The sequence below is a fragment of the Salmo salar genome, chromosome 17 (genome assembly GCF_965601325.2).
Source record: "Salmo salar chromosome 17, fSalSal1, whole genome shotgun sequence".
In the NCBI taxonomy this organism is placed as follows: Eukaryota; Metazoa; Chordata; class Actinopteri; order Salmoniformes; family Salmonidae; genus Salmo; species Salmo salar.
In genome coordinates, this window is record NC_138307.1 from 5,004,637 (window position 1) to 5,148,815 (window position 144,179).

A 144,179-nucleotide genomic window follows, 5' to 3' on the forward strand; every position below is an offset into this window, starting at 1 on the left:
TTAATTCAGCTGAGCTGTAATTCCAGTTATCGCTAAGAGGAGTCTATGCAATTCCTAGCCTTGGATACATGGGTTTTTCAGTTTGTGTAGGACTTCTGATGAAGTGGTACTGTATAGTCTCTCAAGATCAAAATACCCACAGTGACTACATAGTCCTCTCCATTCCATGACCAGATCTGACTAGATGACTAGAGGCAATGGCCTCTCAGGGATGGTGTATGTGATTTCATTGGCTCTTTTGGGCTAGAGTGTCAGTGCTCTATGCATGTGCTACAAGCCTCTACCATTGACTCTCTCTTTTCCCATGCCTGGCCAAAATACAACATCTCTAGCCCAATGTTTCCATTTCTCCATGCCCATGTGCTCTGTGTCTATGCGTTTGAGCATGTCTTGTCTGAGTGTGTGCGTCAAAATGATTTTCTCACCTTTGAACAGGGTACCATCCAGCTCAGATCTCGTCTCTGTGGTTTCAGTACTCAACAGTGGTTGGGTTTTTCTTTTTCTTGATTCAGGCCAACCTGCCTGAATAGTCTGTTTCAGTGTGGAAAGTTGCTTGTCTTGAGCTGTAGCTTTTCTGATTTCAGTTAGTTTGCTGTCACTCACCGGCACATTGTTGATAACTGTGTGTACTTGTGTATCCATGCCCTCACTGTGTGTTGTTGTATGTGAATGACTTTCTGGACAGCGTGGATAGCGTTCTCTCGATTTGGGCATAGTTTTCCTCTGTCTGGTTTGATAATTATAAAGCATACGCGATTGGCTTTTCTTCTTGTAGGAGGACTGCTCTTAATCCACTTTTGGATGCATCAACTTGGAGCTGCAACTCATTGTGGGGATCAAAGTAGGTGAGTGCAGGGCCTTGTGACAAGCTCTTTCATCTGCTGTTACGCAACGTAAGAGTTGTCTCATACAAACTCACTGCTCTGTTTCAGGAGCTGACGTAGCGGTGTGTTGACCTCACAGTCTGGGAGCAAACCTGGTGAGGTAGATGATCATCCCCAGAATGGTCTCCAGCTCAGCCTTGTTCCTCTGACTCCATCTCCTTGATCACTTTCACCTTCTCCAGATCAGGTTTCATGTCATCTTGTGTCCAAAATACCTCACCTCTGGTACACAGATGATGCTTTTCTCTGGGTTGAGCTTCACCCCTCTCTCTCTGGTTTTCTCCAGCATGGCTCTTAGGTTGGCATCGTATTCAGCCTTGGTATGGCCATACACCAGGATGTCGTTGACAGTTACTGAAACTCCATTGAGGCCTTCGTATGTCTTATCGTTCATTCTCTGAAACTAATCTTGCACTGAAATATGGCCAAAGGGGAGCCTCAGGAACCTGTATCGGCCAACTACAGTGTTGAATGTGGTTAACTTGGGAAGATTCTTCTGTTAGCTTAATCGCCCAGTAACCTGACCTTGCATTGAGGACGCTGAAGTACTGTGCTCCAGTCAGCTTTGGGGTGACGTCATCTAACGTCTGGAGTGGGTAGTGTGGTCTCTGGATTGCCTTGTTCAGGTCTTGTGGGTCAAGGCATACCCTCAGTTCTCCAGTGCATGGCTTTTCCACTTCGACCAGTGCATTGACCCTGTCTCCTTTACAATGATTTTGCCCTTCTCCATGACGTTCAGGCGAGCTTGGAGCGTGAATGGGATCCTCCGTGGTGGTTACACAACTGGTGTTGCCTTGGGGTCGATGTGGTGGTTGCATTCTCCTGGGAACTCTGATACCTTGGAACATGTCAGAGAACTCCTCAATAATGTTAGTTACATCCTGTGTTGCATTTGTATTGACAGGCAACACCAGTTTGATTAAACCCATGTCTAGGCAATCTTTCAGCCCTAAGATGGGTGGTGCTTGTGTGCTGAAAATGTAGAACCCTAACATGACTGCAGTGTCCTTATGTCTACATTTGAAGTTACATGTCCCAACTGGACTCAATAGCATTTCTTTAGACTTGTGGGATGGTTTGCATGCACAAAGTGACTTCTGTGACATGTATAAATTGTTCTTAATAGTTAGTTGTTATTGTTGCATTATGTATGCTGTTTCTGTATAGCTTGTAACCTGTAAACATATGCCATTTATATCAACCGTTACTACCGTTATTACAGCTCTCGTGATATTGTATGTATAGTCATTTCCTTCTACAGAACCACCACCATTCCACTACCTTTCTGCGTCCATTTCATCCGTGTGTGTGTGTCAGTAAAGTATCTTTGTGTGTAACTCTGAAGTTGCCTTATTCCCTTCTAACCCGGGGGCGGTGCTAGCAGGTCACAGATCAGCAAACACGGAGAGCCGGTGTCGTGACGTTGTATTAGTTAATGTGACGACTGTTGCTCATCGAATGATTAACTGTTTATAATTGCGTGCTTAAATGAATCAAGCAATGAATCAAGCAATTATTAACTCATTAACCTGGGGCACCATGGGAAAATTTGTTTTATTGAGTTTCTATTTCCCAAATTAACTCAAAGAATATCAGAATATCGATTTTATAACAGTCGCTAAATTAATCAACCTCTAGTCTCATGTCTGAACGTCGCATAATCCGGGAATCTGCACGAACCCGGGCTTCACCAATGAGTTTACCACACCAATCTTAGTTTATTATTTATTTACTAGCAAGGTAAAATGATGATAAAAATACACATACACAAAACACAGTCTAGGCTATTGATTAGGACTTAGTATAACGGGCCAACACACTATGGCACGTGTTAACCAAAATGTGGATTTAAAAGAGAGAGAAACAAAGAAAGTACACGAGAGAAATATACATTTGGGTTCATTTGTCAGCTATGCTTATTTAAACCTAGCCTTGCCCCGAACTGCCGCTCTTATGGGTCAGAATATAATGATGTAATTACGTGTTGGAGATCTCAGAGGGGCGTCCCGCGTGGCTCGTTTAGGCTTCTCAAGGGCGCATTGCTGCGAAGCAACTCTCTGATTGTCCTCACGATGTCAGTGTCCTTCTTGGCTTGGTGGTCTGATTTCTTCCCTTTTCTCTGTGGTGTCGTCTGAGGACAGACAGCTCTGTAGCTCAGAGCTCACAGCGTATGAATGAAATAGCGTAGATACCACGATTTGATGAAGAGTGGAGGCTAGGTGGTTCGGCTTGAATTCACCTGCTTAGACACAGCTACTCATCCGTAGCTTGGGTAGAAAAATATTTCTTTGTCTTCAAACTTTGTGTTGCGTTTTGGGGTTCGTTGACCATTTAGACCTTCGCTGCAGCTTGGGGTCTCTTTTAGTCTACAGTTCATTCTTCAGTCACATGTTTTATACCCTCGGGTCAGAAGTGGGCGTGACCGCCTTTAGGGCAGTTCTCTGGGTGTACCAAGTTAAGGGACAAGGCCTAGATTTTACTCAAATCCAATTTTAGACACTAACTTCACATCTCATCTTTACCAAAACATTCTCTTTGATTTGGATATTTTCCACACAACGTACAATGTATAAACATCAGGCATATACTCGGAAAACTCTTAAAGGTACAATATTTTCATAATAACATCATCTGTTAACCTTTAATAATAAAACAAAAATTACATACATTTTCATATTCCATCTCTCGTCATGACCACCATTGTGGCTGACGGAAACCATTGTTCCAAAGTCCCTTTATTGCATGTTTAATGTTCTGAGGCCAGTTCTCCATAGCGAGGACAAAGGAATCTCTCTGTGTCCTAGGATTTATCATGGGCGTGAGGGGTCATAAAACCCCCACATCCTCATACCCCTAGATCTCTCCTTTCTTTCATGGTCCTTCTGTCACCAGATTTGTGACTTGCTAGCACCACTATGGCAGCCTCTTGGAGACACACAGTGTACCTGACATACTGTACAGCCCACCTGCAGTCCAGGAAAGGACCGGACAGGTGATCAGTGGACCTATTGCGGGATGTATCACCTCCTCGGCCCAGCAACGTTGCTGAGTGCATCCGGTGGAGGGACTGAGCATGGACGTACCTCCTTTGCCACTTTGCTAGGGATGTCTGCAACGAGAACTGGGCCCACACCTACGGAAGTGCCATCCCACCGTGGTCCTGCAGCATCGCCGCAACATAGCCAGCACGGGACGTCTCCGGTCAGATATATCGCCTACCATCACCCCGTCTCCTCCCCATTGCCACGTGGTGGACTGCAACAAGCAGACATGTGGGAGCGGTGCTCTCCTGAGCTGTTACACCTGGCTTTCCAGTGCCTAGGACAATACAGGGCGGCCCCAAAGTTGGGGACGCCATTTGCAGCCCGCAGGGAGGTTCTGCTACCTCCCAGGCTCTATATAGCAGAGCAGGGACCTCTTCCACCACACCCAGCACCACAGATCCTGCTGGATTTCCCCTTTAAACAGCTGCAAAAAGGTAAACAAAAGGCCTATAGCAAATGCAGCATATGGCATTCACTTTTCACATGTAAATAGCACTTTTTAGTAGTGCTCAAAGCATGCCATTCCATGAGCGCATTCCATGAACGCAGCATTTCTTTTTCAACTGGAATCAATGAGCCCAATCAGTCCTCCATGACAACACAATCATAAACAACAGAGTAGGGCTGGCTAATAAGACCTTAGTTTTGGGGTTATGCTCAGGTAAAACAATTTGGCTAATCTATACTTCCATATTTCCAAGTCCTATTCTTGAAGATCAAGGGGTATAACATTTATTGGAATTCTGATAGACTTTGGTTTTTAATGTAAAGATATAATTTAATCATATTATTATATGTAGTAGAAAGCAATGGGTTAGAAGAAGCCTACATAACCAACCCATAAAGTTAAATTTAACATCCATATTGTAGTGTGTGTGTGTGTGTGTGTGTGTGTGTGTGTGTGTGTGTGTGTGTGTGTGTGTGTGTGTGTGTGGGGCAGGGAAGTCAGGCGCAGGAGAATCAAACTTGGTATAAATGGAGTAGCTTAATAACATAAAACAAAAACTCCAAAACCAAAGTACATAATAAAATAAACATGGGTACAAGAAATAATCACGCACCAATCTATAATCACGAGCATAACAACAAACAATCTCTGACAAGGACCTGAGGGGAAACAGAGGGTTAAATACACAACATGTAATGAATGGGATTGGAACCAGGTGTGTAGGAAGACAAGACAAAACCAATGGAAAATGAAAAATGGATCAATGATGGCTAGAAGACCGGTGACGTCGACCACCACCCGAACAAGGAGAGGCATCGACTTCAGCAGAAGTCATGACACATATATGGCCAGCTATGTAAACGTTAACATTGATTTATCCTGCAATAGATGTTGTTCAATTGGTATCATACATTTTTGTCTTCTTCTAATGCCTCTTAAAGGGAATGTAATAAAAGTATCTGAATGTAATCAGATTACGTTACTGAGTTTGGGTAATCCAAAAGTTACGTTACTGATTACAATTTCGGACAGGTAACTAGTAACTGTAACGGATTACATTTACAAAGTAACATACCCAACCCTGCGTGCGCTTGACATAAACTTACGTGACCTTTATGCTAATGATGTGATAGGCTAGACATAACCACACTGAACATAATATATCCTAGCAGGATATTACATCTCCATTCTTTCGAAGATATGAAGTAAGTATGCATTGAATTCAACCATATTTGTCACGCCCTGATCTGTTTCACCTGTTCCTGTGATTGTCTCCACCCCCTCCAGGTGTCGCTTATTTTCCCCAGTGTATTTATCCCTGTGTTTCCTGTCTCTCTGTGCTAGTTCATCTTGAATGTTTAGTCAAGTCAACCAGCATGTTTCCCCCCCCCCCCCCCCCTTCTGATATTCTCCTTTTTCTAGTCCTCCCGGTTTTGACCCTTGCCTGTTTCTGGACTCTGTACCGGCCTGCCTGTCTGTACCTCCTGGACTCTGATCTGGTTTTGACCTTTTTGCCTGTCCACAACCATTCTCTTGCCGACTTCTTTGGATTATTAAACATTGTAAGGCTCCAACCATCTGCCTCCTGTGTCTGCATCTGGGTCTCGCCTTGTGCCTTGATAATATTCTTATGACTACTTTTACCACTAAGTATTTTCCCGGATACCGGTCAACAAGATCAACTAGTAAACATTTGTATTTGCTGAATCAAACATTCAGGTACGTAAAACCTGTGATAAACACATCAACATGTACTACATTTAACAACCGACGTTAACATTTAACAAAACATTTTCATAACACTTTCTTTTCCTCTCTTTTTTTTGTGTGTGTGTAGAACAATGTCCATTAGGGCAGCGATCTGCCCTTGACCCTTTACAATTTACAGGTTAATCATAGTCTTTGGTTTGACCCTGCAGCCTAACCTGGAAGTGAGACCTTGTGTTGGCTCACCTGAGAGACTTGTGTTTGTCTGTTCCAGTGGTTGTTTGAACGGTTTCTGGCTCCACATGTTGGATGTTTGTGTGTTTCCTGTGTCATGGTGTTGGTAGCGAACAATGTCTCCTGACTGCAAAGCAGACAGTGGTCTGGCGTTTTGTCTAGTTTTTGTTTACGTTAGCACTGTTCTCTCCTGGCACGCACAGATGTCTGACACACCACCTGTGGCTGCAGCTGTTTACCTGTGGTAGGGAGGAAGGAGCATCGCCTTTTGCTCATCAACAGCTGTACAAGTGACTTCAGATTATCCACTGGAGTGTTTCTATACTCCAGCATGGAGAGGTATGGGTCCTTCCTCTCTGCTCTTGGACTTCAGTTTTTTTCCACAAGCCCATTGCTTAGTGGGTAATGGGTGCTGGTTGTGATGTGTTTGAAGTTCCATGCCTGTGCAACATTTCTTTTAATTCAGCTGAGCTGTAATTCCAGTTATCGCTAAGAGGAGTCTATGCAATTCCTAGCCTTGGATACATGGGTTTTTCAGTTTGTGTAGGACTTCTGATGAAGTGGTACTGTATAGTCTCTCAAGATCAAAATACCCACAGTGACTACATAGTCCTCTCCATTCCATGACCAGATCTGACTAGATGACTAGAGGCAATGGCCTCTCAGGGATGGTGTATGTGATTTCATTGGCTCTTTTGGGCTAGAGTGTCAGTGCTCTATGCATGTGCTACAAGCCTCTACCATTGACTCTCTCTTTTCCCATGCCTGGCCAAAATACAACATCTCTAGCCCAATGTTTCCATTTCTCCATGCCCATGTGCTCTGTGTCTATGCGTTTGAGCATGTCTTGTCTGAGTGTGTGCGTCAAAATGATTTTCTCACCTTTGAACAGGGTACCATCCAGCTCAGATCTCGTCTCTGTGGTTTCAGTACTCAACAGTGGTTGGGTTTTTCTTTTTCTTGATTCAGGCCAACCTGCCTGAATAGTCTGTTTCAGTGTGGAAAGTTGCTTGTCTTGAGCTGTAGCTTTTCTGATTTCAGTTAGTTTGCTGTCACTCACCGGCACATTGTTGATAACTGTGTGTACTTGTGTATCCATGCCCTCACTGTGTGTTGTTGTATGTGAATGACTTTCTGGACAGCGTGGATAGCGTTCTCTCGATTTGGGCATAGTTTTCCTCTGTCTGGTTTGATAATTATAAAGCATACGCGATTGGCTTTTCTTCTTGTAGGAGGACTGCTCTTAATCCACTTTTGGATGCATCAACTTGGAGCTGCAACTCATTGTGGGGATCAAAGTAGGTGAGTGCAGGGCCTTGTGACAAGCTCTTTCATCTGCTGTTACGCAACGTAAGAGTTGTCTCATACAAACTCACTGCTCTGTTTCAGGAGCTGACGTAGCGGTGTGTTGACCTCACAGTCTGGGAGCAAACCTGGTGAGGTAGATGATCATCCCCAGAATGGTCTCCAGCTCAGCCTTGTTCCTCTGACTCCATCTCCTTGATCACTTTCACCTTCTCCAGATCAGGTTTCATGTCATCTTGTGTCCAAAATACCTCACCTCTGGTACACAGATGATGCTTTTCTCTGGGTTGAGCTTCACCCCTCTCTCTCTGGTTTTCTCCAGCATGGCTCTTAGGTTGGCATCGTATTCAGCCTTGGTATGGCCATACACCAGGATGTCGTTGACAGTTACTGAAACTCCATTGAGGCCTTCGTATGTCTTATCGTTCATTCTCTGAAACTAATCTTGCACTGAAATATGGCCAAAGGGGAGCCTCAGGAACCTGTATCGGCCAACTACAGTGTTGAATGTGGTTAACTTGGGAAGATTCTTCTGTTAGCTTAATCGCCCAGTAACCTGACCTTGCATTGAGGACGCTGAAGTACTGTGCTCCAGTCAGCTTTGGGGTGACGTCATCTAACGTCTGGAGTGGGTAGTGTGGTCTCTGGATTGCCTTGTTCAGGTCTTGTGGGTCAAGGCATACCCTCAGTTCTCCAGTGCATGGCTTTTCCACTTCGACCAGTGCATTGACCCTGTCTCCTTTACAATGATTTTGCCCTTCTCCATGACGTTCAGGCGAGCTTGGAGCGTGAATGGGATCCTCCGTGGTGGTTACACAACTGGTGTTGCCTTGGGGTCGATGTGGTGGTTGCATTCTCCTGGGAACTCTGATACCTTGGAACATGTCAGAGAACTCCTCAATAATGTTAGTTACATCCTGTGTTGCATTTGTATTGACAGGCAACACCAGTTTGATTAAACCCATGTCTAGGCAATCTTTCAGCCCTAAGATGGGTGGTGCTTGTGTGCTGAAAATGTAGAACCCTAACATGACTGCAGTGTCCTTATGTCTACATTTGAAGTTACATGTCCCTTTAACATCCAGTGGTTCACCACCATACCCTGTGAGTTGACGTGTTGCTGATTTGAGAACTGCACTACCAAACATATCCTTGAACCTATTTGCTGGTATTATGTTCACCTGGGCACCTGTATCCAGTTTAAATCTAACTTTGTGCCTTTCTTGTCCAAGTTCAACCTCAGCAAATGCTTGCTCACTGTTTGTTCTAATGTGTTCTCCTGTGACAGTCGATGTCCATCTGCCCTGTGGCCATGTCCTCAACTACAGCATGCACAGTTCTCATCCTGCGCTGTGGCTGCAGTGTTTTGAGTATGTGCTCTACATAACTTGGAGAAGTGATTGAATATCTTACATTCCTCATTGTCACTGTGTTCTCTCCCACAAGTACCACATATTTTGGTCCTCTTTGCAATGTCCCAGTAGCTCTGACGCATTGCGTCGTGTATGTGTCCTCCGTGTTCTCTTTGGCAAATAGCATGCACTGCCTGACCAGCTGTAGCAGCGCTAGCTCTGTTATCGCTAATCATGGTCCTCCACTGTTCCTGTGCTAGCTCGTGTGAGCGCCCACTGTCTATGGATTTTTCCAAAGTCAAATCTGATGAGCCATTACTCAATAGCTTTTCACGCGCTAGGTGAGTTTGCAAGGTATAGTTACCCGCTACCGCTCATAGCCACATCAATTGAGTTAATGCACGGGCGCTTACAACCTGGTGCGTATCCGGGAGGGAGACGAGTGGAAGACGGCTTTCAGTACCACCTCAGGGCGCTATGAGTACCTCGTCATGCCGTACGGGTTGATGAATGCACCATCAGTCTTCCAAGCCTTTGTAGACGAGATTTTCAGGGACCTGCACGGGCAGGGTGTAGTGGTGTATATTAATGACATTCTGATATACTCCGCTGCATGTGTCCCTGGTGCGCAGGGTGCTTGGTCGACTGTTGGAGCATTACCTGTAAGTCAAGGCTGAGAAATGCCTGTTCTTCCAGCAGTCCGTCTCCTTCCTAGGGTATCGCATTTTCACCTCAGATGTGGAGATGGAGAGTGACCGCATTTCAGCCGTGCGTAATTGTCCGACTCCCACCACGGTAAAGGAGGTGCAGCGGTTCTTAGGGTTTGCCAACTACTACCGGAGGTCGGACAGTGCGCTGTTTGAGCGGGAGGTACTGGTGGCCTACCTTGGCTAAGGACGTGAGGGTTAATGTTTCCTCGTGCTCGGTGTGCGCCCAGTGTAAGGATCCTAGGCACCTGCCCAGAGGTAAGTTACACCCCTTACCCATTCCATAACGGCCTTGGTCGCACCTGTCGGTGGATTTTCTGACCGATCTTCCACTCTCACAGGGTAACACCATGATCCTGGTCGTTGTGGATCGTTTCTCTAAGTCCTGTCGTCTCCTCCCTTTGCCCGGTCTCCCTACGGCCCTACAGACTGCGGAGGCCTTGTTTACGCACGTCTTCCGGCACTACGGGGTGCCTGAGGATCAGTGCCTGAGGATATAGTGTCTGATCGAGGTCCCCAGTTCACGCCTAGGGTCTGGAAGGCGTTCATGGAACGTCTGGGGGTCTCGATCAGCCTTCAGGGTTTCACCCGAGAGTAATGGGCAGGTGGAGAGAGTAAACCAGGATGTGGGCAGGTTTCTGCGGTCCTATTGCCAGGACCGGCTGGGGGAGTGGGCGGCGTTCGTGCCCTGGGCTGAGATGGCACAGAACTCGCTTCGCCACTCCTCTACTAACCTCTCTCCCTTCCAGTGCGTACCGGGGTACCAGCCGGTTCTGGCGCCTTGGCATCAGTCAGACCGAGGTTCCTGCGGTGGACGACTGGTTCAGGCGCGCGGAGGAGACATGGGAGGCTGTCCGTGTTCACCTTCAGCAGGCCGTGACGGGCCAAAAGGAGAACGCAGATCGCCACCGCAGTGAGGGGGACCAGGTCTGGCTCTCGACCTGAAACCTGCCCCTCCGCCTGCTCTGCCAGAAGCTGGGTCCGCGGTTTGTGGGGCCAATTAAAGTCCTGAGGAGAGTGAACGAGGTTTGTTATAGGTTACAACTTCCACCTGATTACTGTATTAACCCCTCGTTCCATGTGTCTCTCCTCAGGTGGCTGGCCTGCTCCAGGAGTCTGAGGTGCGGGAGGTTCCTCCGCCCATCGGGGGGGCCCCGGCATACTCCGTTCGCTCCATACTAGATTCGAGGCGAGGGGCCTTCAGTATCTCGGAGTGGGAGGGGTATGGTCCGGAGTAGAGATGCTGGGTTCCGGTCGAGGATGTGTTGGACCCTTCAATGCTGCAGGAGTTCCACCGTCTTCGTCCGGATCGCCCTGCGCCTCGCCCTTGTCTTCCCACACACCTGGTTTCAATCCCATCAATTACATGTGTATTTAACCCTCTGTTCCCAACATGTCCTTGTCCGGTATTGTTTGTAAGTGCTTGTGCATATGTGTACTGGTGCGTGTCGGGTTTAGTACCCATGTCGATTATTTCTTTATGCCGTTGGTTTTGGAATTAAACTGCTCCAGCTATTTACCTAGTTCTGCTCTCCTGCGTCTGACTTCACTGCCACCAGTTACGCACCCCTTACACGGGTTGCTTTCTTTCATATAGCATCCCACGACTGGCTCACATCTTAGCTACTTTGCCCCGAAACTGTAATCATACTTTGCAAATCGGTCAGTTTTAACATATTTACTAAGAGAATGGCTTATTCAGTGTTTTGAACATACTGGGTCAAATAAACAGTTGGAAATTAACTTTATAACATTCTCATGACTAAAGTGGGTTTTTTTTAAGTGTTTTAGTGTCAAATATACAGTTGGAATTTAACTTTATTCATATTTGAGAACTGTTATAACATGCTTATGATCATGTAAAATAATTTTTTTACACAGCTTCAGGCATAATGTGATTTATAAAAGTGTGAAACTAACGTCTGGAGCTCACACGTGACACCTTTGATTTCTCCCCTGGCAAACAAAAGCTGTCACATGCACTAGCATATTCCGATGTGAGAACAGAGCAACCAAGCGCCCCATCAGAGGAACAAAACAGGAAGGAGACCCAAGAAGCCCTCTCCTTGTCAGCTATAGGGGCTAACAGATGGCAGAGGTGGGATTAGGGCTCTTTGAAATGAAAGATCCGTCAGATGAAAGACTTGCTCGCTGCATTGACGTACAAAGGCACATTATTACTCTCACAGAATGACGTAATGAGTTCACCAACTCTATATATAAACTGGGATCTTACACATTCACTTTGAATCACAATGATGGACATGTCTCTTTTAGAACAACATACAGACTATTTGGCAATCTGATAGTAGTAATAGTAATTTATGCCATTTAGCATATGCTTTTATCCAAAGAGACTTTGAAGTTACAGTATATGTGATCCATGCAGGAATTGGAATTGAAAACACAACCAATTGAGCCACACAGGATGATTGCTACATTATCCATTTTGGGGGAAATGAGCACCTCTAAAAGCTCACAGCACATTACAGGGCAACTGTAATGTCAAGCAGTTGTGCCCGTGGTTCGATGCAGAGTGATGAGAGGATGGTTACATAAAGTATGCATAAAGTGGAGGAGTGGGAGGCTTGTCTGACTCCAACAGCACTGGGAGTCACATGAGCCTTTTCTGTGGTGTCCTCAGAATGTAATGTTACTGCTCTACTGAGCATTCCGTCATGAGACTTTGTGTTTATTTTGTTCAGGGTAAATTACTTTTCCTGAGCATTCTTTCCAACTTGTTCTTGATTTAATTTTACATGACTCTTGCATGAAATTAGTATTTTAAGCATACATTTTTGTATACTGTGTTGATAACAAACATTGATACTAGACAGTCCATGGCATCTACAGTTGAATTCGGAAGATTACATACACTTAGGTTGGAGTCATTAAAACTTATTTGGGATAGGGGGTGGTATTTTGACGTCCGGATGAAAAGCGTGCCCAAAGTAAGCTGCCTGCTACTCAGGCCCAGAAGCTAGAATATGCGTATAATTTGGATAGACAATACTCTAACGTTTCTAAAACAGTTTGAATAATGTCTGTGAGTATTATAGAACTGATTTGACAGGCGAAGCCCCGAGCACAATCCATCCAGGGAATTTTTGTTTTGAGGTCAATCTGTTTTCCATTGGTTTTCTATAGTAAGCCCGTTTTAATAGAAATATGCTTGCAGTTCCTATAGTTTTCACTAGATGTCAACAGTCTAGAAATTGGTCGATGTTTTTCTTTAGAGAAATGAAGAAGTACGGCTTTTCAGAACGAGGGTCCAGCCGAGTGGACTCTACTGTTTTGATGCGTGCTCCAGGTCACGTGCTTCCCGTTGTTTTTATCCGGTATTGAACACAGTTTATTCCGTCTTAAATTTGATAGATTATTTACATTTTAAAATACCTAAAGTTGGATTAGGAAAGTTGTTTGAAATGTTTGGACAGCGATTACAGGTAACTTATTAGATATTTTGTGGTCATGCTGGGCGAGTTGGAACCGATGTTTTTCTGAATCAAACATGCCAAATAAATGGACATTTTGGAGATATTACGACGGAATTAATCGAACAAAAGGACCATTTGTGATGTTTATGGGACATATTGGAGTGCCAACAGAAGACGTTCTTCAAAGGTAAGGCATGAATTATATCGTTATTTCTGAGTTTTGTGTCATGCCTGGCGGGTTGAAATCTGATTTTCATGTGTTGGTATGCTGGGCGCTGTCCTCAGATAATCGCATGGTTTGCTTTTGCCGTAAAGCCTTTTTGAAATCTGACACCGTGGCTACATTAACAAGAAGTTAAGCTTTAATTTGGTGTATTGCACTTGTGAATGTATGAAAGTTAAATATTTATAATTTTGGGGGAATTTCGCACTCTGCATTTTCACCGGATGTTGTCAAATCGATCCCGTTAACGGGATTTGATCCATAAGAAGTTTTAAAACTCGTTTTGCAACCACTCCACAAATTTCTTGTTAACAAACTATAGTCTTGGCAAGTCGGTTAGGACATCTACTTTGTGCATGATACAAGTAATTACAGACAGATTATTTCACTTATAATTCACTGTATCACAATTCCAGTGGGTCAGAAGTTTACATACACTAAGTTGACCTTGCCTTTAAACAGCTTGGAAAATTCCAGAAAATTATGTCATGGCTTTAGAAGCTTCGGATAGGCTAATTGACATAATTTGAGTCAATTGGAGGTGTACCTGTGGATGTATTTCAAGGCCTACCTTCAAACTTAGTGCCTCTTTGCTTGACATTATGGGAAAATCAAAAGAAATCAGCCAAGACCTCAGAAAAAAAAATTGTAGACCTCCACAAGTCTGGTTCATCATTGGGAGCAATTTCCAAACGCCTAAAGGTACCATGTTCATCTGTACAAACAATAGTATGCAAGTATAAACGTGATGGGATCACGCAGCTGTCATACCGCTCAGGAAGGAGACGCATTCTGTCTCCTAGAGATTAACGTACTTTAGTGCGAAAAGTGCAAATCAATCCCAGAACAACAGCAAAGGACCTTGTGAAGATGCTGGAGGAAACAGGTACAAAAGTATCTATATCCACAGTAAAACAAGTCCTATAACGACATAACTTGAAAGGCCACTCGGCAAGGAAGAAGCCACTGCTCCAAAACCACCATAAAAAAGCCAGACTACGGTTTGCAACTGCGCATGGGGACAAAGATTGTACTTTTTGGGGAAATGTCCTCTGGTCTGATGAAACAAAATAGAACTGTTTGGCCATAATGAGCATCGTTATGTTTGGAGGAAAAAGGGTGAGGCTTGCAAACCGAAGCTCAATCAATCAAATTTATTTATAAAGCCCTTCTTACATCAGCTGATGTCACAAAATGCTGTACAGAAACCCAGCCTAAAACCCCAAACTGCAAGCAATGCAGGTGAAGAAGCACGGTAGCTTGGAAAAACTCCCTGGAAAGGCCAGAACCTAGGAAGAAGAAACCTAGAGAGGAACCATCCCAACCGTGAAGCACGGGGGTGGCAGCATCATGTTGTGGGGGTGCTTTGCTGCAGGAGGGACTGGTGCACTTCACAAATTAGATGGCATCATGAGGAAGCAAAATTATGTGGATATATTGAAGCAACATCTCAAGACATCAGTCAGGAAGTTAAAGCTTGGTCGCAAATGGGTCTTCCAAATGGACAATGACCCCAAGCATACTTCCAAAGTTGTGGCAAAATGGCTTCAGGACAACAAAGTCAAGGTATTGGAGTGGCCATCACAAAGCCCTGACCTCAATCCTATAGAAGATTGGTGGGCAGAACTGAAAAAGTGTGTGCGAGCAAGGAGGCCTACAAACCTGACTCAGTTACACCAGCTCTGTCAGGAGGAATGGGCCAAAATGCACCTAACTTATTGTGGGAAGCTTGTGGAAGGCTACCCAAAACGTTTGACCCAAGTTAAACAATTTAAAGGCAGTACTACCAAATACTAATTGAGTGTATGTAAACTTCTGACCCACTGGGAATGTGATGAAAGAAATAAAAGCTGAAATAAATAATTCTCTCTACTATTATTCTGACATTTCACATTCTTAAAAGTGGTGATCCTAACTGACCTAAGACAGGGAATTTTTACTATGATTGAATGTCAGGAATTGTGAAAAACTGAGTTTAAATGTATTTGGCTAAGGTTTATGTAAACTTCCGACTTCAACCGTACTTGCACAAATTGTCCCAAGCAATTATTTGGGAAACCAGACCATCAAGGAGAACCAGTATGAGGGTCTGCGCCCAGGCTTAGATGATAGATGGCTAATGCTTACAATAAGTACTATATAGTTCAGAATGTACAGTGCATTCGGAAAGTATTCGGACCCCTTGACTTTTTCCACATTTTGTTACGTTACAGCCTTATTCTTAAATGGATCAAAAAACATATCAATCTACACACAATACCTCATAATGACAAAGAAAAATAGTTTTTTAGAAGAAAAAAATATATATATATGAAACATCACATTTACATAAGTATTGAGACCCTTTTCTCAGTACTTTTTTGAAGCAGAGATTACAGCCTTGAGTCTTATTTAGTACGACACTACAAACTTGGCATACTTCTCCCATTCTTCTCTGCAGATCCTCTCAAACTCTGTCAGGTTGGATGGGGAGTGTCGCTGCACAGCTATTTTCAGGTCTCTCCAGAGATGTTAGATCTGGTTCAAGTCCGGGCTCAGGCTGGGTCACTCAAGGACATTCAGACTTGTGCCGAAGCCACTCCTGCGTTGTCTTGGCTGTGTGCTTAGGGTTGTTGTCCTGTTGGAAGTTGAACCTTCACCCCAGTCTGAGGTCCTGTGTGCTCTGGAGAAGGTTTTCACCAAGGATCTCTCTGTACTTTGCTCCGTTTATCATTCCCTCGATCCTGACTAGTCTTCCAGTCCCTGCCGCTGAAAAACATCCCCACAGCATGATGTGGCCACCACCATGCTTCACTGTAGGGATGGTGCCAGATTTCCTCCAGACGTGACACTTGGCATTCAGACCAAAGAGTTCAATCTTGGTTTCATCATACCAGATAATCTTGGTTCTCATGGTCTAAGAGTCTTTAGGTGCCTTTTGGCAAACTCCAAGAGGGCTGTCATGTACATTTTACTGAGAAGTGGCTTCCATCTGGCTACTCTACCATAAAGGTCTGATTGGTGGAGTGCTGCAGAGATGGTTGTCCTTCTGGAAGGTTCTCCCATCTCCACAGAGCAACTCTGGAGCTGTGTCAGTGGCCATTGGGTTCTTGGTCACCTCCCTGACTAAGGCCCTTCTCCCCCGAATGCTCAGTTTGGCAGGGCGGACAGCTCTAGGAAGATTCTGGGTGGTTCCAAACTTCTTCCATTAAAGAATGATGGAGGCCACTGTGTTCTTGGGGACCTTCAATGGTGCAAACATTTTTCGGTACCCTTCCCCAGATCTGTGCCTCGACACAGTCCTATCTCGGAGCTCTACGAAGAATTCCTTCGACCTCAGGGCTTGGTTTTTGCTCTGACATGCCCTGTCACCTGTGGGCCTTATATACAATAGACAGGTGTGTGCCTTTCCAAATCATGTTCAATCAATTGAATTTACCACAGTGGACTCCAATGAAGTTGTAGAAACATCTCAAGGATGATCAATGGAAACAGGATGCACCTGAGCTCAATTTCGAGTCTCATAGCAAAGGGTCTTATGTAAATAAGGAATTTCTGTTTCTTATTTTTAATACATTTGCAAAAATTTGTAAAAACCTGTTTTTGCTTTGTCATCATGGGGTATTGTGTGTAGATTGATGAGGATTTGTTTTATTTAATCAATTTTAGAATAAGGCTTTAACGTAGTAAAATGTGGAGAAAGTCAAGGGCTTTGAAGTTTTTCTGAATGCACTACTTTAAAAATATATATATATTTAACCTTTATTTAACTAAGCAAGTCAGTTAAGAACAAATTCTTATTTACAATGACGGCCTACACCGGCCAAACCCTATGGGACACCCAATCACGGCCAGTTGTGATACAGCCTGGATTCAAACCAGGGTGTCTGTAGTGACGCCTCAAGCACTGAGATGCAGTGCATTAGACCACCGCGCTACTCGGGAGCTGCAACTTTTTGCACTCAAACCATAAAAAGGAAAAACCAAGGAGACAGAGATGCCAAAAAATATTCTTAATTTAATGTCATGCTCGAAAGAATACAAAAAGTGCCAGCGCAAAGTGCAATAAAGTGCTGAACAAAATAAAAAAATAGAGCATTGTTTATGCTTCTATGCCATAATCGGTGATTGCACGGAAGATGGCATAGACGCTGAAATGTATGTTCTCTTTTTGTTTTTCACTTCATTGCACTGGAACTTCTATGTATTTTTTCGAGCATGTAATTAAATTAAGAATATTTTTGGCATCTCTGCCTACTTGGTTTTTCCTTTTTATGGTTTGAGTGCAAAAAGTTGCAGCTCCCGAGTAGCGCAGTGGTCTAATGCACTGCATCTCAGTGCTTGAGGCGTGTTTAGTTCCATCCAGGCTGAATTCCACTTATTAATACGTTATTGTAATGTATATTATTTATTGTTTGGGGGGGATGTATTGTATTGGGGAATGAGGTCTGTTGTGTATTGCATTTTTTATTTTGAGGGTGTGGTGTTGATTGTGATAATGTACTTGTAACTGGTTTACCTTTATTAAGTGCCCCTGGAGGGATAAATGCAGTTGAATTGAATATACCTACCTGGCCTCCCAGATCTAAAGGTGAACTGTAAAAAAACTGAATTAACCAAGTTTTCCTATACTCTGAGGTCTGTAGCTGGCTAACAAAGTTAAAAAAAACACCATCATAAAAATCTTGAGTAATCTCTGCTGGACTGGTTCAGATGTTGTCAGTTGTATAAATGCTCCGGACACTTGTTTTGGTAAACATCTGTGGAGCTGGGGAAATTTAACCGCTCTCAAAATATAGAGGGCAACTCCACGGTAACAGTGAAGCTGAGACTCCCCTTTTCACTCTAAAATGTATGCCATGCAAAAACCATTGATTGCAGAGTTTAAAAGTATTCCTCACTTTGACATCTAAATGTTAGCAAATTTATTGAAAATGAAATACAGAAATATCTAATTTACTCCCCTGAATCAATACATGTTAGAATAAGGTCTGTCAAGTTGGTTGTTGATCATTGCTAGACAGACATACCATAGATGTTCCGGACAATTTAAGTCAAAACTAACTAGGCCACTCAGGAACATTCAAAGTCGCCTTGGTAAGCAACTCCAGTGTATATTTTGATTTGTGTTTTAGGCTATTGTCCTGCTGAAAGGTGTATTTGTCTCCCAGTCTGTTGGAAAGCAGACTCAACCAGCTTTTCCTCACAGATTTTGCCTGTGCTTAGCTCTATTCCATTTATTTTTATTCAACAAAAACAAACTCCCTAGTCCTTGCCGATGACAGGCATACCCATAACATGATGCAGCCACCACCATGCTTGAAAATATGAAGAGTGGTACTCAGTGACGTGTTGTGTTGGATTTGCCCCAAACATAATATTTTGTATTCAGGACATAAAGTTCATTTCTTTGCCACATTTTTTGCTATTTTACTTTCGTGCCTTATTGCAAACAGGAGGCATGTTTTGGAATATTTTTACTCTGAACAGGCTTCCTTCTTTTCACTCTGTCATTTGGGTTAGTATTGAGGAGTAACTACAATGTTGTTGATCCATCCTCAGTTTTCTCCTATCACAGCCATTAAACTCTGTAACTGTTTTAAAGTCACCATTTGCCTCATGGTGAAATCCCTGAGCGGTTTTTTTCATCTCCTGCAACTGAGTTAGGAAAGACGCCTGTATCTTTGTAGTGACTGGGTATATTGATATATCATCCAAAATGTAATGAATAACTTCACTATGCCAAAAGGGATATGCAATGTCTGTTTTTTAAATGTTTACCCATCTACCAATAGGTGCCCTTCCTTGTGAGGCATTGGAAAACTTCCCTGGTCTTTGTCGTTAAATCTGTGTTTGAAATTCACTGCTCGGCCGAGGGACCTTACAGAACATTGTATGTGTTCAGAGATGAGGTAGTCATTCAAAAATCATGTTTAACACTATTATTGCACACAGAGTGAGTCCATGCAATTTATTATGTGACTGGTTAAGCACATTTTTACTCCTGAACTTATTTAGGCTTGCCATAACAAAGGGGTTACATACTTATTGACTCAAGACATTTCAGCTTTTCTTTTTTAATTAATTTGTAAAAATGTGTAAAAACATATTTCCAATTAGACATTATGGGGTTGTGTGTAGACCAGTGATACAAAATCAAATTTGTATCAATTTTAAATTCAGGCTATAGCACAACAACATTTTGAAAAAGTCAAGGTGTTTGAATACTTTCTGAAAGCACTGTAGACAGTATGCAGAAGTCTACTTTAACAATTTTACTTAACACATTTACTTGAGGAACAGTGCACATGCAAAGCTTGGCAACAGAATGACAGTAAAATCTCCCTGTTTTTTTCCTTGCCACATTTTCCAAAAACTCTTAAATATCTACTCTGAATAAAGATTCAAAGATGTCTGCAGAAAAAGTGGAGTGTCAGCTATGATATAACACCTTGAGTTTGAAAAAATCGATTTTGCTTGTTGAACTACAGTAAGTGAAGTTGACTCAACACCCAGTAACAGAATGAAGGTAACAGAAGACACCAGACAATATTTCTTAAAACTACAGAAGGCAAATCATTTCTGCAAAACGAAGTATAAATGATGATATTAGTATGCAGGGGCCTTTACTTCAAGATTCTTGTGTTTTTATGTATTTCTATTAGATGATTTCTAAGACTCCTTTTCCGTTTTTGTAACCAGACATTTTTAAGATGGGAAATGGTTGAAAAACGTATCTATGCCTTCATTTCCCCCAAATATAGAATCTTAGCTTTCATTTGACACCAAATGTTATATGCTCTTCTAAACTTCACACGTTGGTGCTCAAATCAAATTTTATTGGTTGAATACACAGATTTGCAGATATCGCAGGTGCAGCGAAATGCTTGTGTTTCTAGCTCCAACCGTGAAGTAATACCTCGCAATAAAAATGTAATTAAGAAACAATACACACGTATTCCAGAAAAATAAATAGAAATGAAGAAATATCAGAAATAACAATGTCAGAAACTGGAATATATATTTATATACAGTACCAGTCAAAAGTTTGGACACACCTACTCATTCAAGGGTTTTTCTTTATTTGGACTATTTTCTACATTGTAGAATAATAGTGAAGACACTGAAACAATGAAATAACAAATATGGAATCATGTATTAACCAAAAAAGTGTTAAACAAATCAAAATATATTTTAGATTCTTCAAAGTAGCCAACCTTTGCCTTGATGACAGCTTTGCACACTCTTGGCATTCTCTCAACCAGCTTCATGAGGTAGTCACCTGGAATGCATTTCAATTAACAGGTGTGTGTCACATTGGTATAAAGGGATCAGGAGACAGGCGCAGTAATGCATAATAGGGGTTTTTATTGACCAAAATTACAGCGTGCCATGTAAAGGCATGGGAACAAAGACCATACAAACACGTATACAAAACACAGGGTTGAAACCTAAACAAAAGAGCAAGGAGTATCTAGAATAAATTGGCCCATTAGGAAGTCCGGGACCTAGTTGCACAGGGAGGAGTTCAGACCCAGAGCCCTGAGCTTAGTGATGAGCACTATGGCGTTTAAGACTGAGCTGTAGTCAATGAACAGCATTCTTACATAGGCATTTCTCTTGTCCAGCTGGAATAGGGCAGTGTTTAGCGCCCTGTGGATCTGTTGGAGCGATCATTAAATTGTAGCGGGTCTAGGGTGCCGGTTAAGGTCTAGGGTGCTCATGGGTCATTCTGCATGGAAATGACTGTGACAGAGATAGGAATGCAAGGACTGACCATCCATGAGATCAAAATGATAGATTAAACCATGTTATGAAGGTATACAGTGTTTAATAAAAAAAAAAAATTAAATGGAGTAAAACAAGCTTATTGTAGCGACCTGCACAGACAGCTGTGTGTTATGTGTTAGGCTATTAGTTGGTTGTGTTGTACTTACCAGTACCGAGTGTTCGTGGGGTCCGACATGTCAATCAACCTGCTATCTGCCAACCACGGGAATCCCTGGAACGTTCTGGATGCCGGGCATCATGATGGTTAGCGGAGTGGCGTGGAGGGGGGTTGGACAGTGGGATGGAACATTGGAAGCTAAGACCGGGTTTAGCCAGTGTTCTCTCTCTTACGTCTGGTCTTCACAAGAGACGTTTGTTTTATAGGGTATCCTTCATTTATTTGGCGTGGGCTACGGCCAAACAGTAGCCTGTGTGAAGTTGGGTTAATAAACCGTACATTCGTAAACTCAAACCTCTGTCTGGACAATCGTGCCTTTATGATCTAGTCAGGTCATTACATTATTATTTGGGTTCTGATGGGGTAAAACAGTTGCTCTAAGATCATGAGGCATTTCTAAGTTATATTCGTCAAGAATCAATGGCTTTATCATTCATTTCAAATGAAAACAATTGATGTAATGCCAGTTACAGACTGTAGCTTTAAGATTTCTGAACGCTGTAACCTGTTCACACAAACTCTGAGTCTGACCAAGATTCAACATGAACAATATTGCAAAACATCTAGTCTATGGATAATTCTGGTTGGAATTTTCTTGCGACTTTTTGACCGTAATGACTATTCGTGTTTTTAAAAAAAATAAAATGTAATGGCATTTAACGCTCATGGCCCACAGAAGAGACAACATGCCCAAATTGTCTCTGTAAAGCAAATTTCGCCTACTAAAATTGTGTGTTTCAGAGAAAAACTACAGGACACAAGTAGCCCGAAAGGCCAGTCATATAGCCTATCTATTTTAAGGTCCACAAGTGATCAGTAAACGTTTTGAACAAGTTTATGGTACATCCTTATTTCAGACAGATGGACATCAAAACTCTGACCAAGCCTACACTATTCCTGCGCCCTTTCTCCTGACATCCTCTTTCAACAGACTTCAAGAGCGTCGGGTGGAAACGCACACAGAGTAGACTAGGCTACAGGAAGGAGAACCACGTCCAGTCGAACGAGTTTGACGCGACACCTGAACTACTGCGTGCTTCAGAAACACAGCTGATTTTGGACTTGATCGAACCCTCTATATGCAACGCTGTCCAATGATCTGCAGCATGAATACAATACTTCTGCGTAACTTTGCGAAGTTTTTTTTATGCTGGAATGTAATTTACCTACACGTTTACGCACAGGTAAGTAGGCTAGACGATAGAGTAATATTGTTTGTATTTTTTGGTGGAATAATTAATCCATAGGGTTTACCCCTGTTTTGTTACAGGAGCCTACACTGTGTATATAATAATCCACACACATACGGAATGTGCATGACCATTTTACATAGGCTGCCAGCGACATGATGCTAGATTATATACCCTGAGTGTACAAAACATTAGGAACACCTGCTCTTCTCCCTAATTGCTCCTGTAAATCGCTCCGGATAAGAGCGTCTGCTGAATTACTGTAAATGTTCCTAATGTTTTGTACACTCAGTGTATATTAGGGTGTAGGTATGGGGTGAGGGCAAGGTTAAATGAGAAGGGATGTTAGAAATGTACCATTCAACTAGTAAACATTTATTAGCCTATGTTTAGGCAGGCTATTGCAAGTCTAGTTAACAAAGTTCTTGGCATAATGAATTTGGTTGCTTTTGCTTTGCATCTACAATTCCCTATTCCTCTACTATACCCATTCCTCTCTGTCTATCTTTTAAAATACTTCTTCTGTAAATAATGGTAAAGCTAAGATGGATCCCTGTCCCCCCCCCCCTCTCCATATTATGTTTCTTATATTGGTGCTATTTCATGTGGGAATGTATTCTGTTATGTATGCTATTCTGACATGCCCAGTTCTGTACTCATCAATGTTTGCATATTCATTGTTGACTAGTACTCATCATCCACTTTCTCTTTGAATGCATTTAAATGAGGTGGAAATATGAGCACAATGCATCAGCTTGTGTGTGGTGATTGCTTACTGTGTGCCAAATGTATATGACATGTTTTATTTCTGAAGTGTGTTATGCTACAGTATATGCAATTGTAATTATGACATTAGTTTATATCAAAGCCACTTTACCGTTTCTGCTTGTCATGTTTGAGATCAAAATGATCTCGGGGGTGAATATTCCCCTAGGTGCAGATCTAGAATCAGCTTACCCTCCCCAATCCTAACCTTAACTATTAGTGGGGGAAATGCTAAACTGACCAAAGATCAGCATCTAGGGGCAACTTATTTTGAATCAATGCCGCAATCTACTCTGTAGGTTCATCCAGAGGTCGGCCTCACAGCACAGGAGCAGATGTACCTGCTGTATGACGTCAAAGTTGAGTGTCATCAGAACATCTCCACACACAACCCTGCAGGTGGGCAAACACGGACTTACATACATCATATTACTCTATGGGCAGCATAGGTCATTTACAAACTTTTCCGTTTCTGTAATCGGTACCCACTAAACTGATGATTGGTCTACCTAGCTTTAGCAGAGCCCCATTGGCCAGCGTGTTTCCGGGTGGATCCAGACAGACCTTTATGGTAACCGTAGCAGCCCACCATGCTTCATCCTGTCTGGAGAAACCAAATCCCATAACTTTCCGTGTTTTCGTCTGGAAAAGGGGTTGGGTTTTGAGAGACGGGCAAATACTAGCCTGCTCCACGTCTGCCCACGTTCTCCCAGGCTTCACTCAGTCAGAGATTGGGGTTGGTAAAAGAGACTGCTGTTGCATGAACACTGACACACTGAACTCCTTGCATTTCTCACATTGTCAGTCAATGCTCAACATGAGATTTACTGAATTGAGTAATGCTTCATGCAAAAAATGTGTATTACCCCCCCCCAAATTATTATATTTTTAATTGCGGTAACTTGAGACAACTTTCAATACAGCATGGATGAAAACTACAATTTACAGAAGTGGTCTTGGGCAGGGGGAAAAATAACTGGGATGATGGCAACCACTAAAAACATTTAGAAAAATGTATCTTATTTTTGTCATATAGGCACTCTTGAAGAGCGGCGGGCGGAACTTATTGAAAAGCCTTTATTTACTTGGACTACCACTGCAGTTTGATTAGACAAAGATGACTTAAGAGCACAGATATTATGCTGTGTCTCTCCCTAGCCACGGAATCTGTGGGTGCTGAAATGAGGATTTATTCCATTCATTTGAATGTGTGCCAATTTACCAGCCCCAACCCTGCGGTTGTGTCTCTTTCTGGCTGCTGCACTCCATATTATTATCCTCCATGTGTCCGCCCACATTCTGTAGCAGTGTGAGAGCTGGATAAAAACAAACCGCTTTGTGTGTTTGATCCCGAATCAACCAGTCGTTAAAACCAGGTGGGAGAATAGAAATATCCGAACGTAAACAGATATTGGAGCATAATGGATAATTAGTGTGTTTATTGTTTGGTGACTGTCTATAGTAAATCCTGGCTACTTAAAAAACAGACCGGCTTCTGATACCCATCCAAATTTAGTCATGACGGAAGTCTTACGGTTTCACTGGGAGGCATTATGAAAATACAGTTTGCTATATACTCGGAGAGATGAAGAAATGACTAACACTTTATTTTAAGGGTCCATTATAAAACATTTATAAGGCATTTACAAACAGTTTGCCCACCACTTATTAATCATTATTCCCACATTTGTAAATGTTAGTTAGCTATTTATTCACACGTGTGTGTGTGTGTGTGTGTGTGTGTGTGTGTGTGTGTGTGTGTGTGTGTGTTTGTGTGTGTGTGTGTGTGTGTGTGTGTGTGTGTGTGTGTGTGTGTGTGTGTGTGTGTGTGTGTGTGTGTGTGTGTGTGTGTGTGTGTGTGTGTGTGTGTGTGTGTGTGTGTACACAACATGACCAAAAGTATGTGGACTTGCTTCCATTCAGCCACAAGAGCATTAGTGATGTCGGGCACTGATGTTGGGCGATTAGGCCTGGCTTGCAGTCGGAGTTCCAATTCATCCCAATGGTGTTTGATGGGGTTGAGGTCAGGGCTCTGTGCAGGCCAGTCAAGTTCTTCCACACCGATCTCGACAAACCATTTCCGTATGGACCGCACTTGTCATGCTGGAACAGGAAAGGCCGTCGACAAACTGTTCGCCACAAAGTTGGAAGCATAGAATCGTCTAAAATGTCATTGTATGTTGTGGTGTTAAGATTTCCCTTCACTGGAACTAAAGGGCCTAGCCCGAACCATGAAAAACAGCCCCAGACCATCATTCCTCCTTCACCAAACTTTACAGTTGTCACTATGCATTCGGGCAGGTAGCGTTCTCCTGGTATCGGACTGCCAGATGGTGAAGCATCACTCCAGAGAACGCGTTTCAACTGCATCAGAGTCCAATGGCGGTGAGCTTTACACCACTCCAGCTGACACTTGGCATTGCGCATGGGGATCTTAGGCTTGTGTGCGGCTGCACGAACAGTTCTTGTGCTGACATTGCTTCCAGAGGCAGTTTGGATCTCGGTAGTGAGTGTTGCAACCGAGGACAGATGATTTTTACGTGCTACGCGCTTCAGCACTTGGCGGTCCCGTTCTGTGAACTTGTGTAGCCTACCACTTTGCTGCTGAGCCGTTGTTGCTCCTAGACGTTTCCACTTCACAATATCAGCACTTACAGTTGACCCAGGCAGCTCTAGCAGGGCAGAAATTTGACGAACTGACTTGTTGGAAAGGTGGCATCCTATAGTAAGGCCATTCTACTTCAAATGTTTGTCTATGGAGATTGCATGGCGTTGTGCTCGATTTTATACACCTGTCAGCAATGGGTGTTGCTGAAATAGCCGAATCCACTAATTTGAAGGGGTGTCCACATACTTTTGTGTGTATGTGTGTAATATATATATATGTGTGTGTATGTGTATATATGTATGTATGTGTGTGTATGTGTATATATGTATGTATGTGTATATATGTGTGCATATATATATGTGTGTGTGTGTGTGTGTGTGTGTGTGTGTGTGTGTGTGTGTGTGTGTGTGTGTGTGTGTGTGTGTGTGTATGTGTATATATATATGTATGTGTGTATATATATATATATATGTGTGTATATATGTATATGTGTGTGTGTGTGTGTGTGTGTGTGTATATATGTATATGTATATATGTGTGTGTGTATATATGTATATATATATATATATATATATATATAAGTGTATATGTGTATGTGTATATGTATATGTGTGTATTTCCTTAAACATCCTGTGTTGCGTGCTTAATCTTCTACAGGTACTGCTGGAATGTTTACCAATGGCAAGCAACTATTTGTGGGAAATTACACTGGTCTCTCAACATTTATAAAGTATAAATAGTGCTCACTTTAGATTAGGGACTGCAAAAGTACTTTACTAATCCATTAGTAAATGGTTTTGTTTGGAAATTCTTACACAGGGACAATCAAAGTCAATCTTAAATGAATCATTGTTTATTGTCAGCGTGCTGGAGAGGTTCCAACCAACTCAATGCACCATAATACACATATCAATCAGGAGCTCTACCTGGGCAGACCCAACTCAATGCACCATAATACACATATCAATCAGGAGCTCTCCCTGGGCAGACCCAACTCAATGTACCATAATACACATATCAATCAGGAGCTCTCCCTGGGCAGACCCAACTCAATGTACCATAATACACATATCAATCAGGAGCTCTCCCTGGGCAGACCCAACTCAATGTACCATAATACACATATCAATCAGGAGCTCTCCCTGGGCAGACCCAACTCAATGTACCATAATACACATATCAATCAGGAGCTCTCCCTGGGCAGACCCAACTCAATGTACCATAATACACATATCAATCAGGAGCTCTACCTGGGCAGACCCAACTCAATGCACCATAATACACATATCAATCAGGAGCTCTCCCTGGGCAGACCCAACTCAATGTACCATAATACACATATCAATCAGGAGCTCTACCTGGGCAGACCCAACTCAATGTACCATAATACACATATCAATCAGGAGCTCTCCCTGGGCAGACCCAACTCAATGTACCATAATACACATATCAATCAGGAGCTCTCCCTGGGCAGACCCAGCAGTAGTCTTATATACGGCTATAAACAGACAAGTTATATTTGCATGATTTAGTATAATTAATTAATCATTACCGTTTTGTATCATTCATGTGACCGACCAATACTGGTTCCAAACGAGTGACAGACCAATACCCCACGAGGCTTCTTTCTCTCTTAGCTGAGACCTTGAAACTGAGATATATTTAGTTTGTTCTCAAAACACAGTCTGGGCGTACTGCCAAATTGCAGCTACTGATAGTGAGGATTTGTACAGTCAGCCACTTGCATGAACACAGAAATTGGTTATTAGAACAGCACATGAATAAAAGACAGACATTTTATGACTAATAAATGGTGAACATACAATTTTTATAAATGCTGAATAAATTATTTATTATGGACCCTTAAAATGTTACCGAAATGACATCAGTGAAACCACTTATTGGCTTAATGATATTCTGCCTTTCATAAGAGTAAAATAAATACAAATTACAAAAATGATATAACCCCACTTCCCCTCAATCAGTGGTGTTTGTCTGTTGTATTTGGTTTTTCCAGATAATTTAATCCAGATCTAAATGATAACAGATCATCCTGTTCCCCTGTAAGATTGTGTTTCCTTTTACATTTTAAATGATGGGGCAATCTGGGATTGGGTCATCCATTTCAGTCTTTAAATGTAGGATGTACAGTGGGGGGAAAAAGTATTTGATCCACTGCTGATTTTGTACGTTTGCCCACTTACAAAGAAATGATCAGTCTATAATTTTAATGGTAGGTTTATTTGAACAGTGAGAGACAGAATAACAACACAAAAATCCAGAAAAACGCATGTCAATAATGTTATAAAATTATTAGCATTTTAATGAGGGAAATAAGTATTTGACCACTCTGCAAAACATGACTTAGTACTTGGTGGCAAAACCCTTGTTGGCAATCACAGAGGTCAGACGTTTCTTGTAGTTGGCCACCAGGTTTGCACACATCTCAGGAGGGATTTTGTCCCACTCCTCTTTGCAGATCTTCTCCAAGTCATTAAGGTTTTGAGGCTGACGTTTGGCAACTCGAACCTTCAGCTCCCTCCACAGATTTTCTATGGGATTAAGGTTTGGAGACTGGCTAGGCCACTTCAGGACCTTAATGTGCTTCTTCTTGAGCCACTCCTTTGTTGCCTTGGCCGTGTGTTTTGGGTCATTGTCATGCTGGAATACCCATCCACGACCCATTTTCAATGCCCTGGCTGAGGGAAGGAGGTTCTCACCCAAGATTTGACGGTACATGGCCCCATCCATCGTCCCTTTGATGCGGTGAAGTTGTCCTGTCCCCTTAGCAGAAAAACACCCCCAAAGCATAATGTTTCCACCTCCATGTTTGACGGTGGAGATAGTGTTCTTAGGGTCATAGGCAGCATTCCTCCTCCTCCAAACACGGCGAGTTGAGTTGATGCCAAAGAGCTCCATTTTGGTCTCATCTGACCACAACACTTTCACCAGTTGTCCTCTGAATCATTCAGATGTTCATTGGCAAACTTCAGACGGGCATATATATGTATTCTTGAGCAGGGGGACCTTGCGGGCTCTGCAGGATTTCAGTCCTTCACGGCGTAGTGTGTTACCAATTGTTTTCTTGGTGACTATGGTCCCAGCTGCCTTGAGATCATTGACAAGATCCTCCCGTGTAGTTCTGGGCTGATTCCTCACCGTTCTCATGATCGTTGCAACCCCACGAGGTGAGATCTTGCATGGAGCCCCAGGCCGAGGGATACTGACAGTTCTTTTGTGTTTCTTCCATTTGCGAATAATCGCACCAAATGTTGTCACCTTCTCACCAAGCTGCTTGGCGATGGTCTTGTAGCCCATTCCAGCCTTGTGTAGGTCTACAATCTTGTCCCTGACATCCTTGGCGAGCTCTTTGGTCTTGGCCATGGTGGAGAGTTTGGAATCTGATTGATTGATTGCTTCTGTGGACAGATGTCTTTTTTTTACATGTAACAAGCTGCGGTTAGGAGCACTCCCTTTAAGAGTGTGCTCCTAATCTCAGCTCGTTACCTGTATAAAAGACACCTGGGAGCCAGAAATCTTTCTGATTGAGAGGGGGTCAAATACTTATTTCCCTCATTAAAATGCAAATCAATTTATAACATTTTTGACATGCGTTTTTCTGGATATTTTTGTTGTTATTCTGTCTCTCACTGTTCAAATAAACCTACCATTAAAATTATAGACTGATCCTTTCTTTATCAGTGGGCAAACGTACAAAATCAGCAGGGGATCAAATACTTGTTCCCCCCACTGTATAGCAATTATATAGCTTTGTTGTATTGATTCCGAGATTGTCCCTTTTTAAAGACAATGGCCCAATTCTAACCATTATTCACCACCGTATTACTGCCCGGTGATCTCTCGTTCCATCAATACGTGCTAAGATCACTCACACACCTGATCTCAGTTGCAACCATTATTAGCCATCCTGTTACCACTCCCGGGGTGTTAACAAGGTCACTGTTCACTTCAAGCCTGCTAATTGAGCAGACTAAGGACGGATGTATCTACAGTATTTGAGAATCATTCTGTACATCTGAAATACAGCATTTCCTCATTTACCAGGACAAATATACAGTGGCAATTTTACCGACACATTTTATGTACTGAAAACTCATGTTGGTGTACATGAGTAAAAACATTTTTTTTGTTTCTAATTTATGCAATCCATTAATTATAACTTGGTTTAATACAGTAGGCCTATGGACATTTCAAGAGGAAAATCAAATATTGAAGTTGAATTCACCGATTTGAGCTGTTGAGTCATTTATACTTGCTTGTGTGTCCAATTCGGTCTGCGGGCCTTGTTTGACACGTGTGCTAGCCTATTAGCCACATTATGACTGACTTGTGATCATTGTCCTTGCTAGTTTGATTGTATTGACATTCCCAGCCTTAGTTAGTCATCTGTTTTTGTTCAAAATATTGGGTAATTGAAACTGAAACTGGGTGGAGGCAACAAACAGTGTACCAGGCCATCTGTGATTTACAACCAGATAGCAATATTTTTGGAACTACAAATAAATGTATTTGTAAATTATATTAATCATGCTTTGAACCGCATCCATTTATTCTGCCAACAATGCCTTATGGAGTTAAGGAATGCCTTCATGGAATTTTGAGTCAAATAGAACCTATTTTTAAAACCTCATCAAATTGGTATTGAAGCATAAACTGGGAATTTGATATTTCTGACTGATATTATCATTGTCTGTTTCATGTCTTCAAAGTAGTTAAAACAATGTCAGTTCCACTTTAAGGTATTTCACACTGTCTGCACATGGGACCCACCTGGCAAGTGGTCCCAAACCCCAATATGGCACATTTCCTGTCTGTCAGTTTAAATCAATACAACATGCTTTGATGTTTCAAATGATAATGTGACTCAACCCAGCTATAATCAGATCCAATTTGGCTCTGACATAATGAAGTATGACATCATACACATAGGAAGGATACTGCAGCTGAGACACTGAAATATACAAATATCTACTTCTCTTTAGACCTGAATTGCAATTAGGGTTGCAAAGGGTTGGAAACTTTCTGGTAAATTTCCAGGATTTTTCTGGAAATTTTCCATGGGAAGTTAAGCCCTGGAATTTGGGGAATTTTGCTTAAATTCATCAAAAAAGTTAGCTTATAACAGTGAACATTTTTTTGTGGGAAACACATAAGGCAATTCTAGGTCTTGTGGCATATTTTGGTTAAACTATCCCCAATTCAATGGAATTACAACCCTCTGCATGCACAGTGCATTTTTCCATCACATGTGCAGCTGATTCTCAAGATCTTGCACACTAATGAGATGCTATTGAGCCCACACTACTACACTGTCTAAGCCAAGGACTACGTGCTTTCTGGTAAGTTTAGATTACAACTTTGGGTGGGGTGAATATATTTTATATGACATGCATGATTTTTTTTGTTAACTATTAAATTGTAGCCTACAGCAAGGTGTGTTTTAAATAATTTCTAACTTGTTAACAATTTCTGCTAGTTAGTTTTTGCTGCCATGTGGGTTTTAGCTTGCTTGAGCCTGCTAACTGGGGTGTGTTAATTCACCTGTTTCCATACATATTTCATTTTAAAACATTTATCTTACCCAGGAGTTGTTTAATCTAACTGCTTAACTATTTGTACATGGAATAGTATTTGTTTTTTTTTACTTGTTTTTTTTCTAATCTTTACAGGAAACCCACGCCACGGAGACATTTCACTGCAGATAATGTAAAAGGAAAAGCTGTGTACGTTTGCAAATACTGTGCCAAATCATATGTGAAGAATACAACAAAGATGCAGAATATCTGGGCAAGTGCATAAAGTTCCCTCAGCGCTCACAACAAGTAACCTCTGACAAAAGTCCCTCTACTTCTATTTGAGTTGAAAATGATGAATTAGACACCTTATCGATAGCAACAGCTCATGGTCCTCCTGGAATCAGAATTGTTTTTGACTCAATGGAGGAACGTAGTCAGAGAAATTCTGATGAATGTCTTGCTCGAGCTGTGTATGGAAGTGGTTCACCTCTGATGCTCACAGGCAATGTGTATTGGAAGATATTTCTGGATGTTCTTCGCCCAGCATACACCCCTCCAACCAGACATGCTTTATCTACTCATTTGCTGGATGCAGAGTTCAAGTGAAGGTCAAGCAAATCATAGAGAAAGCAGACTGTATTGCAAACTTCTCTGATGGGTGGTCGAATGTTCGTGGGCAAGGAATAATTAACTACATCATCTCCACCCCTCAACCAGTATTCTACAAGAGCACAGACACCAGGGACAACAGACACACCCATCTCTACATTGCAGATGAGCTGAAGGCAGTCATCAATGACCTTGGACCACAGAATGTATTTGCACTGGTGACAGACAATGCTGCGAACATGAAGGCTGCTTGGTCTAAAGTGGAGGAGTCCTACCCTCACATCACACCCATTGGCTGTGCTGCTGATGCATTGAATCTGCCCCTCAAGGACATCATGGCACTGAAAACAATGTATACACTCTACAAGAGAGCCAAGGAAATGGTTAGGTATGTGAAGGGTCATCAAGTTATAGCAGCAATCGACCTCACCAAGCAAAGTGAGAAGAATAAGAGCACCACATTGAAGCTGCCCAGCAACACCCGTTGGGGTGGTGTTGTCATCATGTTTGACAGTCTCCTGGAGGGGAAGGAGTCTCTCCAAGAAATGGCCATATCACAGTCTGCCGATATGGACAGCCCCATCAAGAGGATCCTCCTAGATGATGTATTTTGGGAGAGAGTGGTAAGCAGCCTGAAACTCCTGAAACCTATAGCAGTAGCCATTGCACAGATTGAGGGAGACAACGCCATCCTGTCTGATGTTCAGACTCTGCTTGCAGATGTAAGAGAAGAAATCCGTACTGCCCTGCCCACTTCACCGTTGCTCCAAGCAGAGGAAACTGCCGTTCTGAAATACATCAAAAAGCATGAAGATTTCTGCCTGAGTCCCAAGTATGCTGGCAAGAGCATCCTGTCTGGTGCAGAGATCAACAAGGCCTGTAGTGTCATCACTACTGTGTCTCGCCACCTTGGCCTGGATGAGGGCAAGGTTCTTGGCAGTCTGGTGAAGTACACTTCCAAGCAAGGGCTTTGGGATGAAGATGCAATATGACAGTTGTGCCAACATATCTCATCAGCCACCTGGTAGAAGGGACTTTGTGTCTGAGGCTCTGTCCCCTGTTGCCTCCATCATCCTCCAAATCCCACCAACATCAGCCGCCTCAGAGCGCAACTGGTCCTTGTTTGGGAACACACACCAAAGCACGCAACAAGCTGACCAATACAAGGGTTGAAGAATTGGTGGCCATCCAGGCAAATTTGAGGCTTTTTGAGCCTGACAACCAGCCATCCTCAACAAGGTTGGAAAGTGACAGTGAAGATGAGGTGGACATTGAGGTCCAGGGAGAAGACATGGAAGCATGAGAGGAAGACAACCAAAGATGTAAACTATCATTTCACAGATGTATTTTGAAAACGTTTTTGGGAGATGCGATGGATCATTGGGGGTCATTCAATTTTCTCTTTATTTTGTTATTCAGTGAAATCATCCCATGTGGAGAGTCAACTCATTTAATTCATGTTCAATTCGTAACTAAATTGTTTTTATTTCTATTGGAAGGATTTAATAATTTGCAATTATGTCTACTTATGATAAGTTAAAAGGTTTCTGTTTCTGTCTCCATACGATATGGTAAATATATCCAATGCAAAATACATCTACATTTAAATGGTATTGATATTAATTCCCATATATTCCCGTTAATTCCCACGGAAAGTTTCCACCTCTGAATATTCCCCAAAATGTGCAACCCTAATTGCAATCATAAAATAGATGTAATTTATTTAAATCTATTTACTCTTATTTTTTTTCTCCGTCTTTAGGTCTTTATTACTCAGTCTCAGCTTGCATCCCAAATGGCACTAAAGGTAGTGTACTATAAAGGGAATAGGGTGCCATTTGTGACACACACACCCTAGTCACTTGTTTCACTGAACCATCAGGGGGGCTAGCTGACAAAAGACGACAACCTATTACTCCTAGTGCTCCCTCACTAGCCTACTCATCTGGTGGACAGATGGTGTGTGTGTATATATAGCTGTAATGACTATGAGCAATGTTTTTGCACTTGTCGCTAATGAGTGACTCATAAGCTTTGTCTTTCCATCTCACACTCTCATCATGGAATATAGATTAATATTAGAAATGTGTTTAATCAAGGGAGCGGAGGTTTAAATATACATAGTGGGAGAAAGAGTTTTTGTCCATGGAGCCGATATGTAGTAAATTGATTCTTCAGCTTGTTTCATTGATGATGTGGACTGAGTGCACACTGCTGGATATTTGCCCTTTCTTAAATTGAGTGGATCAAGTGTCTGCAAGATCACCAGCACTTACCATTGACAGGCACAAAAGCAACAAGTCAATGAAACCTTTCAATGATAATGCCTTGAGTTCAGTAGCAATGATTTCTTTTAAGTTCAGATTTATCCGAAGGAGTGGCCATGGTATTTGGCCTGGGAGCCTCCGTTCCTCTGATGACGATAACCTCCAACACAATGTCCAAATAATGTCACTTATGAACGTAAAAGTCTAAAATATCTACATCACACATATTGACGTTTTGTAATTGTGAAGATTTGACGTATAATGGCAATATGTCAGTAAATGTTACATATTTGGCATATTACCATAGTATATTATTTAGTGATGGGCACTAATATGGAAAATCCATACTAATATATCACTTGAATTTTTTCGATATCAATATATATATATATATTGGTTTTATAAAAACCTTGTTTTTTTCTGTTCACTTCCACGGCTCTGTGAAGTCCAGACAAGTGCTTGCTGATTACTCATTGGTCCATATATGAATGTTCTGGGAGCCTAAACCTACAGTTTCAATAAGTCCATTCACAACAAGTCACAAAGTTGAGAGCCAGTGAGAAGGTCTGTGAGAGGGGTTTGTGCATGCAGGAACAGTCATGTACAGTATGGGTTTTTACATAATAGTGTAAAATAACAGGAAGGCAATATCATAATATGCCTTCCATATATCGATATTAAACACAAATAAACCAATATCACGATATGATTTGCTCATATCGGTATCAAGTGAAATCTATATCATATTTAATTAGCAATATTGGTGCCCTCCACTAATATTACCTAACTCCCCTTTCCCACTATGTATCCAGATGACCTTTGTGCCCCTGGCTGGGATGGTCTGATCTGTTGGCCCCAGGGATCCCCCGGCGAGCTAACCAAGGTCCCCTGCCCCAGCTACATCTACGACTTCAACCATCAAGGTATTGGGGTATAGATAGGCTATACTCATGGGGCCATATTTATTAAGTGTTTGCACTGGGTGCAAAGTTTGCACCTTTTTTTGGGGGGGAAGGTATAAAACCCCAAAACAAATCTTTGTTTACACTATAATATTTAGTTGCTCTATCCATTTTTGGACTTATAAATGAATGATATATATACCCAGTGATTCTTGAAGAGTATACACTGATTATACAGAACATGAAGAACACCCGCTCTTTCCATGACATTACCAGGTGAATCCAGGTGAAAGCTTTGATCCCTTATTTATGTAACTTGTTAAATCCACTTCAATCGGTGTAGATGAAGGGGAGGAGACAGATTAAATAAAGATTTAAGCCTTGGGACAATTGAGACCTGGATTGTGTATGTGTCCCATTGAGTTGTTGAATGGGCAAGACAAAAAATGTAATTGCCTTTGAACGGGGTATGGTAGTAGGTGCCAGTTTGTGTCAAGAACTGCAATGCTGCTGGGTTTTTCAAGCACAACAGTTTCCCGTGTGTATCAAGAATGGTCCACCACTCAAAGGACATCCAGCCAACTTGACACAACTTTGGGAAGCATTGGAGTCAACATGGACCAGCTTCCTTGTGGAACGCTTTCGACCCCTTGTAGAGTCCATGCTCCAACTTATTGAGGCTTTTCTGAGGGAAATTTATAATTTTGATATCCAAAAGCTTTTCACCAAAACAGAGGCGGGGTGTCCCACCTTGTTATTGTTTCAAATAAGGATTCTAGCTTCAATGTTTTATTTCTGAGCTGGTGCAAACCCTTAGTAAATCTGGCCCATGGTATCAATTGAATATATTGAATACCTTTTTAACTGTGGTACCATTGTGTTAAAATCATGTGTTTGCATCATGTGGTCATTATATGGAGACAAACAATGTACATGTAATGGATTTGACGTATTGAATGGTTTGATGAGCATGAAAACGATGTAAACCATATCCCATGGCCGTCTCAGTCACCAGACTTCAACCCAATTGAACACTTATGGGAGATTCTGGACCAGTGCCTGAGACAGCGTTTTCCACCACCATCCACAAAACACCAAATTATAGAATTTCTCATTGAAGAATGGTGTCGCATCCCTACAATATAGTTCCATACACTTATAGAATCCATTCCAAGGTGCATTGAAGCTGTTCTGGCTCATGGGGGCCCAACACCCTATTAAGACATAATAGGGTGTTTCCTTTGTTTTGGCAGTTAACTGTATGTTACAATGTTAATGACCAGACCGTGTGTGTGTGTGTGTGTGTGTGTGTGTGTGTGTGTGTGTGTGTGTGTGTGTGTGTGTGTGTGTGTGTGTGTGTGTGTGTGTGTGTGTGTGTGTGTGTGTGGTGTCTGTGCCTGTGTCCGTGTGTATGTCCAGGTCATGCATACAGGAAGTGTGATGTCAACGGTTCCTGGGTTTCTGTGGAGGGGTTGAACCGAACATGGTCCAATTATTCCGACTGCTTAAAATTCCTTTTACCTGGTCAAGAGGAGGAAAAGGTAACTCCAATCACCACTTCAGTCACACCTAAGATTCCAATTAACATTGTTGTGGTTGCAGACTTGACTCATGACAACACTTGAGTTGCTCTGACTCATGCTAACAGCGGAGCTACACTGGGGCGTTAGGAGCACAGGCAGCTAGCATAGAAGCTAGAAACCTAACTTTTTCCCAGCGTAAACATTGTAGCAGGCTGTTAACATATCCATTTCTCCCTAGCGGGACTTCTTTGACCGGCTGTACGTCATGTACACCATTGGATATGCACTGTCCTTCATCTCTCTTCTAGGGGCCATTGTCATCATAGGCTACTTCAGGTAAGACAGCCTTGTGTCCCAACAATTGGTCCTTTCTCCAGAAGTGTGCAGTTGTGCGCTCCTTCTCACAAATATAGTTTTTCTTATACCAGTCATTTCCTTTCAGTCTATGAAAGAAAGTGAACAAGTGCAGACTTTGGGAGAAAGGACATTATTGGGACGCAGATGTATGCCGCTCGGTCTTTGCTCATCCATATATTTCTATGTTCACTTCAAAGAAAAGCCTTTGCTGCTCTATCCACCTGTGTAAATGCCACAGAGGTCATACAGCACTAGGCCTCATCTGTTCATCACCATTTTCCAAAAACAGTCTCACGTTAAATGAGAAGTAAAAATAAATATCCTGGCCAATCCTCTTGACTCATCTCCAATTTGTCTAGGAAATGAACCCCCCCCAAGATGAATAAAAAAAATGCCTGATGAATCATTGGCATGACATGGATTCATGTCTCCAACTCAACCTAGAATCAAAGGTAAAGAATAGGACTGCCATGATTCCCTAATAACAGAGTGAAACACCCTTTGTACAAGTTAAAGAATAGGACCATTTAAAGTTGAATTAGACTAGATTTAGTTGGTTGAGTTGGAGACGTGAATCCAACATATCAATGCTTTTCGTTATGAGTTGTCAGTATCATGAATGCAGCTAGAGACGTATTACTCTCAAGCATCTTCCCTCAGTATTTCAACACCGATGCTGTTGAAAAAACCACTGTACGCTGTAAAACAAACTCAAATGATCTGAGGAAGCTGATTTGCGGTGAACCAATTTGATTTAATAAATGTGGTATTTAATGTATTTTACTCAATTCGGGTTATTGTTTTCAATGCAGTTAGGTTTTATAATGTGTGTGTATTAACTGTACATTTCCAAATTCCTCTCAACACAATAAACTAGGTTTGAATGCCAAAACAAAAATGTAGATGTTTAGAATTTCTCTCTAGGTTTCTACTTAGGTTTCTTCCTTCTAGGGAGTTTTTCTTAGCCACTGTCCTTTTCAAATCAAATCAAAGTTTATTTGTCACGTGCGCCGAATACAACAGTGAAATGCTTACTTACAGGCTCTAACCAATAGTGCGGGAAAAAAAGGTGTGTGTGTAGGTAAGTAAAGAAATAAAACGACAGTAAAACGACATTTGAAAATAAGAGTAGCGAGGCTATATACAGACACCGGTTAGTCAGGCTTATTGAGGTAGTATGTACATGTGGGTATGGTTAAAGTGACTGCTTTGCCTGCCCTTTAAGGTTCAAGCTGGGTAAAGCACTTTGTGACAACTGCTGATGTAAAAGGGTTTTATAAAATACATTTCATTGATTGAATATAGTGATTGTTGAGCCTTGAGTGTTTTACACCTGTCTGCCTGCCATGCAGACGCCTCCACTGCACCAGGAACTACATCCACATGCACCTGTTCGTGTCCTTCATGCTGCGTGCCGTCAGCATCTTTGTCAAAGACAAGGTGGTCCACACCAACGGAGGTCTGCAGGAGTTTGACACAGCGCTCATGGACAACTACAAGACCATCTCTGCTATGCCCCTTGACAACTCCCAGTTTGTGAGTACTGTAATGTTCTTCCTTTCAACTTCAAGGTCAGTTTGTTTGCTGTACGAAGTGCACTACTAATGCTTGCTCTCAAGTGTCGTCGCATAAATAACAGCACAACATAGGGGGGGGTTGATGAATACACATTGAATACAATCAAATCTAAATGAAACAAAATGATATTGGTCGCATTCACATATTTAGCAGATGTTATTGTGGGTGTAGCGAAATGCTTGTGTTCCTAGCTCCAACAGTGTAGTGATATCTGACAATACACAACAATACACACACATTTAAAAGTAAAAGAATGGAAGTAAGGAATATAGAAATATTAGGGTGGTCAATATCGGAGTCCGGAGTATAAATATACATATAATATAAAATATAATATATATACCTTCAGAAAGTATTCAGACCCCTTGACCCTGGGAGTCCCACAGATATGGAATCATGTAGTAACCAAAAAAGTGTTAAACAAATCATTTTTAGATTCTTCAAAGTAGCAACCCTTTGCCTTGATGACCGCTTTGCATACTCTTGGCATTCTCTCAACCAGCTTCACTTGGAAGGCTTTTTCAACCGCAGACCACGTGTAAACACGCCAGCCGAGGACCTCCACATCATGCTTCTTCACCTGCAGGATCATCTGAGACCAGCCACCCAGACAGCTGATGTAACTGCGTGTTTGTACAACCAAAGAATGTCAGAAACCATCTCAGGGAAGCTCATCTGCGTGCTCGTCGTCCTCACCTGGGTCTTGACCTGACTGCAGTTCGGCGTCGTAACCGACTTCAGTGGGCAAATGCTCACCTTCGATGGACACTGGTACACCTGTTTTAACTTTGTTCTTTGCTCATGTCAACATTGTGAACAGAGTGCTCCATGGTGGCGGTGGGGTTATGGTATGGGCAGGTATAAGCTACAGATAACGGAACACGATTGCATTTTATAGATGGCAATTTCAATGCACAGAGATATCATGACGAGATACTAAGGCCCATTGTCGTGCCATTCATCTGCCGCCATCGCCTCATGTTTCAGCATTGTAATACACGGCCCCATGTCGCAAGGATCTGTACATAATTCCTGAAAGCTGAAAATGACCCAGTTCTTCCATGGCCTGCATACTCACCAGACATGTCACCCATTGAGCATGTTTGGGATGCTCGCTATTGACGTGTACGACAGCGTCTTCTAGTTACCGCCAGTATCCAGCAACTTCACACAGCCATTGAAGAGGAGTGGGAGAACATTCCATAGGCCACAATAAACAGCCAGATCAACTCTATGTGAAAGAGACTGTCACGTCCTGACCAGCAGAGGGCGTATTGCTTAGTCTTGGTCAGGATGTGGCAGGTGGTTTGTGTTTGTTAAATGTTGTGTTGGTGATTGGGACTTCCAATTGAAGGCAGGTGTGTATAGTTGCCTTTGATTGGAAGTCCTATATAGGTGTGTGTGTTTTTCTTTGGGGTTGTGGGGAATTGATTTTGCACTGCGTTTTGTATAGCCTGCAAGACTGTCCATGTCGTGAGTACTGTCTAGTGTTGTTTTTCAAGTGGATGCCTTACATGTTTTGTCAGTAATAAACATGAGTGTCCACAATCCCGCTGCGCCTTGGTCCTTCTCTCTCCCATGCGACATATTCGCCGAAGAGTACGACATTTTCTGTGACAGAGACGTCGCACTGCATGATGCAAATGGTCACACCAGATACTGACTGGTTTTCTGATCCACGCCCCCTACTTTTTTTCTCTTCATGAAATCCATAGATTAGGGCCTAATGAATTTATTTAAATTGACTGATTTCCTTATATGAACTGTAACTTAGTAAAATTGTTGCATTTATATTTTTGTTCAGTGTGTGTGTATATATGTATATGATGGCATGTATAGACGTTATGGATAGTATATGGATAGAATAGTATTTGTACAGCAATAGTTAAATAGGATAGGCCTTGACTAGAATACAGTACACTGCGTGCACAATTATTAGGCAAGTGAGTATTCTGATCTTATCATTGTTTCTATTCACATTTTCGAACTCCAAACCATATAAACTTGAATGCTTATTGGATTTAATCATTTTCAGGTGATATGTATTTGTGTAATGAGGGAGGGTGTGGCGAAAGTGAATAACACCTTATATCAAGGTGTGCATAATTATTAGGCTGCCTCATTACCTCAGGTAAAATGGGCCAAAAAAGAAATTTAACTGACACTGAAAAGCCAAAAATGTAAAATGCCTTTCAGACGGATGCGACACCCTTTAAATAGATAAACTATTGTGGTGTGACCACCGGACATTCAAACGTTTTGTTGCGAATAGTCAACTGGGGCGCAAAAATCGCATGGGGAAGAAAAGGCGCAAATGAACTGCAAAAAACTTGAGAAAAATTAAACGTCAAACTACCAGGAACCCATTATCCTCCAGTGCCACCATATTCCAGAACTGCAACCTACCTGGAGTGTTCAGAAGTACAAGGTGTAAAGTGCTTGGAGACATGGCCAAGGTCAAGAAGACTGAAACAAGACCACCACTGAATAAGATTCACAAGTTGAAGCGTCAAGATTGGGCAAAGAAATACCTGAAGACAGATTTTTCAAAGGTTTTATGGACAGATGAAATGAAAGTGACTCTTGATGGACCAAATGGATTGGCCCGTGGCTGGATCAGTAATGGACACAGGGCACCACTTTGAGTCAGGTGCCAGCAAGGTGAAGGAGGGGTACTGGTATGGGCTGCTATCATTGAGGATGAGGTAGTTGGACCTTTTCGGGTTGAAGATGGACTGAAACTCAACTCCCAAACCTACTGCCAGTTTCTGGAAGATTCTTTCGTCAAACAGTGGTACAGGAAGAAGTCCTCAGCATTCTAGAAGGCAATGATCTTTATGCAGGACAATGCTCCATCACATGCATCCAAGTACTCTACTGCTTGGCTAGCCAGCAAGGGCCTCAAAGATGCCTGAATAATGACCTGGCCCCCTTCCTCACCTGACTTAAATCATATTGAGAACTTGTGGGCCCTTCTCAAATGTGAGATTTACAGTGATGGAAGACAATACACCTTTTTGAACAGCATTTGGGAGGCTGTGGTTGCTGCTTCAGCAAAAATTGATCGTGAACAGATCAAGAAACTGACAGACTCCATGGATGGAAGGCTCATGGCAGTTATTGAAAATAAGGGTGGCTATATTGGTCACTGAATATTTTTGAAAGGCCAAAAATGTTATATAATTGTCATTTTGTGTTACTTATCTGTTACACTTACTCAAAAAATTGAGAATAAACAAGTGAGTTGAGAAATTATTTTTGTAATTTAGTTGCCTAGTAATTGTGCACACATATATTTCCCTGAGAAAGACAAAACTCACTTTTCCTTTGTTAAACATTCAGGTTTGAGGTTCAATAACATTTTGGATTGACTGAGAGCATTGTGTTTGTTCAACAATAAAATTAATCCCGAGGAATACAATTTGCCTAATAATTGTGCACGCAGTGTATATACATTTAAAAAAAATTTAACTAGGCAAGTCAGTTAAGAACAAATTCTTATTTACAATGACGGCCTACCCCGGACCAGTTTTTGCGTCGCCCGATGGGACTCCCAACCACGGCTGAATGTGATACAGCCTGGATTCGAACTGTATTATAGTGACACCTCTTGCACTGAGATGCAGTGCCTTAGACCGCTGCACCACTCGGGAGCTCACAAAATATGACATATGAAGTGGGTAAAACAGTATATAAACATTATTCAAGTGACCAGTGTTCAATTTCTATGTACTGTGCATAGGGCATCAGCCTCTAAGGTGCAGGGTTGAGTAACCGGGTTCTTCAGCCTCCTGAAGAACTGGCTGTCTGTGTGGGTGGACCATTTCAGATTGTTAGTGATGTGTACGGCGAGGAACCTGAAGCTTTTCACCTTCTCCACTGCGACCCAGTGAATGGCAGTGTGCGCCCTTTGCTGTCTCCTAAAGTCCACGATCAGCTCCTTCGTTTTGTTGACGTTGATGGAGAGGTTATTTTCCAGGCACCACTCCACCCTGTCAGTACTATTTAGATCGCAGGTAGGGGTATTCAGACAGGCCCAGAGTTCTTTCCCGTATTTTTCTCTTTATTTAGACAGTTCAGAATGTAGATCTACTGTGGATGTATAGTTTGTGGAGGGGAGAAAGTGGCTGGGGATTCAAATCCATGTTCTATGCGTGCATGGTGGATTGCAGCACTACCGCTGCCACAAGTAACCAACGTCTTTGATAATGTTGATGACCTTGCGGTGGCAACGCCATGTGACTTCAATGGAAAACAACACTGCATCAGTTATTTTCTGTGTTCTCATATTCCTCACCTTGAACTGAACTTTATCAACAGTCTCTTCATACTGTTTGTCATACTGTGAGTCTAAGCTTAGCCGCAGTGGGAAATGACTGGGAAAAGAGGATCAACAGTTGAGAATGTCATGTACCTGAAGACCTCAAATCAAATTTTATTGGTCACATACACATGGTTAGCAGATAATGCGAGTGTAGCGAAATGCTCGTGCTTCTAGTTCCGACAGTGCACTAATATCTAACAAGTAATCTAACAAGTTCCCAACAACTACCTAATGCACACAAATCTAAAGGGGTGAATGAGAATATGTACATATAAATATATGGATGAGCGATGGCCGAGCGGCATAGGCAAGGTGCAATAGATGGTATAAAATACAGTATATACATATGATATGAGTAATGTAAGATATCATGGAGGGCAGGTAGTTTGCCCCCGGTGATGCGTTGTGCAGATCACACCACCCTCTGGAGAGCCTTGCGGTTGATACAGCCCGACAGGATGCTCTTGATTTGTCAGGGTTTTGGGTGAACTTAACTTTCCACCTTCTCCACTGCTGTCTCTTTGATGTGGATAGGGGGGTGCTCCCTCTGCTATTTCCTGAAGTCCACGATCATCTCCTTTGTTATGTTGAGGTTATTTTCCTCTTGTCGGGCCCCAGTGTTGAGGGTCAGCGAAGTGGAGATGTTGTTTCCTACCTTCACCACCTGGGGGCGGCCCGTCAGAAAGCGACGGTGGCACTGTATTATCCTCAAAGCGGGCAAAGAAGGTGTTTAGTTTGTCTGGATGCGTGATGTCCGTGACATGGCTAGTTTTCTTTTTGTAGTCCGTTATTTACTGTAGACCCTGCCACATACGTCTCGTGTCTGAGCCGTTGAATTCCGGCCCCACTTTGTCCCTGAACCGGCATTTTGATTGCCTTGCGGAGGGAATAACTACACTGTTTATATTCAGCCATATTCCCAGACCTCTTTCCGTGGTTAAATGCAGTGGTTTGCGCTTTCAGTTTTGCACGAATGCTGCCATCCATCCACGGTTTCTGGTTAGGGTAGGTTTTAATAGTCACAGTGGGTACAACATCTCCAATGCACTTCTTTATAAACTCACTCACAGAGTCAACGTATAGATCGATGTTATCTGAGACTGACCGGAACATATCCCAGTCCGCGTGATCAAAACAATCTTGAAGCGTGGATTCCGATTGGTCAGACCAGCGTTGAATGGTTCTAGTCACTGGTACATCCTGTTTGAGTTTCTGCCTATAAAACGGTAGGAGCAAGATGGCGTTGTGGTCAGATTTGCCAAAGGAAGGGTGGGGGAGGGCTTTGTATGCATCTCGGAAGTTAGAGTAGCAGTGATCGAGTGTATTACACCCGTGCGTGGTGCAGTCAATATGCTGATAGAATTTAGGTTGCCCTATTCTCAAATTTGCTTTGTTAAAATCCCTAGCTACTCTAAATGCAGCCTCAGGATATATAGTTTCCAGTTTACATAGAGTCCAGTGAAGTTCCTTGAGGGCAGTCTTGGTGTCTGCTTGAGGAGGAATGTACACCACTGTGACGATAACTGACCAGAATTCTCTTGGGAGATAATATGGCCGGCACTTGATTGTAAGGAATTCTAAATCGGGTGAGCAGAAGGACTTGAGTTCCTGTATGTTATGATTACACAAGTCATTAATCATGAAGATACACCCCCGCCCTTCCTCTTCCCAGAGAGGAGTTTATCTCTATCGGCGCGATGCATGGAGAAGCCCGGTGGCTGAACCGATTCCGACAACATATCCTGAGAGAGCCATGTTTCCATGAAACAGAGGATGTTACAATCTCTGATGTCTCTCTGGAAGACAACCCTTGCTCGAATTTCATCTACCTTGTTGTCTAGAGACTGGACATTGGCGAGTAGTATACTTGGGAGCAGTGGGCGATGTGCAGGTCTACGGAGCCTGACCAGCAGGCAGCTCCGTCTGCCCCTTCTGTGGTGCCGTTGTTTTAGATCGGCTTCTGGGATTAGATCCATTGTCCTGAGTGTTGGTCCAGAGGATCCGTTTCGGGAAAGTTGTATTCCTGGTTGTAATGTTGGTAAGTTGACGTCGCTCTTATATCCAATAGTTCTTCCCGGCTGTATGTAATAAGACTTAAGATTTCCTGGGGTAACAATGTAAGAAATAATACATAAAAAACTAAATAGGACTCGAAGCGAGGCGACCATCTCTGTCGGCGCCATCTTGTTGTTCCAGTTTTTCCTCTGTCAGGATATCCCCAGGCAGGCGGCAATTTCCTCTATTCAAATATCTCCATCACGACAGACAAACATTAGGGAAAGAGAATAACATTCAAAGGTTTTTATTTTCCCAGAACTTAATTTTTATTACTAGAAAAACATACTATTTAGTTAACTATCTAGTTTGCATTTCTATTAAAAAAAATACTATTCCCTCTGCAGGTAAATCATGACAAACGTGACAATAGATAAACAAACTTCTGTTTCCAGCTAAAACTGTAGGCACCAACACATCTGAAATCCCTACTGTGACTAATACTTCAATCAGTCAGGATCTGTTTTGTGGTCACAAAGCATTCTGCGTGGTTCAGCTGGTGGGACTAACAATCCCTTTTTTTCATTTGTGCTTTATTGACAAATAGATTAGAGTGGGAGATAAGTGAGGAGGAGACAGTGAGAAGGGAGCACGCAGGGATTAGAACCCTGGTCGCCAGCAGGGAGCTGCATATGTGTATGGAGCCGAAAGTGTTACCACTGGACCACAGATCTTTGCACTACAGGATGTTTTTAACAAGCTGTTGATTTTACCAGGTTGGATGCAAGATCACTGTGTTGCTCTTCATTTACTTCCTGGCAACCAACTACTACTGGATCCTGGTAGAGGGGCTGTTCCTCCACAGCCTCATCTTCATGGCCTTCTACTCGGACACCAAATACCTGTGGGGCTTTACCCTGATTGGATGGGGTGAGCTGCTCTGCCGTCTTAGAAACGCATGCGGTCACCCAATCACAACAGCGCTCATGTTGTTGACGGCCACCTGTTACTATAGCTGCTATTCAAAATAGGAAAAGCACAACGACATATGAGTTTGCTTGTTGCAGGTGTGTGGGGCTAATTTTATATCTTAAAAGAAGAAACAAAAATCTCACTGCTCTTGCCATTTATCAATTGAATGTATTCAGCGTACTGAAGATCTTAAGACCGCAATAAGCAATCACTGTCCTCTCTAATTACAGGTGTCCCTGCTCTCTTCGTCGCCGCCTGGGCTGTTGTCCGGGCAACGCTGGCAGATGCACGGTGGGTGAGAGTGACACGCCGCCCCCTGATTCACCTACCATATCCGTGTTCCACATACACCTCCAGCAACACACTTTAAGTGGTGGAGCCCATGGCAGCATGCAGGAGCCTGCTGAGATGAACTCTGTGCATCAGCAGTCTAGGCTCCCCACAAACATCTGGTTTGGAGACAGGTTCTCCCGAGGGGTTGCAGAACTCTTGTTCTCATTGTCAGCGGCCTACTTGCCTTATTGTTGCAGCTGCACACCTTTGCCTCTTCCTCACAGTTGCTGTGCATGCGGAGAGCCCTGAGTCTGGCAAGAGAGACTACACTTTTGTTGCACCTCGGCATGCACTGTTTTGAGAGCAGTAAAGAACTTCTGCAGTACAAATGTACTCTAATCTCTCTCTCTCTCTCTCTCTCTCTTTCTCTCTCTCTCTACAGATGCTGGGAGTTAAGTGCGGGTAACATTAAATGGATCTATCAAGTTCCCATCCTTACAGCCATTGGTGTAAGTGACTTCAATTGCAGTATAATACATGATAATGCCTCTCCCCAATTCATCAATCATTGCCAATGAGGCGAGAATCCGGTCATTTGCGTCCATTACTAGAAGGTTACATTGCTGACTCCTATCTTGGTTTAAAAAAAGCGTTTTATTCTTAGTACAGCTGAATTCATGTTCAAGTTTTAGCACCTTTGGTCAAGCTAATAGCTTAGTTTGCTCTGCACATCTCCACAACTGGAGTCTCTGGGTGAAGTTCTTATTTCGGGAGATAAAATAAATAAATTAAATAAAGACACAAATAAGAGAGAAGTTGAAAGCCAGGTGCCAAGAAATGCTGACATACAAAAAAGAAGTGCTGGTCCTCACAAAGATCTGGTGGCTTTTTATCATGCATAAACTACTTGCTGTAGCTCCCAGACTGTAACTCTTGTTATGTATAATACTCTTGAAGAACTCAAATCCGAAGAGAGGATTTAATCTGCTTTTCTCTTGGCCAGAAGCTTCTGCCCCTTGGAAGAGTGGAGTGACACCTTGCTCCCTGGTGTATACCTGTCCCTGCTCCCTAGTGGCCTAGTGACTCCCTGGTGTACAGTATACCTGTCGCTGCTCCCTAGTGGCCTAGTGACTCCCTGGTGTACAGTATACCTGTCCCTGCTCCCTAGTGGTCTAGTGACTCCCTGGTGTACAGTATACCTGTCCCTGCTCCCTAGTGACTCCCTGGTGTACAGTATACCTGTCCCTGCTCCCTAGTGACTCCCTGGTGTACAGTATACCTGTCCCTGCTCCCTAGTGGCCTAGTGACTCCCTGGTGTACAGTATACCTGTCCCTGCTCCCTAGTGGCCTAGTGACTCCCTGGTGTACAGTATACCTGTCCCTGCTCCCTAGTGACTCCCTGGTGTACAGCATACCTGTCCCTGCTCCCTAGTGACTCCCTGGTGTACAGTATACCTGTCCCTGCTCCCTAGTGGCTTAGTGACTCCCTGGTGTACAGTATACCTGTCCCTGCTCCCTAGTGGCCTAGTGACTCCCAGGTGTACAGTATACCTGTCCCTGCTCCCTAGTGCCCTAGTGACTCCCTGGTGTACAGTATACCTGTCCCTGCTCCCTAGTGGCCTAGTGACTCCCTGGTGTACAATATACCTGTCCCTGCTCCCTAGTGGCTTAGTGACTCCCTGGTGTACAGCATACCTGTCCCTGCTCCCTAGTGCCCTAGTGACTCCCTGGTGTACAGTATGCCTGTCCCTGCTCCCTAGTGGCCTAGTGACTCCCTGGTGTACAGTATACCTGTCCCTGCTCCCTAGTGGCCTAGTGACTCCCTGGTGTACAGTATACCTGTCCCTGCTCCCTAGTGGCCTAGTGACTCCCTGGTGTACAGTATACCTGTCCCTGCTCCCTAGTGGCCTAGTGACTCCCTGGTGTACAGTATACCTGTCCGTTCTCCCTAGTGGCCTAGTGACTCCCAGGTGTACAGTATACCTGTCCCTGCTCCATAGGGGCCTAGTGACTCCCAGGTGTACAGTATACCTGTCCCTGCTCCCTAGTGACTCCCAGGTGTACAGTATACCTGTCCCTGCTCCCTAGTGGCCTAGTGACTCCCTGGTGTACAGTATACCTGTCCCTGCTCCCTAGTGGCCTAGTGACTCCCAGGTGTACAGTATACCTGTCCCTGCTCCATAGTGACCTAGTGACTCCCAGGTGTACAGTATACCTGTCCCTGCTCCCTAGTGGCCTAGTGACTCCCTGGTGTACAGTATACCTGTCCCTGCTCCCTAGTGGCCTAGTGACTCCCTGGTGTACAGTATACCTGTCCCTGCTCCCTAGTGGCCTAGTGACTCCCTGGTGTACAGTATACCTGTCCCTGCTCCCTAGTGGCCTAGTGACTCCCTGGTGTACAGTATACCTGTCCCTGCTCCCTAGTGGCCTAGTGACTCCCTGGTGTATACCTGTCCCTGCTCCCTAGTGGCCTAGTGACTCCCTGGTGTACAGTATACCTGTCCCTGCTCCCTAGTGGCCTAGTGACTCGCTGGTGTACAGTATACCTGTCCCTGCTCCCTAGTGGTCTAGTGACTCCCTGGTGTACAGTATACCTGTCCCTGCTCCCTAGTGCCCTAGTGACTCCCTGGTGTACAGTATACCTGTCCCTGCTCCCTAGTGGCCTAGTGACTCCCTGGTGTACAGTATACCTGTCCCTGCTCCCTAGTGACTCCCTGGTGTACAGCATACCTGTCCCTGCTCCCTAGTGACTCCCTGGTGTACAGGATACCTGTCCCTGCTCCCTAGTGGCTTAGTGACTCCCTGGTGTACAGTATACCTGTCCCTGCTCCCTAGTGGCCTAGTGACTCCCTGGTGTACAGTATACCTGTCCCTTCTCCCTAGTGACTCCCTGGTGTACAGTATACCTGTCCCTGCTCCCTAGTGGCCTAGTGACTCCCTGGTGTACAGTATACCTGTCCCTGCTCCCTAGTGGCCTAGTGAGTCCCTGGTGTATACCTGTCCCTGCTCCCTAGTGGCCTAGTGACTCCCTGGTGTACAGTATACCTGTCCCTGCTCCCTAGTGGCCTAGTGACTCGCTGGTGTACAGTATACCTGTCCCTGCTCCCTAGTGGTCTAGTGACTCCCTGGTGTACAGTATACCTGTCCCTGCTCCCTAGTGCCCTAGTGACTCCCTGGTGTACAGTATACCTGTCCCTGCTCCCTAGTGGCCTAGTGACTCCCTGGTGTACAGTATACCTGTCCCTGCTCCCTAGTGACTCCCTGGTGTACAGCATACCTGTCCCTGCTCCCTAGTGACTCCCTGGTGTACAGGATACCTGTCCCTGCTCCCTAGTGGCTTAGTGACTCCCTGGTGTACAGTATACCTGTCCCTGCTCCCTAGTGGCCTAGTGACTCCCTGGTGTACAGTATACCTGTCCCTTCTCCCTAGTGACTCCCTGGTGTACAGTATACCTGTCCCTGCTCCCTAGTGGCCTAGTGACTCCCTGGTGTACAGTATACCTGTCCCTGCTCTCTAGTGGCCTAGTGACTCCCTGGTGTACAGTATACCTGTCCCTGCTCCCTAGTTGCCTAGTGACTCCCTGGTGTACAGTATACCTGTCCCTGCTCCCTAGTGCCCTAGTGACTCCCTGGTGTACAGTATACCTGTCCCTGCTCCCTAGTGGCCTATTGACTCCCTGGTGTACAGTATACCTGTCCCTGCTCCCTAGTGACTCCCTGGTGTACAGTATACCTGTCCCTGCTCCCTAGTGGCCTAGTGACTCCCTGGTGTACAGTATACCTGTCCCTGCTCCCAATTGGCCTAGTGACTCCCTGGTGTACAGTATACCTGTCCCTGCTCCCTAGTGACTCCCTGGTGTACAGCATACCTGTCCCTGCTCCCTAGTGACTCCCTGGTGTACAGTATACCTGTCCCTGCTCCCTAGTGGCTTAGTGACTCCCTGGTGTACAGTATACCTGTCCCTGCTCCCTAGTGGCCTAGTGACTCCCAGGTGTACAGTATACCTGTCCCTGCTCCCTAGTGCCCTAGTGACTCCCTGGTGTACAGTATACCTGTCCCTGCTCCCTAGTGGCCTAGTGACTCCCTGGTGTACAGTATACCTGTCCCTGCTCCCTAGTGGCTTAGTGACTCCCTGGTGTACAGCATACCTGTCCCTGCTCCCTAGTGCCCTAGTGACTCCCTGGTGTACAGTATGCCTGTCCCTGCTCCCTAGTGGCCTAGTGACTCCCTGGTGTACAGTATACCTGTCCCTGCTCCCTAGTGGCCTAGTGACTCCCTGGTGTACAGTATACCTGTCCCTGCTCCCTAGTGCCCTAGTGACTCCCTGGTGTACAGTATACCTGTCCCTGCTCCCTAGTGGCCTAGTGACTCCCTGGTGTACAGTATACCTGTCCCTGCTCCCTAGTGACTCCCTGGTGTACAGCATACCTGTCCCTGCTCCCTAGTGACTCCCTGGTGTACAGGATACCTGTCCCTGCTCCCTAGTGGCTTAGTGACTCCCTGGTGTACAGTATACCTGTCCCTGCTCCCTAGTGGCCTAGTGACTCCCTGGTGTACAGTATACCTGTCCCTTCTCCCTAGTGACTCCCTGGTGTACAGTATACCTGTCCCTGCTCCCTAGTGGCCTAGTGACTCCCTGGTGTACAGTATACCTGTCCCTGCTCTCTAGTGGCCTAGTGACTCCCTGGTGTACAGTATACCTGTCCCTGCTCCCTAGTTGCCTAGTGACTCCCTGGTGTACAGTATACCTGTCCCTGCTCCCTAGTGCCCTAGTGACTCCCTGGTGTACAGTATACCTGTCCCTGCTCCCTAGTGGCCTATTGACTCCCTGGTGTACAGTATACCTGTCCCTGCTCCCTAGTGACTCCCTGGTGTACAGTATACCTGTCCCTGCTCCCTAGTGGCCTAGTGACTCCCTGGTGTACAGTATACCTGTCCCTGCTCCCAATTGGCCTAGTGACTCCCTGGTGTACAGTATACCTGTCCCTGCTCCCTAGTGACTCCCTGGTGTACAGCATACCTGTCCCTGCTCCCTAGTGACTCCCTGGTGTACAGTATACCTGTCCCTGCTCCCTAGTGGCTTAGTGACTCCCTGGTGTACAGTATACCTGTCCCTGCTCCCTAGTGGCCTAGTGACTCCCAGGTGTACAGTATACCTGTCCCTGCTCCCTAGTGCCCTAGTGACTCCCTGGTGTACAGTATACCTGTCCCTGCTCCCTAGTGGCCTAGTGACTCCCTGGTGTACAGTATACCTGTCCCTGCTCCCTAGTGGCTTAGTGACTCCCTGGTGTACAGCATACCTGTCCCTGCTCCCTAGTGCCCTAGTGACTCCCTGGTGTACAGTATGCCTGTCCCTGCTCCCGAGTGGCCTAGTGACTCCCTGGTGTACAGTATACCTGTCCCTGCTCCCTAGTGGCCTAGTGACGCCCTGGTGTACAGTATACCTGTCCCTGCTCCCTAGTGGCCTAGTGACTCCCTGGTGTACAGTAATCCTGTCCCTGCTCCCTAGTGGCCTAGTGACTCCCTGGTGTACAGTATACCTGTCCCTGCTCCCTAGTGGCCTAGTGACTCCCTGGTGTACAGTATACCTGTCCCTGCTCCCTAGTGGCCTAGTGACTCCCTGGTGTACAGTATACCTGTCCGTTCTCCCTAGTGGCCTAGTGACTCCCAGGTGTACAGTATACCTGTCCCTGCTCCATAGTGGCCTAGTGACTCCCAGGTGTACAGTATACCTGTCCCTGCTCCCTAGTGACTCCCAGGTGTACAGTATACCTGTCCCTGCTCCCTAGTGGCCTAGTGACTCCCTGGTGTACAGTATACCTGTCCCTGCTCCCTAGTGGCCTAGTGACTCCCAGGTGTACAGTATACCTGTCCCTGCTCCATAGTGGCCTAGTGACTCCCAGGTGTACAGTATACCTGTCCCTGCTCCCTAGTGACCTAGTGACTCCCAGGTGTACAGTATACCTGTCCCTGCTCCCTAGTGGCCTAGTGACTCCCTGGTGTACAGTATACCTGTCCCTGCTCCCTATTGGCCTAGTGACTCCCTGGTGTACAGTATACCTGTCCCTGCTCCCTAGTGGCCTAGTGACTCCCTGGTGTACAGTATACCTGTCCCTTCTCCCTAGTGGCCTAGTGACTCCCTGGTGTACCATATACCTGTCCCTGCTCCCTAGTGGCCTAGTGACTCCCTGGTGTATACCTGTCCCTGCTCCCTAGTGGCCTAGTGACTCCCTGGTGTACAGTATACCTGTCCCTGCTCCCTAGTGGCCTAGTGACTCGCTGGTGTACAGTATACCTGTCCCTGCTCCCTAGTGGTCTAGTGACTCCCTGGTGTACAGTATACCTGTCCCTGCTCCCTAGTGCCCTAGTGACTCCCTGGTGTACAGTATACCTGTCCCTGCTCCCTAGTGGCCTAGTGACTCCCTGGTGTACAGTATACCTGTCCCTGCTCCCTAGTGACTCCCTGGTGTACAGCATACCTGTCCCTGCTCCCTAGTGACTCCCTGGTGTACAGGATACCTGTCCCTGCTCCCTAGTGGCTTAGTGACTCCCTGGTGTACAGTATACCTGTCCCTGCTCCCTAGTGGCCTAGTGACTCCCTGGTGTACAGTATACCTGTCCCTGCTCTCTAGTGGCCTAGTGACTCCCTGGTGTACAGTATACCTGTCCCTGCTCCCTAGTGGCCTAGTGACTCCCTGGTGTACAGTATACCTGTCCCTGCTCCCTAGTGCCCTAGTGACTCCCTGGTGTACAGTATACCTGTCCCTGCTCCCTAGTGGCCTAGTGACTCCCTGGTGTACAGTATACCTGTCCCTGCTCCCTAGTGGCCTAGTGACTCCCTGGTGTACAGTATACCTGTCCCTGCTCCCTAGTGGCCTAGTGACTCCCTGGTGTACAGTATACCTGTCCCTGCTCCCTAGTGGCCTAGTGACTCCCTGGTGTATACCTGTCCCTGCTCCCTAGTGGCCTAGTGACTCCCTGGTGTACAGTATACCTGTCCCTGCTCCCTAGTGGCCTAGTGACTCGCTGGTGTACAGTATACCTGTCCCTGCTCCCTAGTGGTCTAGTGACTCCCTGGTGTACAGTATACCTGTCCCTGCTCCCTAGTGCCCTAGTGACTCCCTGGTGTACAGTATACCTGTCCCTGCTCCCTAGTGGCCTAGTGACTCCCTGGTGTACAGTATACCTGTCCCTGCTCCCTAGTGACTCCCTGGTGTACAGCATACCTGTCCCTGCTCCCTAGTGACTCCCTGGTGTACAGGATACCTGTCCCTGCTCCCTAGTGGCTTAGTGACTCCCTGGTGTACAGTATACCTGTCCCTGCTCCCTAGTGGCCTAGTGACTCCCTGGTGTACAGTATACCTGTCCCTTCTCCCTAGTGACTCCCTGGTGTACAGTATACCTGTCCCTGCTCCCTAGTGGCCTAGTGACTCCCTGGTGTACAGTATACCTGTCCCTGCTCTCTAGTGGCCTAGTGACTCCCTGGTGTACAGTATACCTGTCCCTGCTCCCTAGTGGCTTAGTGACTCCCTGGTGTACAGTATACCTGTCCCTGCTCCCTAGTGGACTAGTGACTCCCTGGTGTACAGTATACCTGTCCCTTCTCCCTAGTGACTCCCTGGTGTACAGTATACCTGTCCCTGCTCCCTAGTGGCCTAGTGACTCCCTGGTGTACAGTATACCTGTCCCTGCTCCCTAGTGGCCTAGTGACTCCCTGGTGTACAGTATACCTGTCCCTGCTCCCTAGTGGCCTAGTGACTCCCAGGTGTACAGTATACCTGTCCCTGCTCCCTAGTGGCCTAGTGACTCCCTGGTGTACAGCATACCTGTCCCTGCTCCCTAGTGGCCTAGTGACTCCCAGGTGTACAGTATACCTGTCCCTTCTCCCTAGTGACTCCCTGGTGTACATTATACCTGTCCCTGCTCCCTAGTGACTCCCTGGTGTACAGTATACCTGTCCCTGCTCCCTAGTGGCCTAGTGACTCCCTGGTGTACAGTATACCTGTCCCTGCTCCCTAGTGGCCTAGTGACTCCCAGGTGTACAGTATACCTGTCCCTGCTCCCTAGTGGCCTAGTGACTCCCTGGTGTACAGCATACCTGTCCCTGCTCCCTAGTGGCCTAGTGACTCCCAGGTGTACAGTATACCTGTCCCTGCTCCCTAGTGACTCCCTGGTGTACAGCATACCTGTCCCTGCTCCCTAGTGACTCCCTGGTTTACAGTATACCTGTCCCTGCTCCCTACTGCCCTAGTGACTCCATGGTGTACAGTATACCTGTCCCTTCTCCCTAGTGCCCTAGTGACTCCCTGGTGTATACCTGTCCCTGCTCCCTAGTGCCCTAGTGACTCCATGGTGTACACTATACCTGTACCTGCTCCCTAGTGGCCTAGTGACTCCCTGGTGTTCACTATACCTGTCCCTACTCCCTAGTGGCCTAGTGACTCCCTGGTGTACAGTATACCTGTCCCTGCTCCCTAGTGGCCTAGTGACTCCCTGGTGTACAGGATACCTGTCCCTGCTCCCTAGTGGCTTAGTGACTCCCTGGTGTACAGTATACCTGTCCCTGCTCCCTAGTGGCCTAGTGACTCCCTGGTGTACAGTATACCTGTCCCTTCTCCCTAGTGACTCCCTGGTGTACAGTATACCTGTCCCTGCTCCCTAGTGGCCTAGTGACTCCCTGGTGTACAGTATACCTGTCCCTGCTCTCTAGTGGCCTAGTGACTCCCTGGTGTACAGTATACCTGTCCCTGCTCCCTAGTGGCCTAGTGACTCCCTGGTGTACAGTATACCTGTCCCTGCTCCCTAGTGGCCTAGTGACTCCCTGGTGTACAGTATACCTGTCCCTGCTCCCTAGTGGCCTAGTGACTCCCTGGTGTACAGTATACCTGTCCCTGCTCCCTAGTGGCCTAGTGACTCCCTGGTGTACAGTATACCTGTCCCTGCTCCCTAGTGGCCTAGTGACTCCCTGGTGTACAGTATACCTGTCCCTGCTCCCTAGTGGCCTAGTGACTCCCTGGTGTATACCTGTCCCTGCTCCCTAGTGGCCTAGTGACTCCCTGGTGTACAGTATACCTGTCCCTGCTCCCTAGTGGCCTAGTGACTCGCTGGTGTACAGTATACCTGTCCCTGCTCCCTAGTGGTCTAGTGACTCCCTGGTGTACAGTATACCTGTCCCTGCTCCCTAGTGCCCTAGTGACTCCCTGGTGTACAGTATACCTGTCCCTGCTCCCTAGTGCCCTAGTGACTCCCTGGTGTACAGTATACCTGTCCCTGCTCCCTAGTGGCCTAGTGACTCCCTGGTGTACAGTATACCTGTCCCTGCTCCCTAGTGACTCCCTGGTGTACAGCATACCTGTCCCTGCTCCCTAGTGACTCCCTGGTGTACAGGATACCTGTCCCTGCTCCCTAGTGGCTTAGTGACTCCCTGGTGTACAGTATACCTGTCCCTGCTCCCTAGTGGCCTAGTGACTCCCTGGTGTACAGTATACCTGTCCCTTCTCCCTAGTGACTCCCTGGTGTACAGTATACCTGTCCCTGCTCCCTAGTGGCCTAGTGACTCCCTGGTGTACAGTATACCTGTCCCTGCTCTCTAGTGGCCTAGTGACTCCCTGGTGTACAGTATACCTGTCCCTGCTCCCTAGTTGCCTAGTGACTCCCTGGTGTACAGTATACCTGTCCCTGCTCCCTAGTGCCCTAGTGACTCCCTGGTGTACAGTATACCTGTCCCTGCTCCCTAGTGGCCTATTGACTCCCTGGTGTACAGTATACCTGTCCCTGCTCCCTAGTGACTCCCTGGTGTACAGTATACCTGTCCCTGCTCCCTAGTGGCCTAGTGACTCCCTGGTGTACAGTATACCTGTCCCTGCTCCCAATTGGCCTAGTGACTCCCTGGTGTACAGTATACCTGTCCCTGCTCCCTAGTGACTCCCTGGTGTACAGCATACCTGTCCCTGCTCCCTAGTGACTCCCTGGTGTACAGTATACCTGTCCCTGCTCCCTAGTGGCTTAGTGACTCCCTGGTGTACAGTATACCTGTCCCTGCTCCCTAGTGGCCTAGTGACTCCCAGGTGTACAGTATACCTGTCCCTGCTCCCTAGTGCCCTAGTGACTCCCTGGTGTACAGTATACCTGTCCCTGCTCCCTAGTGGCCTAGTGACTCCCTGGTGTACAGTATACCTGTCCCTGCTCCCTAGTGGCTTAGTGACTCCCTGGTGTACAGCATACCTGTCCCTGCTCCCTAGTGCCCTAGTGACTCCCTGGTGTACAGTATGCCTGTCCCTGCTCCCGAGTGGCCTAGTGACTCCCTGGTGTACAGTATACCTGTCCCTGCTCCCTAGTGGCCTAGTGACGCCCTGGTGTACAGTATACCTGTCCCTGCTCCCTAGTGGCCTAGTGACTCCCTGGTGTACAGTAATCCTGTCCCTGCTCCCTAGTGGCCTAGTGACTCCCTGGTGTACAGTATACCTGTCCCTGCTCCCTAGTGGCCTAGTGACTCCCTGGTGTACAGTATACCTGTCCCTGCTCCCTAGTGGCCTAGTGACTCCCTGGTGTACAGTATACCTGTCCGTTCTCCCTAGTGGCCTAGTGACTCCCAGGTGTACAGTATACCTGTCCCTGCTCCATAGTGGCCTAGTGACTCCCAGGTGTACAGTATACCTGTCCCTGCTCCCTAGTGACTCCCAGGTGTACAGTATACCTGTCCCTGCTCCCTAGTGGCCTAGTGACTCCCTGGTGTACAGTATACCTGTCCCTGCTCCCTAGTGGCCTAGTGACTCCCAGGTGTACAGTATACCTGTCCCTGCTCCATAGTGGCCTAGTGACTCCCAGGTGTACAGTATACCTGTCCCTGCTCCCTAGTGACCTAGTGACTCCCAGGTGTACAGTATACCTGTCCCTGCTCCCTAGTGGCCTAGTGACTCCCTGGTGTACAGTATACCTGTCCCTGCTCCCTATTGGCCTAGTGACTCCCTGGTGTACAGTATACCTGTCCCTGCTCCCTAGTGGCCTAGTGACTCCCTGGTGTACAGTATACCTGTCCCTGCTCCCTAGTGGCCTAGTGACTCCCTGGTGTACCATATACCTGTCCCTGCTCCCTAGTGGCCTAGTGACTCCCTGGTGTATACCTGTCCCTGCTCCCTAGTGGCCTAGTGACTCCCTGGTGTACAGTATACCTGTCCCTGCTCCCTAGTGGCCTAGTGACTCGCTGGTGTACAGTATACCTGTCCCTGCTCCCTAGTGGTCTAGTGACTCCCTGGTGTACAGTATACCTGTCCCTGCTCCCTAGTGCCCTAGTGACTCCCTGGTGTACAGTATACCTGTCCCTGCTCCCTAGTGGCCTAGTGACTCCCTGGTGTACAGTATACCTGTCCCTGCTCCCTAGTGACTCCCTGGTGTACAGCATACCTGTCCCTGCTCCCTAGTGACTCCCTGGTGTACAGGATACCTGTCCCTGCTCCCTAGTGGCTTAGTGACTCCCTGGTGTACAGTATACCTGTCCCTGCTCCCTAGTGGCCTAGTGACTCCCTGGTGTACAGTATACCTGTCCCTGCTCTCTAGTGGCCTAGTGACTCCCTGGTGTACAGTATACCTGTCCCTGCTCCCTAGTGGCCTAGTGACTCCCTGGTGTACAGTATACCTGTCCCTGCTCCCTAGTGCCCTAGTGACTCCCTGGTGTACAGTATACCTGTCCCTGCTCCCTAGTGGCCTAGTGACTCCCTGGTGTACAGTATACCTGTCCCTGCTCCCTAGTGGCCTAGTGACTCCCTGGTGTACAGTATACCTGTCCCTGCTCCCTAGTGGCCTAGTGACTCCCTGGTGTACAGTATACCTGTCCCTGCTCCCTAGTGGCCTAGTGACTCCCTGGTGTATACCTGTCCCTGCTCCCTAGTGGCCTAGTGACTCCCTGGTGTACAGTATACCTGTCCCTGCTCCCTAGTGGCCTAGTGACTCGCTGGTGTACAGTATACCTGTCCCTGCTCCCTAGTGGTCTAGTGACTCCCTGGTGTACAGTATACCTGTCCCTGCTCCCTAGTGCCCTAGTGACTCCCTGGTGTACAGTATACCTGTCCCTGCTCCCTAGTGGCCTAGTGACTCCCTGGTGTACAGTATACCTGTCCCTGCTCCCTAGTGACTCCCTGGTGTACAGCATACCTGTCCCTGCTCCCTAGTGACTCCCTGGTGTACAGGATACCTGTCCCTGCTCCCTAGTGGCTTAGTGACTCCCTGGTGTACAGTATACCTGTCCCTGCTCCCTAGTGGCCTAGTGACTCCCTGGTGTACAGTATACCTGTCCCTTCTCCCTAGTGACTCCCTGGTGTACAGTATACCTGTCCCTGCTCCCTAGTGGCCTAGTGACTCCCTGGTGTACAGTATACCTGTCCCTGCTCTCTAGTGGCCTAGTGACTCCCTGGTGTACAGTATACCTGTCCCTGCTCCCTAGTGGCTTAGTGACTCCCTGGTGTACAGTATACCTGTCCCTGCTCCCTAGTGGACTAGTGACTCCCTGGTGTACAGTATACCTGTCCCTTCTCCCTAGTGACTCCCTGGTGTACAGTATACCTGTCCCTGCTCCCTAGTGGCCTAGTGACTCCCTGGTGTACAGTATACCTGTCCCTGCTCCCTAGTGGCCTAGTGACTCCCTGGTGTACAGTATACCTGTCCCTGCTCCCTAGTGGCCTAGTGACTCCCAGGTGTACAGTATACCTGTCCCTGCTCCCTAGTGGCCTAGTGACTCCCTGGTGTACAGCATACCTGTCCCTGCTCCCTAGTGGCCTAGTGACTCCCAGGTGTACAGTATACCTGTCCCTTCTCCCTAGTGACTCCCTGGTGTACATTATACCTGTCCCTGCTCCCTAGTGACTCCCTGGTGTACAGTATACCTGTCCCTGCTCCCTAGTGGCCTAGTGACTCCCTGGTGTACAGTATACCTGTCCCTGCTCCCTAGTGGCCTAGTGACTCCCAGGTGTACAGTATACCTGTCCCTGCTCCCTAGTGGCCTAGTGACTCCCTGGTGTACAGCATACCTGTCCCTGCTCCCTAGTGGCCTAGTGACTCCCAGGTGTACAGTATACCTGTCCCTGCTCCCTAGTGACTCCCTGGTGTACAGCATACCTGTCCCTGCTCCCTAGTGACTCCCTGGTTTACAGTATACCTGTCCCTGCTCCCTACTGCCCTAGTGACTCCATGGTGTACAGTATACCTGTCCCTTCTCCCTAGTGCCCTAGTGACTCCCTGGTGTATACCTGTCACTGCTCCCTAGTGCCCTAGTGACTCCATGGTGTACACTATACCTGTACCTGCTCCCTAGTGGCCTAGTGACTCCCTGGTGTTCACTATACCTGTCCCTACTCCCTAGTGGCCTAGTGACTCCCTGGTGTACAGTATACCTGTCCCTGCTCCCTAGTGGCCTAGTGACTCCCTGGTGTACAGGATACCTGTCCCTGCTCCCTAGTGGCTTAGTGACTCCCTGGTGTACAGTATACCTGTCCCTGCTCCCTAGTGGCCTAGTGACTCCCTGGTGTACAGTATACCTGTCCCTTCTCCCTAGTGACTCCCTGGTGTACAGTATACCTGTCCCTGCTCCCTAGTGGCCTAGTGACTCCCTGGTGTACAGTATACCTGTCCCTGCTCTCTAGTGGCCTAGTGACTCCCTGGTGTACAGTATACCTGTCCCTGCTCCCTAGTGGCCTAGTGACTCCCTGGTGTACAGTATACCTGTCCCTGCTCCCTAGTGGCCTAGTGACTCCCTGGTGTACAGTATACCTGTCCCTGCTCCCTAGTGGCCTAGTGACTCCCTGGTGTACAGTATACCTGTCCCTGCTCCCTAGTGGCCTAGTGACTCCCTGGTGTACAGTATACCTGTCCCTGCTCCCTAGTGGCCTAGTGACTCCCTGGTGTACAGTATACCTGTCCCTGCTCCCTAGTGGCCTAGTGACTCCCTGGTGTATACCTGTCCCTGCTCCCTAGTGGCCTAGTGACTCCCTGGTGTACAGTATACCTGTCCCTGCTCCCTAGTGGCCTAGTGACTCGCTGGTGTACAGTATACCTGTCCCTGCTCCCTAGTGGTCTAGTGACTCCCTGGTGTACAGTATACCTGTCCCTGCTCCCTAGTGCCCTAGTGACTCCCTGGTGTACAGTATACCTGTCCCTGCTCCCTAGTGGCCTAGTGACTCCCTGGTGTACAGTATACCTGTCCCTGCTCCCTAGTGACTCCCTGGTGTACAGCATACCTGTCCCTGCTCCCTAGTGACTCCCTGGTGTACAGGATACCTGTCCCTGCTCCCTAGTGGCTTAGTGACTCCCTGGTGTACAGTATACCTGTCCCTGCTCCCTAGTGGCCTAGTGACTCCCTGGTGTACAGTATACCTGTCCCTTCTCCCTAGTGACTCCCTAGTGTACAGTATACCTGTCCCTGCTCCCTAGTGGCCTAGTGACTCCCTGGTGTACAGTATACCTGTCCCTGCTCTCTAGTGGCCTAGTGACTCCCTGGTGTACAGTATACCTGTCCCTGCTCCCTAGTGGCTTAGTGACTCCCTGGTGTACAGTATACCTGTCCCTGCTCCCTAGTGGCCTAGTGACTCCCTGGTGTACAGTATACCTGTCCCTTCTCCCTAGTGACTCCCTGGTGTACAGTATACCTGTCCCTGCTCCCTAGTGGCCTAGTGACTCCCTGGTGTACAGTATACCTGTCCCTGCTCCCTAGTGGCCTAGTGACTCCCTGGTGTACAGTATACCTGTCCCTGCTCCCTAGTGGCCTAGTGACTCCCAGGTGTACAGTATACCTGTCCCTGCTCCCTAGTGGCCTAGTGACTCCCTGGTGTACAGCATACCTGTCCCTGCTCCCTAGTGGCCTAGTGACTCCCTGGTGTACAGTATATCTGTCCCTGCTCCCTAGTGGCCTAGTGACTCCCTGGTGTACAGTATACCTGTCCCTGCTCCCTAGTGGCCTAGTGACTCCCTGGTGTACAGTATACCTGTCCCTGCTCCCTAGTGGCCTAGTGACTCCCAGGTGTACAGTATACCTGTCCCTTCTCCCTAGTGACTCCCTGGTGTACATTATACCTGTCCCTGCTCCCTAGTGACTCCCTGGTGTACAGTATACCTGTCCCTGCTCCCTAGTGGCCTAGTGACTCCCTGGTGTACAGTATACCTGTCCCTGCTCCCTAGTGGCCTAGTGACTCCCAGGTGTACAGTATACCTGTCCCTGCTCCCTAGTGGCCTAGTGACTCCCTGGTGTACAGCATACCTGTCCCTGCTCCCTAGTGGCCTAGTGACTCCCAGGTGTACAGTATACCTGTCCCTGCTCCCTAGTGACTCCCTGGTGTACAGTATACCTGTCCCTGCTCCCTAGTGGCCTAGTGACTCCCTGGTGTACAGTATACCTGTCCCTGCTCCCTAGTGGCTTAGTGACTCCCTGGTGTACAGTATACCTGTCCCTGCTCCCTAGTGGCCTAGTGACTCCCTGGTGTATACCTGTCCCTGCTCCCTAGTGGCCTAGTGACTCCCTGGTGTACAGTATACCTGTCCCTGCTCCCTAGTGGCCTAGTGACTCGCTGGTGTACAGTATACCTGTCCCTGCTCCCTAGTGGTCTAGTGACTCCCTGGTGTACAGTATACCTGTCCCTGCTCCCTAGTGCCCTAGTGACTCCCTGGTGTACAGTATACCTGTCCCTGCTCCCTAGTGGCCTAGTGACTCCCTGGTGTACAGTATACCTGTCCCTGCTCCCTAGTGACTCCCTGGTGTACAGCATACCTGTCCCTGCTCCCTAGTGACTCCCTGGTGTACAGGATACCTGTCCCTGCTCCCTAGTGGCTTAGTGACTCCCTGGTGTACAGTATACCTGTCCCTGCTCCCTAGTGGCCTAGTGACTCCCTGGTGTACAGTATACCTGTCCCTTCTCCCTAGTGACTCCCTAGTGTACAGTATACCTGTCCCTGCTCCCTAGTGGCCTAGTGACTCCCTGGTGTACAGTATACCTGTCCCTGCTCTCTAGTGGCCTAGTGACTCCCTGGTGTACAGTATACCTGTCCCTGCTCCCTAGTGGCTTAGTGACTCCCTGGTGTACAGTATACCTGTCCCTGCTCCCTAGTGGCCTAGTGACTCCCTGGTGTACAGTATACCTGTCCCTTCTCCCTAGTGACTCCCTGGTGTACAGTATACCTGTCCCTGCTCCCTAGTGGCCTAGTGACTCCCTGGTGTACAGTATACCTGTCCCTGCTCCCTAGTGGCCTAGTGACTCCCTGGTGTACAGTATACCTGTCCCTGCTCCCTAGTGGCCTAGTGACTCCCAGGTGTACAGTATACCTGTCCCTGCTCCCTAGTGGCCTAGTGACTCCCTGGTGTACAGCATACCTGTCCCTGCTCCCTAGTGGCCTAGTGACTCCCTGGTGTACAGTATATCTGTCCCTGCTCCCTAGTGGCCTAGTGACTCCCTGGTGTACAGTATACCTGTCCCTGCTCCCTAGTGGCCTAGTGACTCCCTGGTGTACAGTATACCTGTCCCTGCTCCCTAGTGGCCTAGTGACTCCCAGGTGTACAGTATACCTGTCCCTTCTCCCTAGTGACTCCCTGGTGTACATTATACCTGTCCCTGCTCCCTAGTGACTCCCTGGTGTACAGTATACCTGTCCCTGCTCCCTAGTGGCCTAGTGACTCCCTGGTGTACAGTATACCTGTCCCTGCTCCCTAGTGGCCTAGTGACTCCCAGGTGTACAGTATACCTGTCCCTGCTCCCTAGTGGCCTAGTGACTCCCTGGTGTACAGCATACCTGTCCCTGCTCCCTAGTGGCCTAGTGACTCCCAGGTGTACAGTATACCTGTCCCTGCTCCCTAGTGACTCCCTGGTGTACAGTATACCTGTCCCTGCTCCCTAGTGGCCTAGTGACTCCCTGGTGTACAGTATACCTGTCCCTGCTCCCTAGTGGCTTAGTGACTCCCTGGTGTACAGTATACCTGTCCCTGCTCCCTAGTGGCCTAGTGACTCCCTGGTGTACAGTATACCTGTCCCTTCTCCCTAGTGACTCCCTGGTGTACAGTATACCTGTCCCTGCTCCCTAGTGGCCTAGTGACTCCCTGGTGTACAGTATACCTGTCCCTGCTCTCTAGTGGCCTAGTGACTCCCTGGTGTACAGTATACCTGTCCCTGCTCCCTAGTGGCCTAGTGACTCCCTGGTGTACAGTATACCTGTCCCTGCTCCCTAGTGGCCTAGTGACTCCCTGGTGTACAGTATACCTGTCCCTGCTCCCTAGTGGCCTAGTGACTCCCTGGTGTACAGTATACCTGTCCCTGCTCCCTAGTGGCCTAGTGACTCCCTGGTGTACAGTATACCTGTCCCTGCTCCCTAGTGGCCTAGTGACTCCCTGGTGTACAGTATACCTGTCCCTGCTCCCTAGTGGCCTAGTGACTCCCTGGTGTATACCTGTCCCTGCTCCCTAGTGGCCTAGTGACTCCCTGGTGTACAGTATACCTGTCCCTGCTCCCTAGTGGCCTAGTGACTCCCAGGTGTACAGTATACCTGTCCCTTCTCCCTAGTGACTCCCTGGTGTACATTATACCTGTCCCTGCTCCCTAGTGACTCCCTGGTGTACAGTATACCTGTCCCTGCTCCCTAGTGGCCTAGTGACTCCCTGGTGTACAGTATACCTGTCCCTGCTCCCTAGTGGCCTAGTGACTCCCAGGTGTACAGTATACCTGTCCCTGCTCCCTAGTGGCCTAGTGACTCCCTGGTGTACAGCATACCTGTCCCTGCTCCCTAGTGGCCTAGTGACTCCCAGGTGTTCAGTATACCTGTCCCTGCTCCCTAGTGACTCCCTGGTGTACAGTATACCTGTCCCTGCTCCCTAGTGGCCTAGTGACTCCCTGGTGTACAGTATACCTGTCCCTGCTCCCTAGTGGCTTAGTGACTCCCTGGTGTACAGTATACCTGTCCCTGCTCCCTAGTGGCCTAGTGACTCCCTGGTGTACAGTATACCTGTCCCTGCTCCCTAGTGGCCTAGTGACTCCCAGGTGTACAGTATACCTGTCCCTGCTCCCTAGTGGCTTAGTGACTCCCTGGTGTACAGCATACCTGTCCCTGCTCCCTAGTGGCCTAGTGACTCCCTGGTGTACAGCATACCTGTCCCTGCTCCCTAGTGGCCTAGTGACTCCCTGGTGTACAGTATACCTGTCCCTGCTCCTTAGTGGCCTAGTGACTCCCTGGTGTACAGTATACCTGTCCCTGCTCCCTAGTGGCCTAGTGACTCCCTGGTGTACAGTATACCTGTCCCTGCTCCCTAGTGGCCTAGTGACTCCCTGGTGTACAGCATACCTGTCCCTGCTCCCTAGTGGCCTAGTGACTCCCTGGTGTACAGTATACCTGTCCCTGCTCCCTAGTGACTCCCTGGTGTACAGTATACCTGTCCCTTCTCCCTAGTGGCCTAGTGACTCCCTGGTGTACAGTATACCTGTCCCTGCTCTCTAGTGGCCTAGTAACTCTCTGGTGTACAGCATACCTGTCCCTGCTCCCTAGTGGCCTAGTGACTCCCTGGTGTATACCTGTCCCTGCTCCCTAGTGACTCCCTAGTGTACAGTATACCTGTCCCTGCTCCCTAGTGGCCTAGTGACTCCCTGGTGTACAGCATACCTGTCCCAGCTCCCTAGTGGCTTAGTGACTCCCTGGTGCACGGTATACCTGTCCCTGCTCCCTAGTGGCCTATTTTTTTATTTTATTTTTTATTTGACCTTTGTTTAACCAGCTAGGCAAGTTGAAAACAAGTTCTCATTTACAACTGCGACCTGGCCAAGATAAAGCAAAGCAGTTCGACAACATACAACAACACAGAGTTACACATGGAGTAAAACAAACATACAGTCAATAATACAGTAGAAAAATAAGTCTATATACAATGTGAGCAAATGAGGTGAGATAAGGGAGGTAAAGGCAATAAAAACGCCACGGTGGCGAAGTAAATACAATATAGCCATTAAAAATGTGCAAAGTAGAAAGTAGAAATACTGGGGTGCAAGGGAGCAAAATAAATAAATACAGTAGGGGATGAGGTAATTGTTTGGGCTATTTATAGATGGGCTATGTACAGGTGCAGTGATCTGTGAGCTGCTCTGACAGCTGGTGCTTAAAGCTGGTGAGGGAGATAAGTGTTTCCAGTTTCAGAGATTTTTGTAGTTCGTTCCAGTCATTGGCAGCAGAGAACTGGAAGGAGAGGCGGCCAAAGGAGGAATTGGCTTTGGGGGTGACCAGAGAGATATACCTGCTGGAGCGCGTGGTCCGGGTGGGTGCTGCTATGGTGACCAGCGAGCTGAGATAAGGCGGGACTTTACCTAGCAGATGTAGATGACCTGGAACCAGTGGGTTTGGCGACGAGTATGAAGCGAGGGCCAGCCAACGAGAGCGTACAGGTCGCAGTGGTGGGTAGTATATGGGGCTTTGGTGACAAAACGGATGGCACTGTGATAGACTGCACCCAATTTGTTGAGTAGAGTGTTGGAGGCTATTTTGTAGATGACATCTCCGAAGTCAAGGATCGGTAGGATGGTCAGTTTTACGAGGGTATGTTTGGCAGCATGAGTGAAGGATGCTTTGTTGCAAAATAGGAAGCCAATTCTAGATTTCTTTGGATTGGAGATGTTTGATGTGAGTCTGGAAGGAGAGTTTACAGTCTAACCAGACACCTAGGTATTTGTAGTTGTCCACATATTCTAAGTCAGAACCGTCCAGAGTAGTGATGATGGGCGGGCGGGCAGGTGTAGGCAGCGATTGGTTGAAGAGCATGCATTTAGTTTTACTTGTATTTAAGAGCAGTTGGAGGCTACGGAAGGAGAGTTGTATGGCATTGAAGCTCGTCTGGAGGGTTGTTAACACAGTGTCCAAAGAAGGGCCAGAAGTATACAGAATGGTGTCGTCTGCATAGAGGTGGATCAGAGACTCACCAGCAGCAAGAGCGACATCATTGATGTATACAGAGAAAAGAGTTGTCCCAAGAATTGAACCCTGTGGCACCCCCATAGAGACTGCCAGAGGCCCAGACAACAGGCCCTCCGATTTAACACACTGAACTCTATCAGAAAAGTAGTTGGTGAACCAGGCGAGGCAATCATTTGAGAAACCGAGGCTGTTGAGTGTGCTGATGAGGATGTGGTGATTGACAGAGTCGAAAGCCTTGGCCAGGTCAATGAGTATGGCTGCACAGTATTGTTTCTTATCGATGGCGGTTAAGATATCGTTTAGGACCTTGAGCGTGGCTGAGGTGCACCCAAGACCAGCTCTGAAACCAGATTGCACAGCGGAGAAGGTACGGTGGGATTCGAAATGGTCGGTAATCTGTTTGTTAACTTGGCTTTCGAAGACCGTAGAAAGGCAGGGTAGGATAGATATAGGTCTGTAGCAGTTTGGGTCAAGAGTGTCCCCCCCTTTGAAGAGGGGGATGACCGCAGCTGCTTTCCAATCTTTGGTAATCTCAGACGACACGAAAGAGAGGTTAAACAGGCTAGTAATAGGGGTTGCAACAATTTTGGTAGATCATTTTAGAAAGAAAGGGTCCAGATTGTCTAGCCCGGCTGATTTGTAAGGGTCCAGATTCTGCAGCTCTTTCAGAACATCAGCTGACTGGATTTGGGAGAAGGAGAAATGGGGAAGGCTTGGGCGAGTTGCTGTGGGGGGTGCAGTGCTGTTGACCGGGGTAGGGTTAGCATGGCCAGCTGTAGAAAAATGCTTATTGAAATTCTCAATTATAGTGGATTTATCGGTGGTGATCGGTGGAGTTTCCTATCCTCAGTGCAGTGGGCAGCTGGGAGGAGGTGCTCTTATTCTCCATGGACTTATTGGCCTAGTGACTCCCTGGTGTACAGCATACCTGTCTCTGCTCCCTAATGGCCTAGTGACTCCCTGGTGTACAGTATACCTGTCCCTGCTCCCAAGTGGCCTAGTGACTCCCAGGTGTACAGCATACCTGTCCCTGCTCCCTAGTGGCCTAGTGACTCCCTGGTGTACAGCATACCTGTCCCTGCTCCCTAGTGGCCTAGTGACTCCCTGGTGTACAGTATACCTGTCCCTGCTCCCTAGTGGCCTAGTGACTCCCTGGTGTACAGCATACCTGTCCCTGCTCCCTAGTGGCCTAGTGACTCCCTGGTGTACAGTATACCTGTCCCTGCTCCGTAGTGGCCTAGTGACTCCCTGGTGTACATTATACCTGTCCCTGCTCCCTAGTGGCCTAGTGACTCCCAGGTGTACAGCATACCTGTCTCTGCTCCCTAGTGGCCTAGTGACTCCCTGGTGTACAGCATACCTGTCCCTGCTCCCTAGTGGCCTAGTGACTCCCTGGTGTACAGCATACCTGTCCCTGCTCCCTAGTGGCCTAGTGACTCCCAGGTGTACAGCATACCTGTCCCTAGTCCCTAGTGGCCTAGTGACTCCCAGGTGTACAGCATACCTGTCCCTGCTCCCTAGTGGCCTAGTGACTCCCTGGTGTACAGTATACCTGTCCCTGCTCCCTAGTGGTCTAGTGACTCCCTGGTGTACAGTATACCTGTCCCTGCTCCCTAGTGGCCTAGTGACTCCCTGGTGTACAGTATACCTGTCCCTGCTCCCTAGTGGCCTAGTGACTCCCTGGTGTACAGTATACCTGTCCCTGCTCCCTAGTGGCCTAGTGACTCCCTGGTGTACAGTATACCTGTCCCTGCTCCCTAGTGGCCTAGTGACTCACTGGTGTACAGTATACCTGTCCCTGCTCCCTAGTGGCCTAGTGACTCCCTGGTGTACAGTATACCTGTCCCTACTCCCTAGTGGCCTAGTGACTCCCTGGTGTACAGTATACCTGTCCCTGCTCCCTAGTGGCCTAGTGACTCCCTGGTGTACAGTATACCTGTCCCTGCTCCCTAGTGGCCTAGTGACTCCCTGGTGTACAGTATACCTGTCCCTGCTCCCTAGTGGCCTAGTGTCTCCCTGGTGTACAGTATACCTGTCCCTGCTCCCTAGTGGCCTAGTGACTCCCAGGTGTACAGCATACCTGTCCCTGCTCCCTAGTGGCCTAGTGACTCCCTGGTGTACAGCATACCTGTCCCTGCTCCCTAGTGGCCTAGTAACTCCCTGGTGTACAGCATACCTGTCCCTGCTCCCTAGTGGCCTAGTGACTCCCAGGTGTACAGCATACCTGTCCCTAGTCCCTAGTGGCCTTGTGACTCCCAGGTGTACAGTATACCTGTCCCTGCTCCCTAGTGGCCTAGTGACTCCCTGGTGTACAGTATACCTGTCCCTGCTCCCTAGTGGTCTAGTGACAACCTGGTGTACAGTATACCTGTCCCTGCTCCCTAGTGGCCTAGTGACTCCCTGGTGTACAGTATACCTGTCCCTGCTCCCTAGTGGCCTAGTGACTCCCTGGTGTACAGTATACCTGTCCCTGCTCCCTAGTGGCCTAGTGACTCCCTGGTGTACAGTATACCTGTCCCTGCTCCCTAGTGGCCTAGTGACTCCCTGGTGTACAGTATACCTGTCCCTGCTCCCTAGTGGCCTAGTGACTCCCTGGTGTACAGTATACCTGTCCCTGCTCCCTAGTGGCCTAGTGACTCCCTGGTGTACAGTATACCTGTCCCTGCTCCCTAGTGGCCTAGTGACTCCCAGGTGTACAGTATACCTGTCCCTGCTCCCTAGTGGCCTAGTGACTCCCTGGTGTACAGTATACCTGTCCTTGCTCCCTAGTGACTCCCTGGTGTACAGTATACCTGTCCCTGCTCCCTAGTGGCCTAGTGACTCCCTGGTGTACAGTATACCTGTCCCTGCTCCCAACTGGCCTAGTGACTCCCAGGTGTACAGTATACCTGTCCCTGCTCCCTAGTGGCCTAGTGACTCCCAGGTGTACAGTATACCTGTCCCTGCTCCCTAGTGGCCTAGTGACTCCCTGGTGTACAGTATACCTGTCCCTGCTCCCTAGTGCCCTAGTGACTCCCAGGTGTACAGTATACCTGTCCCTGCTCCCTAGTGGCCTAGTGACTCCCAGGTATACAGCATACCTGTCCCTGCTCCCTAGTGGCCTAGTGACTCCCTGGTGTACAGCATACCTGTCCCTGCTCCCTAGTGGCCTAGTGACTCCCTGGTGTACAGCATACCTGTCCCTGCTCCCTAGTGGCCTAGTGCCTCCCAGGTGTACAGTATACCTGTCCCTGCTCCCTAGTGGCCTAGTGACTCCCTGGTGTACAGTATACCTGTCCCTGCTCCCTAGTGGCCTAGTGACTCCCTGGTGTACGGTATACCTGTCCCTGCTCCCTAGTGGCCTAGTGACTCCCTGGTGTACAGTATACCTGTCCCTGCTCCCTAGTGGCCTAGTGACTCCCTGGTGTACAATGTACCTGTCCCTGCTCCCTAGTGACTCCCTGGTGTACAGTATACCTGTCCCTGCTCCCTAGTGACTCCCTGGTGTACAGTATACCTGTCCCTGCTCCCTAGTGGCCTAGCGACTCCCTGGTGTATACCTGTCCCTGCTCCCTAGTGGCCTAGTGACTCCCTGGTGTACAGTATTCCTGTCCCTGCTCCCTAGTGACTCCCTGGTGTACAGTATACCTGTCCCTGCTCCCTAGTGGCCTAGTGACTCCCTGGTGTACAGTATACCTGTCCCTGCTCCCTAGTGCCCTAGTGACTCCCAGGTGTACAGTATACCTGTCCCTGCTCCCTAGTGGCCTAGTGACTCCCTGGTGTACAGTATACCTGTCCCTGCTCCCTAGTGGCCTAGTGACTCCCTGGTGTACAGTATACCTGTCCCTGCTCCCTAGTGACTCCCTGGTGTACAGTATACCTGTCCCTGCTCCCTAGTGGCCTAGTGACTCCCTGGTGTACAGTATGCCTGTCCCTGCTCCCTAGTGGCCTAGTGACTCCCTGGTGTACAGTATACCTGTCCCTGCTCCCTAGTGCCCTAGTGACTCCCTGGTGTACAGTATACCTGTCCCTGCTCCCTAGTGGCCTAGTGACTCCCTGGTGTACAGTATACCTGTCCCTGCTCCCTAGTGGCCTAGTGACTCCCTGGTGTACAGCATACCTGTCCCTGCTCCCTAGTGGCCTAGTGACTCCCTGGTGTACAGTATACCTGTCCCTGCTCCCTAGTGGCCTAGTGACTCCCTGGTGTACAGTATACCTGTCCCTGCTCCCTAGTGGCCTAGTGACTCCCTGGTGTACAGTAATCCTGTCCCTGCTCCCTAGTGGCCTAGTGACTCCCTGGTGTACAGTATACCTGTCCCTGCTCCCTAGTGACCTAGTGACTCCCTGGTGTACAGTATACCTGGCCCTGCTCCCTAGTGGTCTAGTGACTCCCTGGTGTACAGTATACCTGTCCCTGCTCCCTAGTGACTCCCAGGTGTACAGTATACCTGTCCCTGCTCCCTAGTGGCCTAGTGACTCCCTGGTGTACAGTATACCTGTCCCTGCCGTCTACTGGCCTAGTGACTCCCTGGTGTACAGTATACCTGTCCCTGCTCCCTAGTGACCTAGTGACTCCCTGGTGTACAGTATACCTGTCCCTGCTCCCTAGTGGCCTAGTGACTCCCTGGTGTACAGTATACCTGTCCCTCCTCCCTAGTGGCCTAGTGACTCCCTGGTGTACAGTATACCTGTCCCTGCTCCCTAGTGGCCTAGTGATTCCCTGGTGTACAGTATACCTGTCCCTGCTCCCTAGTGGCCTAGTGACTCCCTGGTGTACAGTATACATGTCCCTGCTCCCTAGTGGTCTAGTGACTCCCTGGTGTACAGTAGACCTGTCCCTGCTCCCTAGTGGCCTAGTGACTCCCTTGGGGAACAGTATACCTGTCCCTGCTCCCTAGTGGCCTAGTGACTCCCTGGTGTACAGTATACCTGTCCCTGCTCCCTAGTGGCCTAGTGACTCCCTGGTGTACAGTATACCTGTCCCTGCTCCCTAGTGACTCCCTGGTGTACAGTATACCTGTCCCTGCTCCCTAGTGGCCTAGTGACTCCCTGGTGTACAGTATACCTGTCCCTGCTCCCAACTGGCCTAGTGACTCCCAGGTGTACAGTATACCTGTCCCTGCTCCCTAGTGGCCTAGCGACTCCCAGGTGTACAGTATACCTGTCCCTGCTCCCTAGTGGCCTAGTGACTCCCTGGTGTACAGTATACCTGTCCCTGCTCCCTAGTGCCCTAGTGACTCCCTGGTGTACAGTATGCCTGTCCCTGCTCCCTAGTGGCCTAGTGACTCCCTGGTGTACAGTATACCTGTCCCTGCTCCCTAGTGCCCTAGTGACTCCCTGGTGTACAGTATACCTGTCCCTGCTCCCTAGTGGCCTAGTGACTCCCTGGTGTACAGTATACCTGTCCCTGCTCCCTAGTGGCCTAGTGACTCCCTGGTGTACAGCATACCTGTCCCTGCTCCCTAGTGGCCTAGTGACTCCCTGGTGTACAGTATACCTGTCCCTGCTCCCTAGTGCCCTAGTGACTCCCAGGTGTACAGTATACCTGTCCCTGCTCCCTAGTGGCCTAGTGACTCCCAGGTATACAGCATACCTGTCCCTGCTCCCTAGTGGCCTAGTGACTCCCTGGTGTACAGCATACCTGTCCCTGCTCCCTAGTGGCCTAGTGACTCCCTGGTGTACAGCATACCTGTCCCTGCTCCCTAGTGGCCTAGTGCCTCCCAGGTGTACAGTATACCTGTCCCTGCTCCCTAGTGGCCTAGTGACTCCCTGGTGTACAGTATACCTGTCCCTGCTCCCTAGTGGCCTAGTGACTCCCTGGTGTACGGTATACCTGTCCCTGCTCCCTAGTGGCCTAGTGACTCCCTGGTGTACAGTATACCTGTCCCTGCTCCCTAGTGGCCTAGTGACTCCCTGGTGTACAGTATACCTGTCCCTGCTCCCTAGTGACTCCCTGGTGTACAGTATACCTGTCCCTGCTCCCTAGTGGCCTAGCGACTCCCTGGTGTATACCTGTCCCTGCTCCCTAGTGGCCTAGTGACTCCCTGGTGTACAGTATTCCTGTCCCTGCTCCCTAGTGACTCCCTGGTGTACAGTATACCTGTCCCTGCTCCCTAGTGGCCTAGTGACTCCCTGGTGTACAGTATACCTGTCCCTGCTCCCTAGTGCCCTAGTGACTCCCAGGTGTACAGTATACCTGTCCCTGCTCCCTAGTGGCCTAGTGACTCCCTGGTGTACAGTATACCTGTCCCTGCTCCCTAGTGGCCTAGTGACTCCCTGGTGTACAGTATACCTGTCCCTGCTCCCTAGTGACTCCCTGGTGTACAGTATACCTGTCCCTGCTCCCTAGTGGCCTAGTGACTCCCTGGTGTACAGTATGCCTGTCCCTGCTCCCTAGTGGCCTAGTGACTCCCTGGTGTACAGTATACCTGTCCCTGCTCCCTAGTGCCCTAGTGACTCCCTGGTGTACAGTATACCTATCCCTGCTCCCTAGTGGCCTAGTGACTCCCTGGTGTACAGTATACCTGTCCCTGCTCCCTAGTGGCCTAGTGACTCCCTGGTGTACAGCATACCTGTCCCTGCTCCCTAGTGGCCTAGTGACTCCCTGGTGTACAGTATACCTGTCCCTGCTCCCTAGTGGCCTAGTGACTCCCTGGTGTACAGTATACCTGTCCCTGCTCCCTAGTGGCCTAGTGACTCCCTGGTGTACAGTAATCCTGTCCCTGCTCCCTAGTGGCCTAGTGACTCCCTGGTGTACAGTATACCTGTCCCTGCTCCCTAGTGACCTAGTGACTCCCTGGTGTACAGTATACCTGGCCCTGCTCCCTAGTGGTCTAGTGACTCCTGGTGTACAGTATACCTGTCCCTGCTCCCTAGTGACTCCCAGGTGTACAGTATACCTGTCCCTGCTCCCTTGTGGCCTAGTGACTCCCTGGTGTACAGTATACCTGTCCCTGCCGTCTACTGGCCTAGTGACTCCCTGGTGTACAGTATACCTGTCCCTGCTCCCTAGTGACCTAGTGACTCCCTGGTGTACAGTATACCTGTCCCTGCTCCCTAGTGGCCTAGTGACTCCCTGGTGTACAGTATACCTGTCCCTCCTCCCTAGTGGCCTAGTGACTCCCTGGTGTACAGTATACCTGTCCCTGATCCCTAGTGGCCTAGTGACTCCCTGGTGTACAGTATACCTGTCCCTGCTCCCTAGTGGCCTAGTGACTCCCTGGTGTACAGTATACATGTCCCTGCTCCCTAGTGGTCTAGTGACTCCCTGGTGTACAGTAGACCTGTCCCTGCTCCCTAGTGGCCTAGTGACTCCCTTGGGGAACAGTATACCTGTCCCTGCTCCCTAGTGGCCTAGTGACTCCCTGGTGTACAGTATACCTGTCCCTGCTCCCTAGTGGCCTAGTGACTCCCTGGTGTACAGTATACCTGTCCCTGCTCCCTAGTGACTCCCTGGTGTACAGTATACCTGTCCCTGCTCCCTAGTGGCCTAGTGACTCCCTGGTGTACAGTATACCTGTCCCTGCTCCCAACTGGCCTAGTGACTCCCAGGTGTACAGTATACCTGTCCCTGCTCCCTAGTGGCCTAGCGACTCCCAGGTGTACAGTATACCTGTCCCTGCTCCCTAGTGGCCTAGTGACTCCCTGGTGTACAGTATACCTGTCCCTGCTCCCTAGTGCCCTAGTGACTCCCAGGTGTACAGTATACCTGTCCCTGCTCCCTAGTGGCCTAGTGACTCCCAGGTGTACAGCATACATGTCGTTGCTCCCTAGTGGCCTAGTGACTCCCTGGTGTACAGTATACCTGTCCCTGCTCCCTAGTGGCCTAGTGACTCCCTGGTGTACAGCATACCTGTCCCTGCTCCCTAGTGGCCTAGTGACTCCCAGGTGTACAGTATACCTGTCCCTGGTCCCTAGTGGCCTAGTGACTCCCTGGTGTACAGTATACCTGTCCCTGCTCCCTAGTGGCCTAGTGACTCCCTGGTGTACAGTATACCTGTCCCTGTCCCTAGTGGCCTAGTGACTCCCTGGTGTACAGTATACCTGTCCCTGCTCCCTAGTGGCCTAGTGACTCCCTGGTGTACAGTATACCTGTCCCTGCTCCCTAGTGGCCTAGTGACTCCCTGGTGTACAGTATACCTGTCCCTGCTCCCTAGTGACTCCCTGGTGTACAGTATACCTGTCCCTGCTCCCTAGTGGCCTAGTGACTCCCTGGTGTACAGTATACCTGTCCCTGCTCCCAACTGGCCTAGTGACTCCCAGGTGTACAGTATACCTGTCCCTGCTCCCTAGTGGCCTAGTGACTCCCTGGTGTACAGTATACCTGTCCCTGCTCCCTAGTGGCCTAGTGACTCCCAGGTGTACAGCATACATGTCGTTGCTCCATAGTGGCCTAGTGACTCCCTGGTGTACAGTATACCTGTCCCTGCTCCCTAGTGGCCTAGTGACTCCCTGGTGTACAGCATACCTGTCCCTGCTCCCTAGTGGCCTAGTGACTCCCAGGTGTACAGTATACCTGTCCCTGGTCCCTAGTGGCCTAGTGACTCCCTGGTGTACAGTATACCTGTCCCTGCTCCCTAGTGGCCTAGTGACTCCCTGGTGTACAGTATACCTGTCCCTGTCCCTAGTGGCCTAGTGACTCCCTGGTGTACAGTATACCTGTCCCTGCTCCCTAGTGGCCTAGTGACTCCCTGGTGTACAGTATACCTGTCCCTGCTCCCTAGTGGCCTAGTGACTCCCTGGTGTACAGTATACCTGTCCCTGCTCCCTAGTGACTCCCTGGTGTACAGTATACCTGTCCCTGCTCCCTAGTGGCCTAGTGACTCCCTGGTGTACAGTATACCTGTCCTTCCTCCCTAGTGGCCTAGTGACTCCCTGGTGTACAGTATACCTGTCCCTGATCCCTAGTGGCCTAGTGACTCCCTGGTGTACAGTATACCTGTCCCTGCTCCCTAGTGGCCTAGTGACTCCCTGGTGTACAGTATACATGTCCCTGCTGCCTAGTGGTCTAGTGACTCCCTGGTGTACAGTAGACCTGTCCCTGCTCCCTAGTGGCCTAGTGACTCCCTTGGGGAACAGTATACCTGTCCCTGCTCCCTAGTGGCCTAGTGACTCCCTGGTGTACAGTATACCTGTCCCTGCTCCCTAGTGGCCTAGTGACTCCCTGGTGTACAGTATACCTGTCCCTGCTCCCTAGTGACTCCCTGGTGTACAGTATACCTGTCCCTGCTCCCTAGTGGCCTAGTGACTCCCTGGTGTACAGTATACCTGTCCCTGCTCCCTAGTGGCCTAGTGACTCCCTGGTGTACAGTATACCTGTCCCTGCTCCCTAGTGACTCCCTGGTGTACAGTATACCTGTCCCTGCTCCCTAGTGGCCTAGTGACTCCCTGGTGTACAGTATACCTGTCCCTGCTCCCAACTGGCCTAGTGACTCCCAGGTGTACAGTATACCTGTCCCTGCTCCCTAGTGGCCTAGTGACTCCCTGGTGTACAGTATACCTGTCCCTGCTCCCTAGTGGCCTAGTGACTCCCAGGTGTACAGCATACATGTCGTTGCTCCATAGTGGCCTAGTGACTCCCTGGTGTACAGTATACCTGTCCCTGCTCCCTAGTGGCCTAGTGACTCCCTGGTGTACAGCATACCTGTCCCTGCTCCCTAGTGGCCTAGTGACTCCCAGGTGTACAGTATACCTGTCCCTGGTCCCTAGTGGCCTAGTGACTCCCTGGTGTACAGTATACCTGTCCCTGCTCCCTAGTGGCCTAGTGACTCCCTGGTGTACAGTATACCTGTCCCTGTCCCTAGTGGCCTAGTGACTCCCTGGTGTACAGTATACCTGTCCCTGCTCCCTAGTGGCCTAGTGACTCCCTGGTGTACAGTATACCTGTCCCTGCTCCCTAGTGGCCTAGTGACTCCCTGGTGTACAGTATACCTGTCCCTGCTCCCTAGTGACTCCCTGGTGTACAGTATACCTGTCCCTGCTCCCTAGTGGCCTAGTGACTCCCTGGTGTACAGTATACCTGTCCTTCCTCCCTAGTGGCCTAGTGACTCCCTGGTGTACAGTATACCTGTCCCTGATCCCTAGTGGCCTAGTGACTCCCTGGAGTACAGTATACCTGTCCCTGCTCCCTAGTGGCCTAGTGACTCCCTGGTGTACAGTATACATGTCCCTGCTGCCTAGTGGTCTAGTGACTCCCTGGTGTACAGTAGACCTGTCCCTGCTCCCTAGTGGCCTAGTGACTCCCTTGGGGAACAGTATACCTGTCCCTGCTCCCTAGTGGCCTAGTGACTCCCTGGTGTACAGTATACCTGTCCCTGCTCCCTAGTGGCCTAGTGACTCCCTGGTGTACAGTATACCTGTCCCTGCTCCCTAGTGACTCCCTGGTGTACAGTATACCTGTCCCTGCTCCCTAGTGGCCTAGTGACTCCCTGGTGTACAGTATACCTGTCCCTGCTCCCAACTGGCCTAGTGACTCCCAGGTGTACAGTATACCTGTCCCTGCTCCCTAGTGGCCTAGCGACTCCCAGGTGTACAGTATACCTGTCCCTGCTCCCTAGTGGCCTAGTGACTCCCTGGTGTACAGTATACCTGTCCCTGCTCCCTAGTGCCCTAGTGACTCCCAGGTGTGCAGTATACCTGTCCCTGCTCCCTAGTGGCCTAGTGACTCCCAGGTGTACAGCATACATGTCGTTGCTCCCTAGTGGCCTAGTGACTCCCTGGTGTACAGTATACCTGTCCCTGCTCCCTAGTGGCCTAGTGACTCCCTGGTGTACAGCATACCTGTCCCTGCTCCCTAGTGGCCTAGTGACTCCCAGGTGTACAGTATACCTGTCCCTGGTCCCTAGTGGCCTAGTGACTCCCTGGTGTACAGTATACCTGTCCCTGCTCCCTAGTGGCCTAGTGACTCCCTGGTGTACAGTATACCTGTCCCTGTCCCTAGTGGCCTAGTGACTCCCTGGTGTACAGTATACCTGTCCCTGCTCCCTAGTGGCCTAGTGACTCCCTGGTGTACAGTATACCTGTCCCTGCTCCCTAGTGGCCTAGTGACTCCCTGGTGTACAGTATACCTGTCCCTGCTCCCTAGTGACTCCCTGGTGTACAGTATACCTGTCCCTGCTCCCTAGTGGCCTAGTGACTCCCTGGTGTACAGTATACCTGTCCCTGCTCCCAACTGGCCTAGTGACTCCCAGGTGTACAGTATACCTGTCCCTGCTCCCTAGTGGCCTAGTGACTCCCTGGTGTACAGTATACCTGTCCCTGCTCCCTAGTGGCCTAGTGACTCCCAGGTGTACAGCATACATGTCGTTGCTCCCTAGTGGCCTAGTGACTCCCTGGTGTACAGTATACCTGTCCCTGCTCCCTAGTGGCCTAGTGACTCCCTGGTGTACAGCATACCTGTCCCTGCTCCCTAGTGGCCTAGTGACTCCCAGGTGTACAGTATACCTGTCCCTGGTCCCTAGTGGCCTAGTGACTCCCTGGTGTACAGTATACCTGTCCCTGCTCCCTAGTGGCCTAGTGACTCCCTGGTGTACAGTATACCTGTCCCTGTCCCTAGTGGCCTAGTGACTCCCTGGTGTACAGTATACCTGTCCCTGCTCCCTAGTGGCCTAGTGACTCCCTGGTGTACAGTATACCTGTCCCTGCTCCCTAGTGGCCTAGTGACTCCCTGGTGTACAGTATACCTGTCCCTGCTCCCTAGTGACTCCCTGGTGTACAGTATACCTGTCCCTGCTCCCTAGTGGCCTAGTGACTCCCTGGTGTACAGTATACCTGTCCCTGCTCCCAACTGGCCTAGTGACTCCCAGGTGTACAGTATACCTGTCCCTGCTCCCTAGTGGCCTAGTGACTCCCTGGTGTACAGTATACCTGTCCCTGCTCCCTAGTGCCCTAGTGACTCCCAGGTGTACAGTATACCTGTCCCTGCTCCCTAGTGGCCTAGTGACTCCCAGGTGTACAGCATACCTGTCCCTGCTCCCTAGTGGCCTAGTGACTCCCTGGTGTACAGTATACCTGTCCCTGCTCCCTAGTGCCCTAGTCACTCCCAGGTGTACAGTATACCTGTCCCTGCTCCCTAGTGGCCTAGTGACTCCCAGGTGTACAGCATACCTGTCCCTGCTCCCTAGTGGCCTAGTGACTCCCTGGTGAACAGCATACCTGTCCCTGCTCCCTAGTGGCCTAGTGACTCCCTGGTGTACAGTATACTTGTCCCTGCTCCCTAGTGGCCTAGTGACTCCCTGGTGTACAGTATACCTGTCCCTGCTCCCTAGTGACTCCCTGGTGTACAGTATACCTGTCCCTGCTCCCTAGTGGCCTAGCGACTCCCTGGTGTATACCTGTCCCTGCTCCCTAGTGGCCTAGTGACTCCCTGGTGTACAGTATACCTGTCCCTGCTCCCTAGTGACTCCCTGGTGTACAGTATACCTGTCCCTGCTCCCTAGTGGCCTAGTGACTCCCTGGTGTACAGTATACCTGTCCCTGCTCCCTAGTGACTCCCTGGTGTACAGTATACCTGTCCCTGCTCCCTAGTGGCCTAGTGACTCCCTGGTGTACAGTAAGCCTGTCCCTGCTCCCTAGTGGCCTAGTGACTCCCTGGTGTACAGTATACCTGTCCCTGCTCCCTAGTGGCCTAGTGACTCCCTGGTGTACAGTATACCTGTCCCTGCTCCCTAGTGGCCTAGTGACTCCCTGGTGTACAGTATACCTGTCCCTGCTCCCTAGTGGCCTAGTGACTCCCTGGTGTACAGCATACCTGTCCCTGCTCCCTAGTGGCCTAGTGACTCCCTGGTGTACAGTATACCTGTCCCTGCTCCCTAGTGGCCTAGTGACTCCCTGGTGTACAGTATACCTGTCCCTGCTCCCTAGTGGCCTAGTGACTCCCTGGTGTACAGTAATCCTGTCCCTGCTCCCTAGTGGCCTAGTGACTCCCTGGTGTACAGTATACCTGTCCCTGCTCCCTAGTGACTCCCTGGTGTACAGTATACCTGTCCCTGCTCCCTAGTGGCCTAGTGACTCCCTGGTGTACAGTATACCTGTCCCTGCTCCCTAGTGCCCTAGTGACTCCCAGGTGTACAGTATACCTGTCCCTGCTCCCTAGTTGCCTAGTGACTCCCTGGTGTACAGTATACCTGTCCCTGCTCCCTAGTTGCCTAGTGACTCCCTGGTGTACAGTATACCTGTCCCTGCTCCCTAGTGGCCTAGTGACTCCCTGGTGTACAGTAAGCCTGTCCCTGCTCCCTAGTGGCCTAGTGACTCCCTGGTGTACAGTATACCTGTCCCTGCTCCCTAGTGGCCTAGTGACTCCCTGGTGTACAGTATACCTGTCCCTGCTCCCTAGTGGCCTAGTGACTCCCTGGTGTACAGTATACCTGTCCCTGCTCCCTAGTGGCCTAGTGACTCCCTGGTGTACAGCATACCTGTCCCTGCTCCCTAGTGGCCTAGTGACTCCCTGGTGTACAGTATACCTGTCCCTGCTCCCTAGTTACTCCCTGGTGTACAGTATACCTGTCCCTGCTCCCTAGTGGCCTAGTGACTCCCTGGTGTACAGTATACCTGTCCCTGCTCCCTAGTGCCCTAGTGACTCCCAGGTGTACAGTATACCTGTCCCTGCTCCCTAGTGGCCTAGTGACTCCCTGGTGTACAGTATACCTGTCCCTGCTCCCTAGTGGCCTAGTGACTCCCTGGTGTACAGTATACCTGTCCCTGCTCCCTAGTGACTCCCTGGTGTACAGTATACCTGTCCCTGCTCCCTAGTGGCCTAGTGACTCCCTGGTGTACAGTAAGCCTGTCCCTTCTCCCTAGTGGCCTAGTGACTCCCTGGTGTACAGTATACCTGTCCCTGCTCCCTAGTGGCCTAGTGACTCCCTGGTGTACAGTATACCTGTCCCTGCTCCCTAGTGGCCTAGTGACTCCCTGGTGTACAGTATACCTGTCCCTGCTCCCTAGTGACTCCCTGGTGTACAGTATACCTGTCCCTGCTCCCTAGTGGGCTAGTGACTCCCTGGTGTACAGTAAGCCTGTCCCTGCTCCCTAGTGGCCTAGTGACTCCCTGGTGTACAGCATACCTGTCCCTGCTCCCTAGTGGCCTAGTGACTCCCAGGTGTACAGTATACCTGTCCCTGGTCCCTAGTGGCCTAGTGACTCCCTGGTGTACAGTATACCTGTCCCTGTCCCTAGTGGCCTAGTGACTCCCTGGTGTACAGTATACCTGTCCCTGCTCCCTAGTGGCCTAGTGACTCCCTGGTGTACAGTATACCTGTCCCTGCTCCCTAGTGGCCTAGTGACTCCCTGGTGTACAGTATACCTGTCCCTGCTCCCTAGTGACTCCCTGGTGTACAGTATACCTGTCCCTGCTCCCTAGTGGCCTAGTGACTCCCTGGTGTACAGTATACCTGTCCCTGCTCCCAACTGGCCTAGTGACTCCCAGGTGTACAGTATACCTGTCCCTGCTCCCTAGTGGCCTAGTGACTCCCTGGTGTACAGTATACCTGTCCCTGCTCCCTAGTGGCCTAGTGACTCCCAGGTGTATAGCATACATGTCGTTGCTCCCTAGTGGCCTAGTGACTCCCTGGTGTACAGTATACCTGTCCCTGCTCCCTAGTGGCCTAGTGACTCCCTGGTGTACAGCATACCTGTCCCTGCTCCCTAGTGGCCTAGTGACTCCCAGGTGTACAGTATACCTGTCCCTGGTCCCTAGTGGCCTAGTGACTCCCTGGTGTACAGTATACCTGTCCCTGCTCCCTAGTGGCCTAGTGACTCCCTGGTGTACAGTATACCTGTCCCTGTCCCTAGTGGCCTAGTGACTCCCTGGTGTACAGTATACCTGTCCCTGCTCCCTAGTGGCCTAGTGACTCCCTGGTGTACAGTATACCTGTCCCTGCTCCCTAGTGGCCTAGTGACTCCCTGGTGTACAGTATACCTGTCCCTGCTCCCTAGTGACTCCCTGGTGTACAGTATACCTGTCCCTGCTCCCTAGTGGCCTAGTGACTCCTTGGTGTACAGTATACCTGTCCCTGCTCCCAACTGGCCTAGTGACTCCCAGGTGTACAGTATACCTGTCCCTGCTCCCTAGTGGCCTAGTGACTCCCTGGTGTACAGTATACCTGTCCCTGCTCCCTAGTGCCCTAGTGACTCCCAGGTGTACAGTATACCTGTCCCTGCTCCCTAGTGGCCTAGTGACTCCCAGGTGTACAGCATACCTGTCCCTGCTCCCTAGTGGCCTAGTGACTCCCTGGTGAACAGCATACCTGTCCCTGCTCCCTAGTGGCCTAGTGACTCCCTGGTGTACAGCATACCTGTCCCTGCTCCCTAGTGGCCTAGTGACTCCCAGGTGTACAGTATACCTGTCCCTGCTCCCTAGTGGCCTAGTGACTCCCTGGTGTACAGTATACCTGTCCCTGCTCCCTAGTGGCCTAGTGACTCCCTGGTGTACAGTATACTTGTCCCTGCTCCCTAGTGGCCTAGTGACTCCCTGGTGTACAGTATACCTGTCCCTGCTCCCTAGTGGCCTAGTGACTCCCTGGTGTACAGTATACCTGTCCCTGCTCCCTAGTGACTCCCTGGTGTACAGTATACCTGTCCCTGCTCCCTAGTGACTCCCTGGTGTACAGTATACCTGTCCCTGCTCCCTAGTGGCCTAGCGACTCCCTGGTGTATACCTGTCCCTGCTCCCTAGTGGCCTAGTGACTCCCTGGTGTACAGTATACCTGTCCCTGCTCCCTAGTGACTCCCTGGTGTACAGTATACCTGTCCCTGCTCCCTAGTGGCCTAGTGACTCCCTGGTGTACAGTATACCTGTCCCTGCTCCCTAGTGACTCCCTGGTGTACAGTATACCTGTCCCTGCTCCCTAGTGGCCTAGTGACTCCCTGGTGTACAGTAATCCTGTCCCTGCTCCCTAGTGGCCTAGTGACTCCCTGGTGTACAGTATACCTGTCCCTGCTCCCTAGTGGCCTAGTGACTCCCTGGTGTACAGTATACCTGTCCCTGCTCCCTAGTGGCCTAGTGACTCCCTGGTGTACAGTATACCTGTCCCTGCTCCCTAGTGGCCTAGTGACTCCCTGGTGTACAGCATACCTGTCCCTGCTCCCTAGTGGCCTAGTGACTCCCTGGTGTACAGTATACCTGTCCCTGCTCCCTAGTGGCCTAGTGACTCCCTGGTGTACAGTATACCTGTCCCTGCTCCCTAGTGGCCTAGTGACTCCCTGGTGTACAGTAATCCTGTCCCTGCTCCCTAGTGGCCTAGTGACTCCCTGGTGTACAGTATACCTGTCCCTGCTCCCTAGTGACTCCCTGGTGTACAGTATACCTGTCCCTGCTCCCTAGTGGCCTAGTGACTCCCTGGTGTACAGTATACCTGTCCCTGCTCCCTAGTGCCCTAGTGACTCCCAGGTGTACAGTATACCTGTCCCTGCTCCCTAGTGGCCTAGTGACTCCCTGGTGTACAGTATACCTGTCCCTGCTCCCTAGTTGCCTAGTGACTCCCTGGTGTACAGTATACCTGTCCCTGCTCCCTAGTGGCCTAGTGACTCCCTGGTGTACAGTAAGCCTGTCCCTGCTCCCTAGTGGCCTAGTGACTCCCTGGTGTACAGTATACCTGTCCCTGCTCCCTAGTGGCCTAGTGACTCCCTGGTGTACAGTATACCTGTCCCTGCTCCCTAGTGGCCTAGTGACTCCCTGGTGTACAGTATACCTGTCCCTGCTCCCTAGTGGCCTAGTGACTCCATGGTGTACAGCATACCTGTCCCTGCTCCCTAGTGGCCTAGTGACTCCCTGGTGTACAGTATACCTGTCCCTGCTCCCTAGTGACTCCCTGGTGTACAGTATACCTGTCCCTGCTCCCTAGTGGCCTAGTGACTCCCTGGTGTACAGTATACCTGTCCCTGTCCCTAGTGGCCTAGTGACTCCCTGGTGTACAGTATACCTGTCCCTGCTCCCTAGTGGCCTAGTGACTCCCTGGTGTACAGTATACCTGTCCCTGCTCCCTAGTGGCCTAGTGACTCCCTGGTGTACAGTATACCTGTCCCTGCTCCCTAGTGACTCCCTGGTGTACAGTATACCTGTCCCTGCTCCCTAGTGGCCTAGTGACTCCCTGGTGTACAGTATACCTGTCCCTGCTCCCAACTGGCCTAGTGACTCCCAGGTGTACAGTATACCTGTCCCTGCTCCCTAGTGGCCTAGTGACTCCCTGGTGTACAGTATACCTGTCCCTGCTCCCTAGTGGCCTAGTGACTCCCAGGTGTACAGTATACCTGTCCCTGGTCCCTAGTGGCCTAGTGACTCCCTGGTGTACAGTATACCTGTCCCTGCTCCCTAGTGGCCTAGTGACTCCCTGGTGTACAGTATACCTGTCCCTGTCCCTAGTGGCCTAGTGACTCCCTGGTGTACAGTATACCTGTCCCTGCTCCCTAGTGGCCTAGTGACTCCCTGGTGTACAGTATACCTGTCCCTGCTCCCTAGTGGCATAGTGACTCCCTGGTGTACAGTATACCTGTCCCTGCTCCCTAGTGACTCCCTGGTGTACAGTATACCTGTCCCTGCTCCCTAGTGGCCTAGTGACTCCCTGGTGTACAGTATACCTGTCCCTCCTCCCTAGTGGCCTAGTGACTCCCTGGTGTACAGTATACCTGTCCCTGATCCCTAGTGGCCTAGTGACTCCCTGGTGTACAGTATACCTGTCCCTGCTCCCTAGTGGCCTAGTGACTCCCTGGTGTACAGTATACATGTCCCTGCTCCCTAGTGGTCTAGTGACTCCCTGGTGTACAGTAGACCTGTCCCTGCTCCCTAGTGGCCTAGTGACTCCCTGGTGTACAGTATACCTGTCCCTGCTCCCTAGTGACTCCCTGGTGTACAGTATACCTGTCCCTGCTCCCTAGTGGCCTAGTGACTCCCTGGTGTACAGTATACCTGTCCCTGCTCCCAACTGGCCTAGTGACTCCCAGGTGTACAGTATACCTGTCCCTGCTCCCTAGTGGCCTAGCGACTCCCAGGTGTACAGTATACCTGTCCCTGCTCCCTAGTGGCCTAGTGACTCCCTGGTGTACAGTATACCTGTCCCTGCTCCCTAGTGCCCTAGTGACTCCCAGGTGTACAGTATACCTGTCCCTGCTCCCTAGTGGCCTAGTGACTCCCAGGTGTACAGCATACATGTCGTTGCTCCCTAGTGGCCTAGTGACTCCCTGGTGTACAGTATACCTGTCCCTGCTCCCTAGTGGCCTAGTGACTCCCTGGTGTACAGCATACCTGTCCCTGCTCCCTAGTGGCCTAGTGACTCCCAGGTGTACAGTATACCTGTCCCTGGTCCCTAGTGGCCTAGTGACTCCCTGGTGTACAGTATACCTGTCCCTGCTCCCTAGTGGCCTAGTGACTCCCTGGTGTACAGTATACCTGTCCCTGTCCCTAGTGGCCTAGTGACTCCCTGGTGTACAGTATACCTGTCCCTGCTCCCTAGTGGCCTAGTGACTCCCTGGTGTACAGTATACCTGTCCCTGCTCCCTAGTGGCCTAGTGACTCCCTGGTGTACAGTATACCTGTCCCTGCTCCCTAGTGACTCCCTGGTGTACAGTATACCTGTCCCTGCTCCCTAGTGACCTAGTGACTCCCTGGTGTACAGTATACCTGTCCCTGCTCCCAACTGGCCTAGTGACTCCCAGGTGTACAGTATACCTGTCCCTGCTCCCTAGTGGCCTAGTGACTCCCTGGTGTACAGTATACCTGTCCCTGCTCCCTAGTGGCCTAGTGACTCCCAGGTGTACAGCATACATGTCGTTGCTCCCTAGTGGCCTAGTGACTCCCTGGTGTACAGTATACCTGTCCCTGCTCCCTAGTGGCCTAGTGACTCCCTGGTGTACAGCATACCTGTCCCTGCTCCCTAGTGGCCTAGTGACTCCCAGGTGTACAGTATACCTGTCCCTGGTCCCTAGTGGCCTAGTGACTCCCTGGTGTACAGTATACCTGTCCCTGCTCCCTAGTGGCCTAGTGACTCCCTGGTGTACAGTATACCTGTCCCTGTCCCTAGTGGCCTAGTGACTCCCTGGTGTACAGTATACCTGTCCCTGCTCCCTAGTGGCCTAGTGACTCCCTGGTGTACAGTATACCTGTCCCTGCTCCCTAGTGGCCTAGTGACTCCCTGGTGTACAGTATACCTGTCCCTGCTCCCTAGTGACTCCCTGGTGTACAGTATACCTGTCCCTGCTCCCTAGTGGCCTAGTGACTCCCTGGTGTACAGTATACCTGTCCCTGCTCCCAACTGGCCTAGTGACTGCCAGGTGTACAGTATACCTGTCCCTGCTCCCTAGTGGCCTAGTGACTCCCTGGTGTACAGTATACCTGTCCCTGCTCCCTAGTGCCCTAGTCACTCCCAGGTGTACAGTATACCTGTCCCTGCTCCCTAGTGGCCTAGTGACTCCCAGGTGTACAGCATACCTGTCCCTGCTCCCTAGTGGCCTAGTGACTCCCTGGTGAACAGCATACCTGTCCCTGCTCCCTAGTGGCCTAGTGACTCCCTGGTGTACAGTATACCTGTCCCTGCTCCCTAGTGGCCTAGTGACTCCCTGGTGTACAGTATACCTGTCCCTGCTCCCTAGTGACTCCCTGGTGTACAGTATACCTGTCCCTGCTCCCTAGTGGCCTAGTGACTCCCTGGTGTACAGTATACCTGTCCCTGCTCCCAACTGGCCTAGTGACTGCCAGGTGTACAGTATACCTGTCCCTGCTCCCTAGTGGCCTAGTGACTCCCTGGTGTACAGTATACCTGTCCCTGCTCCCTAGTGCCCTAGTCACTCCCAGGTGTACAGTATACCTGTCCCTGCTCCCTAGTGGCCTAGTGACTCCCAGGTGTACAGCATACCTGTCCCTGCTCCCTAGTGGCCTAGTGACTCCCTGGTGAACAGCATACCTGTCCCTGCTCCCTAGTGGCCTAGTGACTCCCTGGTGTACAGTATACTTGTCCCTGCTCCCTAGTGGCCTAGTGACTCCCTGGTGTACAGTATACCTGTCCCTGCTCCCTAGTGGCCTAGTGACTCCCTGGTGTACAGTATACCTGTCCCTGCTCCCTAGTGACTCCCTGGTGTACAGTATACCTGTCCCTGCTCCCTAGTGACTCCCTGGTGTACAGTATACCTGTCCCTGCTCCCTAGTGGCCTAGCGACTCCCTGGTGTATACCTGTCCCTGCTCCCTAGTGGCCTAGTGACTCCCTGGTGTACAGTATACCTGTCCCTGCTCCCTAGTGACTCCCTGGTGTACAGTATACCTGTCCCTGCTCCCTAGTGGCCTAGTGACTCCCTGGTGTACAGTATACCTGTCCCTGCTCCCTAGTGACTCCCTGGTGTACAGTATACCTGTCCCTGCTCCCTAGTGGCCTAGTGACTCCCTGGTGTACAGTAAGCCTGTCCCTGCTCCCTAGTGGCCTAGTGACTCCCTGGTGTACAGTATACCTGTCCCTGCTCCCTAGTGGCCTAGTGACTCCCTGGTGTACAGTATACCTGTCCCTGCTCCCTAGTGGCCTAGTGACTCCCTGGTGTACAGTATACCTGTCCCTGCTCCCTAGTGGCCTAGTGACTCCCTGGTGTACAGCATACCTGTCCCTGCTCCCTAGTGGCCTAGTGACTCCCTGGTGTACAGTATACCTGTCCCTGCTCCCTAGTGGCCTAGTGACTCCCTGGTGTACAGTATACCTGTCCCTGCTCCCTAGTGGCCTAGTGACTCCCTGGTGTACAGTAATCCTGTCCCTGCTCCCTAGTGGCCTAGTGACTCCCTGGTGTACAGTATACCTGTCCCTGCTCCCTAGTGACTCCCTGGTGTACAGTATACCTGTCCCTGCTCCCTAGTGGCCTAGTGACTCCCTGGTGTACAGTATACCTGTCCCTGCTCCCTAGTGCCCTAGTGACTCCCAGGTGTACAGTATACCTGTCCCTGCTCCCTAGTGGCCTAGTGACTCCCTGGTGTACAGTATACCTGTCCCTGCTCCCTAGTTACTCCCTGGTGTACAGTATACCTGTCCCTGCTCCCTAGTGGCCTAGTGACTCCCTGGTGTACAGTATACCTGTCCCTGCTCCCTAGTGCCCTAGTGACTCCCAGGTGTACAGTATACCTGTCCCTGCTCCCTAGTGGCCTAGTGACTCCCTGGTGTACAGTATACCTGTCCCTGCTCCCTAGTGGCCTAGTGACTCCCTGGTGTACAGTATACCTGTCCCTGCTCCCTAGTGACTCCCTGGTGTACAGTATACCTGTCCCTGCTCCCTAGTGGCCTAGTGACTCCCTGGTGTACAGTAAGCCTGTCCCTGCTCCCTAGTGGCCTAGTGACTCCCTGGTGTACAGTATACCTGTCCCTGCTCCCTAGTGGCCTAGTGACTCCCTGGTGTACAGTATACCTGTCCCTGCTCCCTAGTGGCCTAGTGACTCCCTGGTGTACAGTATACCTGTCCCTGCTCCCTAGTGACTCCCTGGTGTACAGTATACCTGTCCCTGCTCCCTAGTGGCCTAGTGACTCCCTGGTGTACAGTAAGCCTGTCCCTGCTCCCTAGTGGCCTAGTGACTCCCTGGTGTACAGCATACCTGTCCCTGCTCCCTAGTGGCCTAGTGACTCCCAGGTGTACAGTATACCTGTCCCTGGTCCCTAGTGGCCTAGTGACTCCCTGGTGTACAGTATACCTGTCCCTGCTCCCTAGTGGCCTAGTGACTCCCTGGTGTACAGTATACCTGTCCCTGTCCCTAGTGGCCTAGTGACTCCCTGGTGTACAGTATACCTGTCCCTGCTCCCTAGTGGCCTAGTGACTCCCTGGTGTACAGTATACCTGTCCCTGCTCCCTAGTGGCCTAGTGACTCCCTGGTGTACAGTATACCTGTCCCTGCTCCCTAGTGGCCTAGTGACTCCCTGGTGTACAGTATACCTGTCCCTGCTCCCAACTGGCCTAGTGACTCCCAGGTGTACAGTATACCTGTCCCTGCTCCCTAGTGGCCTAGTGACTCCCTGGTGTACAGTATACCTGTCCCTGCTCCCTAGTGGCCTAGTGACTCCCAGGTGTACAGCATACATGTCGTTGCTCCCTAGTGGCCTAGTGACTCCCTGGTGTACAGTATACCTGTCCCTGCTCCCTAGTGGCCTAGTGACTCCCTGGTGTACAGCATACCTGTCCCTGCTCCCTAGTGGCCTAGTGACTCCCAGGTGTACAGTATACCTGTCCCTGGTCCCTAGTGGCCTAGTGACTCCCTGGTGTACAGTATACCTGTCCCTGCTCCCTAGTGCCCTAGTGACTCCCAGGTGTACAGTATACCTGTCCCTGCTCCCTAGTGGCCTAGTGACTCCCTGGTGTACAGTATACCTGTCCCTGCTCCCTAGTGGCCTAGTGACTCCCTGGTGTACAGTATACCTGTCCCTGCTCCCTAGTGACTCCCTGGTGTACAGTATACCTGTCCCTGCTCCCTAGTGGCCTAGTGACTCCCTGGTGTACAGTAAGCCTGTCCCTGCTCCCTAGTGGCCTAGTGACTCCCTGGTGTACAGTATACCTGTCCCTGCTCCCTAGTGGCCTAGTGACTCCCTGGTGTACAGTATACCTGTCCCTGCTCCCTAGTGGCCTAGTGACTCCCTGGTGTACAGTATACCTGTCCCTGCTCCCTAGTGACTCCCTGGTGTACAGTATACCTGTCCCTGCTCCCTAGTGGCCTAGTGACTCCCTGGTGTACAGTAAGCCTGTCCCTGCTCCCTAGTGGCCTAGTGACTCCCTGGTGTACAGCATACCTGTCCCTGCTCCCTAGTGGCCTAGTGACTCCCAGGTGTACAGTATACCTGTCCCTGGTCCCTAGTGGCCTAGTGACTCCCTGGTGTACAGTATACCTGTCCCTGCTCCCTAGTGGCCTAGTGACTCCCTGGTGTACAGTATACCTGTCCCTGCTCCCTAGTGGCCTAGTGACTCCCTGGTGTACAGTATACCTGTCCCTGCTCCCTAGTGGCCTAGTGACTCCCTGGTGTACAGTATACCTGTCCCTGCTCCCTAGTGGCCTAGTGACTCCCTGGTGTACAGTATACCTGTCCCTGCTCCCTAGTGGCCTAGTGACTCCCTGGTGTACAGTATACCTGTCCCTGCTCCCAACTGGCCTAGTGACTCCCAGGTGTACAGTATACCTGTCCCTGCTCCCTAGTGGCCTAGTGACTCCCTGGTGTACAGTATACCTGTCCCTGCTCCCTAGTGGCCTAGTGACTCCCAGGTGTACAGCATACATGTCGTTGCTCCCTAGTGGCCTAGTGACTCCCTGGTGTACAGTATACCTGTCCCTGCTCCCTAGTGGCCTAGTGACTCCCTGGTGTACAGCATACCTGTCCCTGCTCCCTAGTGGCCTAGTGACTCCCAGGTGTACAGTATACCTGTCCCTGGTCCCTAGTGGCCTAGTGACTCCCTGGTGTACAGTATACCTGTCCCTGCTCCCTAGTGGCCTAGTGACTCCCTGGTGTACAGTATACCTGTCCCTGTCCCTAGTGGCCTAGTGACTCCCTGGTGTACAGTATACCTGTCCCTGCTCCCTAGTGGCCTAGTGACTCCCTGGTGTACAGTATACCTGTCCCTGCTCCCTAGTGGCCTAGTGACTCCCTGGTGTACAGTATACCTGTCCCTGCTCCCTAGTGACTCCCTGGTGTACAGTATACCTGTCCCTGCTCCCTAGTGGCCTAGTGACTCCTTGGTGTACAGTATACCTGTCCCTGCTCCCAACTGGCCTAGTGACTCCCAGGTGTACAGTATACCTGTCCCTGCTCCCTAGTGGCCTAGTGACTCCCTGGTGTACAGTATACCTGTCCCTGCTCCCTAGTGCCCTAGTGACTCCCAGGTGTACAGTATACCTGTCCCTGCTCCCTAGTGGCCTAGTGACTCCCAGGTGTACAGCATACCTGTCCCTGCTCCCTAGTGGCCTAGTGACTCCCTGGTGAACAGCATACCTGTCCCTGCTCCCTAGTGGCCTAGTGACTCCCTGGTGTACAGTATACCTGTCCCTGCTCCCTAGTGGCCTAGTGACTCCCTGGTGTACAGTAATCCTGTCCCTGCTCCCTAGTGGCCTAGTGACTCCCTGGTGTACAGTATACCTGTCCCTGCTCCCTAGTGACTCCCTGGTGTACAGTATACCTGTCCCTGCTCCCTAGTGGCCTAGTGACTCCCTGGTGTACAGTAATCCTGTCCCTGCTCCCTAGTGGCCTAGTGACTCCCTGGTGTACAGTATACCTGTCCCTGCTCCCTAGTGACTCCCTGGTGTACAGTATACCTGTCCCTGCTCCCTAGTGGCCTAGTGACTCCCAGGTGTACAGCATACCTGTCCCTGCTCCCTAGTGGCCTAGTGACTCCCTGGTGAACAGCATACCTGTCCCTGCTCCCTAGTGGCCTAGTGACTCCCTGGTGTACAGCATACCTGTCCCTGCTCCCTAGTGGCCTAGTGACTCCCAGGTGTACAGTATACCTGTCCCTGCTCCCTAGTGGCCTAGTGACTCCCTGGTGTACAGTATACCTGTCCCTGCTCCCTAGTGGCCTAGTGACTCCCTGGTGTACAGTATACCTGTCCCTGCTCCCTAGTGGCCTAGTGACTCCCTGGTGTACAGTATACCTGTCCCTGCTCCCTAGTGACTCCCTGGTGTACAGTATACCTGTCCCTGCTCCCTAGTGACTCCCAGGTGTACAGTATACCTGTCCCTGCTCCCTAGTGACTCCCAGGTGTACAGTATACCTGTCCCTGCTCCCTAGTGGCCTAGTGACTCCCTGGTGTACAGTATACCTGTCCCTGCTCCCTAGTGGCCTAGTGACTCCCTGGTGTACAGTATACCTGTCCCTGCTCCCTAGTGGCCTAGTGACTCCCTGGTGTACAGTATACCTGTCCCTGCTCCCTGGTGGCCTAGTGACTCCCTGGTGTACAGCATACCTGTCCCTGCTCCCTAGTGGCCTAGTGACTCCCTGGTTTACAGTATACCTGTCCCTGCTCCCTAGTGGCCTAGTGACTCCCTGGTGTACAGTATACCTGTCCCTGCTCCCTAGTGGCCTAGTGACTCCCTGGTGTACAGTAATCCTGTCCCTGCTCCCTAGTGGCCTAGTGACTCCCTGGTGTACAGTATACCTGTCCCTGCTCCCTAGTGACTCCCTGGTGTACAGTATACCTGTCCCTGCTCCCTAGTGGCCTAGTGACTCCCTGGTGTACAGTATACCTGTCCCTGCTCCCTAGTGCCCTAGTGACTCCCAGGTGTACAGTATACCTGTCCCTGCTCCCTAGTGGCCTAGTGACTCCCTGGTGTACAGTATACCTGTCCCTGCTCCCTAGTGGCCTAGTGACTCCCTGGTGTACAGTAAGCCTGTCCCTGCTCCCTAGTGGCCTAGTGACTCCCTGGTGTACAGTATACCTGTCCCTGCTCCCTAGTGACTCCCTGGTGTACAGTATACCTGTCCCTGCTCCCTAGTGGCCTAGTGACTCCCTGGTGTACAGTAAGCCTGTCCCTGCTCCCTAGTGGCCTAGTGACTCCCTGGTGTACAGTATACCTGTCCCTGCTCCCTAGTGGCCTAGTGACTCCCTGGTGTACAGTATACCTGTCCCTGCTCCCTAGTGGCCTAGTGACTCCCTGGTGTACAGTATACCTGTCCCTGCTCCCTAGTGACTCCCTGGTGTACAGTATACCTGTCCCTGCTCCCTAGTGGCCTAGTGACTCCCTGGTGTACAGTAAGCCTGTCCCTGCTCCCTAGTGGCCTAGTGACTCCCTGGTGTACAGTATACCTGTCCCTGCTCCCTAGTGGCCTAGTGACTCCCTGGTGTACAGTATACCTGTCCCTGCTCCCTAGTGGCCTAGTGACTCCCTGGTGTACAGTATACCTGTCCCTGCTCCCTAGTGGCCTAGTGACTCCCTGGTGTACAGCATACCTGTCCCTGCTCCCTAGTGGCCTAGTGACTCCCTGGTTTACAGTATACCTGTCCCTGCTCCCTAGTGGCCTAGTGACTCCCTGGTGTACAGTATACCTGTCCCTGCTCCCTAGTGGCCTAGTGACTCCCTGGTGTACAGTAATCCTGTCCCTGCTCCCTAGTGGCCTAGTGACTCCCTGGTGTACAGTATACCTGTCCCTGCTCCCTAGTGACTCCCTGGTGTACAGTATACCTGTCCCTGCTCCCTAGTGGCCTAGTGACTCCCTGGTGTACAGTATACCTGTCCCTGCTCCCTAGTGCCCTAGTGACTCCCAGGTGTACAGTATACCTGTCCCTGCTCCCTAGTGGCCTAGTGACTCCCTGGTGTACAGTATACCTGTCCCTGCTCCCTAGTTGCCTAGTGACTCCCTGGTGTACAGTATACCTGTCCCTGCTCCCTAGTGGCCTAGTGACTCCCTGGTGTACAGTAAGCCTGTCCCTGCTCCCTAGTGGCCTAGTGACTCCCTGGTGTACAGTATACCTGTCCCTGCTCCCTAGTGGCCTAGTGACTCCCTGGTGTACAGTATACCTGTCCCTGCTCCCTAGTGGCCTAGTGACTCCCTGGTGTACAGTATACCTGTCCCTGCTCCCTAGTGGCCTAGTGACTCCCTGGTGTACAGCATACCTGTCCCTGCTCCCTAGTGGCCTAGTGACTCCCTGGTGTACAGTATACCTGTCCCTGCTCCCTAGTGACTCCCTGGTGTACAGTATACCTGTCCCTGCTCCCTAGTGGCCTAGTGACTCCCTGGTGTACAGTATACCTGTCCCTGCTCCCTAGTGCCCTAGTGACTCCCAGGTGTACAGTATACCTGTCCCTGCTCCCTAGTGGCCTAGTGACTCCCTGGTGTACAGTATACCTGTCCCTGCTCCCTAGTGGCCTAGTGACTCCCTGGTGTACAGTATACCTGTCCCTGCTCCCTAGTGACTCCCTGGTGTACAGTATACCTGTCCCTGCTCCCTAGTGGCCTAGTGACTCCCTGGTGTACAGTAAGCCTGTCCCTGCTCCCTAGTGGCCTAGTGACTCCCTGGTGTACAGTATACCTGTCCCTGCTCCCTAGTGGCCTAGTGACTCCCTGGTGTACAGTATACCTGTCCCTGCTCCCTAGTGGCCTAGTGACTCCCTGGTGTACAGTATACCTGTCCCTGCTCCCTAGTGGCCTAGTGACTCCCTGGTGTACAGTATACCTGTCCCTGCTCCCTAGTGGCCTAGTGACTCCCTGGTGTACAGTATACCTGTCCCTGCTCCCTAGTGGCCTAGTGACTCCCTGGTGTACAGTATACCTGTCCCTGCTCCCTAGTGGCCTAGTGACTCCCTGGTGTACAGTAATCCTGTCCCTGCTCCCTAGTGGCCTAGTGACTCCCTGGTGTACAGTATACCTGTCCCTGCTCCCTAGTGCCCTAGTGACTCCCAGGTGTACAGTATACCTGTCCCTGCTCCCTAGTGGCCTAGTGACTCCCTGGTGTACAGTATACCTGTCCCTGCTCCCTAGTGGCCTAGTGACTCCCTGGTGTACAGTATACCTGTCCCTGCTCCCTAGTGACTCCCTGGTGTACAGTATACCTGTCCCTGCTCCCTAGTGGCCTAGTGACTCCCTGGTGTACAGTAAGCCTGTCCCTGCTCCCTAGTGGCCTAGTGACTCCCTGGTGTACAGTATACCTGTCCCTGCTCCCTAGTGGCCTAGTGACTCCCTGGTGTACAGTATACCTGTCCCTGCTCCCTAGTGGCCTAGTGACTCCCTGGTGTACAGTATACCTGTCCCTGCTCCCTAGTGGCCTAGTGACTCCCTGGTGTACAGCATACCTGTCCCTGCTCCCTAGTGGCCTAGTGACTCCCTGGTGTACAGTATACCTGTCCCTGCTCCCTAGTGACTCCCTGGTGTACAGTATACCTGTCCCTGCTCCCTAGTGGCCTAGTGACTCCCTGGTGTACAGTATACCTGTCCCTGCTCCCTAGTGCCCTAGTGACTCCCAGGTGTACAGTATACCTGTCCCTGCTCCCTAGTGGCCTAGTGACTCCCTGGTGTACAGTATACCTGTCCCTGCTCCCTAGTGGCCTAGTGACTCCTGGTGTACAGTATACCTGTCCCTGCTCCCTAGTGACTCCCTGGTGTACAGTATACCTGTCCCTGCTCCCTAGTGGCCTAGTGACTCCCTGGTGTACAGTAAGCCTGTCCCTGCTCCCTAGTGGCCTAGTGACTCCCTGGTGTACAGTATATCTGTCCCTGCTCCCTAGTGGCCTAGTGACTCCCTGGTGTACAGTATACCTGTCCCTGCTCCCTAGTGGCCTAGTGACTCCCTGGTGTACAGTATACCTGTCCCTGCTCCCTAGTGGCCTAGTGACTCCCTGGTGTACAGTATACCTGTCCCTGCTCCCTAGTGGCCTAGTGACTCCCTGGTGTACAGCATACCTGTCCCTGCTCCCTAGTGGCCTAGTGACTCCCTGGTGTACAGTATACCTGTCCCTGCTCCCTAGTGACTCCCTGGTGTACAGTATACCTGTCCCTGCTCCCTAGTGGCCTAGTGACTCCCTGGTGTACAGTATACCTGTCCCTGCTCCCTAGTGCCCTAGTGACTCCCAGGTGTACAGTATACCTGTCCCTGCTCCCTAGTGGCCTAGTGACTCCCTGGTGTACAGTATACCTGTCCCTGCTCCCTAGTGGCCTAGTGACTCCCTGGTGTACAGTATACCTGTCCCTGCTCCCTAGTGACTCCCTGGTGTACAGTATACCTGTCCCTGCTCCCTAGTGGCCTAGTGACTCCCTGGTGTACAGTAAGCCTGTCCCTGCTCCCTAGTGGCCTAGTGACTCCCTGGTGTACAGTATACCTGTCCCTGCTCCCTAGTGGCCTAGTGACTCCCTGGTGTACAGTATACCTGTCCCTGCTCCCTAGTGGCCTAGTGACTCCCTGGTGTACAGTATACCTGTCCCTGCTCCCTAGTGGCCTAGTGACTCCCTGGTGTACAGCATACCTGTCCCTGCTCCCTAGTGGCCTAGTGACTCCCTGGTGTACAGTATACCTGTCCCTGCTCCCTAGTGGCCTAGTGACTCCCTGGTGTACAGTATACCTGTCCCTGCTCCCTAGTGGCCTAGTGACTCCCTGGTGTACAGTAATCCTGTCCCTGCTCCCTAGTGGCCTAGTGACTCCCTGGTGTACAGTATACCTGTCCCTGCTCCCTAGTGCCCTAGTGACTCCCAGGTGTACAGTATACCTGTCCCTGCTCCCTAGTGGCCTAGTGACTCCCTGGTGCACAGTATACCTGTCCCTGCTCCCTAGTTGCCTAGTGACTCCCTGGTGTACAGTATACCTGTCCCTGCTCCCTAGTGACTCCCTGGTGTACAGTATACCTGTCCCTGCTCCCTAGTGGCCTAGTGACTCCCTGGTGTACAGTAAGCCTGTCCCTGCTCCCTAGTGGCCTAGTGACTCCCTGGTGTACAGTATACCTGTCTTTGCTCCCTAGTGGCCTAGTGACTCCCTGGTGTACAGTATACCTGTCCCTGCTCCCTAGTGGCCTAGTGACTCCCTGGTGTACAGTATACCTGTCCCTGCTCCCTAGTGGCCTAGTGACTCCCTAGTGTACAGCATACCTGTCCCTGCTCCCTAGTGGCCTAGTGACTCCCTGGTGTACAGTATACCTGTCCCTGCTCCCTAGTGACTCCCTGGTGTACAGTATACCTGTCCCTGCTCCCTAGTGGCCTAGTGACTCCCTGGTGTACAGTATACCTGTCCCTGCTCCCTAGTGCCCTAGTGACTCCCAGGTGTACAGTATACCTGTCCCTGCTCCCTAGTGGCCTAGTGACTCCCTGGTGTACAGTATACCTGTCCCTGCTCCCTAGTGGCCTAGTGACTCCTGGTGTACAGTATACCTGTCCCTGCTCCCTAGTGACTCCCTGGTGTACAGTATACCTGTCCCTGCTCCCTAGTGGCCTAGTGACTCCCTGGTGTACAGTAAGCCTGTCCCTGCTCCCTAGTGGCCTAGTGACTCCCTGGTGTACAGTATATCTGTCCCTGCTCCCTAGTGGCCTAGTGACTCCCTGGTGTACAGTATACCTGTCCCTGCTCCCTAGTGGCCTAGTGACTCCCTGGTGTACAGTATACCTGTCCCTGCTCCCTAGTGGCCTAGTGACTCCCTGGTGTACAGCATACCTGTCCCTGCTCCCTAGTGGCCTAGTGACTCCCTGGTGTACAGTATACCTGTCCCTGCTCCCTAGTGGCCTAGTGACTCCCTGGTGTACAGTATACCTGTCCCTGCTCCCTAGTGGCCTAGTGACTCCCTGGTGTACAGTAATCCTGTCCCTGCTCCCTAGTGGCCTAGTGACTCCCTGGTGTACAGTATACCTGTCCCTGCTCCCTAGTGACTCCCTGGTGTACAGTATACCTGTCCCTGCTCCCTAGTGGCCTCGTGACTCCCTGGTGTACAGTATACCTGTCCCTGCTCCCTAGTGGTCTAGTGACTCCCTGGTGTACAGTATACCTGTCCCTTCTCCCTAGTGACTCCCAGGTGTACAGTATACCTGTCCCTGCTCCCTAGTGGCCTAGTGACTCCCTGGTGTACAGTATACCTGTCCCTAGTCCCTAGTGGCCTAGTGACTCCCTGGTGTACAGTATACCTGTCCCTGCTCCCTAGTGTCCTAGTTACTCCCTGGTGTACAGTAAGCCTGTCCCTGCTCCCTAGTGGCCTAGTGACTCCCTGGTGTACAGTATACCTGTCCCTGCTCCCTAGTGGCCTAGTGACTCCCTGGTGTACAGTATACCTGTCCCTGCTCCCTAGTGGCCTAGTGACTCCCTGGTGTACAGTATACCTGTCCCTGCTCCCTAGTGGCCTAGTGACTCCCTGGTGTACAGTAATCCTGTCCCTGCTCCCTAGTGGCCTAGTGACTCCCTGGTGTACAGTATACCTGTCCCTGCTCCCTAGTGACTCCCTGGTGTACAGTATACCTGTCCCTGCTCCCTAGTGGCCTAGTGACTCCCTGGTGTACAGTATACCTGTCCCTGCTCCCTAGTGGTCTAGTGACTCCCTGGTGTACAGTATACCTGTCCCTTCTCCCTAGTGACTCCCAGGTGTACAGTATACCTGTCCCTGCTCTCTAGTGGCCTAGTGACTCCCTGGTGTACAGTATACCTGTCCCTGCTCCCTACTGGCCTAGTGACTCCCTGGTGTACAGTATACCTGTCCCTGCTCCCTAGTGACCTAGTGACTCCCTGGTGTACAGTATACCTGTCCCTGCTCCCTAGTGGCCTAGTGACTCCCTGGTGTACAGTATACCTGTCCCTGCTCCCTAGTGGCCTAGTGACTCCCTGGTGTACAGTATACCTGTCCCTGCTCCCTAGTGGCCTAGTGACTCCCTGGTGTACAGTAATCCTGTCCCTGCTCCCTAGTGGCCTAGTGACTCCCTGGTGTACAGTATACCTGTCCCTGCTCCCTAGTGACTCCCTGGTGTACAGTATACCTGTCCCTGCTCCCTAGTGGCCTAGTGACTCCCTGGTGTACAGTATACCTGTCCCTGCTCCCTAGTGGTCTAGTGACTCCCTGGTGTACAGTATACCTGTCCCTTCTCCCTAGTGACTCCCAGGTGTACAGTATACCTGTCCCTGCTCTCTAGTGGCCTAGTGACTCCCTGGTGTACAGTATACCTGTCCCTGCTCCCTACTGGCCTAGTGACTCCCTGGTGTACAGTATACCTGTCCCTGCTCCCTAGTGACCTAGTGACTCCCTGGTGTACAGTATACCTGTCCCTGCTCCCTAGTGGCCTAGTGACTCCCTGGTGTACAGTATACCTGTCCCTCCTCCCTAGTGGCCTAGTGACTCCCTGGTGTACAGTATGCCTGTCCCTGCTCCCTAGTGGCCTAGTGACTCCCTGGTGTACAGTATACCTGTCCCTGCTCCCTAGTGACTCCCTGGTGTACAGTATACCTGTCCCTGCTCCCTAGTGGCCTAGTGACTCCCTGGTGTACAGTATACCTGTCCCTGCTCCCTAGTGACTCCCTGGTGTACAGTATACCTGTCCCTGCTCCCTATTGGCCTAGTGACTCCCTGGTGTACAGTATACCTGTCCCTGCTCCCTAGTGGTCTAGTGACTCCCTGGTGTACAGTATACCTGTCCCTGCTCCCTAGTGACTCCCAGGTGTACAGTATACCTGTCCCTGCTCCCTAGTGGCCTAGTGACTCCCTGGTGTACAGTATGCCTGTCCCTGCTCCCTAGTGGCCTAGTGACTCCCTGGTGTACAGTATACCTGTCCCTGCTCCCTAGTGGCCTAGTGACTCCCAGGTGTACAGTATACCTGTCCCTGCTCCCTAGTGGCCTAGTGACTCCCTGGTGTACAGTATGCCTGTCCCTGCTCCCTAGTGGCCTAGTGACTCCCAGGTGCTCTTACTTGGCCACCAACACTCTGACTGACACCACTAACTCAGTCTCAGCAGAGATAAATACATTTGCATCTCTTTCAATACTATTGCTCTTAACCAGCCTCATGAGGTGGACCAAGGACTTAGGTTATTCTAATGAAATCAAAGTGGACTACAGGTTACAGCCCTGTCTTTTGATTAAAATGCAATCTCATCCAAACCTTTGATACAAGTTCAATGATATCATGGTAGAAATGTCATGATTAGAGATAATGGTGAGGGAGTACATTTGAAATGCTGTGTATCGATGCCCAGAATCTTGTTTCTTTATTGAGTCCAAAATGACAGAGGGTTGGAGTGGGGATTGAAACCTGGTATCTGGTGGGGAGAGGAATATGTGTCACTGCCGGGAGCAAGACCACCGGCACTGCATAGTTATTTTTTCTCTCCAGACTCCAGAGAGTGAGAATGCCAAAGCAGTCAGTCAGACCTTTAAAAGGATGTGCTGATAGAGCCTCTCCTTCTAGTATTATTAGTGGGTTTAGTTAAGTAGGAGTTTCAGAGGACAGACTGACTGGCGGACATCTACTCCTCAGGGACCCAGTGCAGATCCAGACAGTCAGACTGTGTGGACCAGAGTGAATCAGAGTGCAGCTGCAGGCTAAGCCTTCAGTTCCCTCGGTCTCTGTCATATTTCATGCTGCAAAAGAGAATATATTTGATTCCCCAATAGGGTTGTAAAATTCTGGTAATTTTCCCAATATTCCCTGGTTTTCCCAAAAACCTGGTTGGAGGTTTCTGGTTTTCCCGCTTATTACATCCTGATTCGGGAATCATCCAACCAGGATTTCTAGAAAACCTGGGAATTTTGGGAAAATAATCTGAATTTTGCAACTCTATTTCCCAACCTATTAAGTGACAATGCAATATGTGAAATTGTAATAGATTAATATTGATTTCATGTTATTTGATGCCTGCATGTGTCAGTTCTGGCCCATTACAATACATTTGGACCATAAGAACATTGTCTCATTGCATCAATCTGACCATGTCATCTACAGAACGGTAGAACTACTACAATGAGACAATCTGACCATGTCATCTACAGAACTGTAGAACTACTACAATGAGACAATCTGACCATGTCATCTACAGAACTGTAGCCCTACTACAATGAGACAATCTGACCATGTCATCTACAGAACGGTAGAACTACTACAATGAGACAATCTGACCATGTCATCTACAGAACTGTAGCCCTACTACAATGAGACAATCTGACCATGTCACCTACAGAACTGTAGAACTACTACAATGAGACAATCTGACCATGTCACCTACAGAACGGTAGAACTACTACAATGAGACAATCTGACCATGTCATCTACAGAACGGTAGAACTACTACAATGAGACAATCTGACCATGTCATCTACAGAACTGTAGCCCTACTACAATGAGACAATCTGACCATGTCATCTACAGAACGGTAGAACTACTACAATGAGACAATCTGACCATGTCATCTACAGAACGGTAGCCCTACTACAATGAGACAATCTGACCATGTCATCTACAGAACGGTAGAACTACTACAATGAGACAATCTGACCATGTCATCTACAGAACGGTAGAACTACTACAATGAGACAATCTGACCATGTCATCTACAGAACTGTAGAACTACTACAATGAGACAATCTGACCATGTCATCTACAGAACTGTAGAACTACTACAATGAGACAATCTGACCATGTCATCTACAGAACGGTAGCCCTACTACAATGAGACAATCTGACTATGTCATCTACAGAACTGTAGAACTACTACAATGAGACAATCTGACCATGTCATCTACAGAACGGTAGAACTACTACAATGAGACAATCTGACCATGTCATCTACAGAACGGTAGCCCTACTACAATGAGACAATCTGACCATGTCATCTACAGAACTGTAGAACTACTACAATGAGTAGTGAATCATGCTTGCTTTGTTTTGATTTTCAGCTCAACTTTATTTTGTTTGTGAATATTGTGAGAGTGCTGGCCACAAAAATCAGAGAGACAAATGCTGGGAGATATGACACTTGGAAGCAATGCAGGTAGGGTTGATGTCTCATTAGTGCCTTGTTGCTTTAGTCAATCTCATTTATGTGATTTTGCAGGAAAAAACATTAGATACTGTATATACCGCTTTTCAGTAAATTTGCCTTTTATATAAATATCTTATTCTAAATGTGCCTTTGAGTTGAATCATTTTCTTTTATATTCATGATCCATGTGTTTGTGTTCACAAACCTTTCACGTCATTTACTGAGGCTGAGGATACCGGCTGTGTTATGAATTTAAAGCAGGTTCATCTGTGTTCAAAACCCTGATGAAGGCAGCTTAGCTGTTGAAATGTTGGGATTTATTAAATGTATTGCATCGTAGCCATGAGAGAATGTATATTTTATTTTCTAATATGTGTATTGGAAAAGATGAGTTGAACATGACTCCCATAATGCATTGCGGTCAGGCAAAAAGCTGCTTTTTACGCCAATACTCAGTCTGAACCAGGTGTTTGATGTGTTTGATACCATTCCATTAACTCCGTTCCAGCCATTATTATGAGACGTCCTCCCCTCAGCAGCCCCCGCTGGTCTATTAAACCCAGTTGTGGGCGGCGGGTATCCTAGCGGTTAAGAGCGTTGGGCCAGGAACTGTTTCGGGAGAGAACATTCCGTGGCTGGGGTGAGTGGGGTCCTTGATGATGCTGCGGGATGCTGCTGGACTTCCTGACTACTCTGTTCACTGCAGAGGTTGACAGCTCAGTGTCCCAGCTGCAGTGTTTGCACATGCTCTTCTCATATCTAAGTGCAAGACACATTTTGACATGCTGTGAAGCCATCCCTATAGGGCTGCCTGAGTCTTTGTTTAATTCCCACTCCTGTCTGGGGTAATGTGTTGGTTGGCAGGTCTGTGCCAAGGCTGAAGGCTGAGGGGATAACCCTCCTGTCAGTCATTAGTAAACAGACACGACATCAGATCCAGGTTGCCTCTTGAGCCGTTCCATTCCCACAGGTGTAGATAGGATTATCAGTGATAATCCTATGGTCAAAAGTAGTGCACAATATATGGAATAGGGTGCCATTTGGGATGTAGACTGTTTTCCTCTTGCTCTCTCCCTCTCTCTACTTCATCTAACTCTTTCTCTAGCTGTGATTTATTCCATTTAAAAAAACTGCTGAGTGTCTTTGAACAATTTAGATGCAAAGGTTGGCTCGATATTGATGTTAACGTGCAGATTGCAATGTGTAATCATCCTTGGCTATTGACAATTGTATCACAAATCTATTGAGGGGATTGTTTTTGGAAAGTGCTCAAGGGAGTAGTGCTTGACTCGGGCCAGAGCTCACCGGAGCGGAGTACCGGCACCTCAAATGTTCTACTGCTTGAGCTCCTCTTCCTCTTATAGAATATTACCTCAAACTTAATGCGGAACTCCTGCACCTAAATGTAAACAATACCGGCACCCAAAATGAGTACCAGCATATATCTCAGTCCAAGTCAAGCACTGCAAGGGACTGTCAGATAAAGATGGCTGCCAAGAAGTTCAATTATTTTAGCTCGATGCCAGCTGCATGTGGTTTAGCTTGACCCATGTCTTTTCCATCCTGTCCCTCTCAAACCCCATCACCACCACATGCACTTTTCCAGACACACATCGCATGCACTTTTCCAGACACGAAACGCATGCACTTTTCCGGACACGTAACGCATGCACTTTTCCGGACACGTAACGCATGCACTTTTCCGGACACGTAACGCATGCACTTTTCCGGACACGTAACGCATGCACTTTTCCGGACACGTAACGCATGCACTTTTCCGGACACGTAACGCATGCACTTTTCCGGACACGTAACGCATGCACTTTTCCGGACACGTAACGCATGCACTTTTCCAGACACGTAACGCATGCACTTTTCCGGACACGTAACGCACGCACTTTTCCGGACACGTAAATACATGCACTTTTCCAGACACATATCATGGACAGTACGCTTTCTCATACAGCCTAATGCAGGGGTGTCAAACTCAATCCCTTGTACTTGATTGATCAATCATTCATTGGTCATTGATTAAGAACTCCCCTCAGCCAGTTGTATTGATCTTAAATGGACACAATTCAAATGGAAATAACAAAAATCAGCAGACACAGCCCTCCAGAGATTGTTTTTGCCACCCCTGGCCTAATGTTTTGTATTGTATTAGATTTTTGTCTGATGCTGCACAAAGGATTCCCTCAATAGAGTGTTCTACTCTCCCTTTCACAGGAAACTGGCTAAGTCCACTCTAGTGCTGGTGCTGGTGTTCGGGGTCCACTACATAGTGTTTGTGGGCATGCCACACTCGTTCAAAGGGGTCGGATGGGAGGTCCGAATGTACTGTGAGCTCTTTTTCAACTCTTTCCAGGTGCTCGCATTCACCCCAATTGGGGATCCTGCTTTGTATTGCATGTAAAATACACATTTACATAAGTATTCAGACCCTTTGCTATGAGACTAGAAATTGAGCTCAGGTGCATCTTGTTTCCATTGATCAACCTTAAGGTGTTTCTAAAACTTGATTGGAGTCCACATGTGGTAAGTTCAATTGATTGGACATGATTTGGAAAGGCACATCTGTCTATATTGGCTCCCGCAGTTGACAGTGCATGTCAGAGCAAAAACCAAGCCATGAGGTCGAAGGAATTGTCCGTAGAGCTACAAGACAGGATTGTGTCAAGGCACAGATCTGGGGAAGGGTACCAAAAAATGTCTGCAGCATCCCCAAGAACACAGTGGCTTCCATCATTCTTAAATGGATGAAGTTTGAAACCACCAAGACTCTTCCTAGAGCTGGGCCCCTGGCCAAACTGAGCAATCACGGGAAGAAAGGCCTTGGTCAGGGAGGTGACCAAGAACCCAATGGTCATTCTGACAGAACTCCAGAGATTCTCTGTGGAGATGGGAGAACCTTCCAGAAGGACAGTCATCTCTGCAGCACTCCACCAATCAGGCTTTTATGGTAGAGTGGCAAGATGGAAACCACTCCTCAGTAAAAGGCACATGACAACCCGCTTGGAGTTTTCCAAAAGGCACCTAAAGGACATGAGAAACGAGATTCTCTGGTCTGATGAAACCAAGATTGAACTCTTTGGCCTGAATGCCAAGCGTCACATCTGGAGGAAACCTGTCACCATCTCTACAGTGAAGCATGGTGGTGGCATCATCATGCCTTTCACATTAATGACGCCGGAGGAGATGGCTGCCATTGTACTGTCCCCTAACCAATTGTGCTATTGTGTGTGTTTTTTCGCATTATTTGCAACTTATTTTATACATAATATTTCTGCCACCATCTCTTATGACCGAAAAGAGCTTCTAGAAGTCAGGACAGCGATTACTTACCCCGTACTGGAAGAATATTTTTTCAATAACGAGTCAGACGCGAAGGATTTACTCCAGACACCCGACAAGGTCCTCATCCCCGTCATTCGCAGGAGAAAGAGACGGAGATATTGGGGACATAGGTCTGGGTGCCTTGTAAGGATCTGACGGCGAGTGGGTAATCTGCCTTTACCATCGGTCCTATTAGCCAATGTACAATCATTGATAATAAAATAGATGAGCTACGAGCACGTATATCCTACCAACGGGACATTAACTGTATTATCTTATGTTTCACAGAGTCGTGGCTGAACGACGACATGAATAACATATAGCTGGTAGGTTTTACGCTTTTTCGGCAGGATATAGAACAGGTGGCTCTGGTAAGACAAGGGGTGACGGTCTATGTATAGTTGTCAACAACAGCTGGCGAGCGAAATCTAAGGAAGTCTCGAGGTTTTGCTCGCCTGAGGTAGAGTATCTCATGATAAGCTGTAGACCACACTATTTACCAAGAGAGTTTTTGTCTATATTCTTCATAGCTGTCTATTTACCACTACAAACCAATGCTGGCACTAAGACCGCACTCAATGAGCTGTATACGGCCATAAGAAAACAGGAAAACGCTCATCCAGAAGCAGCTTTCCTAGTGGCCGGGGACTTTAATGCAGGGAAACTTAAATCTGTTTTACCTCATTTCTACCAGCATGTTAAATGTGCAACCAGAGGGAAAACAAACTCTAGACTGCCTTTACTCCATACACAGAGACATGTACAAAGCTCTCCGTCGCACTCCATTTGGCAAATCTGACCATAATTCTATCCTCCTGATTCCTGCTTACAAGCTAAAACTAAAGCCGGAAGCACCAGTGACTCGGTCAATAAAAAAGTGGTCAGATGAAGCAGATGCTAAGCTACAGGACTGTTTTGCTAACACAGAATGGAATATGTTCCGGGATTCTTCTGATGGCATTGAGGAGTACACCACACCACATGTACCAGAAGCCATGGATTACAGGCAAAATACGCACTGAGCTAAAGGGTAGCGCTGTAGCTTTCAAGGAGCGGGACTCTGACCCTGAAGTTTATAAGAAATCCCGCTATTCCCTCCGACGAACCATCAAACATGCAAAGCATCAATACAGGACCAAGATTCAATCGTACTACACCGGCTACGATGCTCATCGGATGTGGCAGGGTTTGCAAACTATTACATACTACAAAGGGAAGCACAGCCGCGAGCTAAATTACTTCTATGCTCGGTTCGAGGCAAGTAACACTGAAACATGCATGAGAGCATCAACTGTTCCGGACGACTGTGTGATCACTCTCTCCGTAGCCGATGTGAGTAAGATCTTTAAACAGGTCAACATTCACAAGGCAGCAGAGCCAGAAGGATTACCAGGATGTTGCCTCCGAGCATGCGCTGACAAACTGGCAAGTGTCTTCACTGACATTTTCAACCTGTCCCTGACCTGAGGCTATAATACCAACATTTGTCACGCAGACCACCATAGTCCCCGTGCCCAAGAACACTAAGGTAACCTGCCTAAATGACTACCGACCCGTAGCGCTCACCTCTGTAGCCTTGAATTGCTTTGAAAGGCTGGCTCATATCAACACCATTATCCCAGGAACCCTAGACCCACTCCAAATTGCATACCGCCCAAACAGATCCACAGATGATGCAATCTCTATTGCACTCCACACTGCCCTTTCCCACCTGGACAAAAGGAACACCTACGTGAGAATGCTATTCATTGACTACAGCTCAGCGTTCAACACCATAGTGCCCTCAAAGCTCATCACTAAGCTAAGGACCCTGGGACTTAACACCTCCCTCTGCAACTGAATCCTGGACTTTCTGTTGGGCCGCCCCCGGGTGGTAAGGGTAGGTACAACACATCTGCTGCGCTGATCCTCAACACGGGGGCCCCTCAGGGATGTGTGCTTAGTCCCCTCCTGTACTCCCTGTTCACCCATGACTGCATTGCCAAACACAACTCCAACACCATCATTAAGTTTGCTGACGACACAACAGTGGTAGGCCTGATCACCGACAACGATGAGACAGCCTATAGGGAGTATTTTTAGCACCCCCACTCTTTTACGCTGCTGCTACTCTCTGTTTATTATCTATGCATAGTCACTTTAACTCTACAGCGGGGGGAAAAAAGTATTTGATCCCCTGATGATTTTGTACTTTTGCCCACTTACAAAGAAATGATCAGTCTATAATTTTAATGGTAGGTTTATTTGAACAGTGAGAGACAGAATAACAACAAAAAAATCCAGAAAAACGCATGTCAAAAATGTTATAAAATGATTTGCATTTTAATGAGGGAAATAAGTATTTGACCCCTCTACAAAACATGACTTGGTACTTGGTGGCAAAACCCTTGTTGTCACAGAGGTCAGACTTTTCTTGTAGTTGGCCACCAGGTTTGCACACATCTCAGGAGGGATTTTGTCCCACTCCTCTGTAGATCTTCTCCAAGTCATTAAGGTTTCGAGGCTGACGTTTGGCAACTCGAACCTTCAGCTCCCTCCACAGATTTTCTATGGGATTAAGGTCTGGAGACTGGCTAGGCCACTCCAGGACCTTAATGTGCTTCTTCTTGAGCCACTACTTTGTTGCCTTGGCCGTGTGTTTTGGGTCATTGTCATGCTGGAATACCCATCCACGACCCATTTTCAATGCCCTGGCAGAGGGAAGGAGGTTCTCACCCAAGATTTGACGGTACATGGCCCTGTCCATTGTCCCTTGATGCGGTGAAGTTGTCCTGTCCCCTTAGCAGAAAAACATCCCCAAAGCATAATGTTTCCACCTCCATGTTTGACGGTGGGGATGGGGTTCTTGGGGTCATAGGCAGCATTCCTCCTCCTCCAAACACGGCGAGTTGAGTTGATGCCAAAGAGCTCCATTTTGGTCTCATCTGACCACAACACTTTCACCAGTTGTCCTCTGAATCATTCAGATGTTCATTGGCAAACTTCAGACGGGCATGTATATGTGCTTTCTTGAGCAGGGGGACCTTGCGGGCGCTGCAGGATTTCAGTCCTTCACGGCGTAGTGTGTCACCAATTGTTTTCTTGGTGACTATGGTCCCAGCTGCCTTGAGATCATTGACAAGATCCTTCCGTAGTTCTGGGCTGATTCTTCACCGTTCTCATGATCATTGCAATCCCACGAGGTGAGATCTTGCATGGAGCCCCAGGCCGAGGGATATTGACAGTTATTTTGTGTTTCTTCCATTTGCGAATAATCACACCAAATGTTGTCACCTTCTCACCAAGCTGCTTGGCAATGGTCTTGTTGCCCATTCCAGCCTTGTGTAGGTCTACAATCTTGTCCCTGACATCCTTGGAGAGCTCTTTGATCTTGGCCATGGTGGAGAGTTTGGAATCTGATTGATTGATTGCTTCTGTGGACAGGTCTTTTATACAGGTAACAAGGTGAGATTAGGAGCACTCCCTTTAAGAGTGTGCTCCTAATCTCAGCTCGTTACCTGTATAAAAGACACCTGGGAGCCAGAAATCTTTCTGATTGAGAGGGGGTCAAATACTTATTTCCCTCATTAAAATGCTAATCAATTTATAACATTTTTGACATGCGTTTTTCTGGATATTTTTGTTGTTATTCTGTCTCTCACTGTTCAAATAAACCTACCATTAAAATTATAGACTGATCCTTTCTTTATCAGTGGGCAAACGTACAAAATCAGCAGGGGATCAGAGCCTGGATTTGATCCCGATCAAACATAGCTCTGCAGCGACGCTCTCCATCCAACTTGACTGAGCTTGAGGATTTGCAGAGAAGAATGGGAGAAACTCCCCAAATACAGGTGTTCCAAGCTTGTAGCGTCATACCCAAGAAGACTCGAGGCTGTAATCACTGCAAAAGGTGCTTCAACAAAGTACTGAGTAAAGAGTCTGAGTACTTATGTAAATGTGATATCTTTTTTTTTAATGTTAAACATTTGCTAAAATGTCTAAACCTGTTTTTGCTTTGTCATTATGGGGTATTGTGTGTAGCTTGATGAGGGGGAAAAAGCAATGTAATCAATTTTATTCAGGAGGTCTGAACACTTTCCGAATGCACTGTATTGCCCATTGCTAATAGCTTTAAAACTGTAGAAAGCAATAGTGCTGAGCAATTAGTGCTTTTTGAGGTCAAATTGGTCAAATTATTTAAAAAAATTAAAAATGATGAATGCTGAATACTATCAATCACTTAGATCATGTATTTTCAGGTAGAGATCCCTCGCGAAGCAACTGCTCCATCCCTGTTGATTGTGCATTCTTCTCTCGGTCTCCGGACAAGTAGGCACACAATGGATTATGGTCATTGTAGTTAATTACCACTTTGTCTGCTCTAAACTATGTAGAATATTGGCCTGTTGAAAACTACAACTCCCTACTACATTGCACAGTTCGGGCTTGATCTAATTTATCTCTATTCGAGAAACTAGAGTGAGAAAATGCGCATTGAGCTCACAGAAAAAAACCGGAATGAAATCAAATTCAAATAATTGAACTAATTAGTCAATTATTTGTTTAAAAAAATAACCGAAATTTCAGTTAATCGTTCAGCACTAGAAAGCAATATTGATACGATTTTAAATGTGAGAATTTGAGCATTATAGCGTAAAGGGACATTTCAATTCTTTCAGATGTTTTCTGACCTCTAATGTAGTCTTATGTCAAGATGAAACCACATCTCATGACATGTGCAAATCCAACTATGAATAAATGAATGAAAAGATGAGCACCAGATAAAACCAGGAAAGTAGATGGTGCTCATCTTTTCCATTCATTTGGGATTGAAGTGTATAGCTGGATATACACAACACAACTGATGTCGTGGGACATGGTTTTATCTTAACATTAACACTGCTTTTGAAAAAAACTAAAAATACAATCCATTGTCTTTGTTTTTCTTTAAGAGCTCTCTTTCCTGAGCACATCTTGTCGATATTATTCTCCGAAGGTCATGGTCACGTCATTTATACTGTTAGCGGGAATTTGAGCTTTCAACACATGCCTCTAACCTTCCTCGCTTTCATCTCTTCGCAGGGTTTCTTTGTGTCCATTATCTACTGCTACTGCAATGGAGAGGTGAGTAGTGTTCACCAGACCCGGCCAGAAGGTTTAAGGTCTTCTCCACTCTAGAGCTGCTGCGTTCAAGAATCTATCATGCTGGACTCTAATTAAACCAAAGTCTCATGCTCATTTGTTGCCCATCTATAAGTGTTCTAGGAACTAACCATAATGCGAGAGTGGGGGGGGGGGGGGGTGTTATTAGAACTAATGGAACTTAGTGATGTAATTTATTAAAACAATAGAACACTCATGCTGTGCGTACGCATTGTACCCATCAGTGACACAATACTTCAAACCCTGTTTGTGGGTAAGTAAGTAGGCTACCAGAAAATACCCATCGTTGCTACCGCATAACTTGCTGGTCAATACCAGGTAAATACCACTGTAAAAACAGTAGCTACTGTAAAATAAAGTGCTACTTTTCCCCCAATAATTTCTACATTTATTAGTCCTATATACAATATTTAGAGAGTTTGGTCATTTAGAACATAATGTTCCAGAGCACCCCTACTCTCGTCCATGTTCGTTGCTAAGGGACGCTTCTGGGTTGGGCTGTTTATTTTTAATAGCTTTTAAAACCTCTGAAAAAGTGGTGAAAGCGAATATGAAATTTGTTGGCACCACAACACAATAGGAACTTTGGCATTGGCAAAAATATGTATTCAAATCCTCTTGTTCTCTTCAGGTCCAGGCAGAGATCAAGAAGACCTGGACCCGCTGGAACCTGGCGTTTGACGGGAAGGGACCGGCAGCATGTGCCAACTACCGGTACGGCCTCAACCAGACCACTACCAGTCAGCCCCAGCCGCTGGCCGTGATCTCGGGCACCTCCTCTCTCTTCTCCAGCCACGTGTACCGCAGTAGCCAAGCCAGGCACAGCGTCAGCACCCACACCACCTTGCCCGGCTACGTGTTCAGCAACTCTGAAGTGGATAGCCTGCCCCCATCCATCCTAGAGGAGCCAGACGAGAGAGCCAAACAGGTGGACGACATCTCCCTCCGAGAGTCCTTACCTGTGGTGAATACCAACAGTATAGGAGAGGACTTGGAGGAGACACTGTAGAGAGAGAGTAGAGGGAAAATGGGAATGTACAGCTGACAACAATTGTGTTTTATATTTTTTGAATGACAGGACAGAGGGAAGGTAGAGCGGGAGATACACAGGAATGAGGGCCACAAACAGAAAGTGGCTGAGACCGAACTCAAGCCTCGAATTCGCATCGTCAAGGGAATACGTGGTTCGGAGTCGGCAGCCTTACCACTAGACCAGACTCCGGCAAATATCTTTGATGTTTTGCGGATATGTCACGTTCGTCGTAGGAAGGAGACCAAGGCGCAGCGTGCGTATCGTTCCACATCTTTATTAATATGTGAAACTATGCAAGACATACAATAAACAAAACAACAAACCGTGACGACAGAGGTGCAACATGCACTAACTCAAAATAATCTCCCACAAACACAAGTGGGAAAAACAACTACTTAAATATGATCCCCAATTAGAGACAACGATGACCAGCTGTCTCTAATTGGGAATCATACGAAAACCCCAACATAGAAAAAATGAAACTAGACAAAACCCCCCAGTCACGCCCTGACCTACTCTACCATAGAAAAATACGAGCTCTCTATGGTCAGGACGTGACAGGATACTGTATATCACCATATCCTTGTCTTACGCCAGATAGCGCTTAAGAGTTGCAGTTTTTTTCTATATGGTCATTGGTTATTATTTTCATGGACTGTTATTTGTCACTTCGAGTGGTGGCTAGACAATCAGTCAGGTCTGTGGCTAAACATGGACTGGAAGTGTTGCAGCTACAGACTAGTTTGTGTCTATTTCATTTGTAATGCTGAAGACAATTACAGTGCCTTCAGAAAATATTCACATCTCTTGACCTTTTCCACATTTTGTTGTATTAAAACCTGAATTTAAAATTGATTCAATTTAGATTGTGTCACTGATCTACACACAATACCCCATAATGTCAGTGGAATTATGTTTTTAGACATTTTTATAAATTAATAAAAATGAAAAAGCTGAAATGTCTTGAGTCAATAAGTATTCAACCCCTTTGTTATGGCAAGCCTAAATAAGTTCAAGGGTAAAATAAGTTCCATGACTATTGTGGTGGCTAATTTCTGCATTACCAAATGAGGAGTTACAAACACACCAGTCCGAGTTAACTACATCTTTAATACTTAAGATACTTTTGCAAAAGTTCTTGACCCCCAATAATGCATTCTCTCGAATTAATCATTTAATGAGGTGATTGCAGAATGGCTACAGGGATCTTTTATAGCAACGATACAGCCCCTTCAACGTACATTGACAAACCACAGATACTTAGTAACAGTTCACAAAGGTTGCGTTTTGTATGACAGATATCTATAAAACACATCAGACAGTAACTGCTATGTCAACAGGATTAATGGTATAGCCCAGTATCTGGTCTCCTTAGAACCGTCCCTCCCTGGTACGGTATTGAACAGAACTATTTCATCCAATGGCATATATCAATTGTCAACTCTAGATACTCCCATCTCAAGCAAACCCCCTCTTGACCCCACTCCTGGACAGGCTCACTGGGGGGAGTGAGCCTCTAGGCCATATATTATCACAGGATAAGTGTGAGATCTAAGAGAGGACATACAAGGGTCCATTTACTGCCATAATCCTCCCCACAATAAAGAAAAGGAGGGAGTGACTTTCTCACAGACATTGTGGAGACAAGTCATTGGTTCCCCATTAATCACGCCATCCCTTCACATGGTTTAAGAATAAGTAAAGACACATTCCCATGACGACAAGTCTGACCTCTCCCCTCTCTGGGCCCCAAGTGTCTGAGCCCCAGCTAAGGTAGACATGCAACTGAAAAGACACCAGAGTCCAATGGACACTTTCTAATGACAAGTACCTCAAATAAGCATATTATACTAATAAAACATCTTAATTATCTATGTTACCCAACTAATTCTGATTCGTCCACGACACTATCCCATTTCTGTACCACACAAATACAATTATCTGTACGGTCCCTCAGTTGAGCAGTGAATTTCAAGCACAGATTCAATAACAAGGACCAGGTAGGTTTTCCAATGCCTTGCAAAGAAGGGCACCGATTGGTAGATGGGTAGAAGAAAAAAGCAGACACTAAATATCCCTTTGAGCATGGTGAAGTTATTAATTACACTTTGGATGGTGTATCAATTCACTCAGTCACTGCAAAGATACAGGCATCCTTCTTAACTCAATTGACTGAGAGGAAGGAAATGGCTCTGGCATTTCACCATGAGGCCAATGGTGATTTTAAACCAGTTAGTGTTTAGAAAATAATAATAATAATTTAACCATTATTTAACTAGGCAAGTCAGTTAAGAACAAATTCTTATTTACAAATGACGGCCTAGGAACAGTGGGTTACTGCCTTGTTCAGGGGCAGAACGACAGATTTTTACCTTGTCAGCTCTGGGATTTGATCTAACAACCTTTCAGTTACCTGCCGCCCCTAAACGACTAGTTAAAAGAAGGAAGCCTGTACAGAATACAAATATTCTAAAACATGCATCCTATTTGCAATAAGGCAAGTAATATTGCAAAGAACTTGGCAAAGAAATGTACTTTTTGTCCTGAACACAAAGCATTATGTTTGGGGAAAAACCATAACACATTACTGAGTACCACTCTTCATATTTTCAAGCATGGTGGTGGCTGCATCATGTTATGGGTATGCTTATCATTGGCATGGACTAGGGAATTTTCTTGGATAAATAGAAAAGGAATAGAGCTAAGCACTGGCAAAGTCCTAGAGGAAAACCAGGTTCAGTCTGCTTTCCAACAGACACTGGGAGACCAATCCACCTTTCAGCAGGACAATAACCTAAAACACAATGCCAAATATACACTGGAATTACTTACCAAGACGACATTGAATGTTCCTGAGTGGACTTGTTACAGTTCACAGGATAGCAGAGCCAAAAATGAATTATACATAATAAAACCCTTGATTGCATAATGCACATTAACCAAATCGATCACATTCAGTGATAATATAACATATGATCAACTTAGAGTAATGTAAGATCAGGCTATGATGTAAGCTAGGCCATTAGAGATTTTATCCCCTTACCAGGTTAAAGACCCTACTTCAAACCCATGTGTGTATTACCGACCATATCCATGTTCTATGTCTGTATTAATAGAACCCCATTAGTTGTGCTCCTGCCCTGTCATTTCTTTAGTACACTACATCTGAGCCCCACATGGCACCCTATTCCCTTTATAGTGCACTACTTTGACCAGTGCCCAATAGAGCTCTGGCCAAATGTAGTACACTATATTGGGAAAAAGGTGCCATTTTGGACACATTCCATATGGACCAATTAATGGCCTTTATCTAGAAAATGCATTCATTACTGCTCAGCCAATTCCAGCCAGTAACACTCTGGTCGCTTTGGTTTCCTGTATGAGTAATAGTTAATGACTATGAATCAGAATGCAGAGTGGATTCAACAAAGCAGTGTGAGATTTGACAGAAAAGGCACAATCCCTGCAAATGCCAATTTGGTTTTAAATGGAACACCTGGGTGACTACTGACAACTAAAGTATATACAGTATATACCTGGTTGCTTCACAGAGGAAACTCGTCAAATAAGCATGTGGAATTTCCCACGGCTCAGCGTCTGGCATTTTACTTAAACATGGACCTCTCTCTCAGCTACAGAAAATATCTATTCTCCAAATGGCATGTGGTTTCAGCCACAGTTTATTTGAACATGTTAATTGGCTAGTTTGTGGTAGTACTGTAGTGAAGTAGGATACCTGTAAAATAAAAATATCCACGTGTTCCAGTAGCTTTAGAATTCATTAATTGCCCCATCTATACATTTGAGAGTGGTAACATCTCTCCAGTTCCATACCTCACCTTACCAAAAAAGTGGTGTGCGGTAACTGCTTTGTTGTCGTTTGAATACCAGATTGACCCTTTAACCAAATACCAGGAACACACTTTTCGGTAACACTTTACTTGACACCCAGTGTCATAACCATGTCATAATATTTCATAACAGTTGACATAACTTGTCATAACCATGTCATAATATGGTCATAACACTGTCATGACCCATATTTACACCTGTTGTGACATATATTGTGTTATTTTATGGCTGGTCAAAACCCACATATATTCCAATTCGTTTCTCTGCCAAGAAGTTTTCTTCATTTGAAAGTTTGTTTCTTAAATCCTTTGCTGTTGTTTTAATACATTTTTTTCATCATATTTTAAATAACTTGTAGAAAATACACTTTATGACACTGTCATGAAGCATTGTGAGCATTCTGTGTCACTTTACTTGGACTATGAAAATACACTTTATGACGCTGTCAAGACGCATTATGACCATCATAATCATGTAAGCCAGATAGGCCTATCACGTACATGCCCTTATATCAGTCATCAGTCAAAAACAGGGTGTCTTGTCCTGCTCCTGAAATCTGCTCCTGCATTTATCCTAGTCATCAGCAACAGAGCATTGGAGTAGGTACATGTCTGACACCAATGTGTGGGCAGGTACAATTATAATTTAATATGGTCAATAAAAAAAATATATATATATAACAAACATACTGTTGACACGTAGGCTATGGGAGGGGGAAGTGGGATGTTTTTCTGAATGTTACGAAATGGTTAGAAACTCTCAACATGAGTGAAGAAAATTTCTAGAAACCAAAACATGCCGGGTGGCTGCCAGTGTGTAAAGTGGTCCTAGCTGTACCCTGAATAATCAACCATTGAGACCAGAAAATGGTAAGACCCGTAAACTCTCGACGAGTGAAGGTGAAGATTAGACATTCACAGTGTGCAGCTGTATATGAACAGTGAGGGGAAAAAAGTATTTGATCCCCTGCTGATTTTGTACATTTGCCCACTGAGAAAGAAATGATCAGTGTATAATTTTAATGGTAGGTTTATTTGAACAGTGAGAGACAGAATAACAACCAAAAAATCCAGAAAAACGCATGTCAAAAATGTTATAAATTGATTTGCATTTTAATGAGGGAAATAAGTACTTCACCCCCTCTCAATCAGAAAGATTTCTGGCTCCCAGGTGTCTTTTATACAGGTAACGAGCTGAGATTTAGGAGCACACTCTTAAAGGGAGTGCTCCTAATCTTAGTTTGTTACCTGTATAAAAGACACCTGTCCACAGAAGCAATCAATCAATCAGATTCCAAACTCTCCACCATGGCCAAGACCAAAGAGCTCTCCAAGGATGTCAGGGACAAGATTGTAGACCTACACAAGGCTGGAATGGGCTACAAGACCATCGCCAAGCAGCTTGGTGAGAAGGTGACAACAGTTGATGTGATTATTCGCAAATGGAAGAAACACAAAAGAACTGTCAATATCCCTCGGCCTGGGGCTCCATGCAAGATCTCACCTCGTGGAGTTGCAATGATCATGAGAACGGTGAGGAATCAGCCCAGAACTACACGGGACGATCTTGTCAATGATCTCAAGGCAGCTGGGACCATAGTCACCAAGAAAACAATTGGTAACACACTACGCCGTGAAGGACTGAAATCCTGCAGCGCCCGCAAGGTCCCCCTGCTCAAGAAAGCACATTACATGCTCCTCTGAAGTTTGCCAATGAACATCTGAATGATTCAGAGGACAACTGGTGAAAGTGTTGTGGTCAGATGAGACCAAAATGGAGCTCTTTGGCATCAACTCAACTCGCCGTGTTTGGAGGAGGAGGAATGCTGCCTATGACCCCAAGAACACCATCCCCACCATCAAACATGGAGGTGGAAACATTATGCTTTGGGGGTGTTTTTCTGCTAAGGGGACAGGACAACTTCACCGCATCAAAGGGACGATGGACGGGGCCATGTACCATCAAATCTTGGGTGAGAACCTCCTTCCCTCAGCAAGGGCATTGAAAATGGGTCGTGGATGGGTATTCCAGCATGACAATGACCCAAAACACACAGCCAAGACAACAAAGGAGTGGCTCAAGAAGAAGCACATTAAGGTCCTGGAGTGGCCTAGCCAGTCTCCAGACCTTAATCCCATAGAAAATCTGTGGAGGGAGCTGAAGGTTCGAGTTGCCAAACGTCAGCCTGGAAACCTTACTGACTTGGAGAAGATCTGCAAAGAGGAGTGGGACAAAATCCCTCCTGAGATGTGTGCAAACCTAGTGGCCAACTACAAGAAACATCTGAACTCTGTGATTGCCAACAAGGGTTTTGCCACCAAGTACTAAGTCATGTTTTGTAGAGGGGTCAAATACTTATTTCCCTCATTAAAATGCAAATCAATTTATAACAATTTTGACATGCGTTTTTCTGGATTTTTTTGTTGTTATTCTGTCTCTCACTGTTCAAATAAACCTACCATTAAAATTATAGACTGATCATTTCTTTGTCAGTGGGCAAACGTACAAAATCATCAGGGGATCAAATACTTTTTCCCCTCACTGTAAAATAGTCTAGGAATCTCGACTGAAGATGAAAGAAGAACAGTTCCGTGTCATTACCATTGTGGTACATCTGAAGGATCCAGTCCAACGAACATGCAGAGAAAGAAGCCTACTACAACTACTAAGGACATTGTGACCTCTGGTGGACAACCAGAGACTTGCATCGGACGACTCCCCATAGACGGACTGGGCGATTTCAACAGAGATAGACGACAGAGACATACAAGCGTAAATATATACATTGCAATTATTTCCGATTGAGCGGTCGTTCATGTGCGAAGTATTCACATTCCCATGAGCAGTTTTCCAACTGTATGTAAGATGGGTACCCTCTGTTTCTCCCGCTCTTTCTTTCCCCACCCATTTCCATTGTGTAACAAGCCATCATATCGGGTTAGTCCACTAGGGACCTTCATTGCATTATGTAAGTAATCAATTCAACCTATACTGTGTGTGTTTATGTATTTCTGTGTTATTGTTTAGTTAGTTAGTAAATAAATAATTAAGCCAATTTGTGTATCACTGAATCATCATTTAGACTAGGGTTTGTGCAGATTTGCGAGGCCAACGACATCAGAATGAGACCGATATGAGGTAATAATGATAAATGGATGACTGGTATGATAACGATATATTCTAATATATTCTTGAGTTAATTCAGGAAACAGTAACTCATTAAACAAACTTTTCCCATGGTGCCCCAAGTTACAAATGAGTTAATTGTTACATGATTAATTGAATCACGTAATAATTAAACATAGTTAATTGATTTTATAAAATAACCGTCATCACATTAATAATAGTCACGTCACGACAACGAGTCATGTCAACTGTTATGACGTGGTTATGACGTGTTAAGATGCTGGAGGTCAAGTAAAGTGTTACCCACTTTTCCAATATAGCTGGAATTCAATCAAACCTGCTAGTGATGTTTACACAGGGTCTCACACACTTCCTGAAACGTGAAAGCATAGTTGTGAGAGAGTATCTGGTTGTAGGTTTGGATACAGTACCCAAGCCCAACCTGTGATTTTATTTGAACATGGGAAAAAGAGCTGCTGCATAAACTTGTTGATTGAACATGTAGAACCATGGATCAATGTCATTCTTTGGGATCTTAAAACTAAAACTGGCTTGGTGGCCTGTCAAATGATTTCCCAACTCTTTTATTGAATTTTGGACACATGTTATTAGTTGAACTCTTGGGCTGTGAAAGCAATTGGTATATTGACTTGAAACTCTATACAGTAATTCTGATAAATATTCTAAACTAGCCCCAGGAGCATAATAACTGTCTTCTCACTTATTTTACAAAGTATTACCCTTAAACACGAGTAGCACACAGTAAGACGAGATGTCTAAGAAATTCAATCGCTGACTAAGAACAATACAGAATAAATGGCTGTAGCATACTGCGGAAAATCGCCTAACATTTGCAGAATAATGGAGAAATTAGCCATTAGCAAAATGTATGTCTTATGTCACACTGTGATAATGAGCAGCCAGAGAGAAAGAAAATGGCAGCCACATTTTCACACCAGTAGCTAGGTATTGTAATAAAGATAATGTAACGTTTTACCTAATGATATATAAGGAGGGCATTTGCACAACATGCTTCACAACAGCACACAACAAAACTCCAGAGACATATTGAGCAACCAACTGATACCAATCACGACCACACCCAGAGACAGATGGCTGACTTAAGCACTCACACAAACATGTCAAGACATGAAAGCGCCCTAGCCACACGAACTGACCACTGGTGTTAAAAACAACATTCCATGAATATCGCAACCACCCAGACACGAATTACCAGAAACACACACACACACACTTAGGGGTGTTGGACTCCGAGGACAAAGGACACTGCCAAGGGCCAATGGGAAGTCGACACCACCTGGAGAGTGGACCGTCCCTCCACTCATCGACCAGTCAGGAGAGCGGACCTACTAGACTCAACCTACGTCAACACACTGTTATTTCATTGTATAAATTGGATGCACACTATGTTTCGGGGCTCTCTTCTGCTAGTTCCCTATGAGCTAAACGAAGGAGTCCGTGCACGCTTTGCCAAATATCTTTGTCTCATAATAAACTGCCTTACTATAAACTGAATCACCCGGTCCAGCGTCTTGACTTGTCTCCTTCTCAAATAACTAATCATCAACAGAATTGGTAGCAGAGGATGGTTTCAAACTCCTGAATTCGGTCCATTAATGGTTGATGTGAGAAGAGACAAGTCCAGGACAATCTTGTAAGGACGGGTGACCTGTCCGCAGGAGTCATCGGCGATTCTGCTTGCCCCGGGAAACTGATCAACGAGCTCGATTAAAAAAAAGGTAAGCAGAGCCTGTTAAAACAAAATCTGCATATTGTATTATAGTCTTTATCCAAAATTTGATCAGTAGTACTGGGCGTGAGTATGAATTACTGTTAATATTGTATAAAATTGTATAAACAAACGTTAAGGCTGAGTACAAGGATATTTGCTGTTATAGGCCTAAAAATGTATCCGTGAGTTTCTGTCCAACCAAAGTGGCGTTTGGTTTGGACATTAATACATAGTCGGGTACATGGGATATTGCATTCCGTGAGATTGGGACGGACTGAAGTGACTCTCAGTCCGGAGCATCAATACATAGTCGGGTGCATATAAATTAACCCAGAGATATCCGTGAGATTGGGGCTAACTGAAGTGGTCATCAGTTAGGAGCACCAATATATAGTCGGATAATTAGTTGTTAGGTCAAGTTGCATCGGTACACTGGGACTAGTCGAAATGGCGCTCGACTAGGCGCATCAGTAAAACTGGGATTGATCACGATTAGAACCGAGTAGCGTCAGTAAACTGGGATCGGTATAACTACTCAAGTACATTTACATTTACATTTAAGTCATTTAGCAGACGCTCTTATCCAGAGCGACTTACAAATTGGTGCATTCACCTTATAATATCCAGTGGAACAACCACTTTACAATAGTGCATCTAAAGTAGAGTTAGTAAACTGGGATTGGTAAAACGTATCTGTGAGTTTCTGTCCGGCTGAAGTGGCGTTTAGTTGGAGACATTAATATACAGTCAGATACATTGGAATAGTGCATTCCGTGAAATTGGGGCGGACTGAAGTGACTCTCAGTCCGGACCGTCAATACACAGTCGGGTGCATAGAAAATTTAACCTGGAAATATCCGTGAGATTGGGACAACTGAAGTAGTCATCAGTTAGGAGCGCCAATATACAGTCGGATAATTTGGAATATTGTAGTGTTGATTGAGCGTTTCACAGGTCTCCTTTTAATCAATTTAATTTCATTTGTATAATTTTTAAGAATTACTGAGTGAATTGTGGTAAGCCGCCGTGCTGTTGGTATTGTCCTGGGTTATTTCAACAATACAATTAACGAACTGTCTTAATAAAGGTTGAAGTGGTTGTTATTCTGCTACTGTAATATAGACAGTTCATTAAATTAAATTATAATTTTCGGAACTTTGTCTACGAGGGTGGGGCACCAGAGATAAGTCTGTGTCAGCACCGTGAATACATCGATGGTTTTGACCAACGACGGGCTAAGTATACAAAGATAGAGGGACATTAGTGTGGGTAATAAAATGGCAACCATTCCACCAACCAATTAAACTTAAATTTAGCGAATATTTAGATCAGAAGATACAGGATAGAGCGGGGGGAAAGGAACATTATAAAGCAATAAGGTAGTGATGGAGGAAGGTTTGAAGGAAGCAGTTGAGAAGGGAATAGAAAGTGAAAAGGACAGAAACAGGAACCACATGTTTAAGAAGGAAGAAAAAAAAAACGGAGAAAAGGAAGACACCGTCAGGGGCCCAGATAACGTGGCAAGTGGAAAGGGGGTACCTGGTGGGAGTGAAAGACAGGTTTGTTGGGTGGGTAACAGTAGTACCAGAGCAATACCAAAGGCACGAGAGGAGGCCAAGTCAGTCATAAAGTGGCTGCAAATCAGTAACAAGCACCTGAGACAGGTGGAGGAGAGATTCGGGATTGTACACAAATTTGGGTAGGTGTGCAGGCCCCAATCTCAGGGCCTCGTGGAACGCGCCACTCAAACCCTTAAGGCTAAATAGCTAAGGTATGTGCAGGTTTGAATATGCCTGGTCCACCAAGGGAGGGAGGTCATATGCCCGCCCTTGATGTACAACAAATTGTAATGTCTGTATGTGAGAAAACTGACGGAACTTTCTGCAGCTCTCTCCACACAGATCCGCAAGGTCAAAGAGGGGGAGATGTTGGGAGACTCGCCACCACTGAAGGTAAAAGTTGGGGACTGGGTGAGGGTCAAAGTCCACAAGAGAAAGTGGCTGGAACCCAGGTGGACTGGGCTGTACGAAGTGAAGGAAGTTACTTCACACTCTGTCCAGGTCAAAGGTAAATCAGGAGCACCTTGGCACCACCTTACACATTGCACTCCAGCCCCAACCCCTTCCAGAACTTTGACTGAAACCAAGGCCGATTTGCGCGCCCTACATAAATTCGATTCCAACCACTGAAACCTTAGTTGGGGAAAATGGGACAATGGCTTCCGTTTCCACGACCTAAGGCACCACGCCCAGGGTCGGGGTACATCCCTCCCTGGGAGAGGCTGGGGATATCAGCTCCCCTGTTTGTTATTTTTGTGAGTGTACACTACTAGGCTGATCACCACCGCTATTGACCCTGGTCAGGCTGATAGGGGCCTAATGTTTCCTTTGCTTCAGGTGGAAGACACTGAACCCGAGTATGCATTCGAATAGTTTAGTTTTCACGCCTGCCACGCGGGAGGCCCGGGTTCGGATCCCAGCCCATGCACCATGGGACTAAAATGTAAGAAGATATGTTTTGCCTGGAGAGATACGGTTGCTAGCGTTTGTTTAAGATATAAATGTAACGTTTTGATAGCTTGATTAGTTTAAATTGAAAGGCTAACTAATTAGAAAATAATAGCGAGAGAATTTTGATATAATACGTTCTCTGTTGCTGGAAATGGCATACAGAGAAAGAGTTGAATGATGTTATTTCTATAAGTATGGCGATTTACATGGTACATATAAGGACATAGACATTTCATAAGTGTGAAGCCGAAAGAGAGATACAGTTGGAATATTGGTTTTAATCTTGTGATAGAGGAAAGGCAGAACGCTGTTTGAAAAGAGGTAATCGCTGGGCTATGTTTGGCGGGAAAGAAGCGTTTTGTTTTGTGATAAATTCTGGTTATTGATTCGTGGTATTGATTGTTTAGTAACACCAGTGAATTGAACATTGCAAGGAAAAATATCAAGTCATTAAGGTGAATTACAGGTGGAGTTAATTTTATAATTAACTGGGAAGGTGCACATTAAACACAGTTGTGTATAATGGCAGGGTATTCCTAGCAAACAGAATGGGCCGGTTTGCAGACAAACTGAAAGGGTTTTAGGGTTTTAAGCAATCTTGGGTCAAATTAGTCAAATAGTACGTTAAAATATGGGGTTTCATAGATTGAAGTACAGTATTGTATCCAAGGGTAGCGCATGTTCAATTAAGTTTAAAACTAATGATTGGGGGGAGTACAATGGAAGTATAAGCATTTTTAGGTTTTGTTTGTAGTTAACTTTTGGGTTTCTGAATCGGTGTAGTATGAGGAAATGCTGACCAAGTGGTTATTTTATGGAATATGGAGCGCTTAGCTCTTTGGGGAAAAATTCCTAGGGACAGGATATCTTAAAGGGGTAGACACACATGGCATTGTAAAGTTTTATTTTCTGAGTTTTAATTAAACACGTGAAATTCTTTTGATAGGGAATGTTCTGGGAACTTGAGATACGAAATCTAGATAAGGTTATTAGCTTTCATTTGTCTAATGTAGTAAGAAAGAAAAAACGTTTCTGAAAAGGGGTTATGACTTTTTTGACCCCACTGGTGACTTTTCCTTTTGTGGTCTGATCAGCCGCAATGAAAAGCCATTGGATGGTGAATTTAAGGTAATTTGGGATACTAACTTTAAGGAAACTAGGAGAACTGATAATTATGATGGAGTTAAAGTTCTTAGACACAATTGATAATTTGAACCAATGAGAAGACTAAATGACGAAAAGGGTACAATAATTTTTCTTTGGGGAGTAGTTCAGATTAGTCATTTTGATCTGATTATGTTACGTGAATATCGTTTGATAAGTAGAGGTACTTTTTACATTATCTAGATAAGTTTATTTTCCCTTAGGAAGTCAGCTGTGGTTGTATTTAGTGGAAGAGATTTAACACAACAAGACTGTGGAATTAATATAATAGTAATATTATATTTTGTTGATAAAACAGGTTAATAATGGTAGACTTAAGCCAACAGGACAGGAATATATGACATCTGTAGGGAATCCAGGATTATTGAGGGTATCGAGATAAATGTAAGTAGCTATGTAATAAGACCATGAGACATTTAGTACTCCCCTGCACTGCTGAGACCTTGATGGGTTGGAAGTAGAAGGAGGAGAGCATAAACAAGGAAGAGAAGATAAAAGTAACATAGAAGAATTAGATAACGGGTAGTGAGTGGAGACCAGCATAGTTAAATTATAAACAGGTGAGGACAGAAATAACACTGGAGAGACAGAAAAGACATAAGAATAGAAGATGTTAGGTTCATTTAGTTAGGATATTAATACATGGAGAGACTATCGGCTCCATAGGCATGTATTATAGTTATGATTTTAAGTTATGTTTGGTAAAATTCGCTAGGAAAAGATATGATAATTTAGTTGAAAGAAGTTGTTCAATCTTAAAGAAGATAGGACACTTGATAGAGAAATGCACAGGGTAGCTAAGGATGAATGCCCCAGGGAGAATTGGACATGTGGTATATGAAAGGGGGCAATCCTACAAGAGAAGGGCTGACATAAGGATAATTTACTAACCTAACAAAAGACATTGTTAAGAAATGCAGCAAAATTGATACATGGCTTGAGCCATGTATAAATAGGGGGAGTATGGTAGAGCAGGCGATAGAACAGGATAGGATGCTACTAGAACAAAAAACATTTTTGTAGAATTTCCATTCCAACATTTGGAAATGGACTTATTGAACTATTCCGAATTGAGGGGAAGAAGGGGTGTTTAAAAATAACAGATAAGCATAGCAAATGGGTAGAAGTGTTCCCAACTTACTTGGTGGACAAGATTATGGTAACTAAAAAATGAGGACAAGATATTATCCCTAGTGTTGATACTGGGATCTATCTCCGTTTAAATGATGGATGACATTTTAGCTAATTAGGTAGAGCCTATAGAATGCCAGAGTTAGAGAGACCAGAACAGGTAGACATAGAAGTGAAGAAATACTAGCAGAGCACATGAGAAGACTGTTAACCAAACCCGTATGTCCAAGATTTTGTGTTCAACAGGTGAATTACAGGAGAAGGTGATTCACTCAATCCAACCAGGAGACTGGGTGTGGATCCAGTCCCTGAGGAGAAAAGACGGGAAGCAGCCCCGTGGGGAAGGCCCATACCAGGTTCTGTTAAACCATTGCCTTTGCCATTAGAAAAGCTGAGAGAGTCACTTGGGTCCACGTTACCCACTGCAAGGAGGTATGTACACATATGACCACTGCTGATCACACACAGAGTTAGGAGAAGAACCGATACCAACAGGGTCCGGGGGTTACCTCCTTCACGAAGATTTCCTATCCCGACCGTTCATCACTGTGTGTGCTCCTAGAGGTGTGAGTATGGGGTGGTACCTAGAAGAGAGACTAAGGGCAGGAGAGGGTTGACGGTTTTTGGGAAGAGTAGAAACTCTGAGCTGCATCATAGTCTAATCTTTCTGATATATTCAGATCCACCACCTACTGGTACTAAACATAGGTTACCGTTGTCATGGAGAAGAAGTAAAAGATAAACTATATAATACACTGATGAGTGACGTACAGAATAAGGAATCAAAGAAGATCAAGATGTAGAATTTAAGGTAAACATTAAACAATTTCCTGGGGAAGCAGACAACAGTACATGAATATGGGTTGGCCAGATTGAAGTACTCAGCCAACCCACCTCGGTTCACCTAAATTCCGGATGAATACCAGTGTTATAGATACAAAAATGGCACCGAGAATTAAGATGATTTTAATGGCTGGAAAGGTAATTGTTAATATGACTGACTTAGGTTTGAAAGCACAGGAGAAAATGTGTAACCTCATAGCACCTATAACTGATGAAGGGTGGGCTAGTACCAGCAAAGGACGCATACGACAGAAATTACCACAAAGGGTGGTTAGGAATTGCGCCCTGGGGTTATTGGTCTAACCAGTTCGAGTTAGTCATCAGAGGCCAGTTATAGGAGGCTAAAGTAGGCACAGGAGGAGTTTTGACCAGGATGGGAGTAGCTTTACAAGATGGATGCTATTGGCATCCTCAGGGAAGTTCCAGATGAATACAAAGCTATGAATCAAATATGTGAAGGCTTTAACACTACATTATTTTGGTAGTTGACAATAAATAATAATGTGGATTGAATTAATGACATATTTTAATCAACAGAGATTCATGAATGAAACAGGGGATGCAGTAAAGAGGTTCTCTGACCAATTATCCGCCACCTCCCTCATGACCTGGTAAAATAGACTGACTCTCGATAGGTTACGGGCAAAGAGGATGGTGTAGGTAGAATGATTAGGTTCATTGCTGTACGTACATTTTTGATAACACAGATCATGTTTGGAAAATGGAAAAGTGTTGCAAGAACTGTATTATGGGCTGCTTTCACCTGTATGAGTGTGATTGGGTTGTGTGGTTGTTGTTTGGTCCCGTGTGCAAGAGGTTTAATCACCAGAACTCTAGAGAGATGATAACGGAGCAGATGGTGAGCTACGGACCGAGTCAAAGTTCAGATCAATGAGATGACAAGTACCTACCGCCGAGCAAGGTGGAGGATTCATTCAAATATGAGGAGCACATGTTAGATGAGACCATCTATTGGGATGCATGAATTAGTTTGAATTTGTGTGAAATTTCTGAATCCAATCAAAATAGATGTGTTATAATGTATGTGAAATATCTAGCAAAACGGGTGGATTGTAATGGAAATGATATGATTTTAATCCCTATTGAGACTTGACAAGCTATCTGCTGAGGTGAGACGTGAAGAGGGGGACTCACAACATTTGTCTCTGACTTCCGTTTGTTTGTTTTCACTCCCGCTGTGCCGCAGATTGTTCTTTTTTGTCACGTCTTGCAGACGTGAAGAGGGGGATTTGTAATAAAGATAATCTAACGTTTTACCTAATGATATATAAGGAGGGCATTTGCACAACATGCTTCACAACAGCACACAACAAAACTCCAGAGACATATTGAGCAACCAACTGATACCAATCACGACCACACCCAGAGACAGATGGCTGACTTAAGCACTCACACAAACATGTCAAGACATGAAAGCGCCCTAGCCACACGAACTGACCACTGGTGTAAAAAACAACATTCCATGAATATCGCAACCACCCAGACACGAATTACCAGAAATACACACACACACACTTAGGGGTGTTGGACTCCGAGGACAAAGGACACTGCCAAGGGCCAATGGGAAGTCGACACCACCTGGAGAGTGGACCGTCCCTCCACTCATCGACCAGTCAGGAGAGCGGACCTACTAGACTCAACGTCAACACACTGTTATTTCATTGTATAAATTGGATGTATACTATGTTTCGGGGCTCTCTTCTGCTAGTTCCCTATGAGCTAAACGAAGGAGTCCGTGCACGCTCAGCCAAATATCTTTGTCTCATAATAAACTGCCATACTATAAACTGAATCACCCGGTCCAGCGTCTTGACTTGTCTCCTTCTCAAATAACTAATCATCAACAGTATCGATCCAATTGGTGACAGATTTCCATGCGAATGTTCTAAAATCCGCATGTAGAAAATATGCACCTTTTCCCACCAGTGGTGTTTCCCACCCGAATTTCTTTCCTTAATGCATTTGAGCCAATCAGTTGTGTTGTGACAAGGTAGTGGTGGTATACTGAAGATAGCCCTATTTGGTAAAAGACCAAATCCATATTAAGGCAAGAACAGCTCAAATAAGCAAAGAGATACGATAGTCCATCATTACTTTAAGACATTAATGTCAGTCAATCAGGAAAATTTCAAGAACTTTGAAAGTTTCTTCAAGTGCAGTCGCAAAACCATCAAGCGCTATGATGAAACTGGCTCTCATGATGAGCGCCACAGGATAAGAAGACCCAGAGTTACCTCTGCTGCAGAGGATAAGTTCATTGGAGTTAACTGCACCTCACATTGCAGCCCAAATAAATGCTTCACAGAGTTCAAGTAACAGACACATCTCAACATCAACTGTTCAGAGGAGACTGCGTGAATCAGGCCTTCATGGTCGAATTGCTGCAAATAAGCCACTACTAAAGGACACCAATAATAGGAAGAGACTTGCTTGGGCCAAGAAACACAAGCAATAGACATTAGACAAGTGGAAATCTGTCCTTTTGTCCGAGTCCAAATTTGAGATTTTTGGTTCCAACCTCCGTGTCTTTGTGAGACGCAGAGTAGGTGAATGGATGATTTCCGCATGTGTCGTTCCTACCGTGAAGCATGGAGGAGGAGGTGTGATGGTGTGGGGGTGCTTTTCTGGTGACACTGTCAGTAATTTATTTACAATTCAAGGCACACTTAACCAGCATGGCTACGACAGCATTCTGCAGCGATATGCCATCCCATCTGGTTTGCGCTTAGTGAGAGTATCATTTGTTTTTCAACAGGACAATGACCCAACACACCTCCAGGCTGTGTAAGGGCTATTTGACCAAGGAGGAGAGTGATGGAGTGCTGCATCAGATGACACCCACAATCACCCAACCTCAACCCAATTGAGATGGTTTGGGATGAGTTGGACCGCAGAGTGAAGGAAAAGCAGCCAACAAGTGCTCAGCATATGTGGGAACTCCTTCAACACTGTTGGAAAATAATTCCAGGTGAAGCTGGTTGAGAGAATGCCAAGCGTGTGCAAAGCTGTCATCAAGGCAAATATAAAATATATTTCTATTTGTTTAACACTTTTTTGGTTACTACATGATTCCATATGTGTTATTTCATAGTTTTGATGTCTTCACTATTATTCTACACTGTAGAAAATAGTAAAAATAAAGAAAAACCCTTGAATGAGTAGGTGTATCCAAACCTTTGACTGGTACTGTATATATATTGTAAATATATAATTGTAAATATATATATATATATATATATATTTACAAAAGAATATATGGGGGATTGGAAATAATGCAGACAATTACAATGATGAAAGCTACAATCTATCTGTAATAATAAAGCTGATCAAAAAAAAGAAATGGGGCAGATTGTAATGAACTTGAACATTGCATCAAGATAATTGTTCTTAGTCAGTACAAGTTAATTGCTATGGTTATCCCTTTTGCTTTTCACTGTCCGTCCAAACGAATGGCTTTAAGAGGTTAATGTGATGAAAGCGGAAAAATGACAGGGCCGATATAGCTGCATCGACGAACACCCAGAAGGGGCGTCAATGAATGTCCTTAGGTTCAGTAAATGGTGAGTACAGAATTCCTGTGCTGTGGCACGTTAGATTCAATAGCAAATGAGTAACTTCACTTACATCCATACTTAGGCCTCATCGAGCCACATTACTCGCAAGAAAGCACAAATTGTGATTCTATCAAAACTCCACACAATATAGGAATAACCTGAGTGAATCTCCGCTGTTCCAGTCTAGCACTGCATGGTCTATTAGACCATTCACACACAGCAGGTATTCAAATACATGTTACACAATATTTTGTCTTATGATGTGCTAAAAGCTATAGGGAATAGCGTGCAATTTGGAACACAGCCATAGAATCCCATGAAACCGCCAGACTTTTTAATGATGAGCTCGATCATCCTGGAACCTCCACCTCTCTGATCATACTGTGTGCAACAATGAGAGGAATATGTGGTATTATTTTCCATTTATACCAATGCAGATACAAAGTGAAACAATGACACAAAGGAGTGTGAAAAGACGACTGTACATGTTTGGGGGGATATAATGACAGGAATGTGAATAATGGAGGTGGAGCCCGATGGGGCACGCAGTGGCACACATCTACACACTCTGATCCCAATCATCTGAGGGGTATTGTTGTCAGAACAAATAGTGCAATAACGCATCAATGAGGAAACCACTATTCTGGGGAAACCGCGCTCAATTGAAGATAGCAATGTCTCCATCTCTGATAAGTGACAGACACAGTACGGTCACACACAGACGCGCACACACAGAGATGCACACGCATGCACGCACGCACACACACACACACACACACGCACACACACACACACACACATAGAAATAATGAGCAATAATCTTCAGTAGCCTACACCCCTTATCTGTAGTTAGCATTATTAGTCTCTGTAGTGTATTATCTGTAGTTATCATTATTAGTCTCTGTAGTGTATTATCTGTAGTTATCATTATTAGTCTCTGTAGTGTATTATCTGTAGTTATCATTATTAGTCTCTGTAGTGTATTATCTGTAGTTATCATTATTAGTCTCTGTAGTGTATTATCTGTAGTTATCATTATTAGTCTCTGTAGTGTATTATCTGTAGTTATCATTATTTGTCTCTGTAGTGTATTATCTGTAGTTATCATTATTAGTCTGTAGTGTATTATCTGTAGTTATCATTATTTGTCTCTGTAGTGTATTATCTGTAGTTATCATTATTAGTCTGTAGTGTATTATCTGTAGTTATCATTATTTGTCTCTGTAGTGTATTATTGTGAAATGTGTGAGTGTTGTTTGGATGTCATGCTGTGCAAGCATGTGGGCAACACAGAGATAGTGAGAAGATTTGCTGTTGGCCATTGATCTAATGCTCTTTGAGTTAACATGAAATTGAGTGAAACAAACTCCATCCCAAATGGCACGCTATTCCGTATATAGCGCACTACTGTTAGCTAGAGCCCTATTGGTCCTTGTCAAAAATAGTGCACTTTAATTTGGGATGCAGATATGGTTCATTTTTGCAATAGGTGTGGTATATGTCCAATATACCACGGCTAAGGGCTGTTCTTAGACACGACACAAAGTGGTATGCAGTCCACGGCATCAGCCAATCAGCATTCAGTGCTCGAACCACCAAGTTTATAATTTGCATTAATCCCTCTCATCTCAGTGTGAGAAATATCATTAATAAAGATTTTCCTGAACTTTGCTATCAAGGATGAGACAATGCTGGGGGAAAAGGCCAAAAAAAACTATACAGACAATGCCTTCATCAAACAACACTGTTTCACGACGCATCAGTGACATGGCAGGAGATGTTTTGAAACAATTACTGCTTCGCATACAAGCCAGGGAATTCTATGCGTTACAGCTGGACGAGTCAACAGACGTGGCAGGCCTGGCACAGCTCCTGGTATATGTCCGTTACATTTATGGGGGGGGTCAATTAAGGAAGACTTCCTCTTCTGGAAACCAGGACAACAGGAGAGGATATTTTTAAAGTACTGGACAGCTTTGTGACATCAAATGGACTTTGGTGGTCAAGATCTGTTGGCATCTGTACTGATGGTGCAAAAGCCATGACAGGGAGACATAGAGGAGTGGAAACGCGCGTGCAAGCAGTTTCTCCCGACGCCACTTGGGTACACTGCAGCATCCACCGAGAGGCTCTTACTGTCAAGGGAATGCCTGACAGCTTGAAAGATGTTTTGGACACTACAGTGAAAATGGTTAACTTTGTTAATTAAAGCAAGGCCCCTGAACTCTCGTGTATTTTCTGCATTACGCAATGATATGGGCAGCGACCATGTAACACTTTACAACATACAGAAGTGCGCTGGTTATCAATGGGCAAAGTACTGACACGTTTTCTTGAATTGAGAGATGAGCTTAAAGTTTTCTTTACTGACCTTTAATTTCACTTGTCTGACCAATTGCATGATGACGAGTTTCTCACACAACTGGCCTATCTGGGTGATGTTTTTTCTTGCCTGAATATCTGAATCTAGGATTACAGGGACTCTCCAACTATATTCAATGTGCGGGATGAAATTGAGCCTATGATTAAGAAGTTGGAGCTCTTTTCTGTCTACATTAACAAGGACAACACACAGGTCTTTCCATCATTGTATGATTTTGTGTGTGTAAATGAACTCAAGCTTACGGACAATGTCAAATGTGATGTAGCGAAGCACCTGAGTGAGCTGAGTGCGCAATTACGCAGGTACTTTCCCGAAACGGACGACACAAACAACTGGACTCATTATTCCTTTTATGCCCTGCCTCCAGTCCACTTACCGATATCTGAACAAGAGAAGAGAGCCTCATCGAAATTGCAACAAGTGTGAAAATTGAATTTAATCACAAACTACTGCCAGATCTCTGGATAGGGCTGCGCTCAGAGTTTCTTGCCTTGGCAAATCGCGCTGTTAAGACACGGATGCACTTTGCAACCACATAACTATGTGAGAGTGGATTCTTGGCCCTCACTAGCATGAAAACTAAATACAGGCACAGACTGTGTGTGGAAAATGATTTAAGACTGAGAGTCTCTCCAATACAACCCAACGTTACAGAATTATGTGCATCCTTTCAAGCACACCCTTCTCATTAACCTGTGGTGAGTTATTCACCATTTTTGATGAACAAATAAGATTTTATTGTAAGATGGCTAAATAAAGAGCAAAATTATTGATTATTATTATATTATTATTTGTGCCCTGGTCCTATAAGAGCTCTTTGTCACCTTCCACGAGCCGGGTTGTGACAAAAACTCACACTCATTATTATGGTTAATAAATGTATCATATACTGTGTGTGTGTGGCAGGCTTACGATGATGGCAAAAAACAACATTTGAGAGTGCGCTGACCCTGGTGCTAGAGGGGGTACGCAGCTGGAGGTCGAATGTTTGAAGGGGGTATGAGACAATAAAAAGTATGGAACCACTGATATATATGAATGAATTAAGCATTACAGGCTGAAATACATCTACCACTCAGATACAATTAAATCTGGCTGCACTGATTCAGGGTGACTAATCCTGAAGAACAGTGATGAGATGTTATCAATGGTAGAAAGTACTGGTTGTACTGGTTCAATCAAGGGAACTTGGATCTATTCTTCAGAATTTCTGGGTTTATCCAACAATGCCATCCTTTGGCAAGTATAAGATACAGTGGGGGAAAAAAGTATTTAGTCAGCCACCAATTGTGCAAGTTCTCCCACTTAAAAAGATAAGAGAGGCCTGTAATTTTCATCATAGGTACACGTCAACTATGACAGACAAAATGAGAAAAAAAAATCCAGAAAATAACATTGTAGTATTTTTAATTAATTTATTTGCAAATTATGGTGGAAAATAAGTATTTGGTCAATAACAAAAGTTTATCTCAATACTTTGTTATATACCCTTTGTTGGCAATGACACAGGTCAAACGTTTTCTGTAAGTCTTCACAAGGTTTTCACACACTGTTGCTGGTATTTTGGCTCATTCCTCCTTCATTGGCTAAGGTGTATGTAAACTTCCGACTTCAACTGTACACAATAATATTCTAAGGTAAAAGTAAGTATATTAGGTATATCATGAATTTGGTATCCTATTTATAGGCCTAATGTTAACTACAACTTCCAAAGATCCAATCAACCATTGATGAATGCTATTTTACCTAGGTATACATTGAAGTTATGGTGTCCTTTGTTGGGAAAATCAGATCTCAATGTAGCCTACGTAAACCCTACCTCACTCCAAATTTACTTTCACATAGAGAGAAAAGTTAGAGGAATTACTGTTTATTTTATTATTATTTTTTGTTGTTGTACATTTTACCCCTTATTTAGGTAGTCCACGCAAATGAGTATGGAAGCTGATCAATGATAAGGATTATATTATAATTATATTATTATTTTCAATGATGTTCTGATTTAATCTCTGCAGTTTTTGTTAGAAAGGAACGGGTTAACACCGAAGAGAAAAAAATATCCAATCAGGATTTTTCTTTGGTGGTCTTTGGGGGGATAAATCTAGCTATCTAAGTCAGCTATTGGCTAGACCATCAGACACCCGATAGAAGGCATCTGCCATTCAACTGTATTATGGCAAAACACTCGGAGTGACAGTGGAATCAATCAATCACATTGACTTGTAATGGGTGGAACTTCTGCCTTCTCAAAGGCCAACAGGTCACTAATAGTGAACTGTTGTTACACTACAAAACTACTGCAGTAAAACTACTGCAGTTATACTGCACTCTGATTGCAATTTTTTTTTTTTTTGGAAGGGAACAGTGCATGATGACTGAACTGCACATCGCAAATAGCCTAATAACCAGGACTATGGACCAAACTTTTTCAATACCTAGTTTGCATACCCATTGTTGCCTTAGTTAGCGTTTACTGGTAGATATAAATTGAAATATCTTTTCTACCCTACCAGCTACCAATGTCATTCTTCTGTGAGCTACTCCATGCCAAAACCAGTTGAGAGCTGCACACTCCTGCTGTCTGCAGATGATATTCCGCTAAAACTAGGCGTGCGGTGCGCATGTGAATATATTTCACGTGCTTTGCGATTGTGTAGGCTACTTTGTGCATGATTTCTCTATTGTACTACATAACTCATACGTTGTATACCTCCACATAGCTTTGATACGCAATAGTAGGGATTAAGGAGTGAATATAGGCAATGCCCACTGAAAAGAAAAGTGGGTATGGGTACAGTATACCAGGCAGAGCCCAACCTGTTTTGAGCCCCACATTTTTGGAGCCCCACAAAAAAGTATAAATAAATGGGCTTGCCTGTTTTGCATGTTATTTTGGCATTAATACTTGTCACATATCAGTTTGCCAACAATGTAAAAAATAATATATATCATTGAGTTAATAAAGTCGCATACAAACATGGTCTCTTTTTTGTTTTCTTGAGTAAGGCAGCTCCAAAATGCAGGTGTTTCAGCCTAGCACAGTGCTTTCTGTGGTGGTGGGGCAGACCAGCAGAAAATACGGAGCATCTACTGGCAAGTCCTTTTTAATCCTTGTCTGTTACGTGTTACGTTTTTCTTGTTCCCCATTTTTCCCCTGCTAGTGTGTTTGTCTTGGGCATTACAGGTGTACCGAGTTGCGGCTAACGATGGTGGGCGTGGCTGTAGCTGATTACAGAGAGGATATCTGTTTGCCGTAAGAGAAGAGAGGAGGGAGAGAGAGAGAGAGGACACTTGTTTTTTGTTTGAGTATTTGTGTTAATTTCCTTGTGTTTCAGCCTGTCCATGGGTGTACATTCTCACGTAGATAACCCATTGTTTTATACACTAGGTTAGCCGGGCGGGTGTCACCCTTGTATTTTTCTTGGAACCAGGTAGGACAGTGGGTTAGGGTTTAGAACGTGTTAGGAAGGATTAGGTGTGTAGAAGAGGAGGGACCTTTTGTTTATTTTCATTACTTGGACCCCGAACCCAAACATTTCCCTTCTCTTACCTTCCCTTGTTGTGGTTGTTTTGTTTCTTATTAATTATTTATGGGTGTGTTATATTGTTTATTTAACTAATTCACTAAACATCCCCTGAGGGTTAAAATTGAGTTCTGGTTGTGGTCTGATTTATTTATCGCTCATTGCACCCCACATTTCTTCCCTTTTCATCTGTATTACCTGGTGTGTTTAGGCCCAGGCATTTACGTCTCCTCCTCAGACGAGCTACACCCGAGGGGAGAACGTAAGATGGGGGCTCATCCGGGATTTTTTTGATCCAGCTTGTGCCTGCACACTAGGGTAGTAAAGGTGGATTGGGTGGTTGTTGTGTTTGGTGTAGTGTTTAGTGCTGTGTAGTAGTTAGGTGGTGGATTTAGAATATGGCCAACTTTAACCTGAAGTTTTTTCTGGATAACCCAACGTGGGAGGGTTTTGAGAATTGTAGGAGAGTGGATTTAGAGACTTTGGCAGACCATTTCGATATCTCCGTGCCTTGGTGGTTTTGCTAAGGCGGAGGTAAAGGCATTGGTATTAGCGGCACTGATGGAAAAGCAGGTGTTGGTTTTGCCTCGGCCTACGGTTGGAGAGGTGGTGGATGCTCTGGGTACCCCGTCTAGGCCCGACGATGAGGTCGAGTATAAGGCCCCGGACAGCTTGCCTCGATTTGACCCTCTTTCTCCTATGCCTACGGCTGTACATTTGCAGATGGAGGCAGAAGAGCGAGCACAAATCCGAAAGGATGAGCTACATCTCAAGTTGGAGATGCGCCGACTGGAGTTGGAAGCAGAAAAGGACCTTAAAATAAGGCAGATGGACTTCGAAATGCGCAAATTGGAATTAGAGGTGGAGATGGCGAGGCTGGCCGCTGTCCCTGCCGTTTCCAATAGTGTGTTTTCCACCCCAGGATCTGCCTCTACCTTTGACATTAGCCGGCATATTGCTTTAGTTCCACAATTACGTGAGTCTGAGGTTGACTCTTACTTTTGTGCATTCGAACGCATAGCAGTGGCTTTGAATTGGCCTAGGGACGTGTGGACGCTTTTACTCCAATGTAAATTGTCCGGTAAAGCGCAGGAGGTATTGGGTACTCTTTCTCTCGCTGATAGTCTTAATTACGACATAGTTAAGGCTACTGTGCTCCGTGGGTATGAGCTTGTGCCAGAGGCTTATAGACAAAAGTTTAGAAAGCACTCCAAATCCTCTATAAAAACTTTTGTTGAATTCGCTAGAGAGAAGGAGTCTCTCTTTGACAAATGGTGCTCAGCGAGTAAAATCAATGACTTTGAAGGTCTTCGTGAATTAATGTTATTGGAAGAATTTAAAAACAGCCTCCCAGAGCGGTTGGTTGTATACATTAATGAACAGAAAGTGTTAAAGTTATCTGACGCCGCGGTGCTTGCAGATGAATTTGGGTATGGGTACAGTATACCAGGCAGAGCCCAACCTGTTTTGAGCCCCACATTTTTGGAGCCCCACAAAAAAGTATAAATAAATGGGCTTGCCTGTTTTGCATGTTATTTTGGCATTAATACTTGTCACATATCAGTTTGCCAACAATGTAAAAAATAATATATATCATTGAGTTAATAAAGTCGCATACAAACATGGTCTCTTTTTTGTTTTCTTGAGTAAGGCAGCTCCAAAATGCAGGTGTTTCAGCCTAGCACAGTGCTTTCTGTGGTGGTGGGGCAGACCAGCAGAAAATACGGAGCATCTACTGGCAAGTCCTTTTTAATCCTTGTCATATGAAGAGAAATTATAGATAAAACATATCCGTGCTCATCGGCCATTGGGACATAAACATTACACAACAAGTTAGAAATCACAAATTCAACGAGTGGTTTGGAAGGAATCAGTGACAGTGGCTGTGTGGTCCCAAATCTGGGATTCTTTTCCAAATTTAAAATGATCAACAGTCAACATTGGCCATATTGTCAATTAAACATGATTTGTGCTGCGCTCAAAACAACTGTTAACTCGGAGGACCGTTGCGCCACCTTCCTGTTCAAGTGAGCCGAGCACAACAATGTGAGTCCAAAAATGTTTTGTTTTCTACTTCATAAATGATGTAATATGCCAGGGAGATATGTATACTGTAGCTAAGAAAGTAATCCTAAGTGTATGTTGTGTAGTAAGATGTTAGTAGCCCATGTGCCTCACACTAATAATTTGGTCTATTTACCCCTCTTAATTTCACCTACTGTTCTGACTGTTCTACTGTAGCCTATAACCTGTTCTAGAGAAATGTAATCAATGAATATTGTAAGAGCTTTCATTGTCTGCTTATTTGCCCCCTTTATTTATCCTACGGTTCTAACTTGGTGTACAGGGAGAATCCTGTAAGAACGGCCCATGTTCTGAATTCTGTTGCTGTACATTGCAAAAGTGCTAAACAAATAGTTATATTGACTAACGTTACGTCCGTCCATCTCACTCATAGTCTTAAACAAAATTACGGATTGCCTCTTATCCGCTTGTCGTCCACTTATGCCATAGTTTGTACATCACAATTGTCATTAGAAACCACATTTGCTTAAGCAAGTCAGCCATATCAGCTATGTTTTTTTAAAAGGCAGTAAATGAGGCTCGGCTGATAGCCAGGTGTAACAGTGGTAAGGTCTTGGGACTGCTGTTGGGACTCTGCTGTTGGGACAGCTTTGTGTAGGCCCTAACAGTATGTGGGCACTGTTTGTCACCATTATAGTACAATTAATGTATTGTTTAGTGTTGTGTTGTGTAGTGGCTTTGCTGGCATGCATTCCACATTTGTCGATTTTTTTTTTTGTTTTTTGCCCCAAGATTTACATGCTAAAATCGGCACTGCCTCCACTACACCACTAGCCCTTTGTGTTTTACAAAAAATGCACTTTGAGACCTACATTATGGTTGCTGTCCTTTCAGCATCACGAGCCTGTCACACATTGAAGGCCCAAAAGGCTTGACACTGCGCAAATATCTCTATAGATATAAAGACTTTCAATTTCCCCATCTCCCCTTACTAATAGTGAGCACACAACTTTCCAACACATTTCTCCACTCTTCCCTACCAGTGAGTCAAGGATATTCTGACAAAGTTTGACAGTAACGAAAGTAAATGACAGTAATGTTATGAGTGAAGTAGGAATCCCAGATTTCAATAGGCAATAAGACACTGTATTAACGTTTCAAGAAAGGAGTGTATATCTTTGGCCTGGCGAAGAGGTTTTATGCGCTGACTGAATGGAAGCTGATAATTATGAGTTTTTTTTACTCCGCTGGTCTCGGGAACAAATTAGGATTGTTCACTATCTGGAGTCAAGACGAGTAAAAACGTATCTGACACCGAGACAAGACCGAGACACTCTATATGTGATCTCCGAGACAGGACTCGAGACCAAGACCGGTTCTGGAGTACTACAACACTGCTAAGCAGGGAACATAGGCATCTGTATGGAGATCGGTCGCACTGAAGTGCATTACCACTCATTTACTAGTAGGAGTCACTGTTCAGGCAGAAGTCGTTGAACTGTGGCTTTACATTTTATTTCAATATACCTCTTTATTTAGGTTGAAAGCATGATGCTGAAACAATGACGTTTGAAACAAGGTCAAATAAAATGTGTCTAATCAAATCTAAAGTTCAACATAATTTCAACCATCCAATATGTACCGTATATTAAATATAGGACGATAATATATACACTGCTCAAAAAAATAAAGGGAACACTTAAACAACACAATGTAACTCCAAGTCAATCACACTTCTGTGAAATCAAACTGTCCACTTAGGAAGCAACACTGATTGACAATACATTTCACATGCTGTTGTGCAAATGGAATAGGAATAGGTGGAAATTATAGGCAATTAGCAAGACACCCCCAATAAAGGAGTGGTTCTGCAGGTGGTGACCACAGACCACTTCTCAGTTCCTATGCTTCCTGGCTGATGTTTTGGTCACTTTTGAATGCTGGCGGTGCTTTCACTCTAGTGGTAGCATGAGAAGGAGTCTACAACCCACACAAGTGGCTCAGGTAGTGCAGCTCATCTAGGATGGCATATCAATGCGAGCTGTGGCAAGAAGGTTTGCTGTGTCTGTCAGCGTAGTGTCCAGAGCATGGAGGCGCTACCAGGAGACAGGCCAGTACATCAGGAGACGTGCAGGAGGCCGTAGGAGGGCAACAACCCAGCAGCAGGACCGCTACCTCCGCCTTTGTGCAAGGAGGAGCAGGAGAAGCACTGCCAGAGCCCTGCAAAATGACCTCCAGCAGGCCACAAATGTGCATGTGTCTGCTCAAACGGTCAGAAACAGACTCCATGAGGGTGGTATGAGGGCCCAACGTCCACAGGTGGGGGTTGTGCTTACAGCCCAACACCGTGCAGGACGTTTGGCATTTGCCAGAGAACACCAAGATTGGCAAATTCGCCACTGGCGCCCTGTGCTCTTCACAGATGAAAGCAGGTTCACACTGAGCACATGTGACAGACGTGACAGAGTCTGGAGACGCTGTGGAGAACGTTCTGCTGCCTGCAACATCCTTCAGCATGACCGGTTTGGCGGTGGGTCAGTCATGGTGTGGGGTGGCATTTCTTTGGGGGGCCGCACAGCCCTCCATGTGCTCGCCAGAGGTAGCCTGACTGCCATTAGGTACCGAGATGAGATCCTCAGACCCCTTGTGAGACCATATGCTGGTGCGGTTGGCCCTGGGTTCCACCTAATGCAAGACAATGCTAGACCTCATGTGGCTGGAGTGTGTCAGCAGTTCCTGCAAGAGGAAGGCATTGATGCTATGGACTGGCCCGCCCGTTCCCCAGACCTGTATCCAATTGAGCACATCTGGGACATCATGTCTTGCTCCATCCACCAACGCCACGTTGCACCACAGACTGTCCAGGAGTTGGCGGATGCTTTAGTCCAGGTCTGGGAGGAGATCCCCCAGGAGACCATCCGCCACCTCATCAGGAGCATGCCCAGGCATTGTAGGGAGGTCATACAGGCACGTGGAGGCCACACACACTACTGAGCCTCATTTTGACTTGTTTTAAGGACATTACATCAAAGTTGGATCAGCCTGTAGTGTGGTTTTCCACCTCAATTTTGAGTGTGACTCCAAATCCAGACCTCCATGGGTTGATACATTGGATTTCCATTGATTATTTTTGTGTGATTTTGTTGTCAGTACATTCAACTATGTAAAGAAAAAAGTATTTAATAAGATTATTTCATTCATTCAGATCTAGGATGTGTTATTTTAGTGTTCCCTTTATTTTTTTGAGCAATGTACTTTTCTATGTGAAGTTTTCAACACAATTTCAATGTATACATAGTTCTAATGATTATGTTGAAATTATACTGAACATAAATATAAATGCAATATGCAGCAATTTCAATGATTTTACTGAGTTACAGTTCATATAAGGAAATCAGTCAATTTAAATAAATTCATTAGGCCCTAATCTATGCATTTCACATGACTGGCTTATGGTAGAAAAATGAACATTCAATTGTCTGGCAACAGCTCTGGTCGACATTCCTGCAGTCAGAATGCCAATTGCACTGTCCCTCAAAACTTGAGACATTTGTGGCATTGTGCTGTGTGCACATTTTAGAGTGGCCTTTTATTGTCCCCAGCACAAGGTGCACCTGTGTAACAATCATGCTGTTTAATCAGCTTCTTGATATGCCACAACTGTCAGGTGGATGGATTATCTTGACAAAGGAGAAATGCTCACTAACAGGGATGTAAACAAATGTGTGAACAAAATTTAAGATAATCCTCTAGGGGCTAGGGGGCAGTATTTTCACGGCCGGATGAAAAACGTACCCAATTTAAACAGGTTACTACTCCGGCCCAGAAAATAGAATATGCATATTATTAGTAGATTTGGATAGAAAACACTCTGACGTTTCTAAAACTGTTTGAATGGTGTCTCTAAATATAACAGAACTCATATGGCAGGCAAAAACCTGAGAAGAAATACAAGCAGGAAATGAAGATTTTGTGGCTGTACTATTTTCAAGTCATTGGTAATAAATCACACAGTCACAAAGGATTAATTTTGCACTTCCTAAGGCTTCCACTAGATGTCAACAATCTTTATAAAGTTGTTTGAAAAGCGTCTATGATGAACAGAGAACGAATGAGAAGGAAGGGAAGTTGACGTCCCTGGGAGGTCGTCACTTCATTATTGCGCGCACATGCGCGTTCATGTGAGGCGAGACATTTTTCAAAACTTGTTTCAAGACACAGGAGAGGTCGGGTTGAAATATTACTGATGTTTCACGTTAAAAATGGACCAAAAGATTGATGCTAAACAACGTTTGACATGTTTGAACGAATGTAAATAGATATTTTTTTTTACTTTTCGTCGTGACTTTTCCCTCCCATTTTGAGTAGCCTACTGAACGCGCTAACAACACGGAACAGCATGGAGTTATTTGGACATAAATTATGAACTTCATCGAAAAAAACAACATTTGTTGTGGACCTGAGAATCCTGGAAGTGCCTTCTGATGAAGATTATTAAAGGTAAGGGAATATTGCTAATGTTATTCATGGTTTTAGATGATTCCAACATAGCGGCTAGCTGTATAGCCTAGTGTATTTTTCTGACCAGAGTACTCAGATTATTGCAAATTATGCTTTCCCAGTAAAGTTATTTTGAAATCTGTCAATGCGGTTGCATTCAGAATGCAACCATTATTCTTTGAATAACAGTTTAATACTTTAACCATGTTTTATAATGAGTATTTTTTTTGTAAATTCACTGGCAGTTTTGGGGGAGACACATTTTCTCAACGACACACGCCGATGTAAAATGCTGTTTTTGGATATAAATATGAACTTGATAGAACAAAAATGCATGTATTGTCTAACATAATGTCCTAAGAGTGTCATCTGATGAAGATTGTCAAAGGTTAGTGCATCATTTTAGCTGTTTTTCTGCTTTTGGTGACGCCTGTCCTTGAATTGAAAATGGATGTGTGTACTTTTTTGGCTATGTACTCTCCTAATATAATCTAACTTTATGCTTTCGCCGTAAAGCCTCTTTGAAAATCGGACAATGTGGTTCGATTAAGGAGATGTTTATCTTTTAAATGGTGTAAAATAGTTGATTGTTTGAGAAATTGAAATGATTAGATTTTTGATGTTTTGAATTTCCCGCCTTGCTAGCAATCCCGTCAGTGGGATTAGGTTACCCTCGATCCCCAACAGGATAAATAAGCTTGTTGTGTGTATGGACAATTTCTGGAATCTTTTATTTCAGCTCATGAAACATGGGACCAACACTTTACATGTTGCATTTATGTTTTTGTTCAATATAGATTGATGTAACAATCTGTTAATCAACTTAAGTCAATGTAGTTAAGTTGAAGTTTTACCCTAATTTTAATGTTGACAATGCTGGTTGAAATGAAAACAGTGCTGGTTGATAACTTTGTATTTTCCACATTGATTGAAACAACGTTGAACAATGTTGATTCAAACAGTGTATGCCCAGTGCTCTGTTCGATCATGTCTGGGATCAAATTAACCAGAAATGTGTTGAATTTTATTTAATGTTCATTGTTTTTCAGACAGATTGAGAACCTCGAGAAACAATTGGAGAGGTGTGTGGTAATTAAGTGCTGCCCACATGAAAGAATACTATAGTTCACTTTCGCACTTGACTTTCTACCCCTTACTATCTCTGACTTTGCTGATAGCTACTTTATTGAGGAAAAATGTACTTACTATGACTGTGATATGTGGTTGTCCCACCTAGCTATCTAAAAGAAAATTCCACCTAATAGATATTTGTTTCATTAGTCCATTGTTGACATCCCAACATGTTTTGCTTGTCAGTAATCAAGTTTTCAACATATGTAACTTTCAAAATACAGAAATCATCCTTGTATGACTAAAGTCAGCAAAAACACTACAGCGAATACTGTAGTATTTACATAACTATAGTATACATACTGTAGTAAAATACTGCAGTGTATATACAATAGTAATGAATGTAGAGTTTTTGCAGATGGTAATATACTGTAGTGTTTACTGTAGTGTTCTTGCAGACTGTAGTATTTGCTGTAGTGTTTTTGTAGATGTAACTGTTTTTATTTTATTATCTTTGAGATAGACGTATAGGCTTTCTCCTTCAGGAAACCTAGTGGAGAAATACTAAAAGAGCAAATTTTCCATAAGTGGTAGCTCGCTAGGTAGGTCTGAACGGATAGTTTAGAAGCTCTAGTTTAGAAGCTCTAGTCTATACTTGACATGTAGGTTTCTCTCTAGTTATGGGTGGCACAATTTGTTTTATGGGGAGGTGAATGGGCAGGGTATATGCAAATAAAATTCTGTCGTATTTTTTTCTAGTTAAAAAAAGTCATGTTTTTGTGGACATTACTGTAGTATTTACTCCTGTTTTTTTTTTTTTGGGGGGGGGGGGGGGGGTAATAATGTATTTCCTGTAGTATTCTACAATAGAGGTTCTTAAACTTTTTCAGCCTGGAACCCAAATTAGAAATTCCTGGGACCCAAGCTTAGGAACATATGCAACTAAACGTAAATATTGGTACATTTCATTGCCCTTATGCCTAAAACAAATGCAATATAGACAAAAACAAATAACAATGAAATTAAATAGCTATATAAATAGCTATTCATGTTTATTTTCCCCATTAAAAACTCTTTAGGTTGGAACTGTTGCTGTTAAAATTCAATAAATAATTTTCATTCTGAACTGGAACAAATTAATTGATCACATCGCACAGATGCATAACAGAACAGAGACGCAGGCTTTTTGATAGGGCAACCCTAAGTAACAGTACAGATGAAAAATTCAGGCCTACTGTACATCTTACTGTAGAAATTGTCAAAAGAAATTCTAGGTTGGAGTTGTTGGTGTTGAAATAGAAGTCATAATTTTTATTCTGAACTGGAATAAACTGATTGATCCAGGCTGTATCACATCCAGCCGCGATTGGGAGTCCCATAGGGCGGCGCACAATTATCCCAGCATCGTGTAAATAAGAATTTGTTCTTAACTGAGTTTTCTAGTTAAATAGAGGTTACATTAAAATAAAACAAATATTTCAAAAAAACAATCACATGGGTGTAGAGCAGAAAACACACACAGTCCTAATGAGAGGTGTGTGGATGGTTGAAGTTTTCAACAAGCATGTCTATTCTGGGATCAGTTTTCGACAGAGCAACACTGCTCAGCATTGAGACTGTTTCTGTACTTGTTTTTTTTTAAAGTAATCCAGAGTTGAGAATCCTGGCTGACATAGGTATGTGGTGCCAAACTGGACCAGGACATTTACTGCTTTCTCAGTTAGGCAGGAGACTGCTTCCTGCTGTAGATGAGCAACCCAGAACTGCGTGTGTGTTTGCCTCAAAAAGTATCTTGCTTCAATCAGTTTATTCCAGTTCAGAATAAAAATGATGACTTGTATTTAACAGCAACTGTTCCAACCTAGACTTTTCAACAATCATTTCTACAGTAAGATGTACAGTAGGCCTGATCGTTTTTCATCATCTGTACTGTTACTTAGGGTTGCACTATCAGTAGCTAGCTTGCTTTGGCTAACGTTAGCTATTAGCTGTGTACAAGGCCATATACTACTATGAGATAGTACTCCCTTATTTCTGCTTATTATAAAATGATTTACTAGCTGATTTACTTTGCCACTGTCCACTGTTTCCTGAAGCATTCTGCCCTGTTCTGAAAGAATTCCCTGGGCATAACAGTCATGCTGTGGATGTTGGGTCAGGACGTGTCGTTATATGAATTTGTTCATTTTGATTGACTCATTAACTAAGTACTTCCCCACACAAAACACATTGAGGGAGCTCCTCGTTATTTCTCAAAGTTTGTATGAAAGAGAGATAAACGAATCTGTGTATAGGCTTTTCATGACTATTGAGCTCAGTCAGAACTGGTTTCTAGCATGAGTCCATTTAAAGACATCAGTGACAGACAGCGCATCATCATCTGCTGTTTAACGACAGCGCTGCAGCGTGTGTGATCTTCAAGAAAACTCCAGAGAAAAGATCCGGTAAACCGCGAAGCACACAGGCATCTCCCTCTCCCACTCGCGCAGCGGCCAATCTGAGCAGAGACCGCAGTTGCACTTGGCCAAATCAATTCCAGTAGTTCATTCAATAATTATACATTTACTCTGACACGTCGCCGACCCACCATTAACGGTACGCGACCAATAATTTAAGAAAGGCTGTTCTACAACATTCTATAGTAAGTACCACACATGATCGAGGGATGCTATTGTGTAGCATAGTTTGGTAGAGGCACGTCCAACATTAATGGAGTACAGTAGAAAACTCACAATTCACAAACATACATGCCAGCGGTTAATTTGCCTTTTAATCATTTGATTTACATTT

At 46.7% G+C, this 144,179-nt stretch overlaps 1 protein-coding gene and 1 long non-coding RNA gene across 2 annotated transcripts; both read left to right on the forward strand.

Annotated features, from left to right (window-relative positions):
* Positions 1–3,899: 3,899 nt before the first annotated feature.
* On the forward strand, positions 3,900–110,831 carry LOC106575088 (parathyroid hormone 2 receptor). Its single transcript, XM_082964377.1, has 12 exons — positions 3,900–4,362; positions 35,057–35,167; positions 36,566–36,687; positions 36,908–37,005; positions 38,379–38,562; positions 45,700–45,853; positions 46,126–46,186; positions 46,611–46,677; positions 100,336–100,430; positions 102,648–102,786; positions 108,819–108,860; positions 109,531–110,831. The coding sequence occupies exons 1-12, from the start codon at positions 3,900–3,902 to the stop codon at positions 109,906–109,908; spliced, it is 1,914 nt and encodes a 637-aa protein (XP_082820503.1). The 3' UTR covers positions 109,909–110,831.
* Positions 110,832–117,907: 7,076 nt separating this feature from the next.
* Positions 117,908–126,124, forward strand: LOC145861349 (uncharacterized). The gene is made up of 2 exons (XR_014381068.1): positions 117,908–125,233; positions 125,519–126,124. It is a non-coding gene; the product is annotated as an uncharacterized LOC145861349 (long non-coding RNA).
* Positions 126,125–144,179: the final 18,055 nt, after the last annotated feature.

Bases quoted from the DNA above. Each gene is read 5' to 3' on its own strand.
- LOC106575088 (XM_082964377.1), top strand. From the start codon at position 3,900: ATGTATCACCTCCTCGGCCCAGCAACGTTGCTGAGTGCATCCGGTGGA. The intron at 37,006-38,378 runs GTAAGACAGCCT...CCTGCCATGCAG, and splicing joins GTCATCATAGGCTACTTCAG to ACGCCTCCACTGCACCAGGA. The intron at 38,563-45,699 runs GTGAGTACTGTA...TGATTTTACCAG, and splicing joins CCCTTGACAACTCCCAGTTT to GTTGGATGCAAGATCACTGT.